We start from the raw sequence: 115,124 nt of genomic DNA, 5'->3' as shown, positions 1-115,124 counted from the left end.
GTTGTTTCATCATTTTTATCACTAATCGTTGTATAATTTGAATTTAATTCGTTATTAAGCTTTCGTCGATTATTTCTAGGTTTTATTCTAAATTTACTCGTCAAGGATACGTGAGGTTCTGTACTTGTTATATCACTAATAGTAGCATTGTCATCTTTGGGTAAATCATTTTTCTTATGATATCTTGATCTAAATCCTTTATATTTATTAGTTTCGGTACTTGTAGTGATATTTTGTATATTACTATCATCATTTATACTTGTTATATCAAGATCTTTTGAATAACGATTATATGTATGAGGAAAAGACTTGGTTTCTGTACCATTTGATTGATTTGAGTTATTTATATCAATTTCTATATTAGAACTAGTATTTTCATGCTGCTCTTTATATTTATTACGCTTTTTATGAACAGAACTAACTATAGATTTCCTTTTTTGACTGTATCTTTGTTGGAAATTTTGATATCTTCTAGTTGTTACTTTAGGGATGTCAATGTCAATACTTTCAGTATTTTTCGCATCGGAGTTAATAAAATTTTTATTATCCTCTTCAGTTGTCACTATAATTACAAAAAGAAAAAAATAGAGATATGGCAATTATGTTTCTACGATAATTTTTGTCAAAAAAAGGCAATACAATCATTATACTTCCGAGATTGACCCATTCTACTTTTTCGTTGGGTAAAATGATGTCAAACCTCAAAGGGACTCACTCATCAAGTCCTCAAAGAAGCTATAATTGTAGTTTTAATCGGATTTACTTTAAACGTTTACCAGGAAAGGTTTTTTGCTTGACCAGAACTCAATTACCACACCTCGTTTGTGAACATTCAAATGGAATGATAATGATAAATTCTTGTTGTGAAATCAATACCACAAAGCACAAAAGTTCAGTTTGACCATTAGATGGATACTCAAAGCTAACTAAAACTACTTCAAGTTTTTGAAAGGGTCATTTGCAGGTATAATTGGTGTAATAGTAGTAAGAAACGTTTTCATCGCTAAAAAAAACTGAAAACTACGAAGTTTTATTTCGAAAAACATGAATTGGTACACCTAATATTGAGGGATGAAAAAAGAAAGAATATCCCAGCTTTATGATAAACTGGTAGCAAAAACCACCGTTCCACTATAACGTAGCTTAAATTCTCAAATTCCTCTGACTTTGTTGTTCGAAATTATCAAATCAAAGCTATAATACCACAAGTTTTGATTTCCTTTCAACCATTCCAGTTTTAATCAGTATTTCCTCGTTTATTTCTTTGTCTATTCCGCCTATCCAACTTGTACTATCTACTATCCACCTTCTTTTCATCCCTGGTTTCCACTCGCTCTGATAGTGCTTCCATCCATGGTCTCTCTGGGGTTTTTAATTGAAATCTTTCCCATCTTCACGCTGCTCGTAGCCATAAATCCTCTAAATCTTTCTTGCTCACTCCATAATCATTTACTTTCATAGTTTAACTTTAAATAGTTGCACCTAATAACCATTGTTGAATATACAGATGATCCAGATCCAGTTATTGCGGAAAATTATCCCAATCCAAATGAAACTTACCTTTGGTATCTGTTATGAGAATATTAAGGTTACTAGGATCTTCATCTCTATAATCGGAAGACTAATGTTGTTAATTTTGAATAATCACCTAGATTGGTTGCTGGAGCTCTCACCAACGAAACCTAGCATCACCAGAACTCAAGATAAAGCCATTTCAAACACAAATATTCTTAATAAACACCAGGAGAAACTGGCCAAATACGCGGATCTCAGAAGCCTCGAACAGATTGCTTTCTGGCTGAAACCTCTTTCCAGAGACCGAAGGCTTCATAATGTTGTCAGTATCAAGTTACTAACATTAATAAAAACAAGAGGAATGGCGATCAAGCTCGGTTTTCTCAATATTGGAAGAACCAGTTGCAAGTCCAATATAACTGATAGACAGGTGACAAATAACAGACATGACATCGTGGTGGTTGATAGAAGAGTCGATGGAGCTATTCCAAACACTCATAACATTCCTAACAAACACCGTGAGCAACTGTTCAAATTCGTGGATCTCGTAATTGAGATTAAACAGATGTGGCACATCAAAAATAATGAAAATCGTTTCAATTATTATTTTCATCAACATTCAATGTTGTTAATTGTGAATTATCATCTAGATTGGTTGCTGGAATAATCACCCCTCAACCTAGAATTACCAGAATCTGAATTCAAGAAAAACTCTAATTGGTAGACATCATTACGAATTCAACCAGTCTCATATTGACAAAGAAGCCTCAAACAGATTGCTTTCTGGCTGAAACCTCTTTCCAGAGACCGAAGGCTTCATAATGTTGTCAGTATCAAGTTACTAACATTAATAAAAACAAGAGGAATGGCGATCAAGCTCGGTTTTCTCAATATTGGAAGAACCAGCTGCAAGTCCAATATCACTGATAGACAGGTGACAAATAACAGACATGACATCATGGTGGTTGATAGAAGAGTCGATGGAGCTATTCCAAACACTCATAACATTCCTAACAAACACCGTGAGCAACTGTTCAAATTCGTGGATCTCGTAATTGAGATTAAACAGATGTGGCACATCAAAAATAATGAAAATCGTTTCAATTATTATTTTCATCAACATTCAATGTTGTTAATTGTGAATTATCATCTAGATTGGTTGCTGGAATAATCACCCCTCAACCTAGAATTACCAGAATCTGAATTCAAGAAAAACTCTAATTGGTAGACATCATTACGAATTCAACCAGTCTCATATTGACAAAGAAGCCTCAAACAGATTGCTTTCTGGCTGAAACCTCTTTCCAGAGACCGAAGGCTTCATAATGTTGTCAGTATCAAGTTACTAACATTAATAAAAACAAGAGGAATGGCGATCAAGCTCGGTTTTCTCAATATTGGAAGAACCAGCTGCAAGTCCAATATCACTGATAGACAGGTGACAAATAACAGACATGACATCATGGTGGTTGATAGAAGAGTCGATGGAGCTATTCCAAACACTCATAACATTCCTAACAAACACCGTGAGCAACTGTTCAAATTCGTGGATCTCGTAATTGAGATTAAACAGATGTGGCACATCAAAAATAATGAAAATCGTTTCAATTATTATTTTCATCAACATTCAATGTTGTTAATTGTGAATTATCATCTAGATTGGTTGCTGGAATAATCACCCCTCAACCTAGAATTACCAGAATCTGAATTCAAGAAAAACTCTAATTGGTAGACATCATTACGAATTCAACCAGTCTCATATTGACAAAGAAACCTCGAACAGATTGCTTTCTGGCTGAAACCTCTTTCCAGAGACCGAAGGCTTCATAATGTTGTCAGTATCAAGTTACTAACATTAATAAAAACAAGAGGAATGGCGATCAAGCTCGGTTTTCTCAATATTGGAAGAACCAGCTGCAAGTCCAATATCACTGATAGACAGGTGACAAATAACAGACATGACATCGTGGTGGTTGATAGAAGAGTCGATGGAGCTATTCCAAACACTCATAACATTCCTAACAAACACCGTGAGCAACTGTTCAAATTCGTGGATCTCGTAATTGAGATTAAACAGATGTGGCACATCAAAAATAATGAAAATCGTTTCAATTATTATTTTCATCAACATTCAATGTTGTTAATTGTGAATTATCATCTAGATTGGTTGCTGGAATAATCACCCCTCAACCTAGAATTACCAGAATCTGAATTCAAGAAAAACTCTAATTGGTAGACATCATTACGAATTCAACCAGTCTCATATTGACAAAGAAACCTCGAACAGATTGCTTTCTGGCTGAAACCTCTTTCCAGAGACCGAAGGCTTCATAATGTTGTCAGTATCAAGTTACTAACATTAATAAAAACAAGAGGAATGGCGATCAAGCTCGGTTTTCTCAATATTGGAAGAACCAGTTGCAAGTCCAATATAACTGATAGACAGGTGACAAATAACAGACATGACATCGTGGTGGTTGATAGAAGAGTCGATGGAGCTATTCCAAACACTCATAACATTCCTAACAAACACCGTGAGCAACTGTTCAAATTCGTGGATCTCGTAATTGAGATTAAACAGATGTGGCACATCAAAAATAATGAAAATCGTTTCAATTATTATTTTCATCAACATTCAATGTTGTTAATTGTGAATTATCATCTAGATTGGTTGCTGGAATAATCACCCCTCAACCTAGAATTACCAGAATCTGAATTCAAGAAAAACTCTAATTGGTAGACATCATTACGAATTCAACCAGTCTCATATTGACAAAGAAACCTCGAACAGATTGCTTTCTGGCTGAAACCTCTTTCCAGAGACCGAAGGCTTCATAATGTTGTCAGTATCAAGTTACTAACATTAATAAAAACAAGAGGAATGGCGATCAAGCTCGGTTTTCTCAATATTGGAAGAACCAGCTGCAAGTCCAATATCACTGATAGACAGGTGACAAATAACAGACATGACATCGTGGTGGTTGATAGAAGAGTCGATGGAGCTATTCCAAACACTCATAACATTCCTAACAAACACCGTGAGCAACTGTTCAAATTCGTGGATCTCGTAATTGAGATTAAACAGATGTGGCACATCAAAAATAATGAAAATCGTTTCAATTATTATTTTCATCAACATTCAATGTTGTTAATTGTGAATTATCATCTAGATTGGTTGCTGGAATAATCACCCCTCAACCTAGAATTACCAGAATCTGAATTCAAGAAAAACTCTAATTGGTAGACATCATTACGAATTCAACCAGTCTCATATTGACAAAGAAGCCTCAAACAGATTGCTTTCTGGCTGAAACCTCTTTCCAGAGACCGAAGGCTTCATAATGTTGTCAGTATCAAGTTACTAACATTAATAAAAACAAGAGGAATGGCGATCAAGCTCGGTTTTCTCAATATTGGAAGAACCAGCTGCAAGTCCAATATCACTGATAGACAGGTGACAAATAACAGACATGACATCGTGGTGGTTGATAGAAGAGTCGATGGAGCTATTCCAAACACTCATAACATTCCTAACAAACACCGTGAGCAACTGTTCAAATTCGTGGATCTCGTAATTGAGATTAAACAGATGTGGCACATCAAAAATAATGAAAATCGTTTCAATTATTATTTTCATCAACATTCAATGTTGTTAATTGTGAATTATCATCTAGATTGGTTGCTGGAATAATCACCCCTCAACCTAGAATTACCAGAATCTGAATTCAAGAAAAACTCTAATTGGTAGACATCATTACGAATTCAACCAGTCTCATATTGACAAAGAAACCTCGAACAGATTGCTTTCTGGCGGAAACCTCTTTCCAGAGACTGAAGGCTTCATGATGTTGTCAGTAGCCATTCCAAACACTCATAACATTCCTAACAAACACCGTGAGCAACTGATCAAATTCGTGGATCTCTCAATTGAGATTAAATAGATGAGAACATCGAAAAGATTAGTACTGATATTAGAAAACATTGAAAAAGTTTTAAAAATCGCAGAGCTTTTTATATTAAAATAAACAGGTTATATATGATTCTTACCTGCATAACAAAAACAAAATATCACAAACGATACCAGGAATACTCTCAATTCCATTTTACAAGCATCTGATTTACAATCTAGATCACAAAGTTTCTACAACGTAACCTGACAAACTGAAAGAAATATTTTCAATCTCATTAGAGAGATAATGAAATTTTTCGAAAATATTCTTACGCTAATGGGTATTTTACAGGTTAATTATATTGCACTTTGAGAATATTAACTTAATGGGAATCTCATTTGATAACAGCTTAATGAGATACAAGGCGCGACGAAAAGATATTAATATTTTCAAATTACCAAATATGACTAACAAATCAGAAGTGATATATCTTGAAACCATTCGTTTTAATTTGATATGTAAATATAATAAAAATAGGGGATTGATTCTCGATTAAACCGAAATTGAATTCATGGGAGATCATAGTATGTTCTATTGAAAAATTATTACTTCAGTGGCAAATAGTCTTAACTTAACTGTAGCCAAAGTTTACGACTTTAAGATTGAGTTATTTGAAATATAGTTTAAAAAAACTAAAAAACAATAATGAATGAATATTACGAGTAGTATTCTTACGGAAAAGGGCGCTCAATTAAAGTGGTGGGATATACTAACAATGATAAATCACAGAGGAGAATTACAAACAAGCTCACGAAATAACCCATATACTGGTGAAGCTAATGAAAGCGAGTTTAAGAATCCAGTGTTGCCGGGTCTAGTTCCTCAAGTTTCGCTACATCTTTTCTAAACATACAAGTTTACAATCTTGCTGCAGGTGTCTAACTTGAAGATTTTTGAATGCCATTTCAGTTTAGAATTGGCGCAGAAATTGGTAAACATTTAATAGAATTCTTTTAGGTTATATTTGATTTTGTGTAACGCAAATTGTTTTATTGTTATTAAATTGTTTTTATGAATTGAAATAGATCAAATTTTAGGATAAGTTAAGTCGTTATGAATGACATTGAATGTTGCGTTAGATTATAACACTAAAGTTAAATATTTCTATAGGTTATGTAAAGTTAGTTAATTACTGACGACGTTGAATTGCTACAAAATTGGCAAGGATTGAAATGAGTTCTTTTCCGATTAGTTTATGACCTTTTATTATGGGATTGTGGCAATAAAACACAAAAGTTTACTGTTTTCAATATATATTCCGAACTAGCTCTCATCATCAACAAATAAACGGTTTTTCATTATATACCTCGTAATAAAAATAAATTCAATTGAAAAAAATTCTCTCCAGATGCATTATTTTAATCAAAAGTCTGAATTACGCAGCTGTTTCTTGTCCAGTTAACCATTAAAATACAAAATTGAATTTTTCTTTGCTTATAATATATGAAATAAACCCGTTCTGCGGGGGTGGCACAACCTCCTTTATATTATTTACCTTTAATTGATATAAAAACAGTTATTACAATTATTTGATAGAAATGGGGCGCAGGACCCCGATCGCGTGCCTTCGATATTTGATTGTAATGTATAGTAGCTAAAACCGCTAATTATTTTTTTATACGGGAAGATAGGGTGTAGGCAGTAGATGCACGTGTGCTTATTGTCAATACCTAATTTCCTTCTGGGGTAAAAATAATTATAGTAGAAAAAAAATCAGTTGCGTTTTCCTTTTGTCACAAAACCAAAGCGCATTGCGACGATGTCCTAAAACAAGGATTAACAAAGTGATATCGATTCCTTTTTGTCGAAATCGGTTTGCCAATGAGCCTACATACACGAAAATTGACTTGGAGGCTCAGATCTTAGAGTCAGCGGAGTGTTGAAGAATAAATTCAACTTAGGTTCAAGTGGTTCACATATTTCCAGTACGTCTTAGAACCAGCTCCCATCTGACCTCCGATGATGTTACTCGATGCTTCCGAGCTCGTTACGATTGCGCCAACTCGGGTCGGGGATATTTCAGGTAAACGAAAAGGTAGTTCGAGCACTTAATACAATTCGTGACGTATTCATTAGGAGTATTACCTGGAATTTAGTACCTGATCCACTTTGTTAAATTGGAAAATCGAAAAATTAAAGCCTAGAATTTATAAATCCTTTAAATTGTATCTTAACTTTGCAATTGTTTAAAATTCTATACCCAATATTGCCAAACTAAAATAATAAGATTAGGTTTGGTTAGGTTTCATTTCGAAATTAAAATCCCTAGCTGCCTAATCTTCCGTCACGAGTTGTATAATCTTCATGACAACATCCTTATCGTGAGACACAATTTTTTTGTCAATGCGGCATTCTGAAATTATTGTGAAAATATTTTCTTATCGTCCAGCTGGTGAGATAAGGGTGTGGGTACTCTTCTTCTAAATATTTTGTTTTCCAAGCGGAATTTACTGAAAATCTGAGTTTTCTGCTATCCTCCACTGAAGTTCTGTGATTTTCTACATCTTCTTCGTCTCCTTCTTCCAAACACAGCGCAATCTTGGCTACATCGCAATTACCAAATGTTTTAAACATTGAGCGCAAGACAATATTGTTTGAATCAAGACTGGCGACTGTAGCGGAAGCTTGTGTTCATTCCTTTAAGGTGGGGTCACACTCCGATCCATTTCCGGTCCGATTTTGCTCCAAAGAACGGATCAGTCCGGGATTGGTGCGAAATCAAAACGGGTGACCACAAACACGTTTCGGAGTTCCACCTTCTGCACGATACGTCCGCCATTCTCGCCAGTTTGGATTTGATATTGAAATCGCAAAAGGTTTTATAAGCGAAAATTTTCAGAATATTCCACACGTTTACCTCATCTGTCGAATGACTGCACAAAATTTTACCATTTTAGAAAGTCGATGGCGGCGTTTAGCCTGTTAGGACTTAAACTTCAAGAAACTTTGCCTGAGTAAGATACATATTTTAGACAAACGATCAATTCTAGACGCAGTTTTTTGAGGTAAAATACTAATTCACTTTCCTTACTTCCATTTATTTTTTAATTGCAAGAATTTGAGGTACACTGAACAAACGGGTTAACAAAAATTGAACCGGTATATTGTATTTCAAACAGTAAAGCTTATTACAAATTGAAAAATGATGGTTCGGCGGCTTCTTCTCCAGTAATGGACACTAGCACCGATACGCTTTTGTAGTTTAAAAATTGATTTGCACCACACGTACCGCAGAAAGGAAATATGCGACTCAATAAGGGCATAATAGACTGTTAAGGAGGTGGATAAGTTCAGTTTTTTGGAAACTGATCTCAACGCAAAACAGGAAGATTTTAATCTTTTAAATAAAGCGGCAATATGTAACTCCACTTTCAGGGAATTGTCCACAACAAGCACTGAGAATTTTACAGATTCAACAATGTCAATGATGGGAAAGAAAAACGTATAAAAGGGTCTTAGAAATGAATAGTTGTACAAGCTGATAAACTTGGTTATTCGTCATGTAGTTCCCAAAGACCCAAAGGGCACCGGGAAGTGTTTCAGCAGCTGTGTTAAAACGATGAGGTGGCTATCCTTCCAATTTTATTAACGAGGAGTCTTCATTTCCTTTTTTTTAGGTAAATCTCTCCGCCTCATTATTGGATAATTCTTTTGGGGAGAGTACGATTTCCGTGGCGCAGCGGATTTGGCTTAATCAAGTCAAAATAAATCGAAAATGAAGAATGAAATTTTTTGATATCTCGCTTCGTTTTCGAGATATCGATACGTTATGATCAAATGTTAGTTCAAAATTCGCTTCATTGAACAAATGGTGTTCAATACTTCGTTTCAAATGAATATTTTATCACTTCTAATTCAATATGAATCTTGTAATTCAATGAACAGAAAATTTTTTATTTAATTTTTATATTATCCTAATACCCTGATTTTTATAACAGAATTGTCGGTTGTTTTTCATTATTTATAAAATAAAAAAAATATTTAATGATATTTGAAGATTTAATTAGTAATTTAATGTAAAATTATGCTCTTTCGAATAAAAAGTACGTTCTGAATGCTTTCAAAAGTTATTTATTTTCGTTTGTTTTATAATTGAAAAGCCAGACTACTGTAGTATTTCACAATTATTTTTGCATCATTTCTCCTAACCGAATAAGAAAAATGACTGTAAAAAATCGTTCCAAATCTACCCGCTCCGAATTTATCTGCCCCCAATCGCCCCTTTCCAAACTCACCCATTTCTCACGTCCTGTGGCTGTGGGGAAGCCCCCCATAAGAAAAAATAATAATAAAATAAAACTAAAATAATTTTCACGCGAAGAAAATTTTTCTTTAGACAATTTTGACTGTAAAAAATTCACGATTTTTGAACTTTTTATACTCAAATTGCACCACGAGAAGGTTAGGTTAGGTTAAGATAGGTTAGGTTAGGTTAAGTTAGGTTAGGTTGATATATACAAACATTAAATAAAAATAAATTTTTCCAACTTCAAGTATCGATATCTCGAAAACGAAGCCGCATACAATTTTACTAATAATTCAACTTTGTAATGCGTCAATTTTATTACATTTTAACACAACTAAAATAATTTACTCATGCTTGTTCTGCAGGACATTTGCGAGTCAATAAGTCGTATGATGTCGTCGTCTGATAAATTATTCTGAAAAACAAATAATAAATTTAACTCATTTAACTCAAAAAGAGAAAAATACAATTTGAAATAATTATTTTAAAACCAAATTTAGTAACGTTTGTTGCCTTCCCAAACTCTTAATCAAATTAAAACAACGCCGTGGGCTACTTGTTGTTGAAGGTCTCAAATTTCTGGATCTCGCCCTTCCGTAAATATTGCCCCACACAAGCTCAATAGGGTTTAAGTATGGGTCGCGTGCAGGACAGTCCAAAATTACAATAGTTACCTCTTCAAGATGCTGGTGTACTATCCTAGCAACATGGAGATATGCACCATCAAACATTAACACAAAGCCTTCCGTATACAAGGGGCGTAAGAAACAACATGTTGTTCTAAAATTTTGTAATGTAGTTAACAAAAATTGATAATCCTCTATCTAACAGTACCAATTCTATGTGTTTAATTTAATAGTCTATATTTTTTGTATTTTAGTGAATTTCTAATTTTAGACAAGAGAAAATAAGATTAAAACCAGATGATATATAATGAAAAAATAATTTAAGACATGAGCTTAACCTAATCAAAATTTTTTTGAGGTTACATTCACGAAGCAGTTTTGTTTTTAACCACAAACGTCTTTTGGTTTCAAATATTCTTCGATACCATTTGGTTTTGTTTCAATTAATTTCGTGTGAGTTTAGCCAACTGAAAACAACCCTAGACTTTCCCTTTTCCTATTCAAACAGTTCTACTTTAAACCTTTGCCACCAATCGCCGAATTTTTCTTTTATTTCTCTGAAGATTTTTTATACAGCCACACAACCGACTTTTTTCGAGAAATCGACTTCAATTTAATCAATTTCTCGACTCAAAAAACATGAGGAATCACTCCTGATGCTGCAGATTTCCAAAATTTTTAAAAACCTAAACAGGGTTAATGAATTATTAATATAATACAGGTAAAAATAATGAAGGATATTCCAAATATTATCCATGATTTATTTCAGGTACAGAAACGAATGTCACTTCCTGAAGACGGCCGTCGAACTCCCTTCGACAAGTATTTTAAAAATTGAAAAATTGAAAAAAAAATTCGGTGAAAAAGTTATGGTACATTTGAAGCATTGCATTATGGTTAAATGTAAACAAAAAAATTTTTAAGCCATGAGGATTTATGTTACCTCATACGGTTTAATGGCAAACCTGTTAATTTACGTTATTTTGCCTTTTAGTATGAACGTTATTCGACAATTCCTTAACAGAACTTATTTTTTTTTCTTTTATTTCATTTTGTTTTTATATGAAGTTAATTTAAAGATCCTTAACATACACAAACATTACAAATTATGTATGTGGGGATGTAGCTCAGTGGTAGAGCGTTCGCTTTGCATGTGAAAGGCCCCGGGTTCGATCCCCGGCATCTCCAATTTTTTTCGAGTTTCTAATAATATTTAACAAATATTTTTTTTTTATCTCTTTGTCTTATTTGATGATAGAAGAAACGATAAAAAATGCATCGGATCATATATACAGGGTGTCCAGATACGAAATATCAGAAATTGGTGACTTGTTTTGATTAATCGACACTACACGCAAAAATCCAGATAGGGATTGCGCCCAATGGGAAAAAATCCGTAATTTTAACACAAATAATCTGTATAATGCAGTTTTCCTGTGATTTTACTTTCATTTTCCTGTGTACACCAAAAGGATATTGAAATAAACATTTTTTTCAATTCCTTTGCCAACCAAAAAATATACTTTAAAAACATTTTCGTTCGTATAAATTCACTTTACACACTAGTGAGTAAAGAAACATAGTTTAAGTAATAGTGCGTAAAAAGGACTATAATCAAAGTCTCGTAGTGTAGTGGCTAAAGTACAAGGCCCACATGCGAGAGGTCCCAGGTTCAAGTCACACTCAATCTGATTTTTATTTTTCTACTTATGTACCAATAATTATTTAATTTAAATTTTATAACTTCACTCCACCTCTAACATTAGTATTATATTAATTAAATTCATCTTTTGTTGTGTTAATTTGTTCTAATCTTGAATAAAATATTCAAAATATTGATAAATTTATTTTATAGGGAATCCATATATATTCCTAACGAAATATTAAACTTTCGCTAGTGGAAAAAATATTGTATGCAATTCGTGTGTAAAGGCCTATTTCGACTCGAGTGATTGCAACATTCAAATTCGCCGAAAAAAGACTACTTTACACACTGTTACATAAATAACTATTTCAAAAATTAAATTGAAGAAGCATAAAAACGCGATCAAAACAAGAAAAATGTTACAAATAAAGCTGATAAATACTTTATCTGACAAAAGGTATGAAGTAACAAAAAATCTACTAGTAGATATATGAGTAATCCTGTCCAAACTATGTGAGGTAACACAAGCTGGATTATTTAGTACAGTAGCTCCATGTGGATCCAATACTTTACATCCAAAACAAAAAAATAATAAAAACAATGGACTGAAGAAAACCGGCTCCAAAGAAGACAAAGACCGTTCCATCTGCAGACAAGGTTATGACGTCGGTTTTTTGGGATGCCCTTGGGATAATTTTCATTGACTGTCTTGGAAAAGGAAAAACTATAAACGGCGAGTATTATTGCGAAGAAATAAAGCAAAAACGGCCGCATTTGGCTAAAGAAAAAGTGCTATTTCATCAAGATAATACACCAGCTCACAAATCCGTTATTGGAATGACAAAAATTAATGAATTAAAGTTTGAATTGCTACCTCATACAACCCATTCGCTAGATTTATCTCCCTCGGTTTATTTTGTATTCCCAGACTTGAAAAAATACTTCGGAGGTGAAAGATTTTTCGACAACGAAGAGGTGATGTCGGCTATTTTGAGGAGCTTGTCGATTCTTATAATAAAATTCGACAAAATCATCACTAATATAGTTAAAATAGATTATTACTTTTATGGCTTGATCCAAACAAAGTTCGGCTTCGTTTCGTCTATCAAATTTGAAATTAAGCAATGCCAAATACCCCCATATTTCAGCGAATCTGTTATCCATGAGATTTCCTTCGGAAAAACATTCTTCGGAGCTCAATAAATCATTTTCCTGTAAAGTAATTACATATTATAAAACCAAAAATTCATTCAAAGATATATGTACTTGATAATACAAGACGCCGGCTAGATACCACGTATATGGCGTAGGTTTATATTTACACGCCAGTAAAATGAATTTCCTTGCTTCTTGATCCTCCTCCAATTCCCCCAATACCCTCGCAAGATTGATACTAGTCAAATGCAAGTGATCGGGGCGATCAAATGATTCTAATGCGTGATAATATTGCTCTTTCGCTTCGACTTTTCTATCTAACGCCATCAAACAATGACCGGCAAGACTCGAAACAGCGTAATTCTAAAAACAGAGCGATACATCCTTCAATTATTCCGATTATTCAACTGGTTTTGAGCGTTTAATAGTGTGACGTGTACAGAACCGCGCGTCATCTGACGGCGTCCGTCATAACTTGATGTAATGAAAACTATAAGAGATGGTAAGTGGCTCTATCTATTATTGGGTAGAAAATGTTGTAGTTATTTCTAGAAGAAGCAGTTGGGTGTCAATAGATACTTCAGAAAGTTCCACAATGTTCTACAAAACGGACAATACATTATAAAAAACAATAACTACACATAAAAGGTAAAGCTACTTTTGTGACTCAGACATCTAATGAACAATATTTAGCAGTGTATCAGTTTTACTAACTGTTCAATGTGAATTTCTTTCTGTTTGATGCAATGACAATGAACAATATTGTGTATAACATACTTACGGAACCATAATATTTCAATGTTTCTTCGATGTGATCTATGGCATGGCGATACAATTTCTTATAATAACAAATAGCTGCTAATAAATAATTCACGATACCTGGATTTGAATATATCTCTTGAGATAAAGCTAATTCGCACCACTAAAAAATTTATTCAACTGTATTCAACTCGATAGTGTCTACATCTATTTACGTAATTTTGAAATAACTCCATCTATTGAGAATCCTGCCGTACTGATTTACTGAAGGCTTCAAGATGCCAAATCAGTGATGCTCATAGACTTTGTAATACTAGACTGACTAGATAGACAAGAACGAGATGCAATTAAAGTTACAGAATAGTTATCTTTGTCAACTGTTACTTCTTATTTCTTGTATCAAAATCTTTCTGTTCTATTTTATTTCTCTATTGTCTTATCTCTGCTCTACCTCAAACACGAGGCTATTTCTTTCACAATTTTTTTGATATAGAAAGTATATAAATCGCGCCGTCTAGTGTTATTATGTCTATGGTGATATTTATGGTGAAAATAACACTGATCAACAGTTGTTTTGTTGCTATTGATATAAGGATTGATTTTAGATGCATTATTGGTCGCAATTTAGGTCTCTTCAAAGATGGTCGCGCAAACATTCAAGATGAGGAACTACAACAACATTCAGTCTATACTTGATTCAGAAAAGTTAAATTAAATTTTACTGTTGTCTGAAGTAATGGATGCCAGAAATGGTAACTCATCATCTCCGGGTATTTTTCGAATCGAACAAAAAACCTTATCGCTTATTTCGAGTTGGGAAAATTGGATCGCACTCCATATATTACCGATTTAACGCCTAGCGACTACAATTCGATTTTATACTCGAGGTTGAATCCGGCGAGGCATTATCATATCGATTATGACGAAGTTAAACCGACTATAACGAATAAATTATTTTTTTGTTTTTCCTTATTGTGTGATATACCGGGTGCTTTATATTTCCCTCTTATACAAAATTCAAAAACATGAATTATGCAGTGAAATGAAATGGTCTTGAATTTTCAAATGCCCTTTATAACTGAGTGAAATTACGTATTGTACTAAGGAGTATTACAGGAAGAAGGTAAATGTGACAAATATACGGGGTGTAGCATTAAAGAGTTTGGTAATGTCCTCGAATAATTTCGACAATAACGTAATTATCACACCCTGTAAATAAATTAAGACAATGATAATACAAACCTCGTAAAGTCTTAATTTCAATAAAAGTATGGCTGCGCGAAAAAATACAGTTTTGGGACAAATCGTACTAGTCCATACCAACTCATCGAATTCGTCGATATAATCAGTTGGCGGTTTCAGATCACTATATTTATTCGCCATTTCAATAGTTTTATCCATTCCCTCATAACTATCAATTTTCTGATAAAACAAATAAAAAATTGCCCATCCTGAAATTTAATTATATTAACCAACTTCTACTGTCCTTTGATATCAACAAACCTTCACTCCAAGTTGAATTATCAATCATTAAATTCAAAAAGCAAGTCTCGGCATCTTCTTTTTGTCCTTTGTTACATAACAATACTCCAAGTACCAACAAGCTGTAATTAAACTTTTTATTGATATCAATATTGGAACATTTTTAACGTTACTAAAAAGTTAATTTCAATTTAAACGCTCCGCTTGGTTTCAAATAAATTAAATCCTGATTAACATTTTGATTCAAGTATATTACGGATAAGTTAATACTAGTGACACCTATTAACGATTAGCCCAACATAAGTACCAATAAGAACTGAGTATAATGAAACCTTAATTGCAGATTCCTGTAATCTTTCAAATTTCAATTGTACACTAGGAAATAGAACGCTGAACGTTCAAAGTCAATCTTTTTATTAAAATCGATATTTCTCAATATAGTTAGAACAAAAAAGAGACATTATTCAATTATAACATATATAAGTGGGTACTAGTGACACCTATGAACCAATTTGTTTACGTATAAACAAGTATAAACAAAATGTCACAAAAACTCAATAACAGAATCCTGTAATCTATTATTATTTTAGCAATTAGCAGATCGTCCATTTTTACTCCAATGTAAGGCAAATTCTGAAAACGTTCATTAAATTGTTTCAAGTTAATCGAAAATAAATAGAAAAGGTAAAAGAGTAAGTATATATTTGAACCGACGAAACTAATATGAGTTATTACTATATTCAAAAAGTTGAAGCACTACGACTAGCGACATCTAGAAACTGATAGCACTCACACATAATTCGGAAAGTTAACACTAATTACATGTATCAACTAATAGCTCAGTTAAAGAAGGATTTCTGTAAATTCGTCCATGTTTAATCCACTATGAATTGAATTTTGAAAACGTTCGTCTTGAGAATTACTAGGCAAAAATTTACAAAAAAGGTAGAAAAACGAGTGTATTGAAATTCAAAAAACTAATGTGATTGATTACTATAATAAGTTTAAAACTTTTCAACTAGCGACATCTATACACTGACAACATTCACAATTAATAATAAAAACGTAATCTTACACAGATTTCTGTATTCACCTATGGTCCTATTAATGATATAAAAAAGTAGAATGTGACAATTTCAACAAATTGTCCGTATTTAATATACAATGAATATAATGAATTGTATCCACGCCTATAAACAGAATCCTGCAATCTTCTATGTTTCTTCAATTTATTGAGGAATATGGACAAAGCGTATATTGGCGTATGTTTTGGAAACATTCATTGGATTGTTTCGAGTATTATTAAATCAAAATAAAAAAAAAATGTAGAAAGGTCGTACCTAACAAACTAATGTAATTGATTACAATATTCAAAAGTTTAGAACGCGACAACTAGCGACATCTGTAAGTTAAACGAAAAGCTACATAGCTTCATCAACAGATTTCTGTAATCATTTATAGTTCTGTTAATCATACGAAAATGTAGATGGCGAATATCTCATTAAATCGTGCTTACTTAATATTGACAAGGATAAATTTGATTAGTACTTTAAAGATAACAAAACCAAAGGAGAAAATTAAAAATCGGATGATACACATGCTACTTGTATTTGCAAACTTTGATGTGTTATCCTACAACCAATATCAGTTGATTTTAAGGACCTCTGGAGCTATTTCTGTAGGTAATGTGTTTTGTGTTAAATCTGAAAACTTTGATGTGTTATCCTAAAACCAATATCAGTTGATTTTAAGGACTTCTGCAGCTATTTCTGTAGGTAATGTGTTTGGTGTTAAATCAATATAATGAATAAAATAATAAACCATTTATGTTGATTATAATTTGATTCTATAATTTCTGCAGTTGTACTTCTATTATTTACCTATATTTATGCTGTTCCCGTTTCAACAGCGCTTCTTTCATACACTCGTATGCTTTATCGTCTTCTCTTTGTTCTAAAAGATATACACCATAATCTAACCAACAATCTGCATTGTTTGCGTCGTTACAAATTCTCTACAAAAATTACAAAATCTATATAAACAAAAAATTAATAAAATTCAAAAATGTTTTTAGATATAGTAAACTGTATGTTCAAGATCTTTTAAATAATATAAAGCTTTTGTCACTATACAGATCCGTTACTTCATATTTAAATTTACATTTGATACGTTTATTATTATACCTTGAGAAGCTACAAGTAATGACGCCTAGGTAATGATGGGTCAAATTAGAAAATTTTAAATTTCAAAGCAGCACAATATATTTTTCACTGCGTTATTATTATTTTTTTGACTACATTCGTATATTTTTCATATTTATATGGTATGGTAGTTACCTCTAATAAATATCTTTCGGCCAATTTAGGTTTATCTACATCCATAGCTTCTTTAGCAAAAAAGAAAAATTTATCTGTTTTCCCCAATGCCGTAGTAGGTTCCATGCCATGGCACATCATGGTATTAACGATTTGATTCATTCTAGATATTAAAAAAACAAATACCTAAAAATTTCCCATAATAATATTTTCCAAACAATAAAAATCGAATTTTCATATCTTTTTCTACAAAGAGAAACAAAGTACATAATTTTTCAAATATACCTCGCCAACGAACTTCTGAAATTCTCTGCTATTTTGAAAATCGTCCCTTTGAAACTTTTTGCTCACCAATAAACTGGTAGCTTGAGTAATAGAACTCACATAAGATTCATAGATACCCTCAACTTTGAGAAAATTAAGGAATCTCTTGGTGATGTCAGTAAAAGTTTCTGAAAACCAATAATTAATTTTTCCCATTCAAACCACAAGTTGTTTAATGGGATATTGCACACAAAATAGTTTATAAAAATATAATTTCATTGGTCTATTTCGTCTATACATGAGTAATCACATTAATTACTCATTCAACGATACATAATAACACGACAAATTTCTATAATTGAACCTAGAGATTAATTGTTTTTAAATAATTGGAATAACTTATGTATCAACAAATTTATTTCAATTTCAAAATTAATTACTTCTGATTTTAACTGTTTTTTATTGGTATTAATCACATTTACATGGATTTTCACATAAAATCATGACAATTTCCTTTTTGAATAAACTCAGTAACATTATATTTGGTGAAAAACCATTCAAATGTGGTTAAAAATATAATGCAATCTGATAGTCTATTAATTATTTTCTTGCGATTACGTTAAAATTGTGCTGATATCATCATCTACCGCACATATTATTAACTACGTATTTGTCTCTTTATGTATTTTTTTCTGCAAGCAATCATTATTTAATTATTAAATATCTCATTTTATAAGGTGATTCTCCTCACAATACAATCTGTCATAAAACCACTCCTGTACAAAACCAATAACATGATTGCAACTGACCAATAAGATCACGCGATTTGCACGTCAAACGAACGTAGATACGAAGCCAATCTGAATTCAATACTTGTACATGTTTTTGATATAAAATTTAAATGTCTTGAAATTAATCAAATAGTTGGTGATATCGGAATGCAGTAAACTTCATGATATTTTATAGACAGATATTAATTAGTTCTCTCCAAAAATTAATTTAAGTTAAATTAAAAGTGAAACCAGTAATACAATGAAGTATATCGTGTTGCCTATCTTTGATAATCAATATAAACAAATTTTTCTTTAACTTAACATCGTTAAATGGATATTTTCAACCAATTTATCACGTTATATACTTAAAAATGTTTTTCCATAACGTTATATAGGCGATAAAAAAGTTTCTAGACACAATAATAAATATAATTCACTATGCCTGTGCCTAGTTTTTATATGCATTTTAAGAATATAACTATACAAGTTTACAGGGCCGGATTAAGCTGGGGGCTTGGGGAGGCTATAGCCCCGGGCCCCAGGTCCAAAAGGGCCCCATCATTTGGAAATAATTCTGTATTTTTTAATGTGTTGATGACACAAATCTAAAGTATTGATACTATTTTGTATATTTTGTATTATATATTTTCCGAATTCCTTAAGGGTGCCCCGTCATTATTTTAGCCCCGGGCCTTATAAATCTTAATCCGGCCCTGCAAGTTTATTTTATTATATAATCAATAAAATGAATGAATTATGTCTAAAAAAAAATGGAAATACCTTTTTCGGTAGATGGTGGCGGATTCTCCTCCAAAAAAACAACAAATTTCTGATTTAAATCTGTTATCATGGACCCTAACACTTCTTTATAATAATCGAACGTCATACACGGGGACAGGAAACATTTTTTGTTGAGAAATTTATTTTCTTCTTTTTCTTTCAATAACATCGACAATCTATAAGAACCGATTCTATCCGTATACACTTAAGCTACCATTATACTAGGATGCTAGCATCCGGGATGCTATTTTATTTTAATTTTTTGCCAGTCGTCAATATGGCCCCAACGAATCAAGAGATGTTACTAATTAAGAAAAGAAAGCGTCGTGCAAAAAGGAAGTTTAGTGTGGACCCCTTCTTAGCTGTTCGTCGTTTTAAAAGCCTGCATTTTACATTGTTTAATGACCTGTGCAATAGTGAAACTGTCACTTCCTTCTTTGAAAGAGCTTCTAGGCTACGTCCAAAGCGTCATCTCTAAACAAGATACAAGATTCCTCAGACCAATTTCACCTGAAGAGAAACAAGTCACAACTCTGATCAAACTGCGTGCGCGCTAATGTCAAATAGAGCGCCTGCTCGGATGCTAGCAGCCTAGTATAATGCGCCGCATTTGAACCAATGCCCCACAACCGATTTTGTGCATCCTGCACAAAATCGAGCCTCCTGGTGGCTATTTTAGCATCCGATGCTGACATCCCTAGTCTAACTCCCTCTAACCTCCCAGATATCAGCATCCCGGATGCTAGCCTTAACGTGTGGAAAATAAAGACGGAAGTAGAGGTGAAGGTTTGTATTTAAAACAAAGTCTGTCTTTAAATTAATACAGTGTAAAAAGAATCAGTGTAAATTTTAGAAGGAAGCGCCAAAATACGCGGGTCTGATTCTGAATCAACGTAGGAGCAGTCATTGATCGGTTCCTAAACTGATTCGGAATCAAATAACTACTTCTGTTGCCCCAAAAGTTTTAACCAGGACCAGAGAAATTATTTTTGAGATTAGTGAAAGAAATATAAGAGAAAAAGATGCCAAATGTGTAGGAAAACCTTTGTACAACGAATTAAAATGAGACAAACGGAATTTGAATTCAATAGTGAAGTTAGGTAAAGAGATAAAATTTCAATGGACCTACTGGTTGTAGCTTTCATCGCTACGTGACAGTCTAACGCCAAGGCTCAGGTAGTGATTTGCCTCGGACACCAGTTTTTTTATCATGTAGTCCTTCACTTGCATCGGGCAGCGTCAGTGATGAAAATAAAATGCTCCAGGGGTTGGTATGATCGCTGAAGCCAGTTGAACAGATTCTACTTGCCCTGCTACTATTTGCTACTAGTGTTACTTACGAAGCTTTAAAGTTACGGAGTCGTATATAAAAGCGAAACAACGGTTAAATAAAATGTCCTTTATTCAAAATCTACTCCTGGTCTTGTCTTCGTTGTAGACTGCGTTGTGGACTGCTGGGTCTTCGAGAACTGCCTTTTTTCTTCCAAATATTAAGGCTTTCCCTTATACCAATTCGTAGGACCTGCGGTTCCCTTTCGCCTTGGCTACGTTTCCTTGAGTTTCGGACTTTTATAAAAATAGTAACTTCGTTACATGGTATGATAAGAACCATAATAACAAAACAGACACAAATGGTAGCCCGTACTGACTATATATTCTTGATATTGAAAAGTATGAAAGAGCTAAAAGTCAATTTTTTGAAATGAATGTGTAAAGTCGAGAACGAAGCGTTTCTCATCGAGATGGAAACAAGAACTCTGAATACAATACCAGCAACAGTTCGGCTTTAGGTGAAGCCACCACACCGATCTTGAGACTAGTAAAATCTATTAGTCTAAATTTCAACCAGAAAGTATCCACAGGAATAAACTTCGTAGATATAATCAAAGCTTTCGATCGAGTGCTGGACGAGGGCTTTCTTTACAAAATGAAAGAGACAGGATACACTAAACTAAAGTTTCAGGTGAAGGTTGCAAACTAAAAATCGGAGGTCTAACGAATGGTACAAAACATGGAAAATGAAGTAAATTGCGAAAAAAGCCAAGCCGTTGTCTACAAGAAAAGAAGAAGCTACTGATCCGAGCAAATCAACGACGAAGAAATCCATTGGACAAAAGTAGCTCAAAACGGAAACAAAACTGAGATTTCTACTCAATTACACATGCAAATCCAACAGGAAACTACAAGCTCGATAAAACATAACGTTGAGACAAGCATTAAATATCTGTTGACAACAAGAAGCGATGAACAATACGGAGAAACAGGACCGCAAAAATGATTGGACATCTTGAACGACGGGACAGAGTAGCTGGCAACACATTCTAACCAGGAATTAATGGAGCTCGTCAAGTACACGAGAAAGGATTATAGGAAACATGTGACGCCAAGATCCTATGTTTTCCGTGTCAATCCACAAGAAGACACCTCCGCACTTCATAAGCAAGTGTAAAAAAGGCGAAGGACCACTCGGATTAGATCTTTTCTTGCCTAAGAAGGTTGAAAAGTGTTTACCCGATGCTGCGAAAACACACACACTCATTAAGATGTTCAGAAAACCAAGAAGACAAGAGGTTAACTCTTAACAAAACCTCCCAGAATCTCCCAAAGAGCTCGAGGTAGAGGAAGGAGTCTACGCGCGATGCTGTGACGCGAACGAGGACCTGTAGAAGGACTACAAGGAGTGGTGGAATGTACTTCTTCTCATCCATCCGAGGATTTATCCGGTGGTGGATGCTTGGAAGGACGGGATTTCTCACGCGCAATGTTTGTATACAAAAACAGAGTATGAATTAGTTGGTGTCTTCTAAAGCCTAATTTTACTAGTGAATTTCAAAGCTCAAACGTCAGTTTGAACTACAGATATTGACTTTTTCACGTTTAAACGTTACCGGCGGTCTGGGGATATTTTAAACTAAACAGATTATCATGAAACTGAGGATCCGAACTAAACTTATTCAGATTGTTCACATTTCTACAATATTATAAACAGTTTTGGTAAAACGAAGTCGACGACGATGATGAAGAAATTATCAATAATTGCACCACTTATTTTTCAAATTTGGTGTACTATTCACGGTCCAGTTAAAACAGAAAAATAGAGAAATGAGAATTGTGATAAAATTGTTAAGAGAAATAATAAAAAAATCATAAAATCACACAGGGGGGGATTGTATGCACTAATCTACAGAATATGTGCAGAAGAGTTGTAGACCAAGCAAGGAAAAGATTTAAAACAAGAAGGAAAGACCAGGTAAATACAGATTTGAGTAGTATGAGAAAGGACACCCAATTATGGATAAAAAAATCAATTCTCATGTCAATATTTGAATGAACAGCGACACATTTTCAACTTTCTTCACAATCAGATCTAAAGATGACTCTGCCAGAAACAGTTGACGAAAATGAGGTAGCACTGAATAAGTTTTTGTTTGTAGAGCTTAGGAATGTTGGTTCGTTCTGAAATTTTGTTATATAACAATCATAGTACTCACTCTTCTCTTAAATCTTCAATTTTCCGCGTAAGTACTAACGGACTGGATAGTTCTATGGTGACTATAACAAAACAAGGTTTTCCATCTTCGTTATAAATAGGAACGCTGGGTTCTGGTTCTGGTGGTGGAACTGGCTTAGAAGGAAGTTTCTGAAATACGTACAATGCTTTTAACACGAAAAAGATTAGTGATTAAAGATGAACAAACTTCTGTCATATCTTGTCCTTTCGATAGTTTCATTTTAGATGATTTAGAACTCTTGGTAGATTTGTTATCTTTCTTTGATAGATTGTCTTTTCCTTCTCTTTCTCTAGTTTCTTTACCGTTTTTTTCCTTTGATTCTTTTTTTGGGATCGGAACGAAAAACGAATCTTCCAATCCACCGTATTTGGTAGCTTCGTCAACGGAAAATGTTGTTAGTGGAGCAGCAACTCGTATCCGTTTTACTGAAAATTCAGTAAAATTCATTAGCACTAATATTGTAAGAAGAAGAAATTGATATTTATATATTAATCGAAACTGGTAGATTGCTAAACGAAAATTTTATGTTGTCTGGAGTTTAGAATAACGTAAAATTTCTCACCACCGGGATATAGCAACGCAGCTACATCTAATACGGCCATCAAATGTAAAAATTGTCCAACTTTACCAGTTTTTTTGGCACCGAAATCAAGAGGTTTAGCATATATACCCAATGAAGTATTTTTCTGAAAAATTATACCGTAATATTTAAGAAAAAAATTGTTTATATTGTACCACATGTGTGAGGGTTCATTGCCGGCAATTTAATTTCTTACCAGGACTATAAAGAGTACGTAAACTAGTAAAATTCATAAGTAAACTTCAAGTGAGAAAAGATTCTGTATTGTTCTTCTTATTTTTCTTGTTACAAAACGAGTAAGAACAATTAATTACTTATGTAATAAATTTATACACTTATTATTCACTAACACTTGCACTAATTTATTTAAATACACAGTTTAGTTTACGTGTCACTATCCCGATAAGTTCACTACAGCATCAAATTATTCATTGACTCCTCTGCTGCTCAAAAATCTTTTTATATGTACTCAACTCACGTTGTTTGTTTACTAGAAACCTCAATTCACCTTAAACTAACGAACAAACGAACAGTGATAGTGTTAGTGTCCACGGTTTCCTCGAAGCTTAAATTTATTTTGATCATTTTATATTTTTTGGTTCAGCTTTTCATTTCCTCGGTGGGAAATTACAAGGAGTAGGCAGATTGAGGCATTGGAATCGGATCACTTCTTACCAATGAACGAGTAACCATCTTACCCTCACCCCTCTTTTGGGAATGGTTTCAAAAGTGGGATTCGAAACGTCGAGAATTTTCAAAATTCCAACGGTAAACCCAGATATTTGTTTGTGTGTATCCTTTTATTCTTGTAAAAATTTTTGCATTTTATTTGCGGCAATTGTGATTTCACACAATTTTCTTGGGCGTCCTCTTTTTTTCTCTTCCATACTGTTCTCCATTCTACAAAGGTTTCAAAACTATCTAAGCCGTTGTTTATCAATTGTTTTAATCACAGATACGACATTCCAGTCTTCTCTTGATTGTTTTGTTTCATATTCGATCTTTTCTGAATACACCTTTGACTCTGCGTAACTACTTCATTTCAGCTGCTTAAATTCTGCTTCTGAGTGAGTTTTTAAGTAAATAAGTGATTAGATAAGTAAGTAAAGTTACTTCTTATAAATCAGAATCAAAATCAAAAGACTGTCGCAATCAATATTGACAATTATCACCACGATCATTTCATTAGCTGTTTAACATCATTCATTCCAAAAAAGTTATTTTTTCGTGAAACTTCCCCCTTTATTTTGTATCCATATCCGTTCAATCGGGTCTAGTCCGCAATGACATGGTGAAGATCTAACCAACTACATTCCACGATGTTCTGCATTTTTGAATTTCTCGTTTTTCACCGCGTGGTTGTGGGCAACATTCATCAAAATTCTTGATTGTTAACTTGCATTATCCATTACTAGTATACAGTACTGATGAAAAAGATCATTTGTTCGAACCAGTCTTTAAAAACATCAACATTCATGTCCACCTTCAACAAAACCGTTTGAACTGCCGATCTGTATTATCATCAGTCTGGGTCCTTTTTCGTGTTGGTGGATTTAAACCAGTAGATGAATTATTTGCAAAAGCCTGTCTTCTACTCGTAACATTTCCATTGTGCCACAATTTGTATAAGGAATTTTAATGGAACCAGGTCTCAAAAAACATAATATAAATAGTTAACAAACCTAAATTAGTCGCTACAAAAACTATGAATAAGCACCGTCCACCAAATGTTAGCTTCGATTAACATATAGTTTTTTATTGGTTTCAATTAACCTGTTATAGGTGCCTTTTTGAATTTAATTAACATCCTAATCAAAGTATATTTACAAGTAATCATTGTCCGATATGTTTCTAACAAATCAAGCCCAAATACACGGTTCTAAATTACCGAAAGCAAAAAAAAATTATTTCGACAGATCCCGATTTCCTTAACTCGAACAAATTTTTCGGAATTCTCCAAAAGAGTGGTAAATAATCTTTAATATGAGTTTTTCATGAATATTAAAGGCATCTATTCCAAGCTACGGGTCCAAGCTTTCTAATATCGTAATTATAAATGAAGAATACAGTTAGAGTTTCGAAAAACTTGAGCAAATCTAAAAATTTTTTATTGCACGATCAAAAATTTGTTGATTGTCGAGTTTCTGCAAAATTCCAACATATTGTACAAAAGTGTATGAATTCTCTTTTCTTTTCCATGTAGAGATTATCTCAAAAGCTTTTCGGTGAATTTCCTTGCTCAACTAATACAAAAATAAGTAAATGCCATAGTAGAATCGTATGTACATTCCACGGCCACTATTTTCCGTTCAAACATTCTTACGTGAATAAAATACTAAAAAGCACTCATACTATAAACACCAGCCTCCAGAAATTATAGTACGGGAGCTTAGCGATAAATATAAATTACTCACAATTTTCTCTTTGGTGCTAACATAGAATTCCAAGACAATTTTTCTGTATACTCTTATATGATTAACTAATTGAGTGACGGCATCTTTTAACATTAAATGTCTCTTTATCATGGCAAATTGCAATCGGGGACTTTCCGTTTCTATATGGCTTTCGAAATTCGATTCAAATTTACAAATTATGTCTTTGTTAGAAAGCGGAGTGCTGAAAGCATAAATAGTTAGAATTATTTTTTTCCAAGTCCGTTAAAATATTCACGTTTTTTTTAAGTCATTGTCATTTATTTCTTGATATTCGTCAAGAAAATAGTATTATTATTAGTGATGGAAAGTAATAGTGAAGAAAGTTTAAGCTGCACACCAGAAGATGTTGTTGAATCGGCAATTGCAGCGACTATGAATCTTCTCACTGAACCAGGGAACAGTATTTAAAGGAATATAATTCTTTTATGGCGTGGCGTACTAAAAAACACACAAACAGCTTCACGGAAAGAGTTGCTAGCTTACTTTGAAACTAAATCCAAAATGTGGAAGTCTTCAACACTTTTGTCGACTTATTCAAAACTAATGGTGAATAATGACGTATACATAAGTAAATACTCGAAACTTATTGCATATTTGAAAAATAAATCAGTTGGCTATAGATCCGAAACATCTAAAACATTTGCAAGCTTAGATATTATTTGTAACATCTTTCAAGTTGCTTTAATATTCGGCGAAACAAACGACAATTTCGAAATTGACTAAGTTGTTGTTAACGACCGTTTAGAAGAGGCTAGTTTGTGCAAAAAATGAAATCACCCATGAAGGTTCACTTTGGATGTTTTTTTTTGATTTTATAGAAGGCCTTATTCAACAACAATGCATAGAATCGCTTCCGTCGCACGTCTGTCAATAATTAATGTCAAGAAGGTCGGCCAAAATCGATTGTCATTTCGAGATACATCCGATGTAGTGCACAAAATAATTAAAGAAGATCGATATGTGATTAACAGACAGATAGAGGCGTCTCTTAGAATTTCGCAGACTCCAATACAATCTATTTTGCAAGAAAGTATGAGAAAGATATATTCCAGATGAATTCCACATTCCAGCTCCCATAGAGCACAACAAACAACTGAATGAGAACATCGAATACATTTTTCTGTTAAACAAAAGATGCGAAGACATCGATTAAAAAACTTGAGAACTTCCAAAACCTTGTTTTCACGTTGCCAGCTTTCCTCATTTTAAAGTTTTTTCGCGAATGGAACAAAAAATTGATAGGTTAATTAATTTTATGTATTTCTTGTTTAGAATAGATTTATTCTTGGTAATTTGATATTAATTAATATGTATTTATTGTTTTTTTTTCAGCTTTTGTTTTTTCGGGAACAATCGACAACTTATAGCACTAGTTGTACAATATATTCCCCCATACTTACGTATATAGAGTGGCGTTTGCATCGCCATTAACTCTAGTTGTACCAGGCCACAACTTCGCAATATTCCCTTTGGTGGCAGTAACCATGGTTGGGTTCGTAAATAACAAGGGCGATTTTTTCTAAAAGTACATACAAGAATCCACATTTCAGTGATTAAAAATAGGCCAAAAGTTAATATACAACTTTGTTATGAACGATACACCCAACTTCCAAAAAAGGGCCAAATTTTGATAGTGGGACGAAACACGACGATTTGATGAGTGAATTAATTAGTAACAGCTGATAAATATCGAGAAAATACGATCGAAATCGGAGTAAAAATTGCGGCATTCAAAATGAATGGTACCCTCCAAGTGATCCCCATCTCTAACATGTCAGAATGGTGTCTTGATTTGATCGAAAAAAGATTTACAAAATTTTGACAACTTTCGAGTGTAGGTTTCAAAAAAGTTATCAAAAAATTTGTATGGCAATGCACTTTTCATGTAAAAAATACATTTTTTGCGAGCACCAAAACAAAAATTAGCTTGATATTAATAAAATCTCAGTTTCAGTACTGATTTTTATAAGCTGCTATTAATTAATTTGGGATATTCATCGAATCGACGTATTCAGCTCCTTATCGCGCTTTACCAATTCCCCCCATCAACCCCATTATCAAAATCTTCCCCAATGATAAAAGACTACTCAAAACGAAGCTGTATATTAATTTTTAGCCTGTTATCAATCACTTATATATGGGCCTGTGAACTAGATATTCAATAAAAGAGTGGCAACATATTGATAGAAAAGGTAAGACCCCTAATGCCCGATCCACACTCTCTATGAGGCTACACAAGGGATCGCATGGGCGAATTGTAGAGTCCAATATCATGACAGCGTGAACTAAATAGAGAGTGTGGATGGCTAACACTTCTGTTACCTCGCCAAGACTAGTGTCGAGAGTCTGTAATAGGCATGAAATACGCAGAGAGAAACAGTAGTCTAAAGGATAACTTCCTAAGTTGATTGATTCCAAGTCAAACTCTAATAATCGACATTTATGATAACTGATATAATTTTGTTAACCTGGTGTAGTTGTATTAAGAATTATGCGCATTTTTCTTAAGAAGATGCGGAATCCAAGTAACCGATTCCATTAGGAGAGTTAATGGATATGTGGGACTCCCGTAGCCTACCCACTAAACTGTCATCTTCTGTCATTTCCGTCCAACCAATGATTATTGTGAAAGACGTATACATTCTACCTTGTGCAGCAAAGTATTATAAGCATTCTGTGATGTATTATTGAAGTTATTAAATGGAATGGTTTTAATTTTCATTCTATTAGAATAAAAAATGATTTTGATCAGCGGTAAATCTGGATCAGTTTCCTTTCCCATTTTATTTTCGCTAATGACTCAGTCAGGGTCATTCCGTTTTCCAGTTTTGCCAGTGCCTCACGTACTTCTTCGTGTGTCACGCAATCTTCTTCTAAATCTTCTTCCGCGTCATTATTATCTGCATAATCTTCGTTATCATTTGCTCCTGATCCATATCTCTTACATTTTTTGTGATAATTCCAGTATTAACTCTTATAATACAATTGCCTTTGGAAATAGTTTGTTTGGTCTATCGTTGGTTTAATCTTTCCATACTTTCAAATGGTTATAAGAAAAAGGAATGTACACAATAGGATGCTTTTCCTTTCCATATAACATTGTATTCTCAATGCCGAATTGATTGATTGGACGATTATTTTTCATTTTACGAAACCCCGTCCTGTCCATGGATATCTTTTCTTTATGTCTCTACTTCTGTAACATGCGTTATATCGAGTGTTTCTCTTTTTATTGGGTATTGAAAACATCGGTGTTTCACAAGTACCAACCTTTTGTCTTAAAATTTTAATTCGCCCAATCGTTTGAGGACTCACACCAGAGACTGCAACAACAACACGTTCTTGAACGTCATCATCTAGTTTATAATTTCACGATTTTGGCCTTGTCTCAGGGGGTCTTTCTACATTTGCCAAGCTCTAAATATTCGATTTAATCCACAAAATATCTTTCTAGATATACGAGGGTTGGCCATATCGATTTAATTAAGATGATTCAACTTTCTAGTTATCTAGTTTCTGTATTTTCTTTTTATAGTGCTTCCTCGAGCTCTTTTGGAAGGCTTCATCTAGTATATTTTCCCAAAACAACAACTGCTGAATCATTAGGGTGGGTACTATATGTGGAACTAATCGTTTTAGAACGTGCTAAAGGTGTTAAGTAAGGTCTGCACTATATTTTGGCAAGACTAGTAGATGCAGAGCGGATGGAAAGACAAAACAATCTAATATTTGGTCCAAATGAACACATGCGGCATCAAAATATTTGAGATATCCAACTGAAACACGGAGTAGAGGTAGATCCCGAAAGGGGTGGATGGACAACTTAGAGGAAAGGTATCGAAGAAGAAACAGGCGTTAGACCAATTATGGAAGAATAGAGAAGAAGAGATATAAGCATACTCACGCCAGTATGCATGGGTAGCATAACGCAAGCCCAATAATCCATGTCTTCGGACATGACTAACGGCGTATTGAATAAAGTTTCTAATGTAAAATTCAAAAAAGTGGGATCTCTCAATTCTAAATCTTCGTCTATAGAAACCGTCACTAACACTTTTGGATGGGCTTTGAATGATAACATTCTATCGTCAAAATAATGATCCAAAGGTTTGATCAATAATGCTTGAGTGAATTGTTTATTACCTGAAATTATATTTATTACTGCAACTCCATGTCAATAATCACTGGAGGTTGAGATTACGTACCATAAAACAATGGTAGAAAGTCCAAACAACACATTCCAAAAGCAGTGGGTTCGTATGTGGTTTCAACTTCAACTGATTCAGTGTTAGTTTCCAAAGAAGAAGATGTTTTTGATAGGGAAGTTTTTATAAGTTTTTTGGATTCTTTACGAACAAGTTTCTCCGTTTTCGGTTTCTCTGCGCCTTTAGCACTACCTAAGGTATTATTAACATCAATTCCTTATTAATAATTGCAAAGAATATTAACGCTCATTATTTAGTGATGTAATTTGTATAATGGAACGAATACGATTTCCGTGGCGCCTGGATTTTTTAAATCGACCCAAAATAAGTCGAAAATGAGGAGTAAAATTTTTCGATATCTCGCTTCGTTTTCGAGATATCGATACTTGAAGTTGGAAAAATTTATTTTTATTTAATGTTTGTATGTGTCAACCTAACCTAATCTAACCTAACCTAAACTTCCCGTGTGTACTTAGAGTACAAACAGTTCAAAAATCGTGAAATAAACACGGCTCCTTACGCTGGTCAATCAGATTTAACTGCAATTGTTTTTTTACATCGCTACTAGACAGGGTACAATGAAAAAATTAATAAATTGTTTACAGAATCCCAATCTTGCCGCCTTAATGTACCTCCTAATGACTAATGGGCGGAGCTTATAACCTCATAATCGCCATTGTTGTCTGCATGCGCCGATATTTAAATTATTTCAATCAAAAGTTAAACTAATGAAAATTTTACAAAAACTTATACAACCAGAAATATAAATAAGAGCTAAAAGATAAATATTTTGGAAATTTTAAAATTCCGTATTAACGTTTTCAGAATTTTAGTTTCTCTCGAAGAGATGACGTCATGTTAGTCAATACGGGAAGTAGTTAAGACAGTTAAATACGCGCCGTTATTTGAATTATTCCAAAAGAAATACAAATAATCTAAGATTACATATTTGTTTTCATTGTTAATTAATTTTTTTTAAAATATTCTATAAGTTACAAAAAAATTGAGAAAAATATTTTTTGGAACTTTACCTTTATTCTTGCCTTTCTTATTTTCTGATATTTCTAGTTTTTTATTGTTCATAGCTTCATACATGCTGACAATGCTATCGAATGATTTGATCGGCGGGATTAAATGTAATTGGGTATTCAGTTGCATTTGTGGATAAAGAGATTTGTCCATTGCACCTTGAATTTGATCAACAAAAACTGAAAATTCAAAAACAAATGAATATACTAACAAAACTTGTGCAATTAGTTTATTTAATGTGTGTGATAAAACTAAAAAATAATGGAAACATTCGTAATACGAAATTATATCAAATTTTTGAAAATCTCGAAGCCTACACTATTATTCATTAAACTGTATAATGACTACCATTTCAATCAGTAGCCATTTAATATGAAATCCAACCCTTGTATAAGAATATTTTCTTATAATTATTTTTTTTTGAATGTAGAGAATTGTTTTCTTTGCGTACATGTAGCTGGAGAACTTATAAGGGCATCAAGTTCTTTCGTATTATTAATATCCACTATGAAACTGAAATTTTCGTCAACAAGAATAAAATCATCATCCGTTATGGGTACCGCAGATGTAACACCTACAACATCTTCTCCATATTTAATTTTTGTCTGTATATCGGCTATTGGAAAAAATGGCTTCTGTAAAAAAGGAATAAATATTACATTTGGATATTATTTTACATTACATTTCAATATATAGGTTATCTATATATGGATATATTACAGAGTTCTGCTGCTGGTCAAATCGGAACAAGTTGTTAGTTGATAACTTGTCTGGTAGATGGTAATATGTTCGCACGTGTATTGATGTCAGTATAATCAATAGTATGTTTAAATAGAAACAGCATTTGATTTACAAGAAAAAATACGTTAATCTTTTTTATCTTTTTTTTATCATTTAAACTTACTATATTTTGGTAGCTTTCTACATGAATATTAATTGTTCTTATTTTAGCTTCATGTATAGGTTCGATATTTTCGTCTTGGACCAGTCTAGCCATGGACTGAAACATTTTAATAAATTAACTTTGGCAAAACCGATATATTCGGTCAGTTTATTTGAATTTACCATTTTGGAAACTTCTGTTCCACTTTTACTTTTTTTGGAAGGCATTTTGTGTAATTAACTTTGAAGTTTTAAAATTAAAATGTCTTTGTAGAAATGTCAAAGTAGAATAGCATAATTTGAACAAAAAAATACCTATATTAATATTCAGTCATAAATTTCATAGTATACTTGAAAATATTTAAATAAACGTGACGTAAAATCATTACACAAATGATATTACCAAACAATAAAAATTTTGTATGAATTCATTTCATAAAAATTTTACAACACTTTTAATTATTTAAACCCTATTATATTCGCTTCTTTTGTCAACTATAAAAAGTGTATCTACTTTAAATACGTCCGCTCAAAATCTCGATAAGTAACTATTATCGAGGTCATGAGTTTCGTTCTAATATGGAGTAATAATTATTCATAGAATTCTAAATTGGGAAACTTTTTGAATGAATCATAGTGTTTCTGACTTTCCAAATGACATCATCACCAGAAACCATATTGCAGGCAACACATAATATTCCTAACTGCTTTACTGGTTGTATAACTCCGCTTTTTGATCGATTCCATTTTAATTGCGTAATTCTTTATTATTCAATATTTTCTTCTGTAGTCAACAGTGATAAAATGAGTTGCTATATTACTAACACATTTTTGGGCAATTAATTAAATTCAATAATTTGCTAAAAAAATATCTGATCTTAATCAGGATTATATAAAATTATTATATCGGCTAGCTAATGGTGATTATCTAAAAGATTTGCTGGTAACTATGATATATATTACGTAAATCAGTGAAATAAAAACCGTTGAAGTATAACGTTGAAAATGAGAACGAGAAATCTATTTTGTAACGTGTCAAATAACAGTGAAAAAGTAAATTTAGTTGTGTTGGAGCGCACTTGTTGCTTGCGGTGAGATGAATCCTTTTTACCTAAACTGAAATAAAATGGGAGTCATATTTCTTAAAAAACATTAATTATTCCATTTTATTGTGAAAAATACATTATGAGAGCTTATGATAGGATTAATTTTGCAAAATTCCAAGGTAAATAGAAATTTTAAAAATATAAACAAGTTATCGGTACTGTCTACTCAACCTTCTATTCGGGATCTAATATATAATTCATGTAAATTTTGTTCTTTAAATACTTATGCGAATGAACTGCTCAGTTTTTAGAATATAATCCAGATCTTTGAAATTGAAAATATCCAATTAATTGTTAATAATTAGAAAATATTTCCGAAGTTGTGACAATTTAATTCGAGACCAGTCCAGACAACAGGCTCTATATACACTATTAGTTATTTAGTAAGTCACAAATTAATTGAAAGACTCCTCAACTGAGCAAACTATTAATATTGATTTAGTCCTAATAATTATTATTTTTTTTGTATAAATATTAATGGCATTCTTTCAATTATGATCATTTACTGTAGACTTTTATTAGATAAAAATTTAAATAATATATATAATTAGTATTATAACTTATTTGATTTGAATTATCACAATCATTAACAAAAGTAGTAAACTTTTTGTTTCTATGATTTGTATTATATTTGGCAGAAGTCATAAGATATCAAAATGAACAAATGTCGCTTATAAAAAAAATAAATTGCTCCTTAATCGAGAAATATTTATTAACTAATTTAGTGCGTCGCATTTCTAAGAACTATTTTTAAAAGTATTGGAGTAATAGCCACTACTTTCGATTTTCGCCCCCTATTTGATACCGCAGAAGTAGCGACATATGTGATTGTCTCGAGAACTAGTACAGAGCCGCGGAATACGTTGTACGAATAGCTTAAGAGTGGACGTGTGTGGCTCAGCATGAAGAAAAACGTCAAAATTGGAATAATTTCATAGTTAAAGTGTAAAAGTGCAAGAAAATAGTGCGTGGGGTGTGTGTAGTACAGTGTATATAATGTAAATAATGCCTTTATTAACTTTGGGAACTTGAAAATTATTTGTAAACAAACTGCGAGTTTCGTTCAAGATGGCTGGACTTTGAAGACACTCTTTGTCCGTATGTCATTATGAAAGTTGAGCTTATCGCTCAGGATAGAAGGATAGAGTGGTAAGAGAAATATATATTCATATTCTATAATTCGTATTTGTTTGCATTGTAAGAACACACCAATATGGTGCAATGCCGACATTTTGTAGGAGTCTACTCCCAATCTATACATACATGAGGCCCTGATTTATGTGGCCTCGTCTGTTACCCAGTTTTGTTTTTATCTACCATATCTAGTCTAAGGTAACTCAATTTCACCATTAATTTATATTTATTTATAAAACGTTTATAGTAATCATTGTTTTAATAAGCAATACGTTTTTAAGGGGTCAGGAGTTACTTAGGTAAAAAAAATAAAAACAAATATGTTTTTACCAACATTTTTTTTTCAATTATATAAGTTTTGATACAACTTTAAATGTACATATAACATATATAAATATAAAAAGTTTTTATTTAACGGTGTGACATACTTTTATTAAATTTTCACAATATTGTGGGTAGGTTAAAGAGAAAATCAACGTATAATCAATGTTTTTGGATAAAAATTGAATCAAAGTATTTATAATAATTGTATATCGTAAATCAGTGTTACATTATATTATCAACAGGTCTTATTCTAAAATTTTCTAAACTACCCACGTTCTTTTTTTTTCAAATTTTCTAAGTGTAAGTCATGAATGTTGCTTAATTCTAATTAAAAATAATAAACTTTGAATTTACAACAAAAAAATTTGACCTTTCCGTTGGTATATTAGAATAATGATGTTTTGGATAATTTGATGGAGATTTGAAACAACATATGTTGATCTAACGCACGTGCTTTAGTTCAATAAAAGACAGGTTTCAATGGAATATAACATAATCTAAAAATATTGACCAATAACTATAATAAGGAGAAAACCTGTAGCGTTGACAATAAAATTTTATTCATGCAAACTCATATTATGTACAAAAGACTTGTTTTATTATCACTAGCAACAAGAATTTAATTTCACAAATTTATTCCTTCATTTTAAATTGAAAAGGTCATTTGCTGGAAAGTTTTTATTATCAATAATTCTTGTTTTATAGTTGCCTCTTTAGTTGGTTACCATTTCTTGTAGTTTTGATTTATTTACACCCATGATATTTTAGAATAATTATCCATCAACAACAGACAGTTCTTCTAAGTCTTAGAACTTCAAATATTCTAAAAATACCATACATTTTGAAATTTCATTAAGAATCTATTAAAATATATGTCTTTTAGGTGAAGGTTGAATAATTTTTTAAAAAACTCTATTCAAATGTCAAACATCGAATTTATTGACAATATAAACTCAATGAATTGCATAATTATCTTCTTCCATACAGAATCGAAATTTTCCTTTAAATTTCGTCAACGTGATTTGCAATATTTTTCCCTAGTCAGGAGATGATGTACACTAGCATTCAAAAGCTTGTAAATATCAAAGGAAATAAAACAAAGCCATCTAAATTTATTTGTACTGATTTCAATATCAATTTCTTGAAGCCATAAAATTATTTGTTTGAATGGTTAAAAATAATAAATTTACTTTTTTTTCGTCTATTCCATGCTGCTAATTTAATTCTTTGCACTTAACTTTTATAAGGCTGATTCCAAGGACATAATGATTCACAAGTTTGTCTATATTAGTTTTATATTTCCTTATTAGAAATTTTTTATGCTTCACAAGGTGATGTAGATATATCTATTGAGAATTGTTTCAGGAACTAGGATGTCTATAATCCTTTTTAAACTTATTTTATATGTTGATAAATATAGGGGGAATCAAAAACAATGCGAATTGAAAAAGGAATTTTTATGTTATAATTTGGGGCAGTATTAAGGGAGGTTTATATAATTAAACCAACGAAAATTACTAAAGAATTTCTATTTGTACTTTGTCATTATATATAATAAAATTTAACAATAATTTTGATTATAGATACTTAAAAAATCATGACTCTCTCTCATGAAATTTCTAGCAAAATCTCTATTTCTATTGTTTTCTTTTTTTGTTGTTGCTTGTATATTTAATTTCCATTATCTTTGAATATATTTTCTTCTTCTCTACACTGTCCCCTACTTTCCTTCAAGAGTTGCTCCGAACATCTATAATTGTAATTTGAATTCAAAACTAGCTAGGAGAATAAAATGTATATAATTAACTGCCTGAATTTTTATTTTTGATATTTGAAAGTAAAAAGTCAACTACTACATTTTTGAAATACAATTACGTAGAAAACCGCCTAGGTTAGAGGTTATTTCGTGCTAAATATCACAAAAAATATGAATGTATATGCGCCAGATTAAAAATCCTTACCCGTGAACGAGGATACATTGGATGTAATCAGAACATGTTCAGAATTAGAAACCTGTGCTCCAAGAACACAGGATTTTGAATCCTGAACATGTTTCATTAACAACACGAACGCACAATTTAAATCTGTGCATAAATCTGGTGATATAACATTTTCAGGATATCTACCGCGAACATAGTTGACAATAAAATTCTGGGTTTTCAAATAAGCACTTTTTTAGTCAGTCTGACAATAAACACCATATTGGAAAATCCAGATGGCAAATTTACTTGTTTTTGATAACTTTGGTCAAATTTCAACTGAAATTTATGAAATCACACATAGATAATGAAGATTAGGTTGTTGTTTTGGAGGGAAATCAACTTTTTGCTAAATCAAATCATGATCTTCCAAATTACTCATGTTCCAAACAACCCCAACCTCCATAAGTATCATATTAATTGAATTGTAAGAGGTGAGCAAAGTTCAGATGTATAGTGAGTCAAAGCCAAACAATAATGTTGTCTATTCCTCTATAATAGTTTAATATATTTGATCATATAGTTTTTTGGTAATAATGAAGGGTTTTTTGAGAGTTGAATGATCTTAGTTTTCAAGTATTTGGACAACAGAAGAATTGAGGTCGCACTATAAATTAGTTCTATTCCATTGATGAATTAATAGTCTTTATCTTGTAGCAGCTTATTCAATGATTGTGGTGATTGATTGTATTTCTCACATTCAATTAAGGGATATTTCATATTATTACACATTTTCCACATCAACTTATTTTTCTCTGAAAGACGAGAAATGATCACTTATTCACTGCCACCTTTTTGTGTCTTGCTTCTTTGTGCCATTGCTCATGCAGTTTGCTTCTGTTTGAAATTGAGTTCATTCTATTAAAGTTGTTCTTTGGTCGGTCGGGTCTCTCATTTTTTGCTATTCTAATATGTGATGGGATTCACAAGAAATTAACTTATTTTTGAAGTTTAGTAGCGCTTTCTTATTAACAGTACTTATAGGATGGTTGGAGTATAGTTGGCAAAGAATTTAAAAGATTTGTTAGATGTAAACAGTGGCAGATAGCTTGGTGTATTGCCCAGGCTTTCAGTGTGTTTGATTCTGGATCCGCACACTCCTATTCCAGTTCTCTCTGCTGCTTTAGATCTGTCCATGCACCATTTAATGGTATTTCTGTTCATTTCTTGTATTAAGGTATTAAGAACGGACCAGTTTAAAGGTGAATTATTGAGGAGATCAAGGTTTGCGACAAACTGTAGTACCAAATTGGTGGTGCTGGTGTTTATAAAGATAACAGTATCGTAACATTTAATAATTTAACTGAATATCAAAACTGGGAAAGTTTTGTCATAATTTACACTATGATGTATACCTTTATTTGTACGTAATAGTTTTAATTGTTGCAGGGAATGCGTGACATGTTCATCCAATCCCATCAGTCGGTTACGAATAGCAACAACAACGGGGCAGTCCAACCAAAAAAGCGTAAGGCAGAACATTATACAAACAGTACCGGTATTGTTAGCGGCAACGCAAGCGCGGAATTTACGTTCGTCGATCAAGTATTTTCTGTAAACGACGGCGGTACGCAAAACTTCGATTCTTCAACAACTTCTTTGACCAATAACATTGTTAATAATCAAACTAACAATAGTCATAATGGCAGTCCATCTCGCAGTAATCAACAACCTTTCGTGCGAGCGTCTACCATCAAACTGTTAGATACTTATCAGCGCTGCGGCCAAAAAGTAAGTATTCTAATATTTTCTATTTTGTTTATTTTTTTTACCATGTAGAAATCGTTAAATGAGCAGGTATCTGTAATATGGATACCTTTATTACTTCTCGATGTCACTAAAGTTGTCGTTGCTAATTTGTTACTGGATAATTGTTTCGGTAATGGAGGGAGTTAATGGTGCGTTCCTGGTGGCATATTCTGCTGTTAATTTGTTGCTTTCAGATGGTATAATCCATTTTCACGGCATTACCCCCCTGTCATTTAACTTTCCTTTTGGATTATTTCCAGCATTAAATTCCGGTACCCAATTGCGATATTTCGGTAGTGAGATGAGCTAGTGACATTTCTCTAGGTCAAGCCAGGTACTTCTGGTACCATCTGTGCTGTAGAAAAATTGAAGGAAATCGGCTGAACGGACTTCTATTAGATTTTTATTTTATAGATTCAATAGAAATTCAAATCATTTCACACCAAACCTCTGAAAATTTGAAATGTCAGTTTTTGCCCATTCCTATAAGAACTAGAGACTAATGTATATGTGTGGTGCTTAAAAATTTTTCTCAAAACCTACCAGTAACGTAAATGTATCACAATTTAATGTTCTCATCACTTACAGACCATTAGTTTTTGAAACCAGTAATGGGTTCTGATAATATCAGTATAATTAATATGAATTTGTGGTAAACATTGTTTTCCCATAGTTAAAAATTATTTTAAAAAAAATTTGTTTCCTTAGTTGGTAATAATCTTATTACTTGGGATAAGTATTACATACATTTTTTTAATAACTGTAGAAATATGACGAATTTTTATTATTTACTTACTAATATAATTTACATCTAAAGTAAAGGGAAAAAATCCCTATACAGGGACTGGTGTAGTGCACCTAAATCATTCGAAATTGAACATAATAGAGTAATTGAAAATAATTAAAAGTGAAACTTTTCGATGTCTCTAAGTTATATATAATTTTGAAAATTATTTATAACCCAAATAAATTAATTACCTATTACCAATTTTTCTGTATTAATACAGGTCTAAGTCTAATTACACTGGTCGACAAAACAAATTTACCATATGTATTGGTAAAATATTTAATATTTATTAAGAAAATAATTGCACAATCTTTAAATTGTGTATATTGACAATATAGTTTATTAGACGATATTTATAGTTTACATCTAATAAACATGCCTCACATCTATTAAAAACAAAAATTGTAAAAAAAATCACTTTAAATATCAATTAGCTCTACTTTTTCCTTTTAAGAGGGGTTGCACCAACAGTAATTACCCATCATGGCCGAATCCCATCGTCATTGATACCGAATTTCCATTGTTCTAATATTATTGACAGCTTCCAAATTTTCGGGAAAAAATGTCAGATGATAATGGAGGAAATTAATTTTAAATGACATTCGAGCATCAAGGGATTTGTAGGCGTCTAGAAGCTCATCAACTGTTGGTAGTTTGGATCCATATTGTAGCTCAAAAATCCCCTCACAACACTAACAAATGCCTTTCATGCTCCAAGTTCCTGTCTGGTGAGCTTTTTTGCAAAATTGTCATGGACAAGCAATTTTCTTATTTGTGAACCAATAAAAATACTTTCCTCTAATTTGGCATCGCTCAACTGGGGAAAAACTTCTCTAAAGTATTTGAATCCACCACCTTTTTTATCCATAGTCTTTACAAAGTTTTTCATCAGTCCAAGCTTAATGTGAAGGGGGAGGGAAGAACATTTTTGGGATCTACAAGGGGTATAAACTTAAAATTTTGGGACCCCAGTTGAAACTCACTTCTTGTTTGCCATTTTTCTTTACATAGTATCCATCTACTGCCCGACTGCCCCATAGGCAAAGAAAACAGAAATGTTTCGTAAACCCTTTTTGAAGTCTCATTAAAATTCTAATCAACTTCAGGTCCCTACATATCTGCCACTTGTTGCAGTTAATTTTGTCTAAAATATATTTTCATAAGTTTCTTTCATCTTCACAGAATGAGCAACTGGTATAGAAAGTTTTAAATTTCCATTGTGTAATAACACTGCTTTCAAACTGTACACGCAGAAAACAAATTTTGTCAGCGTCATCTGGGTGCCAGTCACACGACTTATTGAGAAATTTAATAATTATAAAGAAGTGATTCAAATGTTAAATGATTTTTATTATTATTTTTGGTATTTAAAACTTTTGAGCGATTTTATAATAGAAATGTTATTATCGTATCATTATCTATGATAAATAAGATTTATTTTCTCGTTTTTATAAATTTAAAAGTATTTAGTTCTCTTGATCAAATATAAGATAATTTTAATTCTATTTTACATCAAAATCAAAAGCAATTTCCAAATATTTACAAAAATTAACTCTGTTAAGTTATTTGTTGTTTATTTTCACAATAATTACCAAAAGTTATTAAAATATTATTAATTTTATGTATCTTATTCTTATTCTAATCACTTAGCTATTATACAATACCAGCCCAAAGTTTTTGTGCAGGATTTCTAGTACTTTTCTTTTAAGTTCATCCTATGAAATTTGGGGTACGCGCAGGCCAATCCACAGCGACAATTTTGACACTCTGTAAATGATGCTATCGCCTAGAATTTATTTTCCATTGAAATGGCCACGTAAACCATCCAGGAATCTCTTCCAAAAGCAACGTTTTCTTTCATGCAACACTGTATCTTGTTCTATTGCTACCATGCAAACGCATTATGTTTTTGTCTGAGAAAAGAGCAGAGCCCCATTGCTAGTCAATTCAATTAACGTGTTCTCTGGCAAATCGTAGACGATCTGCTCGGTGGTCTGGGGTTAATCTGGGGCCAGAAGCTGGCTTCTGACTGTCCAGCCACTCACAGGTGCCACAGTTTCTTGGTAACGATAGTAAATTCTGGAAACAGTAAACTGATTCATGTTGAGCTCATTCACCACTACTCGCTGACTCTGGCCTTGTGGCAATAGGATGATCGCTTGAGCAGCTTTATCACTTGTTGTGTCCATTTTCAGGAAAAATTCTTGTTTTTTGTTAATGGAGATGTGTATCGATTGATGTTTAAAACGGTCAGTTAACCCCAATTAGAACTATTGCAAATAATCTTAAGAAGGGTGATTACCGATCATAGTATATTGTTGGACTGTGAAACCAAGAAGCATTACAATATTTTATTTCATTTTGAAGCTAATGCCATTAGCCTTAATCGATTTGTTTGCTCACAAGGTACATCCTGCTATAGAGGTTCCCGTAGATCCCTGGTTATCCACCTGGACCATTTTGGGCATCACTGACGTAGAGTAAAATTTGAATAATTTTGTTTATTTGCAGAGAAAAACTTGGACGCCGGAGGGTAATGGTAATAGCTGCGGGGAAGAGGTCATCCCCAATACAGATTGTCCAATATCAACAACCACGACGGCCCACAGCAAGGTTACAGCGGCTCCGGGGGGCACCAACCCCCAGCCGCAAGGTAAGCAAAAAAGTAATGCCAACCTTTTTACTTTTATTCGACATTTCATCACAGTCATTAAATTTTTGTTCGATAATTATATCATTAACTAGAGAACAATGTAATAATTAAAATTAAAAAAATAATAATAATCTCGATCAGAATGTATACAATACAAGGTATGTTTTTAATATGTGTCACGTTTTATTGCTTTAAAAAACATTCCAGGGAATGTAAGTATTGATAGACAAATAATCATTCCCTGAATGAAAACACTAATTGAGTTATTTTTAACTGGGAACTATTATGATTTAAATTCAACAAAATGTAAACATGTTATTCACTGCAGGCTTATATTTGACCCAATTTTCAATTAAGGGTCAGTGGTAATAATGAAAACTTTGTTTACTTCGAAATTGCATCTGACACTATTTAAATAACAATTATTTCACTTTTCGTCTTATCAATAGTCACAAGTTTTTCCATTTCTTGAAGCTCCGTTCCTCAATTTTCCTAGGATATGTTCATTTAATCATTTTTAGCATTAAAATTCATTATAATTAATTGGTCCTTAATGATGTCCTGCTTTCCTTTGAATTTACTTTCGAAACTGTACTTTTGCATTTAGGCGAAGTCACTAATGATGAATGTGAAGATTCTATAGAGAAGTTTCTTTACATACAAATATATACAGCGGGGGTCCTACAGTACGCTAAAATTTTCTCGTTTTCCTGAATAGCTTTGTCTATCATGTTTTGTTCAATTCCTTCCTTCCAGATACTTGAGGTGTTCCTGCTTTCTTCGGCCACATGTTCTGAGCAGTTGCTTGGTCTGTATTCTCTTTGAAGTCGTGTTTACTCGACCTGTTCTTCGTTATATTTCTTCATATCGAATATGCTATGTTCTGGACGTAGTTCATTCCCATGGCCTCAATTATTTTCTCCTGTCTTTTTGTTGTTGTCTTTTTTTTTAGGTTAATTTTTTTGCTCTTTTCCCTTGTTGGGCTAAATTTGGTATTTGAAGTGTCTTCTTGCGTGCTTCCTACCGGCAAATATTCTGATTTTGTCATATTCAAACTCTATTTTGCATATTCGTCGACCAATTTTTTCTGACTCGTCCGCGTCGCAAGCTATATTAACTTGTTGTTGTTAAGCACTTGTCCTCTTACTCAATTCCCATTCTCGCAATGTTAGCTCTCCAACTACTCAGGACTTCCTGAATAATGTTGTCTCAAACTTTTTGATGTGATATTTCTTAGCTTGACTACACCTTTTGACTTTCTGTATAGTGTTCTGAATAATTCTAACATAAACATTGTTGAGGTCAGATTTCGTCAATATATCGAAAGAGCATTTTAAGCTGCATCGTGTCGTAGGCCTTTTCGATATCGACAAATACAATGTGAGCGGTTAAAGTTTTTTTTATCTGTTTATATTTCTTGAAAATGGGTATTTAATTTTTTGAAGATTTGTTACCTGAAACTGTGGTTTGTTTAGCTGACAAGTTTTTCACAAAATAACGGGTCGAAAATTTTTGCCCGCCCTCTAGTTAGCATGATACGATCAATACGATAATTTTTCATTTTTATATTTCAAAGAACATACATAGATACTAAGGAATTGTTACATATTAATCGATGTAACTCCCTTTTGCTTTTATTATTTCGGCGCACATTTTTTGCTAATTTCGACAAATAATCGTTTTCCATTTGGCTCCATTCCAAAATATTCCAAACATACGAAGTGGAAGTTTTATCCTATTTGTCCCACAATGACTCAATCTAGTTGAGATCGGGCGATTGTGACTTTCCAATTTTCTTTGCACAGCTTCGAGGAATGCTCGGGATGGTTCTCATGCTGAAAGATCAATTTTGGGCGTATCAGTTGTTGGCCAGAACGTACTATATTTTTTATAGCCTCAAATTTTTACCAAGCCTCCAATCACCTTACCTCCGTGTTTTGTAGTCGGATTAACACATTTTTTCATTACTTTATTTGCTATAAAAACGTATACAGTTCTTCAGAGCATATAAGCACCACTGTGGTCGGATGAGGTTTTCTCCAGCGACAAAAGTCTTCTTTATCCGTTTGTAGGTCTGCTATTTTCGTCTTCTACCGTCTTGTGCTTCTATGAGTGGATGGAGTAACGTGTTTTCATGGTTAGCTAGTCGTTCATGATGTTACGTGATGCTAACGTCCGTTCTTCCATTGACCTGCGCATAAATACTCTCCTCTTAGAACCCAAAAATCACAAACTTTCACTCGCCACTCTATAAATCTCTCTCTTTGCAAAAAGAGTCGCTCATCTCAATCTACTTTTCACTGAAGACGTACCAAAAGGCAGATCCCTAGATTTATTGATCTGAGCTGCTATTTCTGGGCCTATGAGTTGTCAATCACGTTTCCTGATCAATGCAATACGTTTATCTTCTGCAGTTGTGGTTTTTCGAGGCTCCCGTGAACGTTTTCTATGGCTAAAGCCCGCTATCTTTGGGTCTGTGAGTCGTCGATCACGTTTATCTTCAGCGGTTAGCGGTTGTGGTTTTTTAAGGCCGCCCAGAACATTTTCTATCGCCAAAGCTTGCTATCTATGGGCCTGTGAGTCGTCGATCCTGGTGGATGCGTATTTTTCCACGTTGTAGTCTAGATATTTTCAATTCGGCGGCATCGCTACGTTTACTTTTGCCTAGAACGAAAATATTCGTATTCGAACTTCATAAAAACATGTCTTGCGTTTCACAGGGCTAACTGGGACTAAACTACAATCAGAAACAACGAAGAAATCATTCAAAGATAAAGAATAATGAACAAATGGATTTTGGGGTGGTCAAAAACTTTTGACCGGTAGTGTATATCCAATTTAGGAAATCTTATGGCTATTTGTAAACAAAAAGTATGGGCCAACAATTTGACAAACACCAAAATATAATTTGTGATTGTGGTCATGGTGGTCGAGCATGTAAATTTAAAATGGAAATGAATTATTTATATAACATCGATATAAAAACGAAAATCGAACGACAGTGATTAAATAGTCGAAACATATTTATAGTATCTACGTCAAGAGTGATACTCCTTAATTATCTGAATAATTTTATAACAAAGATCAATTTCATTGAAATGTTTACGCTTTTCTTGTTTCATTTTTGCATATATTTCACCAATGGGGGGACATTACTTAATTATATGCCAACATGCAAAAAAATTGCAAATCCACGGATCGAAAAAATTATTTTTCTATCTATCCATTCAGCGTCAATCGGAAAACTTTATTTATTTAAAAAATTTATATTTTGTAACTCTGTAGATTTTTCATACGAAAATTTCTTGATTTGTTCTTGGCGTATTTTTTGAAATGTGTAATTTCTTGCATTTTGGCCGTTCGTACTGTCCTGTGTAGAATTTTTCTAGTGAAACAATTTTGACAAAATTTCGGGGCTTCGATTTCAAAACGAATTATGCGCGTCAGCGCTCAAAAATGAATTATTTTTGACGGTACAGGAAAAACTTACATCACAATTTTTTGTTAATAGTTTACTTTCGTAATAGTCCAAGAAAATTGGACAAAATTTCGGGGCTTCGATTTCAAAACGTATGATGCGCGTCAAATGAATTTTTTTGACGTTATAAAAAAGAACTATTATCACATTTTTTGATTTTATGTTTTTTAATAAAGTGAACCTTTCGTGAAATATGTTTTTTATCGTTTCACCCACTTAATCTTCAATTTTTAGTAGTAAAATTATGTAGCTTGTTATAACGTCATTATATGTCTCCCTCTATTAACATTTTTTCGCAAAAGTTCATTTCATTCTGTAAAAAAATATTCGTGGTAGAAATCTGTGAATAACTTCACACGGGTTCGAGTGGGGCCTGGCGTATGGAGGTGCCTGTGCATATTGAGCTTGATCTTCTGTAGGTTATAGTGTCCGGGAAAAACGTGCCTTGGAAGCTGATTCCATAAACTTGCGCTTCTCCAAAGAAAGGATTCCTGATAAATTGACGTTCTGGGTATCTGCAGGCGAACTCGTCTGCCTGTCGAGTAGATCTTGCAAATATTGCTCTGGGTGGGATTGTGTTGGTCAGCTCGGAAGAGCTTACGCCGTGATAGTATCGGTAAAACACAGTCAGGTCAGCGACCTTTCTTCTATGCTCTAATCTGTCCAAGTTTCTGATCAACTCCTGGATTGCCCGTTGAATTATTGTCTTCTGTATTGAGTAGAGTATCCTTAGGGTATGTTTGGGAGCCAAGCCAAGTTTTATATACATGGTCCTCTGCACAGTTTGTCAATTATTGCATTTTATTTATAGAAAAACTTCGTTTTGTTTGTTTACACAGTTTTCTTCCATGCGCCTTATTCTGCTCTCAATTCCTTTTCGTTTTTTTACTCTTTTGCTATTCTTAAGTGCTCTTCATACTGTTTTTTTGTCTTTATCCGTAACATTTTCTGTTCGTCTTGTTCTCTTTTTTTTTTTTAATTTCTTTACATTTAGTATCAAATCATTCGTCCGTTTTCTCTGTTTTATTTTCTGTGGGATTATTTTACGCCTTCCGCCTTCTTTATAGTTTTCTCCAAACGTTTCCATTCGTCGTTTGGTTGCTTTGTTACCATTCTCTCCAATTCTTCGTATTTTTTCCTTGTTATTTCATTATCTATGAACCTGGTCACCTGCAGAGTTGTTTACTATTGATTGCGGTTACTAAAAAGTGTCTTATGTGGGTAAAGTAACATAATTTCATGAATTTCGATATAACGTTCGACATTGTTAGTATAGAGTCAAAAGAGTTAAATAATTAATAAAGTTGATATCTTCTAGAACAATAATTATCCAGTACAAGAAGAGTATCACTCTTGACAAACCCACAAAATCTACACGTTGTTGGTATGTTTTATTATTGGTATATCACAAAAATAAATTGTTTATTGTTCATATATTTGTTGATATATAAAAAAGTACAAGGTGAAAGTAGACTTTGAGTATGATAAAATTACAGAATACTCGCAAGCTAGTGATTTATCATCAAAAAATATGAATTATCCAGTTTCCAAATTTATTATACACTATACTATTTCAACGACCAATACGTAATATCCTACTGTCCAATTGGAGTCATTACCAATAGCAGGGAGCAGGATTCTATTTCAATCTAGTGCAAGAGGCACAATTTTCTGTATTTCGAATGTATACTAAGAAGTATACAAACTAAAAAAAACTAGCTTTGACTGTATAGTAAGACTTTGCTTAACGTTCTATCAAAGTAGACTTATTACAGATAAAGTTGATTTAAATATGCATTTCGTAGCTCTTGGGCTTTTGGAGTAGTAAATTATTTGTGGTTACCACCCAGTAGAAGTCTTGAGTAATCTTTTGAAGCTTTAAATCCTGGTGCTGGTTTCCCTTCACGGGATAAAATTGCTCGTTTTGACACAGCGAGCATGACGCGCTCTAGACGTTCTTAAATGTCGAAAGATAGTTGAAAAACTGTGATAACGAACACAATGATCGATCTTGACGTCCAAGTTAACCAACTTTATACTTTTTTGACGCTGAACTTCAAAACTATAACCTCACTTTTCTAGTGTAGTTTGTAGTTATAGATACCCTGAAAAATGACTTTATCAGTTTTTCTTATAGAAGTCTCTATTCAATAAGTTCGAAAGTTCATTATATAAACCCCGATTCATTCATCTATGTTCCAAAAATTCGACTAGATCTATTTCGTTCATTTCGAAATGTGTCGTAGTACAGTAACTGTCGATATTTCAATTCAAATTGAGGAAATCTGAGCAGACCCGTTGACGCAAGAGATTTTGGTCAAGAGTTAGAATTTTTGGCACCAACTTCGCCCAAACTTTTGTCATGTGTAATTCATAGTGTAAAATTTTTTATAGTTTATAGCCTCGGCAATCATCCGGATGCTCATTCAACGATTTGCACGCACAATTTGGTTGATTTTGGTCACTGTTTCCAGAGTTGAAACAATCACAGGGCAACCTGAGCGCTGGTCATCTTCAGGCACTCACTAAAGCGGTTACACCACTCAAAAACACGCGCACGAGATAGAGAATTGTTTCCAAAGATCTCTTGCAACAATTTATAGCACTCTGTCGGGTTTTTTTTTTTCAATTTGACGAGAAGTTTGAGATTGATACGTTGCCTCAAATACACACACTTTTAAGGTTATGTTTATTACCGAATCAGCGTCATGTTCGATTTCATTCTGTGCAGCGCTCTAAAATCAATTTTGGAAGATAGTTTCCTCGTTCAATTATTGTTTTTAATGTCGTTGGGAATTCAGCCACCGCATGTTTCCATCAAATTCAACTCTTGATTCGCAAGAAAAACTACCACCCAGCTTGTCTGGAGCATGTACATCGATACCAGAAATAGAATTTCAACACCCCTTGTGGCAAAACAGCTAAAAGGCTTGGACAAAAATAAAACCATCGGCCCAGATGGAATACTACCAATAGTATTGAAAAATTACAAAGCTGAACTAACAAGTTCGCTATGCAAATTTTTTTCTCTATGATACATATTGGAAAATCGATCGACTTCAACTCATACCACAAAAAAACATGAAAAAAGACGATTCCCAATACCTACCTCCCGATTGTTTTAGTCCTAGCCATTACCAAGGTCATGGAGAAAGTATTTAACCATCAAATGTCTTGAGTATACAGGATTAATTGCCATGCAGTTTGTTTAATTTATCTATTGTATATCAATTTTGACATATTTAAATCGACTCAATAATAATTTTATATTACAAATTCGAAATTGAAACAACTAGGACTCCTACGAAAATAATTTTCAAATGTTTTGGCGCCAATATTACTGGGTGTTTTAGTGCCAAGGTTCTCAATTGCAACATTTATTTTTAAAAATAGATGGAAATGGATATCTCCGAATTAGATGCACTCCACGATAAAAGCACTTTATCTTTTTGAAACGAGGTACATTTGAAAATAAATGTTGTGAGGTGTATCAAAAAATATTTAATAAAATTTAATTAGCTCTAGTTGTATTAAAATTTGCCTCAATAGTGATTACGAGAATAGACCCAGAAGTACCTGGTCCAACAAATAAAACACAAAAAATATATTTATCTTTCAACGTCATCTCCTTTTAGCTCCAGCGATATTTTTAATAGGAATCGTTAAGCTACTCAAAATAGTCATTAACTGTCGACATCACCTCTACATTGTTGTCCACCCAGCCATTTTTTCAAGTCTGGGAACCGAAAATTATCCGAGGGGGCCAAATCTGGCGAATAGGGTGCATATAACTCTAATTAATTCATTAATTTTTGTCGTTCCAATAACGGATGTGTGAACTGGCGCATTGTCTTGATGAAAAACACTTTCTTCTTAGCCAAATGAGGTGATTTTTGTTTGATTTCTTTGTTTAAATGTTGCAATAAGTTCGTCGTTGATAGTTTTTCCTTTTTTAAGATAGTCAATGAAAATTATCCCACGCGAATCCCAAAAAATCGACGCCATGACTTTGCCTGCAAATGGAATGGTCTTTGCTTTCTTTGGAGCCGGTTTTCCCTTTTCAGTCCATTGTTTTTATTGCTCTTTTGTTACGGGTGTGAAGTGATGGACCCACGTTTCGTCCATGGTCATGCAACGGCCCAAAAATTCGGTTTTTTACCACAAACTCTTCACGATGCTGTGAGCAACCGCGGTACCCAACTTGCGTCAGCTTTCTCGCTCGTACACTTTCAGTCGACGATCATCCAGTACCGTTTTGTGGATTTTCATCAACATTTCTGGAGTCATTACGTCATTTGGTCGACGACAGATCAACGCTGGTCTTCGCAGGCCGTACAGCCTCGTTTTAACTCTGCTAATTTTTTTTTTATTGTTGATAACGATGAAGCAGTATCACTTAGAGTAAAATATAATTCAGAATTTATACTGGTTGGGCTAAGGCCTCTCAAATAACGATATTTTCCATAAATTGGAAATGTTCAGTATTGATGGCTCCTAAACAAATATTAAACAAACTTGAAACATATGTTTTGATACAGTGTTATTTTTTAAGTAACTACCGCCATCTCTAGATGTGGCTAGCTACTTCAGGGACTATCCTCTTACATCCATAAATCTGAGCAAATCAAAGCAAAGATTTTAAACAAAAATTCAATATTTACTCGCTCTTTTGTTATAATGTCAAAACTATAAAAATGCCATTAAGAAAACGAGCGTAAGCTATAAAGCATTTAATGTGAACTGTACCTTTCCATTGTTGTCAGCGTTTAGTATTAGTAATCTATAATTTTAATTCATATCACATTGTATACAAGGGGATCGATGCAAACCCTCCGTAATTGATAAACACATCATTATAAATCTATTTAGACATACTCTACCGGTCAAAAGTTTTTTTCCATCCCATATTTTGCGTGATACACGACAAATAAGAACAATAGATCGATTTTTATATTCAGATTTTGAATAACATTCGAAAGAACTACGAAGTAATTGCAAAAACCGTTTCAAATGGAAATTGATTTCATAGCTACAGTCCACTTAGGACTGGCACAGTCTACTTGCGTTAATTGTTACTTTTTATCAATGGAAGAACGCCACGTGGCAAGTGTAATTTCTGACAAAAATCTGGATTCATTCTCACTAGATCTTAACAGCATCTATGATTGTTCTAAATAACTTCCAAACATCTTCTTGCCTTGCCCGTAATTTTTACTGGGACAACCTGTACAATCCAAAGATAGCGAAAATGAATTTTTCAATCGATTTTTTCTTTAACTCGATAAAATTGATGGTGCTTCTTTGATTGAATTATCCACTAATAGAGACTCCGAGGAACATCAAAATGTATGCCCAGTGTAGTTTTTTTTTTGGATTAAGTAAATTAAAATATGTTGCGATAAGCGAAGAAATTTTCGAAAAGGTATTAATACCTACAACTTGGGTTTTTCAATTCTATGCTGCAAAAAGAAAGGATCTGTTTTGTCATTTGTGGGTTTTTATATTTTTTATAAATGTTTACTAAACTTAATCTATTGTCAGATACTTCATCAATAACAGTAAATTGACGTTGGACATAAGTTTTTGATTGTGTTTAATACCTCCTTTAAGTATTTTCAATAAATAATTACATTTCGTGATAATTCATCTCGACTTTCGCTCCCGAATTTTTTGCATCAAGTCCCGGAACGCCCTGTATTATATACGTTTCCGAAAAAGGCGTGTTTTGTAATTTAAATGAAATTGTTCAATGTCGCCATCGACAAAAATAGTCGAAAAAGCATATCTTAGACAAATAAATTAATCAAACAAGTTAATACGATTACAAATAGACAATAAAATAAAAAAAGCGACAATTTTTTTTTAATAACTTTTTAATAATAATAGAATACATCTCGTCCGTAATATTTTTTTACATATTTATCAACCTTTATGACATTGAAATATAATTGTACCGGGTGGGCAATTAAGAACGGATCCAGGGAAAAAAATTACAGTGGAAACTCGATTAACCGGACTAATTGTTGTTGTAAAGCCGCGTCCCCACCGGACAAACATTGTTTGAAAAACAATGTTCGCCGGTGATTTTGTTGTGGACGCTATCCCAACAAACATTTCATGTATGGAAGGAAAAAGGGTCGCCATTTTTGTTTGTCTAGAATGTTCCCGTCCTAGATCGAACATTGTTTGTCAGTGACTTCCTCTACGTGGTTTTCCGGCGTAATTTTTGAATATAAACATTATTTTTTTATTGAAAATATTCAGTGTAAAAGTGTGTGTGTGTGTGTGGTTTTTCCGCAAAATGAGTAAAAAGTTTTGGAGCCAGGAGAATTTATTGTGGGACCCTAATAATGATGATTATAAAAACAAAATCAAAAGATTTAGGTGTAAATAATGTCGCCGAGATTAAAAGAAAGATTGAAACTCTTCTAGTGCAATATAGACGGGAGAAAAAGTTACCAGCAACAAATTGTAAGTCTGAGATGGGGGCCACAGAAAAAAAGAATCCTTGGTGGGGATTAACTTATTTTAATTTTTTGGCTGACAAATCAACACCCCGGGAAACGTTTTCCATCGTTGTATCAGTCCAATTGGAAAATAGCGACAGTTACTTGAGTGCCATTAACACTATACTGTGATGACCTTCATCAAGGGCTCCTAGATATCGATCGAACTGTCATATGTTTGTAAGTAACTCCCATTCTTTGGGTGTTGAAGGTGTCTCTTTCAAACAGTTTACAATTGCGGCGCAAACCTCCGGAACAATCTTTGAAATGCTTTGTTTGGATACCTTAAATAAATACATCAACGCAAGCCAAAAACCTGAGTGTTATAACCAGAGGATATTGAACGCTGATTGCTCGGCGAAAATTAGTATTTTGTTTACTTATCACTGATTCTATAATCGATATTAACAATCCAAAATCCCCATTTGATATTCTCGTAAAATTTTTAAACAAAAACCTGTTAAATCATTTCGGAAATCATCACCATTATATTCATAACGCCGTAAAAACAATTGTCTCTGCCACCATCGACGAGAACGAGGTTCTTTCATTAAAATATAAGCCGCTGCAATGCATGCCAGGCGACGGCGGCGGTTCAAATCACCCATTCTTCGACAAAACCTAACTGACTAATGTTTCATGCCGAATCGCAATTGTTTGGTGAAAATGTTTGTAAAACAATTATTTGTTGAAATAAGAAATGTTTGTTAAAACTGCACTTTAATCAACGTGATTGACAAACTTGTTTCCCCATCGCATCTTAAGGCCCCTTTCACACCAAACGAATCCGAATTAATCTGGATCACTCCGAATCAAGTTGAATCTGATTCGTCATCTCCACTCTTTCACACCAGCTGAATTACTGGCTTCATAAATCGCACTATCTGACAGGTTGAATCAAACCTGATTGAACCAGATTCGTCTGAAGGCGGGAAAAGAGTCCCTTCACATTTAAACGGAGCGCTCGAAACCGAATCTTGGTCAATCAGATTCGACTTAATTCGGATTCGTTTGGTGTGAAAGGGCCCTAAGGGATTCGGATAATCGAGAGTCCGGATAATCGAATGTATGAAGAAAAGCGGGATTTGTCAAATAAAATAAGTTAAATAATAGTAATATTTATCAATAAATAATAAATTATTAAACAAAAATATTAATAAGTTTAATTTGGTTTCAAATATTTGGTAATTGGCATTTGACATAAGCTATTTTTTGTCTTGCTATATCGCGTTTTAACTGTAGCAAACTCTCTGTTTGTTTTTCAAACCATTCGAGAGCTGTTTCCAGAGCCTGAAGACCTTCATCATTTTCCACGTCTAGATTTTCTTCTGTTTCATCTTCTTGCATCTCCTGCTGTTCATTTATCTGCAATATGTTTTCTACGATTCCGTCATCCGACATAATCTGAAAGCCTTGATCGTTACTATCACAAGTGACCCACTCTTTGATATCTTATATTTCGTAACATGGCTCAATATTACTTAATTATTTAATTGGTCGCAGTTGATAGTCCGGATAATCGCGAATCCGTATAACCGAGGACCGGATAATCGAGTTTCCACCGTATACCAATGCATCAAAATATTGGAAAAAGTCGCTGCAATAACAACGACTTTCAAAAATAAATTTTGAATTATATGAATCAATTGAAACACATTCAAAGTACAATAAAAAAATTTCATATCTTGAAACATTTTGAGGAATATTTTCCGTATATTTCTTTTAATGATATGTGGATTGAAGATCCTTTTTCTGTCGATATTGAAAAGGAAGAAATGATTGATCTTGATGATTAAGAAGTTGATAATTGAATTAAAATTTCATGCGGCACCGATCTTAAAAAAATGTTTCAAACTGCAGCACTAATTAATTTTTGGTGAGGAAGGGTACAATACAATCTCGAAAAAATTTTAAAACTCGTTCCAGGCCGAAGTCAAATAAAATTTGGGAAACGCTGGTCTAAGCTATAGAGCAATCTAACGAATTGTCAAAATCAGCTGATGCCCATTTAAAAATGACCGCCGTGTGGTAAACAAATGCTTATGTCGTAAGTTTTTATGTTTGGATTTTAGACCTTATTATTCCCAGTTTTTTCGAAGTGGATTTTTAAAGAAACGACTTAGTTGTTTGTTGAAAAATGAGCAGGAGTCTGATTAAATCCCCTCTCATCTAATGAATAGGAGTTAACCTCTCCAAAAGCTTTAAGTTTATCCTTGCACCTTTCAACTGCCACTGGGTTCGGGGTCGTAGCTAGAGTGGTGGTGCCTTTGGAAATTACTAATTTTTGCGTGCTTTTCGCAAGTTTCCGCGACGAACGACGATTTAAACTTCAAAAAAGTTAACGTACGAAAAGATTGAGGTAGATATAACCGAAAGCCGTCTCCAGCGTGATATACTTAACACATCACTCAATAAGTCGTGTGACTAATTAAGAAAAACACATTTTTTTGCAATAAATCGATTTTATTCATCAACGTAATCTCCTACAAGAGCAATACAATCATTTCAGCGCTTTTCTAACTTCCCTTATAGAAGGATTGATCGTTTGCCTCAAAATAGGCTTCAGTTTCAGCAATTGCTTCTTTATTTGAGCTGAATTTCTTACCGGCGAGTATTTTTTTGAATTCAGTGAATATCCAGTAGTCACTGGGGACTAGATCTGTACTATACGATGGATGAGGAAGCAATTTGAAGCGTAATTCGTTCAATTTAACCATCGTTGCCATCGACTTGTGAATCAGTGGATGTCTCTTCGACATATGAGGCCGTTTTTCTTTGATTTTTGCATTCAACCGATCCAGCAGCTCCATGTAATATTCACTATTGATTGTCTCTCCCTCTTGGAGATAGTCGATGATTAATATTCCATGCGCGTCCCAAAATACTGAAGCTATAACCTTTTCAGCGGACTGTTGTACCTTTGGAAGCTTCGGACGTGGTTCACCGGCTGTAGTCGATTCAGATTGTGATCGTTTTGATTCTGGAATTAAGTGATGGATCCATGTTTAATCCTTTGTCACATATCGACGCAAAAAATCTGGTTTATTACGTGTAAACATGCCCAGATAATGTTCTGAAGCATCAACACGTTGATTTTATCGACTGTGTGTAAACCCACTTTCTCATGGTCAAAATGTTCTGCCTTCTGATATCTTTACGGCGTCAGCTATCTCACGCTCATCATGAATCCCACGATAATCATGAACAGCTTTTATAATATCCAAATGATTCAATGTCCTCAACGAACTCCACCATCTGAAATTTGATGATGTCGATTTCTTGTGAACAATTCGTAACTATCCACATTTTGATTGTACTTTACGCCAATATCTCTTGCACAATTTTCCAATGTAGCTGAAGACCAATTTTTCTATGAAGAACTGAAAGTTGTTGGCAACTTTTTCATATGCTTTAGACCTGGTCGTCATTTCAGCACTCTTTTTACGTTTAATGCGTTTTTTATGGTAGCTACGTATTCTGCGGCCTTTGCGGGGTCCCCTACCTGCGTCCGCCCTTCATTGGATCATCACTTTGCTACCTTAAAAAGTACCTTGTCGCATCAGTGGAAAGTTTTCTGAATTGTGTAATTTGCTTGACCAAAAAAACTGCAAAAATACCCAGTTTCCGTTCTAAATCTAAAAAAGCTAACGCTGTTACATACGTGTGGATTGTTTACCCCACGACCTTCATTTTGACGTAGATCAGCTGTTTTCTCAGATTGCCTATTATATAAAAACATCTTGACGTACGTCAACGTAAACGTCACTTTTGTGACATTGTCAAAATACCGGTTATCCTATGTAAATTGCCATACGTTCGTTTTATTTAATGGAACACCGAGTATATTTGTATTTTCATAAATAATAATTATCCAATTTCAATTGTTAGATTCCAATTTTTGAAAAAGTTGCCAATTTTGAATTTGGAATATGAATAGTTTCGGGTAGTATATCCATTTAATAGATTTCTCAGTTAACGAGAATCTTATAAAATCCAGAAACCTATCATTGAGCTAAAATTCATTATTACGAATTATTGGTGTCAAGGTGAAATGTTTTCGGTAAGTTTTAAATTACCCATGTGCTTATTCTTTAAAGACAAGATCTAATTGTAAACGTAGTGTGAATAGGTTGAAACATAAACTATATAATCTAAAAGAAATCTTTAAACAATTGTATTCATCAACATCGTTAAAAATGCTTCAATAAACATTTTATTCCGTTTAAAAACCATGCCAGCATTATAAAGTAGCTCCAGTCAAAGCGCTGCACACTAGTTGCGTCTCGCGGTCAACCGGACCTGTAAAGGTCTATACTAGTTGCGTCCGGGTTGACCACTTTCTTATCTACAGGCTCAGATTAGGTTAAAGGTCATAAAATTTCAACCATCCAATGTCTTGGTTTAGTTAAGAAGCTTGATATTTGGGTACCTCACGATTTGAAAAGAAAAGCATTTAACACAAAGAACTTTAAACGAAATGAAACTGACCTTTCTCGATAAGAATCATCACTGGTGATGAAAAATGGACATCCTGTACATTAACACAAACACGATGAACCAGCACAAACCACATCGAAAGATGAAAAACTACAAAAAAAGCTCATGATGTCAGTTTGGTGGGGTTACAAAGATGTTGCGTTTTTTGAGCTGCTTCCAAGGAACCAAACGATCAATTCTGATGTTTATTACCAACAATTAGTGGAACTAGATGAAGCAATCAAAGAAAAACGGACAGAATTGTCCACCATGATAATGCAAGGCATCACACATATTTGGCAACTCGTGAGAAACTATTGGAACTTTGCTGGGAAGTGATGCCACATTCCCCATATAGCCCTGATGTGGCACCATCTGATTACCATTTATTTCGAAGTTTGAAGCATTCTTTGAATGGTCAAATTCTCACTAAAGACGATGACCTTTAATCGCACCTGGTTTAGTTTTTTGTTGATAAGGACCAGAAATTTTACGAGCGCGGAATCATGAAGATGAAAGAAAGATGACAAAACCGAACTTACTTTGTCGCCAACGCAATATATATATTTTACTTAAGCTCCAGGTAAAAAACTGGTTAACCAGAATTCAATATTTACATATCGATAATCCTTGGAAGTATGATTAGATTAGGTTGGTATTAGGGACGCAATTCATATACGACCCTTACAGTACCCCGCATTGAAAATTGATCAATCGTGGGACGCGACTAGTATGCAAGCAATTAAAGTATATAAATAGTAGAATACCAACACCTACCGGGTAAGGTGGTAGATCTACTTCACACGAACCGTTAGGGTAAAAGTCGATTTGATTTTGTTCAGGGTCGGCCGCTACTAGTGGAGCCGACGGAGATTATCAATTGGTACAACATGAGGTGTTATATTCCATGACTAATCAGTACGAGGTACTGGAGTTTTTGGGTAGAGGTACGTTCGGCCAAGTGGTCAAATGTTGGAAGAAAGGTACAAACGAAATAGTCGCCATCAAGATTCTCAAGAATCATCCTTCTTATGCCAGACAAGTAAGTAAAAATGTTTTTAAAAAAAATATTTTACCCTACAATAATTTTATTGTTATAGGGTCAAATAGAAGTGAGCATATTATCCAGACTTAGTCAAGAAAATGCGGACGAATTCAACTTCGTCAGGGCTTACGAGTGTTTCCAACACAAAAATCACACGTGTCTTGTGTTTGAGATGCTCGAACAGAACCTTTACGATTTCCTGAAACAGAACAAATTCAGCCCCTTGCCTCTCAAATACATCAGGCCTATTTTGCAGCAGGTTCTAACGGCGTTGCTCAAACTTAAGGTAAATTATCAAACATTGTTTTTACATGTACAGGAAACCGTTTCTATGATAGGAAATTTCTAAAACTTGTCAATAATCGTTTTATTGCTTCCCAGTTTATTAAAATGATTATTTCAAACGTTTCACGTTAAATTTGTAAGGAAAAACATGAAAAACAGTTGCCATATTTATTATTTAGAAATTATAAAAAAAGATCATGTAATACAATTAGTAAGTTATTTAGTTGTTTGAGCTGCAAAAACGAAGCACTAACACCAGTTTCCTCTTTAGTTCTTTCTTCAACTTTAGTAACTAGTTCATTTATTAATTAATTTTAATTTTGCATTCAATGATAAACTAATATTAATTTTTTTTATTTATTTCATCAATAACAATGTTTATGTGTTTGTATAGATTATTGAAAAAAACTTCATATAAACATGTTTATTTATTAGTTTTTACAAATAAAATTCTATTAATATTTCTTGAAATCAACTTTTTTTTTTCAAAAATCTGTAAAAATATGAAAAATCGACATTTTGATATAATTTTCTTTCTAAAATGTTCGTATAGATTAATAAAAAAAATACAAAAACTTTATTGGAAAAATTATAAAAAAGTTATTAATAATTATATTTCGCAGTCACCTGGTATTTTTCCAAATTATTTGTTTTTGCGACAGATTTATGTAAAAAAATTGATATTCTCAAAAAAAGTTCATAAAGGTAGACTTTTTGATTTTTTATGCTCAAAAAACCAGGTGACCGCGAAATATAATTATTAATAACTTTTATATAATTTTCCCAATAAAGTTTTCGTATTTTTTTTATTAATTCATATGAAGAAAACGAACATTTAAAAAAAATTATATAAAAATGTTGATTTTTCATGTTTTTACAAATTTTTGAAGAAAAAATTCATTTAAACATGATTATTTATTAGTTTTTACAAATAAAGTTTTATTAATATTTCTTAAAATCAACTTTTTTTCAGTAATCTGTAAAAAAATGAAAAATCGACTTTTTATATAATTTTCTTTCTAAAATGTTCATTTCTTTTTCGTATATTTCGTATATGAATGAAGTTTTCGTTTTTTTTTTAATCTATACAAAATTATGTAAAAATGTTGATTTTTCATGTTTATGCAGATTTTTGGAAAAAAAATCATTTAAACATGTTATTTTATTAAATTGTTGCAAATAAAATTTCATTAATATTTTTAAAATCAACATTTTTCTTCAATAATCTGTAAAAAAAAGATAAATCGCCATTTTTCTATAATTTTTTCTAAAATGTTCGTTTTTTTTGTATGGATTAATAAAAAAATACGAAAACTTTTTTGGATCAATTATAAAAAAGTTATTGATATTTATATTTCGTATTTTTTTCCAAATTATTTGGTTTTTGTATTTGTATTTTGAAAAAAAATTAATACTTCCTACAGTTTTATAAAAAAAACAAAATAAAATCAGCTTCTCGTATAAACACTTCCATAACTGTTCATGACATAATGAAATCGGGTTTTCATATTTTTTATTCCGGTTCTACAAAGTCCAGAGCCGGACTTAGAGTCATCGTGGCCCCCGGGCCAAAATACTTAAGGGGCCTATGTAAGGCGGGCGTTTTACGTGAATTCTTACATCAAGTTGATTTTTCATTATAGTCAATTTAGTAGTTTATAACTCGTCGTTGTGATTTTAAAAAATAAATCAGCGATACCATGTATTGGGCGCAACTTCGAGCTTTCATTTTTTTAAATATGATTTTTCGGAACTTTTAAAATGATGGGCCCCCGGCGCACGCCCGGGTTGGCCCATGCCTAAGTCCGGTTCTGACAAAGTCTCGTATTTTTGTGAATAAGTAGAAAATGTTATTTTGAAGAACAGTTGGAATTATTAATTTTAAAAAGGTATTTAGAATTTTTATTCTACATTTCAATGTGAAAAAAGCATTAAATGTATACATTATCTTCTCTTGCCAAAAATTCGTTTGTTTTTGAAAGGTATTCAAAAATAGAATGAAACTTATTTTCGTTTCAAAAATTTGTTTTATATCGGGATTTTTATTAACGTTCTCTAGGTAATCGAATGTCATTATAATAGGTATAAAATAAAACATATTTATATTTCTGTCAGTTGAAACACTTTTTCTTCGACGTAAAAGGAGCGCTGGTTCGTATAAAAATAAATTCTAAAAATATAAAAATTCATTTGGAACGTTTTTCGTTTTTGTTAATTCAATATATTTCAAAAAAAAAGAAGAAGAAGAATGCAATGAATAAAAATAAAACACTCCCATTAGTGCCGTTTTACTCAATCAAGTTTATTTACAATAAACTAAGTAGCAACCTGACGCTTGGTCAATTATTTTACTCATCAATTGATATCAATTTGTTTTGACATTGCTGTACTTTAAACTATCCCTTTCGAGATAGGTCCATTTGTTTTTTTGCTTTGGATGGGTCTAGAAGATTTTTTTCTATTTTGTTGCTGCCTTTTGAAAAAAATTATAAGAACAAAATCCATAAGCAACAAATTTCAAATGACCTCAGGATGCAAAATTTTATTCCGAAGAATTACCTAGAGCAGTAAAATTTTTCAGCAACAATTACCAACAAATTTTCCAATAAAACTCGATTTATTCACAGACTTCTCACTCTTGAATGTTTGTTCTCGCTTTGAAAGGGGTATTAGGAATTTGTTTGATATCAGATTAGTTCCAAAAAATTTTTTTCTTATCGGTAATTGTTTTATTATATTAATTGTATTCTAAAAACCACGTTGGTTACATTTCTATTTCATTTTTAATCTTATGTTTGTAAAATTTACCTCCAATTATTACACAAACGATGAACGAATGTTTTGAAAAAAATCATATATTTTAAAGTAACATTTCTTTGAAAAAACGTATCTCCATTATAATATTATTCCTCATTAGCATAAACATACAATAGATGCTTTTTTATTAACAATATACAATGTTAATGACCTCTAAAAATATCGGTTTTCTTTAATACAAACATGTCCATCAGAAAAACCTTTCAACTAACACTATTTCAACAATAATTGTACACCAAAATGAATCATACAAGCCTGAAAATAATACGAGATATAAACAAAAAATATAGTAAATTGATTGAAAATAAGTCTGTTAAGGATGCGTTAAAAGGACAATGTTTTGACACCACTCTGGGACATGTGTATTAAGGTATCATGTGCACCGGAACCCAAAGAATCTATTGTTTCCCCCTTACTTGCTGCGATACTGGCTAACTCAATGTTTACAGCTGATCCATCAATCCCACTCCTTTTAAAAAGCAGCTGTAGCTGCCAGAGATGTTCATGTTCGATTTGAAGGTGTAGTGCTCTGGAGTTCCTTATGGTTTCACTCTTTGAGAAAATGTGCATAAAGGATTTGTCCTTTGCGTAACAGAATCTGCAGGCAGCATTATCTACTAAGTCTAACGTCTTCAATTGTCCATTAAGGCCACAGTGCCCCGACAGGCTGATACATTTAGCAGATCTTCTCTGGTTATAATTTCCTGTCTCAGCCCCTGTAGATTGTCCCAGTAATTAGTTTTACACCTATCTACCTTTTCCAATAATTTTTCTATTGGTGTGTAGATGTTACCACAGAATGAATTAATCCAATGACCACAACAATGAATTAATAAATAATCTATTCAACCAGTCTCCAGCAAAGGGAAGATTAAAGGGAATATGACCAGAAGATCTCCCACAATAAATACTCTCAGAGTACCGTCAATGGATGGTTCCTGACTCACTTTATTGACCTATGTTTATTTTATACCTATAACGTAACGTAATATGGTGGCCTTACTGAAATGTTTAAATTATCTATAAAATTTTTTATAATTATATGAATGTTGTATATAAACTATTTTTCTCTTAAACCGTGCAAGTACCATATTGAAATGTATAACTCTCAAAAAAAGATATAATGAGAAATGAAAATGTGAAGTTAATATAAAATTAGGACCATTACAATATAATGTACATTATGACTTTGTTTTTCAGCAATTGGGGCTCATCCATGCCGATTTGAAACCTGAAAATATCATGTTAGTTGATCCGGTGCGACAGCCGTACCGTGTGAAAGTAATAGATTTTGGCAGCGCTTCGCACGTCAGTAAGGCAGTGTGTAATACGTACCTACAATCTAGGTATTACAGGGCACCGGAAATTATTTTGGGATTACCATTTTGTGAGGCAATCGATATGTGGTCCCTGGGATGCGTCGTCGCGGAACTGTTCCTGGGATGGCCTCTATATCCAGGATCATCGGAGTACGATCAAATAAGGTAAAACTTATTAATAAATATTTTCATCGTATGATTATATGTAATTTTTTTTGTAGGTACATAAGCCAAACTCAAGGTTTGCCTACAGAACACATGTTGAACAACGCCTCCAAGACGACGAAATTTTTCTACAGAGATATGGATAGTACTTATCCTTTCTGGAGGTTGAAAACACCCGAAGAACATGAAGCTGAAACTGGTATCAAGTCCAAAGAAGCGCGAAAATATATTTTTAATTGTTTAGACGACATTGGGCAAGTTAATGTACCAACCGATTTAGAAGGTGGTCAATTGTTGGCCGAAAAAGTTGACAGAAAAGAATTTATAGATCTGCTGAAGAGGATGTTGACAATGGACCAGGTAGCAATATTTTGTTTCATTATAATCGTTTATTAGATCCTTTAATTGTTATTCTTCCTACATCTTTTTGTTTCTTTATAAACAACCTAATTTACTTTCCCCCTAACATCCTTTGTCTGTAATTAGTACTAACAAATAGTGATGTGGACCTGGCAAATGCCCAGTAATTTACCCATAATCTTTTTAAATGCTTTGATATTTACGAATTTTTTTAAAAAATGATTTTCAATCTTACCTAACCTAACTTTACCAAGTAAAATCATACCTTCAGCCAAAAATAAAGAGGAGGAATCTCGATGATGATGATGATGTATTCTGGGTGAGAATTGACAAAATAAAAAAAGCTGATGAAGCTGATTGTTCATATAGAATCTAATGAGCCACAAATTCATAACCCAGAAACAAATCTCATTGGAAAGCTTCCGTCCTTTCCACTGCAAACTGCAATTCTAACGAAATTCAAGATTAGAAAGGAATTTGGCATCGCATCAATTCACTTAGCAACTAATCTTGATGATAAAAGAGCCAAAAATAAAGAAGAGGATTCTCGATGATGATGATGATGTATTCTGGGTGAGAATTGACAAAATAAAAAAAAAGCTGATGAAGTCGATTGTTCATATAGAATCTAATGAGCCACAAATTCATAACCCAGAAACAAATCTCATTGGAAAGCTTCCGTCCTTTCCACTGCAAACTGCAATTCTAACGAAATTCAAAATTAGAAAAGAATTTGGCATCGCACCAATTCACTTAGCAACTAATCTTGATCCAGAACAAAGATGTAAATTAAAATCTATTGAAATGCAAAACAGCAAAGCACACAGGCTTAGAGTTACTTCGAGTAATTATTTCAGAGACGAGCAAGGAATTTTGTCTATACAATTTGTGTGGGAAGGACTGGAAAATAATAATTATGTGATGGCGATAATCGAGAAGAATCAGTAACATCTGATGCCACTGAAAGAACATTTAATACATTTTGCTGGATTCACAATAAAAATTACAATAAATATACAAAAAATTTGATCAATAATATATCATTAAACCATATTTGTCATTAAGTATTTATGTATTTCTCAGAAATACATAAATCCCCGGGCATTTTGTAGGGCATATGTCCCAACTTATAAATGAATGACCATTTTGCATCATTACTAACTATTTACAAACAGTAAACTTTTATGGTTCAGTCAGTTTATATTAATTTTGTTCTTGGAAAAAAAATATATATAAAAACGTTGTTACACATAATGATTCTTATTGTAGGAAAGACGGACAACACCTGGTGAAGCCTTAAATCATGCTTTTGTTCGATTGGCTCACTTAGTAGACTACGCACATTGTAATAATGTGAAAGCTAGTGTACAAATGATGGAGGTAAGTATTATAAACATTTTAAGATTACATAATTTAAAAAAAAAAATTTTTAATTAATGGACGAAATACCGAAAAAAGTTTATACTAAGGGTCCTGTCAGAGTATTAAATCTCTATCCACACTCTCTGGATGAGTGTGAAACACTACGGAACTTATACATGAAAACCTTTTTCTTTATTTTTAAACCAATCCATTCAAGTATTTCAAAACGGCAGGTTGTACTTTTTCCGAAAATTTTTATAGGTTTGTCGAAGGAATGATTACAATAATACAACATCCTCATCCCACCATCAACCGGCGCAACAAGCACCATCTTTGGTCGCCAATTTCGTTCCAAATTCAAACGGTAACGTCACGTTCACCATAAACAACCAGCTATCTAACCAGGTTCAGAGGCTCGTGAGGGACAGATCCGGATATGATAATCTGGTATGTAAGCAGTTTGTTGTTTTGTTCGTTAACCTTTTGATGATATTTTTTTCTCTTCCTGTTTCTAATCCGTTAAATTAATTCTGATAGGGGATCTTGTGGATCTTTGCATCGAATTATGTATTTACTTTTAGTTTTCACAAAATTTTTGAGTAGTACAAATAACATTTGATACAAATCTTATCAATGACTTATGGGTATATAATGAATTATTCCACCATGATTTTTTAAGATAATTTGAAATTTCTTGGAAGCTTGGAAGCAACTATCTTTGTACCTTGTCAACCTGCGATACCGCAATCTTAGAGGCGTTACTAAACGTGATTCCCCTTCGCCTTATAGTGAAGAAAGAGGCATTTAGCGACGCCCAAAGACTAATCCAGACAATGAAACTAAAACCAGGAATTCTGGTAGGTCAATTCTAGAGGTAATAAAGCTAGAAAGTAGTGACAAACCAATGAACCAAATGCATAGCATATTGGACAAATATATCACATTCAAAGAATTAACGACCAGCAATCATGGGTCAATAAAAATCTTCTGCAAGCCCGAAGTGTATCTCTGTTACACAAACGGTTCGAAGCTAGTGCGAGGAGTTGGATTGGGTATTTGTGGACCATAATGTAAGCTCTCCATACCACTAAGAATTGTTTGGATAGTAACCTCTCCAAAAAGCACATTCACATTCTCTCAAATAGCTAAGAGGCCTTAAAGGTCCTGAAAGCTATTGAGTTCATATCCAAACTAGTGTGGGAGTGTAAACAAACTCTAACAGCACTAGTTAACAAAAAACGAAGTAACCCTTATGCGGCTATATGTTTAAAATACATTCTCAAACAGTAGTTTACGGCAGGTTAGAATTAATAGTCATTGAGAAGCATTATATTTCTATAATTTCATTGCCTTATTGGTTCCATTGCTAGTTTTTCTTTTTATCAAGATCTCTAGCCTCATTTTCATTCTGTATACTCCAACTTAACCTCATTTTATTTTATAAAGCATTTTGTATATCAGCTAATTATTGATTTTTCTTCTTAGTATCAAATATATAACGGTAGAACTGTCGGTAGACAATATGCCACTAGTAGTAGGGCAGATCCATTCCAACATCAACTTGTCTCGAGCATTTTATGTCCTGCTGGTTATCAAGGTATGGGTGGTTCGCCTGCAAAACATGTAACCGTGGTTCAACAACAACAATTGCAGATACAACCTCCGATTTTAAGCCAACCGGGTCAACAACAATATGTGCCAGTTAGTGTGGTCGAACCTAGTGGTAGACAAATGCTATTAACCGTAAGTACATGTCAATTATTATATTCCGATTAGGTTATATGAAGTTAATTATGTATTTTGTTATTTTTAGAATGCCGTACAGACATCCTGGCCGACAAATCGTCAACAAATGGCTATAGTTCCTTCGTGGCAGCAACTTCCACCTCAACATGCCGCCATACAACAACCTCTACTATCCGAAGCCGAATGGGGTCGTCCATTGTTGGTCGATTCGTCTGCCATCCTTCAAGAACAGCGCCCCGTATTTCCAGTGGATGTCACAGCGGAAGTTTATAATCCAACTATAGTCGATCATACAGGAGCCTCGTGGAGTAGCAAAAGGAGTTCCAAAAATCATCATAGTCAACAATCTGGAGGACATCATAGCCATCATCATTTAATGGTAAATCATATTTTGACGATACTCTACTTGGATGAAAATAAACGTTATTTATATTTTTTTTATAGGTACCGTCTCACCATAGATCTCAACACGATAAAAAAGAACAAACGCAACTGAGTCCAGTTAAGAAACGAGTAAAGGAAGGCACTCCACCATCAGAGCAGATCAGTTACTCGAGCAGCAGCAGCAGAAGGAATCACAGTCCCACAAATCAATGGCATCATTCGTCATCTCATCAAGTAAATAATTCAACATATCTCCAACTTTATTTTCTTATTAAAATTGAGCATAACTAATTATTGTAAAATTTTTCTTCTTATTTATTTAAACAGTTTTTAAAGGTGAATTCTAAATTCATAAACACCGTGTTTCTCACTTAATTAATTTATGCACTAAACACTTAACTATTCGCTATTTATAATAGTTATCTGTTAACACTCAACTATTTACCATTCACTCAAAGATAAACAAGCGCCTATTTATACAAAACGGATATCTCGAAAATTCGGGTTCTAAAATGTAAACAAATAAAATTTAGAAATAATTGATTCTATAAAAACAACCATAACATACTGTAAATAAGTTATTGGAAATTTAGACCCGGCGCGTCCACCAAATTTTAGATTCTATTACCATAAACTAACATGGCCAGGTTGACGGTTTATGTCATAGACAAATTAGTAATATTTTTTTTTTATTATTTAGGTTTCTTCTCATGATCATCATACTCAAACGGTTCATCATCACCATCACCACCACCACCACAACAATAGTAGTGCCGCCGCGGTCGCTGCGATTCCTTCGAAACAACACACTATTACCATTAACGATACACCATCGCCTGCAGTTTCTGTTATAACAATATCCGATAGCGAAGATGAAGTAACTCCGGGGAAAAAATCTATACACACTACCACTCAAACTCAACCATTAGCACCGCCCCCGCCGGTAGCCGCGGTTCAAAGAAAGAATGTTATTAGTTGTGTTAGCGTTCAAGATAGCGACAACGAGGAAAGGAATTCGGCTAAGGTTAGCAAGGTGAGATAAATAAGGTTTTTATTATGCAAAATTATTTATTTTGACAATAGTTTAATCAAAATGAAACAATGAGAGTTCTATATGGAAAACCAATCCTTTGGTTCGTTTACCACCGCACTTTGGAATTTCCAAAATAAACAAAATCCTTGGTGAAGGAGTTTATCTTTTTTCGATATTCTTTGCCACTGTACCGGGTGTATGTTTGTCAGCTTACAGTCGGCCAGACCAGACTTTCCTTTGCGTCCTCGTGAAGATAAAGCTTTCTTTCCTTGAATGTTTGAACGTTTTGAGCCAGATAAATCATTCACCATGTAACGGTCATTCTAAAGTATGTTTTAACGACAAAAGACACCTTAAAATCGAGGTTCAAGTTTCCTTCTTTGTCCCTCATTAGGTCCCTTTGATTTTTTGACAAGTGACAAGTTCCTGATGGGAACCATTAGGATCTGGTTGGGTGATACAAAGTGTCTCACATTAATGTTTCGGATTATCAAATTTTTGTCTTGTATTAATGTAACTGTGAAAAATTATGAATTTAGCTATCCAACTTAAGGATTATTGTATTTGTTAAGATGTATGGTACACGATCCTAATGGAGCTCTATTAACGTATCGAATTACTTACTTTTACTTTATATCGATATGACTCTAACGACCATTCATATTTATAACCTTTTTGTACAATTGAATTTTAGTATTTACGTTATAACTGAAACTTATCATTAACCTTGCTCGTAAAAATCAAACAAATTTTTTTATATAAAATTATCATTTGTTTAGGCTACAAGTCATACGCATAGCTACAATCCTGTCATCAAAAACGAACCTTGTCAAAATCAAAGCAGTAGTCACAACAGTAATACCAGCAGCATCAATTATGCTTCACAGAAGAAAAGAATATTGGCAAAAGCACAATCTGAATGTATGTTAAATGTTCCAACAAAACAAGAACCAACTGATTACAATTATTTACAACATTGCGGATCTGCATGCAAGGAACCTGTACAGGTAATTATAATATAGATTTTTTTTTTAATATGAACATTGATATTTTAACTTCGAAACAATATTTGATTTGTAGTCCTATCAGTATGTCAGTACATCTCAGCACGATCAACCGACGTATTCAACAAGCGATAAAAGAGTCTCCTGGGCTCCACCTGTAGCCCATAACACCTCGAGTCACTCTAGACGACATTCTGCAGTACCTGTAGTCAGTCTACAAGAATACGCAGTACCCGCTCAACCTCATAATGAGTATATTCAACCGCCGGCGGCTCATTCTACCAGAGATACCTTAACCGTCGCCAGAGAACAACATTTATTAGCTCCCGGAAAGAGTTGGGGACCACCACAAGCTATACATCCCAGTTATAGGTAAGTGATTCACAAAAAAAGTATTGGGCATCATTTTAGCAGTAGGGGAACAAAGTTTGTATGGAGTAATGTAAAGTTTATTTGGAATTTATTTAAAAGTAATAAAAACACTAACCAAACTTTTGTTAATTAAATTAGAGCAGCAAATGATTGAATTATAGGCAGGTCTATTCATAGAGACTTAATCTTTAGGTACAAGTTTTTATCAAGAAATCTTCACGAAAAGATGCACTAGCTATGTATCAATCAACCCTAATTGAGTGTTTTCCTACATCTTGTAGCTTGTCTGTAATTAGAAATAGGCAACCTAACGCTTTTACCACGGCTGTGCTTTCTATTTACCAAAAATATAATTGATCTGGACGTTATATTGAGAGGATTTATTAGGCAGAATATTGATGGTAGTTTGTTGTTTTAGTATGCCGAATGTTTCAATGATCACTTGGATGCATTTTCTTCTTGAATCAAGTCAGTTATTTGACTTTTACAACCTCTTATTTTTAATTGCCTTGTGCTTTTATAAAAATTTCCACTGTCTTCTAAATCTTCTATGGCTACTGTACCTAGTTGGTTTCTTTTCTAGTATTACAATTTCTATTACAATAAGGACTAATATATTAATAACATGTTTTAATCTTCATCCCTGTTTGTATATGGTGAGGTGAGGTTTTCTTCTGCCTTATCTGTATCATAATTGTCAATGTGACTCAGTATATTTCATATTTCCTTATTATTCAGATTCTTCACTTTACCAATTGGTGAGGCCAAAGCTCACACTGAGCTTTGGCCTCCTGGACAATTCGTCTCCAAACTGGTCTGTTCTTCACCAACGTTATCTATCCTCTCACATTCATTGTTTTTAAGCCCATCCATCTAATGCTTCTTTTTCTACTGCTGAATTTTTTGCCTTTCATAATTCTCTAGTACTCGATTCTTTGAATGAGGCCAAATCATCTCAAACTCTGAGCTTCATTGATTTCTCTATTATTTCGGATTCTCCAGTCTGATTTGTTCATTCTAATTCCTCCATATATTCTTCTGATAATTTTTGTCTCAAATATTCTCAATATTTCTTGATCCTTTTGTATCATCACTCAACATTCACCTCTATGAAGAAGGCGATGCCAATCGACCTTTTTGTCGATATCAACATCCCTAATGGTTTGTAACTGCAAGAATAGGGTAGCCACTGACTAGTTTCCACGTTTTTACGTCTCATCAGAGTGGTATAACAAACTATTGTTCGGAGTAAAGATTCCGAACTTGATTCAACTGCTTTTTAAACCCATCCACTTCCACATCTTTTGGTTACAAGTATTATATCGTCAGAATAGGCGATTATTTTTCCACCTTAAATTTCCTTTATGAAGTTGTCCATGCTCCTGGTCAGCTCTGGAACGAATTGCTCTATTCTGTATAGAGTCTCGCATCCTCAGGGTGTGCTTGGTGTGGAGTCAAAGGCCTGTTCAAAATATTCCGAAGAGAGGTAGCACGTCGAATGTTTGTTTCTTAATGTTGTCCGGACTTATGTTTGAATCTATATCGCCTTGTTACTTTTTTGAGTACCATTCTACAAGACGACTTATATCACTTGAATGCAACTTGATATTCTATATCTGTATAAATATGGATTCCAATAAGTAAATATTTCTTATCACTCTAGAATCTACTGTAGGTATTTCATTTGTGCATGATGAGTTAATTAAATTGTATCGATAACTGAGGGTATATAATTGAATTGCATGTGTAAGTTTATATTTTGACATCCGTAATTGTAGACACGGCCAGGCTCATCTGTCACCCCAACCGTTATCGGCTGCTCCAAGGCTATCGCCCCAACATCCGTTGGCAGCGGCAGCCGGTCAGCCACTTTACCATCAAACTGAACTTTATCGAAGACCCGTCTACGTAACTACCACCCAACCCGCCTATCTGCCTACTACGCACCAGGTAGCGCCAGCTGGGTAAGTACTAGATATTGGATTTAGATAATTAGTTGAGAGTAGATTATTTAGAGGTAAATATTTTTTTTTCTAAATGAAATTTGTAACGTAACTAATTATTATTGCATGCTATTGTTGTTCTGATAGTGATTTAATTGGTTTATGGTATTTTCCAGTTAACATGTTCTATTTATTTCAATTAAATCAATAACTCCCTAAATATTTTTAATTCATAGATATTTTGTTGGTTTCCCGATGCAATTTTTTCATGTTTCAAATGATCTAGGAACTTGATAGCATGAAAAAACTATTGTATTGGAAATTGGAAGTGACAAATAAAAACCCAAATGACCGATATTACTCAATCAATCTCTATCTGCGCAGACAGCAGAGCTGCCTTAATAGCTGATACGGTGTGTTCTAGACCTGTGCTAAAATGTAAAAAAGTCAGATATATCATTTTCTCCAAATAAAGATAAAAAAGTGTTCAGATGAGAGATATTTATATAATCAGATCGAATATACTGCAATGGTTGGACCATTTGTAAAGAAAGGACTCGAATATACTAAATACTAAAGAAGTAATGGAAGGATGTTTCATTATAAGAAACAATTAATGGACTAGAAAAGTTTAGCATTAGCAAATTCTCAAGGCTATAGACTTAACAGTCCTTTCCTGATTCTATTTATGGATTGTTTTTTGAGAATACCTTTAGACACCTGAAACTTTTATTTCTTTTCGTTTGGTTTCTTCAGGATGGTTAAAAATTCTAACAGATGCTTGTTTTTTTTCAAAGTATGTCTTACTTTGTTAGTTTATCAAATATAGTTGGTTTTAGTTTAATAACAAACAGTGTAGTTACTTTATTCGTATCTGGTATGAAATAAGTGTGACAAATTTTTGTTTTTAAATTATACAAAAAAAGTATTAATTGTAAATATTTATTTATCAGCCGCGCGCTACCTCCGCCACCAGCACACCATTCGAGTGCTAGACCAGTTTTAGCCAGCCACGCCAGCCATCCGTTACCCGCCCATTTGCAGTTTCCGTCGCATGCTCAAGTGGCGGCAGCTTCATATGGATTCGCTCCACTTAGCCCTGCCAAGAGTCATCAATATCAACCTGCAAGTTTGTGGTTCGCCGAATGATAACGAAATAAAAATATATATAAAAATTGAAGAAAAAAAACTATAGGATCTAAACTGGACGCCGCTCAAATTTTGGTCCGGTTTTACAAAAGTTGTATTTAATTTTGGTTGTTAGTTTTATGTTTGGTATTACTTACGTTTAGTTGTATTTTGGTATTTTACGGGAAATTCCCAAATATATAAATGAATAGTTTGCATATTTTACTAAATAACAAATTTGATATAGTTAGTACTCATAGACATTTAATTTTTATTTAAATTATTTAAAAAATCCAAATTTTGCTAAACGTATTTACGACCAAATTAGTGTTACTGAATAGTGCCTATGTTTTAATCATATTATTTTATTTTTCATGTATTGTGTGTTGGATTTTTAAAAATGTTTAGAATTTCACAACTTATTTTATAACGCAATCGTAATTTGTATAAGAGGGTAGTTTTGTGCAATTCGATTGTTTATTATTCGCAACCCTTTCGCTGTATGTATAATTCGTTATTCTATTGCTATCGGTCTTTCTATTAAGTTTCCGATACCTTCCTTCCGTCCAATTTTCTTCGATAAATCCATTTTCAAATCCGGCTCGAAGGACCAGAAATAAGAATATTCGGTATTGCATAAATTGCGTCTTATAGGAAGTTTTAAAAAGCGAAAGGGTTGATTCGATTGAAAAATATTTTATAAGGGGCTTAATTCTTAACAATGTTTGGCGTTTTTCTTATTTTTTTAATTTAAGGTATTCTATCTTGCTATTTATACAAAACAAAGGGTATTAATATATGTTTAACTTGATTGTTTTATTATAATTTTAGATTATTTTCTGGTGTTTTTTTGTAAATATTTAGATGTTACACTGGAAAATAACCCGCATCTCATTTATATACTTATACTGCCTCCATATCAAAATAAAAACAGTTTAATTGGACGTCCGCTCCTAATTATAGTGGATCTTATAAGCATTTTTTTTCTTAAATTATATTTAGAATAGTTTCATTAAAAGTAATCTTTTAATTTTTGTTCCGCTATTTTATTTTTTATTATATAGCCTATGTGTTTCGGTGTATAATCTAATTGATAATTTAGACGCCGAAGTAGCTGGCATTCCTTTTTGTTAACCTTAATTTTAGATGTAATCTCTTCTCGACACGAAGATGTAGCAATTTAGTTTATTATTAACGGGCTTGTTTTAAAGCTTGTATATTTTATGTAGTAGCAATCACTTCTTTCATTTTTCAATACTTGATGTTATAATTACATTGAAAATGGAAAAGATGAAACTGAAACGCGTGTACATAGTTAGTTCGTTGCTTTATTTGTAATCTTGATATGTGACATTTGGCGTCCGAAACGCCAATATAATCATTAGATAAAATGTAAAATTTTGAACGATTTCAAGAAATTCAACCACCAAATGAAAACGATGAGTGATTCTTTCGTTTTATACAAATTATATGTACCTGGAATTTTTCTATAAAAATATTCTCCATACCATAGAAACATCAATTTTTTTTTCTTTCAAACTATTGACTAGCAGAACAGTGTCTCTATTTACTGCTATCCATTCTGTTACTTCCGTATATTGCCACTAACTGGGATATTGAGCTTTTTCGATATAAATAAATCATATACAAATAGAGTAATGAGAACATTCCATGAGATCATCCTCAAAATGGAATCGATACCTAGTTAAGTATATGAACCTTTTTAATATATTTGGAGAACGCAATCGTAGTTTGCTCTGAACCTTAAAATGACTACTAGCGCTTTTTTGGTTCCCATATTGTTAGGAAACACTAATTTGATCCCTGATGTGGTTCAGTTTCCTAAACGTTTTGTAATTAGAACATTCCTTGGGATCATCCTCAAAATTGATTCGATACAGGGTTTATATTTACCTAGTTAAGTATATAAACGTTTTTAATATATTTGGAGACCAAAAGTTTAGAACAGTTTAATGTTTGAGCGTTTCAAACATTTCTTGAAGTCATTGATACATATATACTTGAAAAAAATTCGAGTCAACGAGTTTTCCACTTAACAAGAAGTTCTAGATACATGATTTAACTGCTGAAATTTCTACTTACAAAGGCGCGATTTCTAAGTATGTTTTTTTATTTGTAAGGTTATATTCATATTAAAACAAATTATATATTAATAAGGTAAACTGTACACTAAAAAAATTCTTGTGATTTAAACAATTTTATCATATTCAAGCTTGTCGAACGCTTTTTTGAGTTCAATAAAACATATAGATAGGGTTATTGTCGTCTATGTATAGCAATTTCCTAAATCGTTATGAAACCCTAATACAATCCTCGTTTTTTTATTTATATCGTAGATTTGTTTGTTTAAAAGTAATATGATTTGAACTTTATTTTTTTTTTAATTTTCCATTACTCTTTCTTGTACGTAGTACAATATTTTTTAGAAATAATTCCAAAGAAAATAAATTTTTAATGGTAAATGTATTCTTACGAATAGAATTTATTTGTAGAATTAATTTTTGTTTTATAAATGCGTGTTTTGAGAATAGGTGAAGTTGAAAATATTTTTTCGCGAAAAATTCAATTTCTGATATTTCATCGTTCAAATTTAAGAAAAAAATATACACATTTTGATTATATTGTATAATTAATTTTATTTTTACTATAAGTTTATAGAATTTCTATTTGTTTGTAAGAATCATTTCTTGATTTTAAAAATCTTTTCCATTTTTTTCATTCGTATTGAAAATGTTGTTATATGCTACTACTTTAATAGATTTTTTCTGTTTAATCAATAATTGATAGAAAACTCTTTTACGCCGTCAGGTGTTTAAAGACTTTTTAGTGGTTTCTGCCTTTCAGCGTTTTAATGGATAATTCCTAGCGATTTTGTATTGTCAAACACTGTATCTAGCTAGTCAATTTTTGCAATTGAGTCTGTGTCAAAAAAAATATGTAGGGGGAACAAAATGTATGTTGTTTTAGATTTCAGTCACAAATAGATACTTTAAAAATCGCTAATTGTATCTTCAGTCCGGCTTTTATACGGATAGAAGTCTTTTTCGACATTTTGGGGTTTCATTTGTTGAAAATAAATTATAAACAAAATAATTACTTAGTGGTGTTTATTATAATGAATATTTCAATGAAAATTCTAGTGTTTAAAAAAATGTTTGATGTGCCTGTAAATGTAATAATCTTTCGTACACTCTATGTTTGACGTTATTTAATGAAAAAAGAAACAACTATGCACTAATTGTCGTAAGTGTTTTCAACAGGGATATAATATACGTCAATATAGTTGTGGAATATATAGTTGTGATATTTAATTAAATGATTGAAAATAATCAATTTTTTTAATGTACAAAATGGATTCTTCTATAACGATACTTGTTTTTAACTCTAGCTAGATCATAAATTGTAAAGTGTCTACATGAAAAGCAACGTTTCACTTCTTCATTTGAGGAACTCGCTGTGTCATTAGAAAAATATAAATACAGTCGCATTTCGTTAATACGAAACTCGAGGGATTCTTAAAAGGTTGAGAACTATCGAATGCAAAGAATATCAAATGGTTTGAAATTTTAACTGACACTTTTGCCAAAGGTTCTGATGTGTCGTCCTCCTCATCTTCATCGCTGATTTTTTCATTTGTATCTGTCGCAGATAAAATTTTGCCATCGGTTAGCGAACCGTAGACAGTAACATCTTCGTCCACTAGAACAAAGTCGGAAAAACTAACACTGACTGATGTCAACCATGAAACCAGATTTTTGAGGCAGTGGAAAATCATGTGGAGGGATACAGTTCCCCATTCCTTGTCAAATCAGTAAAATAGCCATAACATTCCTTGTCAAATCAGTAAAATAGCCATAACATTCGTTTGTGGAGAGATTCTAAAACGAGCTTAACAATTTCTGTACGATAGAACGTCTCAAAATTATTATGAATGATTCCTTGGTCCGATGGTTGTAATTTGGAAATTTTATTCGGAAAAATGAAGTAGGATTCTACGTTCGAGAATATAGAAGGACTGTTATGGACAGTGCAATAAATTAAAAAGAGAAAAATTTTCCACTTTCGTATAAAATGATTTTACTCCTTTGAAACACGGTTTCATTGCTTTTCCTATCACTAAGGGTTTAAATTTTCCTGATCCGTCCATATTTACTGCAAGTAAAACTATCAACCTCTCTACATTGTTTTTCCTATGACATTTTTCATCTTTAAAAGCAAGCGTCTTGTCTGGTAAACAGTATTAAAAATGTTGTAGCAGTTAACCATTGAAAATTTTACGAATGACTTTAGGAAGGGTCTTCATCAGGAAAAATTCATCTAGACTTACTAAAGTGAAGTGTAGCACGCCGAGAAAGCCTTTCTGGTTCAACTATAGAAGGGCGTTGTAGTAGAAAGGTTAAAAATAAGATTGTGCATAGTCCTTTGTAGAAAGAAATGAAATAATTGAAAAAAAATCGATTTTTGATTTTAGAAATTGTTAAAAATATAAAGTTAAAAAAATTTTTTGACCTGCCGTTTGAAGGGGACTCTTAAAACATTATAAACCAACATATTTTGGTACGAGACTCGAAAAAAAAACAAAATAGATAAAGAAATTAAGAAATTAAAATAGAAAAGAAATTTTTGTTGCATAATTTTACAGTTTATTCTAGATTTCCTCACTATTCAGATTCCTTGCTTGGATATTTTATATTTCATTAAATTTATTTTGTACCCCAAGCAATTATTTTGTCGCTAAGATATTTGAAATAAACCTTTCGAATATTTTGAAACTGTGGACATATTTACGGTTAGTGTAGTAATAAATATTTGGGAGTTGATTGATGTGTGGTTATCAGAAGAAACTTTCTTGTACAAAACATTGCCTACAAAATGATGTTTTGATAATATTTCGTTATTCTTAAAGTCGAGATTATCGAAGTGTTGTCAGAGATTTTTTTCAATTAGTTTAGAAATTATATCTTAAAAAAATCTAGATATAGAATTAGAAATATATATAATAAATATATATGGTAGATGTAAAAAATAATATTTTTGGATTGTGTAGAATAGTTTTTTCGGATTACTAAATAATACAAATAATAATATTCAGGTGTTTTTTCGCTATATATATGTAGGTTTTCTTCTCGGAAAAGCACTCTAGACACGAATGATCGCTTTACAATATTTTCAAATTTTAAAAAATAAGTATTATATACATTTAGTTAAAATGGCAAAAAGTTTTAAAAATTGTTTAAAAATAGAGAAGGTAGAGATTTTATTCAAATTTTGGCTCAAAATTTTACCGTTTCTTCTAAAAGTTGTATAAAAGCATAAAAATCATAAAATCTGTGAGTTGTTTCCAACAACGGAATGAAATTAGAAGAATGCACCTGCTAAAAGATCCAAATATTCACAAATATAATTTTCATTCGCAAAATATAATTACATCACAACCAGGGACAAGAACCATTGCCTTACAGTTATTTCTGAAGCAAAAGTAACGCTTAGTAATTTCTTAGCATATTTCTCGAAATAAACAACAATATTTTCTCGGCATTTCTCTAGTAGAAACATACTTTTTAGAAAAAGTGGAATTCCATTAACTCGGTTACTGTAATGCACCTCTAGAGGGTTATATTAAACTTAGATTCATCGTGGTTCACCTGATACCCTTTTATCTCCTACAATTTGGAAACTTAAATATTATCTAACTATTTTTCTATATTTTTTTTCCTTTTATAGCTTATTTTTAAGTATTTCCAACCCATAATGAAGGCAAGGACACCCGCAGAGCATATAATCTCTTCTCCATTATATTCTTTGTAATAGTCGTTACTCCCCATTTCTGGAATCTAATGCTAACAGTACAATATCTAGTGGTCATTCCAATGGTCCCCTGGGCCGCTTGTTTCTTAAAGTTAATTTTTTTCTGTCTTGGCCAAATTACTTTTGATATCGTGCAATCACTTCTATTTGACCACATATCCTGATGGTTGCTTTGTAGCACCGTAACTTGACTCTTTGGCATCCTCTTCTAATTTTTTCTTATCAACTTTAGAGTTTCCTTCCACGCCATAGTTTCCAGGTATTGTATTGTAGTTTTTTTATTTGATTCACCCTTAATAGTCAGGATATTACATCAATTTTTCAGTCTGTACGACTATTTGGATCTACAGATTTTGGTTACCGAGTCAGTTGTTAAAGATTCATAGTTTTTTTATCATTCATGACAAATTTTTCATCCCCTAGTTGTAGGAATATTTATTTTTATCCTAATAATATGCAATTTAGTTTAGGTAGATTTTTTAACTAATAATATAATACTTCAGGTGTTATTGTTAAAATAAAAAACATCTTCGCGATATTATTGTAAATGATCCAAGTGTCTAGATTAAATTTATACTATCCGGGTATATGCATGTAGATGTACAGATTCTTGGACGTTCAGTTCCTCAGCACTTTTATATTTTATTTCAATCAACAGATTTGTATATATATTTTTTAACGTTGTTGGTTTAGAGATCTTTTTTCTGTGATTGTCAAAATTTCTTTTGTATATATTTTCATTTTTTGGCATGTACATTTGGGGGAATGGATGGGGTGGAGGTCAGGCCTATTTGTTCTTGAGAAGAAATCGATGGTAAAGATTTAATTGAATAGACAAAAATGTTCGAAAAGAAAATATGCTTGTGAAACTTACCATTTTAATATATTCTTCAAAAATAACCAGTAGATTTTTCATTCCGTTTAGTAAATAAGATTAAAAGTGAAGTTATAATTTAAAACAAGACAAAATAGGTAATTATATAGCTTCTTAACCACTGTCAATGAGGCTTAGATCCGGTGAACAAACAAGCCATTTTGAAACTGGTATGTTTCCAATAGTAAAACTTAGAGTAAATGCTTTGTTATATTTAAAAATAGATTTATCTACACTTTTTCCAAAACCTAACATCAAAATCAGCTTAAAATTTTGATTAAATTGAGAGTAATGGAGTTTTTGCTTCGATCATAATACCTCACCTGAACTTCACAGTGTCTCTGTTTACATTTTGAGATAGATTTGGCAACCTGGAAACTGGAGCTCCAAGTACTTCAATCAGTTGATCACTTCAATTAAGGCACTGAAAAGGGCACCATTTCCAATTTTCCATTGTCCAGTTTCGTTTTTAAAAGTTATGCAAACATGAACAATCCCAAGAAATCGTTTCAAAATGGTGGTTTACAGAAATTATCATTTCAGGTCTGTATTTTTCCTAGAAATAAATCAAAGAAATTCTGTTATTCACAACTCTTCTACGACTTTGCTATAGCCTGTTTTTCTTGAATCAACTTCTCGTTCAAATATAATCATGCTAGATTATAAATTTTGTCGATATACTCATCAGTGCTTCTAATTATTCAAATTTTTAAATTTATTGCTAAATATTCTTCTGCTCTGAGATTTTTGCTAAGGTCGAGCTGAATGTTCTACCAGCCTACGCTACGAACTAGTGCTGGCATGTACTAACACCTACTCTACTTATGACCCCCGCGGAAACCGTCATTACTAACAGGCATTAGCTCTTCTTTATTACTTTCCTGCATTACCCAATCAATGCTGGTTGGTTGAAGGATCAGATTGACAAATTGGGGTCTTCTTGTTCTTCGTCCTGGTAATTTCGGCACGAACCTACGTTCCTCTGTAAATGGGAGCTTGCTGTTACATAGCATGAAGCCTTAGACTGTGTGTCATTTTTGACGTTCTTCTCGATCTTTGTCTTCAAAGCTAAGCATTGCTTCGATCAAGGTTTTAAGCGTGATACCTTATCCAACATTAAAAAAAACATGCTCTGAGTATTCCTAACTCATTGTGGAAAAATATAGGGATACTTATTTGATTAGTGGCATGTCCTAAATTTTGATCTGCGGGTGAATCAGGAAATAAGCTCACATAACTTCCAGGGGGTTAGGGGGAGTTCAAAATGTTTTTAAATTGTTTTGTCTTGGCTCCTCAGAGAGTGCTATTTGTTATTACAATTAGATTCTACTTATATCTTGCAAGATATAAATTATTTGATTTTTTTATTTTTTTGGCTTTGACGGGGGACCCTCCTAACGGTTTCACAAGTCAATTTTCTTGAAATATGTAAATTTTTTTATATTTTATTAAAGAAATGGTTTACCTTGGGTCTATGCGAAATACTATGAAATAGTGAATTGGGGTTATAATCTCAAAATGAAAATGAATTTAGTTTACACTAGTGTCAAATGTATAACTTTTCTAGTTCGTTAAGTATTTCGTGTAGATCGTTGGGAAAGTATAGTACAGTTTATGAGGATATACTATTTTCTTTACTAGTTGTACAATATACTATTGTACCTTTTTCTTCTATAGAATTAAATCGATAAGATGTTAACGATTTTGCCAAATGTTACAGACCTTATTCGCTTTAACTAGTTTTAATAATATTGTAACCGCCTTATTGAGAGACAAATATTAGTATTTTAGACTCTTTAAAAGTCTTTTTAGATATGTATATTGTTTAGACCTTTTTGCTCTCATTTTTTCCCAAATAATGCACAGGGTTTCAATATAGATTTATCAAAAAAAAAAAAAAATAAATAAATTAACAGCGAATTAGCGTAGTTGCCAAAATTTTATAGTCATCGAATTAATTTTTTGCTTCTTACAATTTATTTATGTTAAGTTTCTTTTTTTGGGGCTTTCGTTAGTATTACTTAGTATTTTATTTTGATGTCATATATATGTAACTGTGAAATAACCTTTTTATTATTCATTACTAAACTTCGTACCTTTAATTAATATTTATTTGGAGGTAATTTTGACTTGAAAAATAACAAAAGTTTGTTACTATGCAAATTCATAGAGATTATTTTTAATAACATGTACTTAGTACCCGAAACTTTATTATTTTTTAAATTGCATTTTATACAATTCATCCCCTAAATTAGTAGAATTTATCTTAAATAATGTAATTTCTGGAAAAATTTGTAACAAACTGATAAATAACAAAATCATCATCAATAAGGGGGTGATAATCTTTCATTTAGCTCTATACTTTATGAAAGTTTTATTTCGGTCCTTATTCTCTGAGGCTAAAATCATTTCTGGTCCTTTAGGCTGCTTTTTTTTACTAAACCTTCTGAACTGTTGTTAGTTACTACTATCTATTTACCCCTTATTTAATCTAGTCTTGTTATTACCTCCATTTTCCCGATATATTCATTTGACAAGTATTTTAATTCTGTTCTACTAGTTTATGATTTTTCACTGATTTTTTCCGTATACTTTCAGTTACCTTATTTTATTTATTTTGTCTAGCCCCATATGTTTTAGTATCTTTAACAATATCTTCATCTAACAATTGGCTCTTTTCTATTTTGACTCTAATATAAGTTTCTTTCTTTCACCGATGGTTACATCTGTGTCTGGAACATCTAGGTATGCTCGGTGTACTAATATAGCCTCATCAATTTCATTATTTTCAGTTTTTGGATCTTATCCTACTGATTTAGTTGAATTCGATTTATTCATTCCTCACTTTGTCTAGTCTCATCAATTTCACTGTTTTTCACCAAATCTTTATATGACTAGTGTTTTTTGTATTTTCAATTATTGTACAATCCAATTCACACCCTTAACTGGTGCTTTCTGGGCATATTTGAGGATCACAAAGCATAAAAAAGAAAAACAATATCTGTATCAATTTCCTCATCAACAATAATGTTTTCATCTTCTTCATTGTTGAAATCTTCGGTTTTACAAATCTCGAAAAAATTTTTACGTCTCGTGGTTTCTCCACCCTTGTCCAAAGTGCTTTTTAAGTAGTTTCGCAACATCCTTTACTTTTGCAGCTTCAAGGCTAACCCCCTTGTTAATGGCTTTTTCTTTTATGTGACAGATTTTGCTTGACAAGTTTCAGTTGTATAAGAGACATTTCACCCGAAACCAGAATGTTTTTTTTTTTAGTATAATCCTTTTTGATGGACTGAACTTGAAGTGCCTTTTTTGCACTTTCAGATTCAGATTTCCAGTATTTAACCGGGACAGTGACTCCAACATGATGAACGGTTCCACCGTTATCCAGTACCCTTCTGGCTTAAGAATAGTGTCCTTTTTTTTCAAATCTGTTTCAATCAATCCAAACACCCTGTGGAAAATAAAGCATTAAAGCTAAACAAATCGCAGAGGATCGTGGGTAGTCACGTGACGAAACTAGGCGCTCCTATTGGCGGATTTTGAAACTGAAAATGGCGTAACTGCCTTTAGACTTGGCGGAAATTGCAACTAAACCTCAACTCTCAGATAACAGTTGTACTGAATTTGGCAATAACAAACTCAACTTCGAAAAAATATGGACTTGAAGGGTTTTGATTCTAGGTACCCCAATAATTCAAAAATTCAATTTATCGGTTAGTTTATAACTAGTAAAACAGTAATTTCACCGAAGGAGAGATTTTTTGAAATTTTTAGTTTGTTACAAATTTGAGCAACGATACACGTTACATTTCTCGATTTAAAAACATTTTAATGTAAGTCAATAAGTGCAGAAATTCAAATCAAAAACAATTTCTTGTTAATATTCATATACCTCAGGAAACTGCACCTTATAAAATGTACAATTTTGGGTACGCATAATGATTAAAAATATTAATTTTTGGGCAATATGTTTTGTATATATACATATAATATAAAGTTGGGTTGGTTATGTATTTATATATTAGTTACCATATATAGAGATGCGCTTATAACGGTTGTAGTTCAATTGCAATTTTTATTAATACTAATTTTTTTTTTCATTCATATAGGTCTACATGTTTCTCAATAGATATCAGAGAAAAATAGTTTGAATCTTTTTAATCACTTCCAATATTAAGATATAACAAATATTTAAGATTTTTACTATATATGATCTAAAGGCTGCACTACAAAATAGAATTTTTTAAACGATGTGGCAACATTTCCAAATATTCGTTTAGATTTTTTAGTCTTTCATTCACTAAATCATTTTCAAACAAAAAATTCAGTTAATGGATGTAAATATCGTTAGAGATATTAGGGCCAGTACGGTACTGCACTTTGTTTACAATGTTGTCAAGTGAAATTTTATATTCACTTCATTTATTTTGGTAATATAAGAACAGAGCCTCTGATTTATTGATTAAGGAAAACAATTTTTAATCAGGGTGGCCTTAAAAAGTGTAACGGATACCTAAATGTAAAAATTACGAGGGGAGCGCTATCTGTCAATTTTCTTTCACACTTCAATACAGGTAAACAATAAAACCAGAATATGAATTAATTTTCGTTGTTTCATAAGTAGCATCAAAAACCCTTACCGATTGTATTGTTAGAAGCCAAATTTAGCGCCATCTAGTGACACGTGATTTTCTCCAATAGACTATCGATTTCTTCTTTTCCTTTTTTTAGAAAGCTTCGTTGGATAATATTTGTGTGGGATGAGGAAATTTTTTATAATGAAAAGGATTCATTGGAATTATCCCTGATATAGGAGTCGCTCCTCTGCAGGGCTAAAATTGTGATGGATTCCTTCAAAAAAGAGAGAAATCCGATCATTTTTAAGAAGGATAAAGGATATTTTTTTATAGGAGGAAGGTTTAATGGAGTTGGCCCTGATATAGGAGTTTCTCTTCTGCGGGGCTGTGGTTGAGGCTCGGTTTGAGGATATTTTTTTTTGTTTTCAAAATTTTTCGATCGTTTGACATGACATTTATATATTGTCAACAAATAGCAGGTTCGGACTGGTTAGAATTGGTTTTTTTTTCAAATAAGTACTACTAGAATACTTTTGAGTTAAAAATTTAGAAAAAATGTAGTTAAAAATAGAAAAAAATGATAATAAGCCCAGTTATAGTTTTCTTTAACATAAAAAATTTAGAATGAAGACTATGTTTGATAAAAATGGTTTTGGATGTGTTGCTGTGTGAGTTTTGTAGATTTAACTATTATAATTATTAGTGTTACACAAGACTGGTGTAGAATCATGTCAATATTTTAGCAAATTAGTGGTGTTTGTACACCTTATTAAATGGTGATAGGCTATCTAGTAGTTATTTGTATATTAACTAAAATAACATTGGATTGTCGGAATTATTATTTCGTTTAGACCAATTGTAGGTGATGAAAAAAATAAATTTTTCCAAAATCAGCTTTCAAATGAACTTGAAATTGAAAAAAGATGAAAATTATATGAGTAAGTTTTTGTTAAGATAGTTGACTAAAGTAAAACATCTGCAACTGGCCTAATAAATTTTTTCATACGCAAATCAAAAGTACATTTAACGAATTTTTCTTTTAACTTGAAAATATAGTACAAAATGAGATTTGTTGAAAGTGATTGTATATAAAAAAATATTTATTATAATTGTAAATAGTTTTACCAATGGAATGATTTTTGGTTTGTCTTTTTTTTTAATAGTATTCCGATTGTACGAGATTTTGTTTGTTTATAGAGGCCTTAGTAGTTGAAATAAAACTACGTTATTAAATTTTAATGCAAATCATTTTATTGAAAATTACAGCACTTCCGAAATGTCATTTATAAAATGTAATGTTCGAAAAAAGATTCGTTAAATCTACTAAATTCAATTAACTGCTAATTATTGTATTTGTTCGAGTACAAATTATAAAAATCGTTACAATAATTGTTTAATAACACAACACTGCTGTATAATGTATTATATGTCATTCAATAAACAAAATGTTATATTTAATATTCGTCTTTTAAAGTGTTTGCACATTGAAATTCAAATTTTTCGATTTAAATTAGACAATCTGTAGAAATATTTGTTGTATATCAACTATTACACTAATAAAAAAAATATTTACTTCAATATTTGTGATATTTTGAGATTTTTTAACGAATCCATCAAAATTTATTTTCATTTATTATATGTAACGAAAAAAGAGCTGCAAGTACAAAAAAACATTAGTTCACGTGGTTTTAATCTCCTTGCTAAATTTTGTTATTAATTTGGGTAGAAAAAATAATCTGTCACGTCTGGTTTAACAAATATTTATTAACTCAACTAGAATACTAAAAAAAATTAAAAGTGGCTAATTTTTACCTTCTTTCTATAGCTATTTGATCTCATTTTTCTTATGATAGACCAACAGTAATCCCCTGACATGTTTCCAACCCCAAAATCTTTAATTGCTCATCACTCATACTTTCTAAGTTTTCAGGGAAAAAACTCATATACGAATGCAGAAAATGACTGTATATTACACCTTATGAAAATTTTCCAAATCGCTAACAATTTCTTTGTAATTTCCATATTTTTATTTCCTGCAAAATCTTCCTCAATCATTTTAAATGACTTCCAAGCAGATTTTTCATTAACAGATAAAAAACTCTTAAAACTGAGAATATTTCGTAATTATACGGATTTGTGGGCCAACAAATATCCCCTCTTACAGTTTTCCCTCTGTAGAAAGATTTTTTGTAAATACCGGACTGTTTTTGTCCAAGTTTTTCAGAAAATTTACCATATACTCATTCCGAATAGGTCATTCTTTTTTTACATATGTTTTAATATTATTTGTTTCTTCTCCTATCTTTATATGTCAAGGAAATGTCATTTTTAACAAGCTTGGCACTACTGTAAGATCTAATTAATTTGGAAGAATATTAGGAACCTTTTGCAAACTTTCTACATTTTTTGTTGGTTTTTATGATCAACATTGTGGATTACATCATCTGGATGAACTACTATTTGATATTTATTGGTACTACTCTGGTTACTATTATTTGTTTCTTCTTCTCTTATCTTCGAGTGTCAATGTATGATCTAAATAATTTTGAAAAATACTAGAAACTGTTTGCAGATTTTCTTCGGTGGCAGAATTACACCAAACGAAATTATCTGCAGGTGAGTTATGTGGAATATTTGAGGAATTCTTGATATTATGTAATATTTGCACAAAGAAATTTATTATTGAAACAGTAGTTTAGGTTTAAAATAGTTTCCTAATTTCCAGAAAAAGAAATACTTTGTCATTTTGACATTGATATATATTCCATCAAATATTTTTTATTAAAAAGTATTTGTATTCATTTAAATATCTTTGAATGCCCATTTAATAATGAAAAAATAATTTTCACAAATATTTAAATCAAATTATTCAAGATAATTATTGGTTGGTGTTTCGATTAATGATACAAGTTTTATTCGGTACAGTATTTAACCGAATCATTGAAAGTATCCAAATCAATCATGAAATTAGTGAAAAAAAGGTATTTACTTATTTCAAATTACGTATTATTTAAAGGCATTAAATGACTTATATTTTGATTCGAATATAAAATTGATTGACTTGATTAAATTGGAAAAAATAAAATTTTCACAAGAGAAATAGAAATCTCAAAATATTACTGACTTAGTCCATAACGTTTCGAATGTGTGCTTATAAAATCCCTTCCATATATTTGAAAATTAGATTAAATCTTGGAGACATTGCAGTGATTGAGATTTATTGGTCCTAAAGCATTATTTTTAATTTTAGGTCCTTATTGGGGACTAATAGGAATCATATCAAAAAAATTTGTGCTAAATGGTGTATTTTGGACTACTACTTTTCAGATTTTATTTATAAAAATATTTGTAGTAGGAAATCCGAAATACACGACCGTCAACTTTTCCCAAAAAATATTAATTTTCGCATAAATAGTGAAATAATACTTATAAACATTAGCAGGGTATTCGTTTTGTGTGATTATTTGTAAACGTTCATATTTTCTGAACTAAAACTGACGAGTTTGTTAGAACAACTTTTCGGAATATTCAGAAAAATATGTTCAAAAATTTCGACTGCACATACTGACTGCATCATTAACCTGCCACTGTTGTTAGTTGGACCAAAATAATATGAAACGTGATTATGCTGCCAACAGAAAAAAAATTTCCATTAAATAATCAATTCTTTTAATAATAACAGTGAATAAATAAAACACACTGTATATTTCGGTAGTAATAGTAAATAAACATTGATTAAAAAATTTTGTTTCAACTGTAACCAGCATAATTACCAAAAAGTGTAAAATACAGTTGGAAAAATTTGGAAAAAGGCGTGGGTAGGTCAAATTTACATTTTTTTACAAAAATTAGAAACCATTGGAAAGTAGAAATAATTTATTTGAAGCTGAGAAACTTTTTTCTTCGTTTATTTCCAAGTATTCTTCGAAAAACTTTGTTTACTGATAAATTTGAGGCTATAGAAAATTTTACAAATGGAATTTGTTTTTACTTTCTCGCAATCTTTATATAAAATGAATAAATAAATAATTACGAATGGTGTTATAGGTTGAGAACTGAGTTTTTTAATCCGACGTTTCGACCCTTTATTTGATCATTATCAAGGTTCTGTGTCATATGTATTGTCTATAGATTCCAGTTTAAGATGTAATTTTTGATACAGGGACTTGATGAAGATCAAATAAAGGATGGAAATGTCGGTAATTTGCAAAACTTAGACAGTTTTATGTCGAGTTTTCAACCCACATCATTCGTAATTTCGTCTATTTAGCGAAGTAAAATAGTAAATCACAACATATTCACGCATAGAGCACGTGATCAGGGCTGAAAACCCTAAAGCCGAGCTTGTTACAGGACCGTACTTCATACTTGAGAAATATTTTGCGGTTTCATACAGATAAATTATAAATAATTACGCAGAATTATTATATAATGTGAATGTGAAGTTTGGAAAAGCTATAAAGTGATTTTCCACTTATCAAATGGAATTCTTTAATAGTTTCAGGTCAGAAAATTTAAATGTTTCATTTCGATTGAGACTTAAAAAATATACTCCCGGAAAATTTGCCTTTTTTTCTTAATTTTCTTGTTTTTCATCTTTATCAATATTCAAAATCATTTATATAAGACGCTTTTTATTTGTAGTACATTATGGCGCCACTGATTTGTACCAATAACGATGCCGCGCCGTGTTTCCCCTCTGATGTTTACGTGCTGATCACGCACTGATCATTGTTTTGGTGTACTATTTTTTTTTTCTATAAATAGACTTTAGTTGGGACAATAATATCAATTTTATCACTCATTCCAAATATATCGATTCGAAGATGAAACCTGCACTAAATTTTATCCAGTATATTCATATTATCATGAAAACTTTTTGCTATAACTAATTATCAATGTCAAATAATCGATTTTTGAATAAGTATTGAAAATAAGTAGCTAAATTTGGCAACAACGGGGCAGGTAAGAATACAATTTATTTTCAAAGTAATTCTTATTATGAATATTGGTCTTCTTTTTCAAAATCCGGCCATATGACAATGCAATGTTGCCTAAGTTAAAGTCACTTTTAATTTCAATTATTTCTCTTGAATCTTACTTAATCGAGTCTTTTTTTCAAAATTCTTTCCATAATTTTTTATTGTATTGAAAACTCAAGATCGTGTGTAAATTCCTATTGACTCGTATTGCGTATAAAACGGAAATCAAGATCGCGTTCTCGATTCCCAAAAGATAAATCAAGGTCTAGATTACTTTGTAAATCTACCAAACTGATCTAAATCACGTTCAGGCTCAAAATCAAAGTCCCAGGTCACATACTTGACCAGTAAAAGCCGCCTCAAGATCTAAATCACGTTCGGGCTCTAGAAAATCTAAATACCGTCAGTTTTCAGAAGATCTAGATCATATTCGGGCTCCAGAAAATCTAGATCAGTTCTAGAAAACCGGATTCTAGATCACGATTTGGTTCGGTTGAATCAGAAAATGAATGGAAATCAAGGTCGCGTTCAGGATGCCCAAAACATAAATCTAGGTCTTGATTACGTTCTGAATTTATCGAAATGGGCTCAAGATCAAGATTACGTTCAGATTGAGGACCAAGGAAGTTTAGATCGCGTTCAGATTCCATTAAGTACGGATCACGTACAGTAAAAGTTGCCTCAAGATCTAGATCACGTTCGGGCTATAGAAAATCGAGATATCGTTCAGGTTCCAGAAGATCTAACTCACGTTTGGAATCCAGACAAAATAGAGAGTTCTATTAAACCGGATTCTAGATCACGATTTGGTTCGGTTGAATTAGAAAATGAAAGGAAATCAAGGTCGCGTTCAGGATGCCCAAAAGGTCTTGATTACGTTCTAAATCTATTAAAGTGGGCTCAAGATCTAGATTACGTTCAGATTGGGGATGAAGGAAGTCTAGATCGCGTTCAGGTTTCATTAAGTCCGGATCACGTACTTAATCAATAAAAGCTGTTTCAAGATCTAGATCACGTTCGGGCTATAGAAAATCGAGATATCGTTTAGGTTCCAGAAGATCTAACTCACGTTTGGAATCCAGACAAAATAGAGAGTTCTATTAAACCGGATTCTAGATCACGATTTGGTTCGGTTGAATTAGAAAATGAAGAAAATGAAAGGAAATCAAGGTTGTGTTCTCGATCCCCAGTTGATAAATTAAAGTCTAGATTACTTTTTGAATCTGTCAAAGTGACCTCAACATCTTGGATCACGTTCGGGCTTATAACAATGCAATGTTACCTAAATGGAATGTAATAGTTAATTTCAAGTGGTTCTTTTGAATTTACGGTACTTTAATTTGAGCATTTCAAATAATTTAATATTGGTTCGAATTCTTGGAACACATACTTAGATCCAGCGCACAAAAAAATTTGTTTTACTATTAATATTTGCTAAACTCTGATTAAGACTTTGTTTTTCTACGTAAATGGTAATTTCTATAAAGTGTTAACAGTACTGAATAGTTTTAAGGTTGTGATGGAATCCAGTCCAACTTTTCCAACTGTTTCGATTAATATTCGTACAAATCATCTGTCGATGTTTGAAAAAAAAATGTACTAGTTACTAATTATTGTGATTTGGCCTGAAATAATAATTGTAAACTTAATGTAATATAGACTATCTGCATGTATCATAGATTAAATTTATAATAACTGTAAAAGCTTGCATAGGGTTTTATTAAATATTTTAGTATGTTTTTCTCTCTATGAATAATTAATGTTGCATTTTGTGAAAGAGTACTTGACTTTACTGATGTAGATACACATTTGTGGATACAAAATTATCCATATCATGTGTATTTGCAGTAATAAAGCTTGTTCAAGGCTTAACGTTGTTTTATTTTTCTTTCCATTAACCAAAAGACGAATGTATTGGTCTCGAAACAGTCTCTGAAGACGATAACTTGTGCTCTATTGGGTTCAATGATACCAGCCAAATTTGGTTGGTCTCTTTCATAATCGAGGCCATCAGCTCCCGTTGACAGTGAACGGTGACGGATGACTGACGCTGGGCGCCATTATTGCGGGTTCCGGGGGGTAAGAATTATAATGATATTGCGTACACGTCTGTCATCCATCAACGGGAGCTGATGGCCTCGATTGTGAAAGAAATAAGTCAACACTGGCTGGTGACGTCCTGGTTTTATAACCGGGCGTTACAGTACATACTTGTAAAGCAAACGCAAATATTCACAGTTTTTACTACTATGATTACATAGCTCTCTAGTTAACGTTTTTCTCTTTTTGAAAGGCAATAGGCCTACGCAAAAGAGAGGGGAGTTGGACACCACTACACCATCATTTACGAACGTAAAATTTTGGACAAACGACGAGTATTCGGAACTGCCAAAGACTACGAGAATCATCGAAAATGTTCACCAAATGGTACTAGATGACCATGGGATTGGGGCTTGAGAGTCTTGATTACGTTCTGAATCTATCAAAGTGGGCTCAAGATCTAGATCACGTTCAAATTGAGAATCAAGATGGCGTCCAGGTTCCATAAAGTCCGGATGACGTACATCAGTAAAACCTACCTTTAGATCTGGATCACATTCTGGTTCCAGAAAATCTAGATAGAGTTCTAGAAAACTGGATTCTAGATCACGATCTGTTTCAGTTTTAATTAGAAAATGCAAGAAATAAACGGAAATTAAAGTCACGTTCAGGTTCCCGAAAAGATAAATCAAAGTTTAGCTTACGTTCTGAATCTGCCAAAGTCGCCTCTAGATCTAAATAACGTTTAGGTTCAGGATTAAGAAAATCCAGATCACTGCAAAATCCTAATTCTAGATCGGGTCCTATAAAACCGGACGCTATATCACGATCTTGTTCAGTTGAATTAGAAAATCGATGTCATCTTCGGGATCTGACAAGATCATATGTAGGTTTAGTATCAAAAGGAAATCGCATTCAGATTCCAGAAAGTCTAATTAACGTTTTGGATCAGTTAAAGCTGCCTTAAGATCTGGATCATGTTCTGGCATTAGAAACTCTAGATCCCGTTCAAGTTCCAGAAGATCTGGAACACTGTCGGGCTCTATAAAATCAAGATATAGCTGTAGCTCGTTTGGGCAAGTTCACGTTGTTAAATTTTTTCCTAATTTCAGATTAGTACATGTCGGTTCAAAAATAAAATGATAGTTTAAACGAAATTTATTTAGCAATTATTCAAGGAGCTAGATTACAACCACTTATAGCAACGAGTTCGTCGGGACATTCGACTTGGTCGAATTGAATTTGTGGGTTGTTGGCGTTATTCATAAAATCGAATCTGAACAAACAACCGGATTGGAGAGCTTCTGGTAAAAGTGATAGACATTCTTCTCTGGAATGGACTCCTCCGTATTGGTCACCCCAACCGGTCCAAGGGGCATTCCATTGATCGTGACAACCTTGGTTGAAAATTCCGATACCACCTCCGGGTAGAGCTATATCGAATTGATTAGCACCCAGATCACCTCCAGTGTTGGTGAACTGAAAAATAATTTGCAAATCGTCTTTATGATATAGATAGAAAATAGAAAAAAATGGAAGCGAAAGAAAAAAATTAGAAAATTAATGTTTACTTTTATAAGGAATATTTCGAATAATTGCTTAAATCAAAATAATTCCAGAAAATGAACGAAAAATTCATAATATAAATGAAAATCGGAAAATTCGAGACAAAAGTCGAAAAACTCAAAATAATTGTTAAAAGTCAAATTATTTAGAAAAAAAATCGACAAATTTGACACAAACATCGCTAAATTTGAAAATAATTATTAAAATTTAAATTGGAAAAAATCCAGAAATTTAAAATAAAAATCGATAAACTTCAAAATAAATATTGGAATTAAAATAATTTCGAAAAAAAAAATAGTTAAAATCCAGACAAAAGTTTCGGAAAGGATTTAGGATAAGAGAGGCTAAGAATATGGGAAAAATTTATTGCAGATTAAGAGGAAAAGAGAGTTTGGAGGAATTGTGTAGATGTGATGTATTGTCTATCTTCCTGTTGTAAATCCTTCCTGTTCTTTCCCTATTTTCCTTTGTATATGCTCTACAATCCAAAGGGGCTTAATTTGGTGAAAAAAAGGGCATGAGACAGCAATTACAAACTTCATTCAAATTCATTAATTTTGACCATTGCAAAAACGGATAGGTGAGTTGGTGCATTGTCTAGATGAAACAACACTTTCTTGCCATGATATTGCCTGCAAATGGAACGGTCTTGGTCTTTGCCTTCATTGGAGCCGGTTCTCCCTTTTCAGTCCTTTGTTTTGATTGTTTTTTGTTTCGGGTGTGAAGTAATGGACCCAAATTTTATCCATGGCTATGAAACGGCTTTATATCTATAAAACATTGTTAAACACTCGGTGGAAATATCTTCACGACGCTGCTTTTGTTCCATCGTGAGCAAACGCGGCACACAGTTTTCTCGTGTCAAAATTTTTAGTTGTACCACACTTTTTGAAATGTCTATTATGTCTACTAGCTCGCGCAATGTCAGTCGACGATCATCCAGTACCGCTTTGTGGATATTCTTCAACATTTCTGGAGTCGTCACCTCATTTGGTCGACCATTGTGATGCTGGTTTTCGAAGGTTGAACAGCCTCGTTTAAACTCTGCCACCAAATATTTTACTGCTGATAACGAAGAAGCAGCTTCACCCAGAGTAGTAGCTGGTTCAGCTTTTATATTGGTTGGAATGAGGTCTTTAAAATAAAAGTATTGTATCACATATCGATGAACAATTTTTTCAATGTTTACAAAACCCAAAAACGTTCACTATTGATGGCTGCCAAAAAAAAAATACCAAACAACGTGGCCTCTTCAAACTTGAAACATTTGCTGTAGAGACTGTGTACTTTCTAGTGCAGTGGCAACTACCACCATCTCTAGGTCTGGCCAGGTACGTCTGGGATCAAAATTTTGTCTTTCTTCATTAGATTTTTATATATTAACCTAGGAATTATTTTATCTAAAGACGGAGGAGTAAATGCAAATGTTAAAGACAAAAGACACAACACTGATTATTATACTACGAATAGTTGAATAAACGCCACTCACTTGCAACACTAATTGTTTGTCTTGAATTTGATCGAGGAATTTAACTAAATAACATGAACAGCATAAGTTTGTATCGGCACCTCCGCTGAACGAAACAGCAGCAAAACCGTAACCAAGAGTTTCGTTAACAGCAAAAGGTTGTTGGTTGTTACACATATACGATGTTCCTCCAGCGCAACCTAGAAATGGATGATTGAAAATTTATATAATCAATACTCAGCAAGGGATGAATCACACTAGTGTACGAAAATTTATTATTTTCCTACGATTTAAACGAGAGAAAAGATAAATCAATGTTTGGATTACGTTCTGAAGCTGCCAAAGTGGCCTAAAGATGTAGATCACGTTCAGATACAGGATAAAAGAAGTCTAGATCGCGTCCAGGTTCCATTAAGTCCGGATAACGAACTTAATCAGTGAAAACTGCCTCAAGATTTAGATCACATTCGATCAAGGTCGCGTTCGGGATGCCCAAAAGAGAAATCAATGTTTGGATTACGTTCTGAAGCTGGCAAAGTGGCCTAAAGATGTAGATCATGTTCAGATACAGGATCAAAGAAGTCTAGATCGCGTCCAGGTTCCATTAAGTCCGGATAACGTACTTAATCAGTGAAAACTGCCTCAAGATTTAGATCACATTCGATCGAGGTCGCGTTCGGGATGCCCAAAAGAGAAATCAATGTTTGGATTACGTTCTGAAGCTGGCAAAGTGGCCTAAAGATGTAGATCATGTTCAGATACAGGATCAAAGAAGTCTAGATCGCGTCCAGGTTCCATTAAGTCCGGATAACGTACTTAATCAGTGAAAGCTGCCTCAAGATTTAGATCACATTCGATCGAGGTCGCGTTCGGGATGCCCAAAAGAGAAATCAATGTTTGGATTACGTTCTGAAGCTGGCAAAGTGGCCTCAAGATGTAGATCACGTTCAGATACAGGATAAAAGAAGTCTAGATCGCGTCCAGGTTCCATTAAGTCCGGATAACGAACTTAATCAGTGAAAACTGCCTCAAGATTTAGATCACATTCGATCAAGGTCGCGTTCTGGATGCCCAAAAGATGAATCAATGTTTGGATTACGTTCTGAAGCTGCCAAAGTGGCCTCAAGATCTAGATCACATTCGGCCTTTAGAAAATAAAAATAACGTTCAGGTGCCAGGAGATATAGATTACGTACTGGCTCCAGAAAAATCCAGGAATAAGTTTTAATTCTTTGCTTCAAACCATCCTTGTTTGCTAAAAAAACAACGCTAGGTGTATAATTAAATTACACATTAGAATGTTATTGTGCATGTCTTTCGATCATTATGAGCATAAGGTCTAGATCACGTTCTTAACCTGTAAAAGCTTCCTAAAGGTCTAGATCAGGTTCAGATTCAGGATAAAAAAAGTCTAGATCTCGTCCAGGTTCCATTAAGTCTGGATCTGGTTTTAGAAAACCGGATTTTATATCACGATCTGGTTCAGTTGAATTAGAAAATGGAGGAAATAATTCAATGTTTGGATCACGTTCTGTAGCTGCCAAAGTAGCCTCAAGAAGTAGATCACGTTCAGGTTCAGTATCAAAGAAGTCTAGATCGATAGATATACTAGTACGGCTATAAAGTATTTTTCTAGATCTCTCTGTCCTTTACCCATGTTCGTCACTAACTGTTTCTTAATTTTCAGAAAAAACGAAAAGTGAAATTTGGAAGATATGCTATTACCCCTTTCTTTTGAAGGATTGAATACAAGATTTTTGTAATTGCCAGCTTAAAAATTTACAAGGCATCTAACAGATGGACTTGAAAGTGGTCTGTGTTCTTAATTCAGTTTTAGTAAAGTATCATATTTCAAGAATGGATCTATAAATATGACTCCTTCAATTTCATCTTTGCTGAGTCTTGAATTTTTGTTTTGCATACAAAAACTAATATTTGACTCATTGGATTTTTTTACGCATTGCACTGAGCCCGTAAAGCTTCAAGAAAACCAAAATTTCAAATAGAAAAACTACGAAGGAAAGTACACATGTCCTTCTTTAGAAAAGAATTTCCGGCAGTACACAATGTTTTTGCCACGTTTCATTGAAAAAAGCTTTCCAGAAAGTCTATTTCAATAAAAAGAAACGATATCGTGGTATGAAGAAGAAATTACCTAATGACTATAAAAGCAATAAGAAACTGTTATGTTGGAGGTGATTCATTGACTTTTGAATCTACTTGTACGAGTGATTACCATGAGGTCATCAATCTTCTGTCTAAGAACTGTATTATAGTGATGGATAATGCAAGTTATCACTCGAGACTTTTAGAAAAATTACCTACAACCAAGCTGTAAACACAGAATCACAGAATTGGTTAAATTCATGAAAATACGCTGACTATAGCTATAGTTTACGAATGTTCTATTATTTTAATACCCCCTCATTTAGAAAAATTAACTATAGTCATTGTTGAACCTGGATTCTATTAACTACAAAAATATAAAACGGAACCTATCGTAATTCAATACCATAGAGCTATACACGAACCTAAAAATTACTGTTTACGTATTCGCTTTCAACAAAACACTCCGAAGGAACCAAAAACGCTGCGCACCCCAAACAATGATCCAAAAAATACTAGCACGTTATTTAGGAACAGAGGAATGGTCAGATCTTTGATGTTACATATCTAATACCGTGTTCTAAAGGTATAAAAATAGAAAAATTTTCGACTTTAAGTCACCAAAAAATATAAAACTGTTTTATCAGAGGAAGTTCGCTTAGTCATTTTTACTACCTAAACTTTATCGTCCCGTACTTCATGAATATCTGCATATAATACTTTGCTGATTTTTTTCCATGTATATTTATCCTTTAAGCAAATGTCTCCAAAATTTAATTCCCATATTCATATTATTTTGGACAATATGAATTTTTGAATGAGAGCATGTTTTTTATCTTCATTTTTACTACCTATAGTTTATCGTCCTGTACTTCATGAATATCTTTTTATAGAATTTTGATGATTTTTTTCCAGATATGTTTATCCTTTAAGCAAATGTCCTTAAAATTTCATCCTAATATTCGTATTATTTTGGAAAATATGAATTTTTGAATGAGAGCATATTTTTTCTCATTTTTACTACCTAAACTTTATCGTCCCGTACTTCATGAACATCTGCATATAATACTTTGCTGATTTTTTTCCATGTATATTTATCCTTTAAGCAAATGTCGCCAAAATTTAATTCCCATATTCATATTATTTTGGACAATATGAATTTTTGAATGAGAGCATGTTTTTTATCTTCATTTTTACTACCTAAACTTTATCGTCCCGTACTTCATGAATATCTGCATATAATACTTTGCTGATTTTTTTCCATGTATATTTATCCTTTAAGCAAATGTCTCCAAAATTTAATTCCCATATTCATATTATTTTGGACAATATGAATTTTTGAATGAGAGCATGTTTTTTATCTTCATTTTTACTAACTATAGTTTATCGTCCTGTACTTCATGAATATCTTTTTATAGAATTTTGATGATTTTTTTCCAGATATGTTTATCCTTTAAGCAAATGTCCTTAAAATTTCATCCTAATATTCGTATTATTTTGGAAAATATGAATTTTTGAATGAGAGCATATTTTTTCTCATTTTTACTACCTAAACTTTATCGTCCCGTACTTCATGAACATCTGCATATAATACTTTGCTGATTTTTTTCCATGTATATTTATCCTTTAAGCAAATGTCGCCAAAATTTAATTCCCATATTCATATTATTTTGGACAATATGAATTTTTGAATGAGAGCATGTTTTTTATCTTCATTTTTACTACCTAAACTTTATCGTCCCGTACTTCATGAATATCTGCATATAATACTTTGCTGATTTTTTTCCATGTATATTTATCCTTTAAGCAAATGTCTCCAAAATTTAATTCCCATATTCATATTATTTTGGACAATATGAATTTTTGAATGAGAGCATGTTTTTTATCTTCATTTTTACTAACTATAGTTTATCGTCCTGTACTTCATGAATATCTTTTTATAGAATTTTGATGATTTTTTTCCAGATATGTTTATCCTTTAAGCAAATGTCCTTAAAATTTCATCCTAATATTCGTATTATTTTGGAAAATATGAATTTTTGAATGAGAGCATATTTTTTCTCATTTTTACTACCTAAACTTTATCGTCCCGTACTTCATGAACATCTGCATATAATACTTTGCTGATTTTTTTCCATGTATATTTATCCTTTAAGCAAATGTCGCCAAAATTTAATTCCCATATTCATATTATTTTGGACAATATGAATTTTTGAATGAGAGCATGTTTTTTATCTTCATTTTTACTACTTATAGTTTATCGTCCTGTACTTCATGAATATCTTTTTATAGAATTTTGATGATTTTTTTCCAGATATGTTTATCCTTTAAGCAAATGTCTTTAAAATTTCATCCCAATATTCGTATTATTTTGGAAAATATGAATTTTTGAATGAGAGCATATTTTTTATTCTCATTTTTACTACCTAAACTTTATCGTCCCGTACTTCATGAATATCTGCATATAATACTTTGCTGATTTTTTCCATGTATATTTATCCTTTAAGCAAATGTCTCCAAAATTTAATTCCCATATTCATATTATTTTGGACAATATGAATTTTTGAATGAGAGCATATTTTTTATTCTCATTTTTACTACCTAAACTTTATCGTCCCGTACTTCATGAATATCTGCATATAATACTTTGCTGATTTTTTTCCATGTATATTTATCCTTTAAGCAAATGTCTCCAAAATTTAATTCCCATATTCATATTATTTTGGACAATATGAATTTTTGAATGAGAGCATGTTTTTTATCTTCATTTTTACTAACTATAGTTTATCGTCCTGTACTTCATGAATATCTTTTTATAGAATTTTGATGATTTTTTTCCAGATATGTTTGTCCTTTAAGCAAATGTCCTTAAAATTTCATCCTAATATTCGTATTATTTTGGACAATATGAATTTTTGAATGAGAGCATATTTTTTATTCTCATTTTTACTACCTAAACTTTATCGTCCCGTACTTCATGAATATCTGCATATAATACTTTGCTGATTTTTTCCATGTATATTTATCCTTTAAGCAAATGTCTCCAAAATTTAATTCCCATATTCATATTATTTTGGACAATATGAATTTTTGAATGAGAGCATGTTTTTTATCTTCATTTTTACTACCTATAGTTTATCGTCCTGTACTTCATGAATATCTTTTTATAGAATTTTGATGATTTTTTTCCAGATATGTTTATCCTTTAAGCAAATGTCCTTAAAATTTCATCCTAATATTCGTATTATTTTGGACAATATGAATTTTTGAATGAGAGCATATTTTTTATTCTCATTTTTACTACCTAAACTTTATCGTCCCGTACTTCATGAATATCTGCATATAATACTTTGCTGATTTTTTTCCATGTATATTTATCCTTTAAGCAAATGTCTCCAAAATTTAATTCCCATATTCATATTATTTTGGACAATATGAATTTTTGAATGAGAGCATGTTTTTTATCTTCATTTTTACTAACTATAGTTTATCGTCCTGTACTTCATGAATATCTTTTTATAGAATTTTGATGATTTTTTTCCAGATATGTTTGTCCTTTAAGCAAATGTCCTTAAAATTTCATCCTAATATTCGTATTATTTTGGACAATATGAATTTTTGAATGAGAGCATATTTTTTATTCTCATTTTTACTACCTAAACTTTATCGTCCCGTACTTCATGAATATCTGCATATAATACTTTGCTGATTTTTTTCCATGTATATTTATCCTTTAAGCAAATGTCTCCAAAATTTAATTCCCATATTCATATTATTTTGGACAATATGAATTTTTGAATGAGAGCATGTTTTTTATCTTCATTTTTACTAACTATAGTTTATCGTCCTGTACTTCATGAATATCTTTTTATAGAATTTTGATGATTTTTTTCCAGATATGTTTATCCTTTAAGCAAATGTCCTTAAAATTTCATCCTAATATTCGTATTATTTTGGAAAATATGAATTTTTGAATGAGAGCATATTTTTTATTCTCATTTTTACTACCTAAACTTTATCGTCCCGTACTTCATGAATATCTGCATATAATACTTTGCTGATTTTTTTCCATGTATATTTATCCTTTAAGCAAATGTCTCCAAAATTTAATTCCCATATTCATATTATTTTGGACAATATGAATTTTTGAATGAGAGCATGTTTTTTATCTTCATTTTTACTACCTAAACTTTATCGTCCCGTACTTCATGAATATCTGCATATAATACTTTGCTGATTTTTTTCCATGTATATTTATCCTTTAAGCAAATGTCTCCAAAATTTAATTCCCATATTCATATTATTTTGGACAATATGAATTTTTGAATGAGAGCATGTTTTTTATCTTCATTTTTACTAACTATAGTTTATCGTCCTGTACTTCATGAATATCTTTTTATAGAATTTTGATGATTTTTTTCCAGATATGTTTATCCTTTAAGCAAATGTCCTTAAAATTTCATCCTAATATTCGTATTATTTTGGAAAATATGAATTTTTGAATGAGAGCATATTTTTTCTCATTTTTACTACCTAAACTTTATCGTCCCGTACTTCATGAACATCTGCATATAATACTTTGCTGATTTTTTTCCATGTATATTTATCCTTTAAGCAAATGTCGCCAAAATTTAATTCCCATATTCATATTATTTTGGACAATATGAATTTTTGAATGAGAGCATGTTTTTTATCTTCATTTTTACTACCTAAACTTTATCGTCCCGTACTTCATGAATATCTGCATATAATACTTTGCTGATTTTTTTCCATGTATATTTATCCTTTAAGCAAATGTCTCCAAAATTTAATTCCCATATTCATATTATTTTGGACAATATGAATTTTTGAATGAGAGCATGTTTTTTATCTTCATTTTTACTAACTATAGTTTATCGTCCTGTACTTCATGAATATCTTTTTATAGAATTTTGATGATTTTTTTCCAGATATGTTTATCCTTTAAGCAAATGTCCTTAAAATTTCATCCTAATATTCGTATTATTTTGGAAAATATGAATTTTTGAATGAGAGCATATTTTTTCTCATTTTTACTACCTAAACTTTATCGTCCCGTACTTCATGAACATCTGCATATAATACTTTGCTGATTTTTTTCCATGTATATTTATCCTTTAAGCAAATGTCGCCAAAATTTAATTCCCATATTCATATTATTTTGGACAATATGAATTTTTGAATGAGAGCATGTTTTTTATCTTCATTTTTACTACTTATAGTTTATCGTCCTGTACTTCATGAATATCTTTTTATAGAATTTTGATGATTTTTTTCCAGATATGTTTATCCTTTAAGCAAATGTCTTTAAAATTTCATCCCAATATTCGTATTATTTTGGAAAATATGAATTTTTGAATGAGAGCATATTTTTTATTCTCATTTTTACTACCTAAACTTTATCGTCCCGTACTTCATGAATATCTGCATATAATACTTTGCTGATTTTTTCCATGTATATTTATCCTTTAAGCAAATGTCTCCAAAATTTAATTCCCATATTCATATTATTTTGGACAATATGAATTTTTGAATGAGAGCATATTTTTTATTCTCATTTTTACTACCTAAACTTTATCGTCCCGTACTTCATGAATATCTGCATATAATACTTTGCTGATTTTTTTCCATGTATATTTATCCTTTAAGCAAATGTCTCCAAAATTTAATTCCCATATTCATATTATTTTGGACAATATGAATTTTTGAATGAGAGCATGTTTTTTATCTTCATTTTTACTAACTATAGTTTATCGTCCTGTACTTCATGAATATCTTTTTATAGAATTTTGATGATTTTTTTCCAGATATGTTTGTCCTTTAAGCAAATGTCCTTAAAATTTCATCCTAATATTCGTATTATTTTGGACAATATGAATTTTTGAATGAGAGCATATTTTTTATTCTCATTTTTACTACCTAAACTTTATCGTCCCGTACTTCATGAATATCTGCATATAATACTTTGCTGATTTTTTCCATGTATATTTATCCTTTAAGCAAATGTCTCCAAAATTTAATTCCCATATTCATATTATTTTGGACAATATGAATTTTTGAATGAGAGCATGTTTTTTATCTTCATTTTTACTACCTATAGTTTATCGTCCTGTACTTCATGAATATCTTTTTATAGAATTTTGATGATTTTTTTCCAGATATGTTTATCCTTTAAGCAAATGTCCTTAAAATTTCATCCTAATATTCGTATTATTTTGGACAATATGAATTTTTGAATGAGAGCATATTTTTTATTCTCATTTTTACTACCTAAACTTTATCGTCCCGTACTTCATGAATATCTGCATATAATACTTTGCTGATTTTTTTCCATGTATATTTATCCTTTAAGCAAATGTCTCCAAAATTTAATTCCCATATTCATATTATTTTGGACAATATGAATTTTTGAATGAGAGCATGTTTTTTATCTTCATTTTTACTAACTATAGTTTATCGTCCTGTACTTCATGAATATCTTTTTATAGAATTTTGATGATTTTTTTCCAGATATGTTTGTCCTTTAAGCAAATGTCCTTAAAATTTCATCCTAATATTCGTATTATTTTGGACAATATGAATTTTTGAATGAGAGCATATTTTTTATTCTCATTTTTACTACCTAAACTTTATCGTCCCGTACTTCATGAATATCTGCATATAATACTTTGCTGATTTTTTTCCATGTATATTTATCCTTTAAGCAAATGTCTCCAAAATTTAATTCCCATATTCATATTATTTTGGACAATATGAATTTTTGAATGAGAGCATGTTTTTTATCTTCATTTTTACTAACTATAGTTTATCGTCCTGTACTTCATGAATATCTTTTTATAGAATTTTGATGATTTTTTTCCAGATATGTTTATCCTTTAAGCAAATGTCCTTAAAATTTCATCCTAATATTCGTATTATTTTGGAAAATATGAATTTTTGAATGAGAGCATATTTTTTATTCTCATTTTTACTACCTAAACTTTATCGTCCCGTACTTCATGAATATCTGCATATAATACTTTGCTGATTTTTTTCCATGTATATTTATCCTTTAAGCAAATGTCTCCAAAATTTAATTCCCATATTCATATTATTTTGGACAATATGAATTTTTGAATGAGAGCATGCTTTTTATCTTCATTTTTACTACCTAAAGTTTATCGCCCCGTACTTCATGAATATCTGTTTATAATTTTTTAATGATTTTTTTCAGATATGTTAATTTTTTTAACAAATTTCCTTAAAATTTCATCTCAATATCGCTTACCTGATTGGACGGAAGGATCTAATTTAGTTACGCCATCAGCAGCGCAACTGGCTATAGGCGTCATATCGGGAGTGTTGATGTTTTCTTTCCAAGAACACGATGGTTTACAGCAGTCCCAGTAACGTGTAGTGGTACCATATCCGCTTTTACCGTTTGGAATTTTCTTAATTTCCGGGCTGTAGGCTACAGCCACAGAGATAACTAGAAAATGGAACAGATATTGAGCATTATGGTGAAAATAAGGACTCTGAAAGTGGCTAGACTACATACAATAAAAACACATTCGGCTCTGGTAAACAGTCCCAGATTTTTACGCTACATTTCAAAGATCTGAAGTAGTTGTGGTAAATTTTAGGTATTGTAAGATCATTACACATTTTTTTCAAATCTTGAAACTTTGCATTGGAAATAGGCAACTCATCATTATAAGGCTTGTTTAAGGCAAATTTTCTTGGCCGTCCTTTTTTGAAACAATTTATCTCTTTAAAATCTTCATCTGTATAACTCGTTTTAAAGAAAATTTTTATGGGCTCATCCTTTACATAGCGAAGCCACCAAACTTTGCGCCATGGAATTTGATTCTAATTGTTGAAAGACTGTGTTCCAAATGCCTTAAATCGAAAAAGTCTTGGTGTGTTAGGTTTTTGACTACAAAAGGTGGCCTTGTTCTTGCACTGCGCGGGAGATGCATGTCAGTCAGCTCGTTCTTACGGGCAATCTCCATTTAACGCGAGATTTTTCATAGTATCTCCTACAATAGAATTAAACTAACCAAATATTCTTGGACCTAAAATGGCTTCTGTGTATTATACCACCTTCAAACGCTCTTTACATAAAACCATTTAAGCGTTTAGTTCCACTATATACGATAAATGTTTTGATTGTAATTATAATACATCGAAATCGAAACATAACCCTGCTAATGTTGGGACAAACAACCAGAGACAGGATAAAAGAAAGGATTTAAAAAGGCTCTCAAGCCTATGGAAGAAACAAAAGCAAATTAAAAACAAAATCCTAATAAGACTAGTAATCACGTATGCGATGGAAACAACAGTAATCAACAAAAGGGAAGAAGAATCATGAGATAATGAGAAGTATAACAGGTCCAAATCCAACAAAGGAGGGAGAAAGGAGAGCAAAGAAAAACGGAGAAATAGTGAAAGAGTTGGAGAAGGAAAATATAGTGAGATACATAAAAACACAAAGACTCAACTGGGTTGGTTATATAATGAGAAGAAAACCAACTCAAATGATCAAAAGAATAATGCGATGGACCTCATTGGGGCCAAGGAGAAGAGACAGACTTGGAGAAACGAAATAGAGGACATATGCCGGAAACGAAAGGAATGGAAATTAATAACAAGACAAAGGATAAACTATGAAGAAAACAAAAATGGAAAACGAGGAGAAATCCGCCTCAAAAAAGGATTTTAAACTGCTATAAGGGATAGCCATAATCCAAAGGATTGAAAAGCTTGATGATGATGATGATTTTCATATTGTTACAGAGAGTTTTTTTTACAAAACTTTGCATAACGTCCAAAGATATTTCATGATTAGTTTAAGGTCTATTAGGGCTATTTTTTGATGATTTAGATACAACAGTTTTTATCAAAAGTTGTTTTAATGTTTAAATTAAACGGTAGATTTACGTAAAAAATTTCATTTTCGTAAAGGTCGACAAAAAATATTTCTAAGCATGTTTAGAAAAATTATTTGGTAATTATAGTGTGTATGTATAAAAAATATATTGAGAATGATTACTTACCAATAGCGATAATAACGAATGATGTGTTCATTATTACAAAATTACGTGGACTTAGAAGACTAAAAGACCATTACGAGTTTTTATATACTATTTTTAATCTTTAATAATAATTTTTTCAATATTTAGATAACATATTTTGTAATGTCATCTGATAAATTTTCTATTGCAAATTAAATATTGAGTACAGTACACTATAAAGTGAAATTATGTAATTATCAGATCCACTTATAGCTGTCCATGTTAATACGTGGTGATTTATTGGATTAAAAAATATGATAAACGATTTTATTTGATATAATATCAAATTGAAACGTCAAGAAAATCAACCAAAGTCCTTACATACATAAAAGCAATAAATACGAAACAAAAATTTACTCATTTCGATACAATTTTTTTTAAATATGCACATTTTTCCGAAATATCCAAATAATTGATTGAACGACAAAATATTTAATTCATTTGATATTCATTCAATATGAATTTAGCATAGAATTCGTTCTTTAGTTATAAAAAACGTCTCTATGACTTTAGAAAATTCAAAATTTTCCATTTTTGTTAACAAAATTTTCCTAAACAACCGCTTACTAATAATTTCGAATTGAAATTGTCTGATAACGAAAGTAATATTAAAAATAATATTTTGAAGTGTTTAACAACTTGATATTTATTTTTATCTATCACTTAATCCAATTACTAAGAATAACGAGTAGATATTTGGATTTGGAAAACGAATTGAGGATATTTTCAACATAAACCTGAGGAATTATTATTAAAAATGAAGTACAGCATTTTTGTACGAAATGGTTACAACAAAAATCATCTCATTTTGAAAATTTAATGATTTGAGATGCAATTCAATATTCGTCGCGGTATTAGCCTGGAAAGTAGTTGTTTTCTTCCTTGAGGAACGCCAAACCATCTCTTTCAAATTATGTAAATTCGAAATAACATAACGAGGTGAATAGAAGTCATTACATATATTTTGATATATTTATGTTTCTAAATGTTCTTGATTTTTGGTCTCTTCTGTTTCAAAATTAGTTTTTTAAATACGAAATACGAAACCAACTTGGTCCTCAAGATATTTAAACTGATAAATCTATCCAACTATCAGATCCTGAATTTAGATGCTTAGCTATTCAAAAAACAAAAACTGCATTGAAAGAAAATAATTATCCGGAAAAAATGATTAACATCATATTCAGAAAAAGGATTAACAGATACTACAATCAATTAAAAAACAAAATAGAAACGACACATCTAAATATAAAACATTTTTCTTTAGCATATGTACAACGACTTTCCCAACAATTATCGAATTATTTTAATAAATATGATATTAGTATATGTCATAAAGGACATAATAAATTATCCAAATTAAAATCTAAAACACCAAAAAACATAAGGAGGAATATTATATATTAAGTGCCTTGTACTAATTGTGACGCTGTCTAGATAGGGCAGACATCTCAATATTAAGAAAAGAGACTTAAAGGTCATCAATACGTTAAAAAAAATAACTGCATTAACGAACCGTGAAATATCAGAAATAAACATAAATTCAATTATAAATATTCAAAAATTCATTAGAACGAAAAAGATATAAATGATAAAAAAGACCTAAATAGTTTAAATAAAAATTTATAGCTCTATTTTGTAAATTCTAATAAAAATACGAATAATTTGATATTTGAAATATAAGGACTGAAGAAAAATTAATTCATGATGAAGGTGATCTATTGATCAACATAAATACGCAAATTGTCAATGTCAATATCATATTTTGATAACGACTTAAAGAAAAGTCGAAACGTCAATTTTTATCTATCCTTTAAAAATTCTTAAAAAAATTTATTTTAATATATTGATATAATCACCTCTACAGATCTTTAAGTCTACTGCGTACTGGTGATGGTTCTTTTAACTGTTTGACTTCTTCATTTTGATGACCGGGCAGTTTTCGATAATAACTTAAACTCAAAGAGTGTATTCCCTCTTCTACTTTTTATATCATTGTGGAATGTTTTATTCCTCCCTTACCATAGGTCGTTGAGAATGTATTTTTGACTGAATTCGATGTATTATTTTTGTGCTTGAAGGCTTTAAACAGCCTCACAGCTGGATACCATAGGTCCAGATTGGTTTGAACGGGCAATTGTACAAAAAGGACTTTGAGAAAGATGCTACTACATTTGTTTGATTGATTGATATTATTTTTGCTATATAACTATTGGAATTACAGGTTAGTTTTGAGTTCAGAACTAGACTTAAGTACTTGACTTGTAGTGAGTACCAAAAATAATTTACAGCATTTGAAAATTTAATGATTTAAGATGCAATTCAATATTTGTCGCGGTATTAGTCTGAAAAGTAGTTTGAGAAATGGCAAACCATCATCATAACCTCTACAGATCTTCTAGATCCTTGGCTTCAATCTTCTTTATTATTCTTCTTCCTATTTCATCTATATTCCGCTTGGCTTCTCGTAGCAATTTATTTCTTTGGACCCTTTCTTATTTTCCATCCTCCTCCCTCCACCAAAATTCTCAAAATTCTTTACTGTGACAATTTGGTGTAGAGTGTCATCATTATTTCTCAATTAGTAAGTTTGCTCTAGATACTTTCTACCATTTTGACATCGCCGTTCAGTCGATTTAGCGGACGGTCTCGAAGACAGTTGTAATCTTGATTGCGGGAGTTACTCCAGTGGAACTTCTTACTATGGAAAAAAAGGCGATATACAGGAGAAAAGCAAAGGTATTTGGAGTTGGGTATTACGTACCTCACACAATTACTATCCGGACATTTTGCGCGCTACTTATACATAAAGGGCAAGAGGTATCCGCTTCTACTGCGATAGAGAATAAGATGATGCTCCGCATATGTTTTCTACTGTGAACGATGGACAGTGGACAGAATGGACTCACTGGAATCTTGTTTTTCAATACATTCAAAGAGTTCTGCGCACCAAAAAGGGCTGACCTACATAGCAGCGATTCAAACGAGACAAAGAAAGGAGTAAACACGAATGGCAAAAGAAAAAACCCAACCTGAAATAATGTGTTAAACAGTTTTAAGTTATTGTCGGAAAACGTAGCGAATCGGTAGGGAAATTGATGAAATTTCCATCCCAAAGTTCTACGTTCGCACACTCTAGTAATATATTTTAGAGTAGTAATTGTATTTTTTTTAAAATACCTTTCAAAGTATACTAAAAGTACCTTTCGGGTTTCTATAAATAATAGAACCTCATTTGACGAGTTGCTTGTGTCGGAACCCACGCATTTCTAAATGGTATTCATCGTATACGGTTGCGTGAACAAATGACAAAAAGATCAACTAATTCAATACTACCAATGGTCCTTCACTAACCCATGAATGGACCTTCACAATTACTCCTATATTTTTCATAGTATTTAAGATACAATTGATATATGACGGCCAGATGTTTAGAAAAAAAATTCGTATAGAAAGTTTTAAGAAATTTGGCACGTTTCGTCCTTACGGATAGAAGTTGATATTATATTTGGAATTAACCATACATTTTATTTACGAGGTTATTCTGAAAAGTTTCTGCGTCCAAGGGAAAACTATACCATAACTCCAGATGGGTTTTAGTGTCACAATCCCTTTAACTATTGATTAGTATATGTATACTCCAAGTTAATCGTCGGTCTAGATGAGTTCCAAGGTATTTAGCACTCTCTTTTTGCTGCAGAAGATGTCCGTTTAATATTATAGTTTAACAGGTCCCTCTCCGTTGGATGTAGGTAACATAAACAGATTTATTTTCATATGTTTTCATTCTCCAAGTTTCTAGAAATAGGAAAAATCTATTGCAGACAAACTTTGACGCTATTTCCTCAGTGCGAAATACCTTGGAATTCATCTAGACCGACGACTAACTTGGAGTATACATATACTAATCAATAGTTAAAGTGATTGTGTCTGAAACTCAGTTAAATATACTGGTTAATAGGTCGAAGATCACAACTAACAACCAAAAAAGTGACACTAAAACCCATCTGGAGTTATGGTATTCAACTATGGAGCACTGCATCCAACTCAAATATAGCAATTCTAGAAAGATTTCAGTCGAAAATCTTCTTCTTATTATTTATTGTTAAAATCAGATGATCTGTTAGTTGTGCAGGTTCCTCTGTATCAGTTCCTGGGAGGTAGACTACCAGCTGTCCACCCATCTTTTAGGTGGTCGTCTAGGTTCTGTTTTCCCTATTGGTTTCCCTTCAAGTACGATGTGTGGCAGTCTACTCTCTTCCATTCTTCTCACCAGTACACTGGGAGTACCAGTATCTTTTTCTTTGTCTCCCCAATCTTACGATGTCTTGCACCGCACATTGTTTCCTGATGCCAGTGTTCCTGATTCGATCTACTCTTATTTTTCCCACTATAGTCCTGAGCGTTTTCATTTCGGCTACTCGAAGCATGCTTTTCCTATTGTTGGTTTCCTCTCTGGTTTCTATTCCGTATGCCATGATTGGCCTGATACAAGTCTGATAGATCCTAAACTTGCTATCCTTTCGCATGTATTCGTTCGCCCACATTGTCTGCCTTAAGCAGACCCATACGGCAGTCGCTTTGTTGATCTGGCTTCTTAGGTCCTTCACTGGGTCGTGATAACTCGACAGGTCCATACCCAGGTATTTAAATTGTGAGATTTTATCGATTATTTTGTCCTGAACTACCAGCTTACATCGTAGGGGCTCTTTAGCAAAAGTTATGCTTCTCGTTTTTTCTGTGGATACAGTCATGTTCATCGCTTGGCTGACCTGGCAGAATTTGTGTAGTTGTCTCTGTAGGTCGTCCTGCGTTTCCCCGAAAATAGCTGCATCGTCGGCGTAGCATACCATGCTGATTCTTTTTATTCTGTCCCATTCGGTATCCCATATTTAGTGATGATGAAGTATCAGTCGAAAATATTCAGAATTATTGCAAATGCTCTATAGAATGTAGATATCCAATCTAATTTCTCCCAGAAATATTCTCACCGCAATTGAACCTATCCCAACAACGCATTGGCTCAAGCTCTAATGAGATCTCCCACCAAGCGAAATCAACTTCCGTGTGATCAGTGTGTCTCAATCAAACTATTATTTTGTTTAATTGCCACTTGGTAATTTTCTTTCAAGATATGTAGCTTTAAATCATTTGCTAGTTGTATACAAAAAGAAAGGGGATTAAAAAAATATCTGATCCCCGGTCTTCGGCGAGTTTATTATAGTCTATTTCCATGAATGGGAGAGTAGTAAGATAATAAAACATTCGTAATCCATTGGCGTACCACTTCTTTTATTAGATAGTTAGAATAGTTTTATTTTTTCAAAGGATATGTTAAGAACATTGTGTCATGGTGGTTATATAGATTTAGGAGGGTTTAAACTTTGACTTTTAAACAAGGTTATATTCAAAAATAATAATTTTAATATAAAAAGTGATCAGTATAAATTAAGCTACTTTTTACAAATCCAAATCAGAATCACAATGAGTGACTCGATTATTTCATCAGTATGATTTTCAGGCTTCACCCTTTATCTGTGTCCATATCAGTTCCTATAGGGTATAGTTGGGAATGATATCGTGGTTATCATTTCGTGATTTTCTGCAATTTTTTCAATTCTGTATTTTTTTAATCTCTCTTTATAGAAGAAACACAACGAAGACAGTTCTTTTCAAACAGAATCGGGATGGAACTTGATATTCTTGAATTTTTGTAAAAATTTCGAGTGATAATTTGCATTATACTGTTATACAGATGTGAAGAAAAATATCTATCATTTGTTCGAACCATTCGTAAAAAACATTTCCTCATAGTAGCCACCGGAACGAGTAGATTCAAAAGTCAATAAACCACCTTTAACAAAACCGGTTGAACTGTGTCCCTTTCATGTTGGTGGACTTAAATCAGTAGATGAATATTTGTAAAAACCTGTTTTCATCTTTTAACAGTTCCATCAGGTCAAAATATTTTCTTTTTTGGTTTCTTCTCCATATCACAATATCGCTCTTTTTTATTCAAATATCCTTGCTGGAATTCTTTTTCCAACTAATATCAATTTATTTTGAAAGTTTCTATAGTGTGCTTCAACTTATTTCAAGGTCATCCTTATCATCTTGAATCGTGGCAAGAGTATTGTCTACTGTCTTAAATTTTTTTCTGTATAAGAACGCATGCACTTTCCTGATTTTCTATTTGAAATTTTGATTTTCCTGGAGTTTGAAACTCACCAAATTTCCCTTATAACTCTTTAATCGGTTGGATGGTCTTGTTTCAGGCCCACGCAGGCATTTTGTTAAGCCCAGAAACAAGTAAATTCATCAAAGAACTTGCCTATTTACGATGAACCAGCACAAACCACAGAGAAAGCTGAACAACAACAAAAACAGCTCATGATCTCAGTTTGGTGGGATTACAAAGATGTTGTGTTTTTTGAGCTGCTTCCAAGGAACCAAACGATCCATTCTGACGTTTACTATCAACAATTATTGAAACTGGATGAAGCAATCAAAGGAATCGGAAAGGCAAGGTTTCACGCATCTTTGACAACTTGAGGGTAACTATTGGAGCTTGGCTGGGAAGTGATACCATATCCTCCATACAGTCCTGATCTTGAACCATCTGATTACCATTTATTCCGAAGTATACAGAATTCTTTGAATGGCCAAACTTTTGCAAATGATGGATGCCCTTCAATCGCACATGGTTCAGTTTTTTGCTGATAAGGACCAGAAATTTTAAGAGCGCGGAATCATGAAACTGAATGAAGGAAGGCTGAAGGGTCATTGAGCGAAATGGGAAATATATAATTGATTAAAAAATATTTTTTGTTTTATTTTATACTACAAAACCGAAACTACTTTGTCGCCAACCAATAAAAATATAAATTTAATATTTAATTATGAAAATTAAATAACATTCCCTCGTATGATACGAAGTGGAGTTTTTAACTACAATTTCCTACCAATTGGGTCTAATATGGTCAAATTGCTTTAAAATTTGGTCTATTATAGAAATTAATAGTCTGTTCAATGACTTCCTTTTAACTTTTGGGAGTATATTCGATAAGAATAGATGTCACACTCGAATGGATAACAAATATTTTTTTTCTATAGAAGAGAATATTGCCGTTTTGAAATTTATTAAGTGGGGCATAATAGATGACATGTCATTTTTTTGATCATACTTGAATTCTATAATACATATGTTCCGTGCTAGGTAGATTTTTGCTACAGAATATTTTTCTTTCAGATTTATTTATATAATAAAAATCGATTTATAGAAATGAAACCAGTGGTGTTTGAAACGCGCGTATTAGAATCAATTATCAGTGGAGTAACAAGATATTGGATAAGAGGTAACAATATTTGGTAAGAGTTTGATAAACCACCCCACGACGATCATCATCAAACTCTATACAGAGACTATTGATATCACAAGAAATCGATTTATCATATCTATTTCATGCGGAAACATTCACTTCTGAAGATACAGGAAGTGACCATTACCTCAGGAAGGCTAACAGATATCGAACTATGGATAGATCTCATCAAGATCTATCTGTGTGCGTGTGAAAAGTCATGATGATTGACGATAAATGATGAAGACATCAGATTTGAAGCCTAGACAATGAAAGAACTTAGTCTTGATTCCTCTAACCAAAAAGCACGTCGCTCCAGGAAGCATAGTTAATACAGATGGCTCAGCGATGAAGGCTAAACACATGAATTGGTCAATCACAAAGAAAGATTTGTTTCTGACAGCTGGGTCCCTACCCAAAGAATTGAGGTCAGCTGGATACCTCTGAGAGTATTCTTCTTTTTCAGATTGGGAAGACAGAATCATAGAATAAACATGGCGACGAGAATGTCGTAAATCCGAACCAAAAATAAACCCATTCATTTCATTAATAGAAGAAATCAAAAAATATTTTCAAATGTAAAAGTTATAGATTAAAATATTTGATTGAAGAAAATTATTTTTGTTTATTTCAATCTCTAACACAACTTAACCTAAACTAACCTAACTTATCCTAACCTAACCTAATCTAACCTAACCTTACAAAAATTACTAAATCTTCATTTTATCTATTGATTTTTCGTGAAAACAATGCATTTGCATACTTTTTCCATAGAAACTCTTCTGCGCATACGTAAATTGTCATAACTTCACACACAGATAGATTTTGATGAGATCTATCGAACACAGTTATCCATGGTTCGATATCTGTTACCCTTCCTGAGATAATGGCCACTTCGTCGTTGGGTGGCCTTTCGTACTTGAGCTCAATATTTAATAAAATTTTATTCTATCTCTTGCTTAAAATTGGTTAAAAAAACAAGTAAAAATTGACTCGTTTATGAGTTATAGGTCTTTAAAGTTGCAAAATGAGAACTTATATTTAAGTATATTTTTTAAATTATAAATTCGATCATTATAAATTTTTAATGATGATAATTACGTGTTTGACGGAATAAATAATTCTAAACTACTATCTGAAGGCCCGTAACATCTACATGGACAACCTGTACAATCTAGAATTAACAAAAAAAATTCTTTGTTTAACTCGATAAAAATTATGGTTGACGAGATATTTAGATTTTTAGATTGTTGTACATGTCAAGTAAACCGTTCGCCTCAAAGAGACATTCTGAAGAAAATTATCATAAATTGTTATTATGTATAGAGTCCTACAGAACTATACTAAACTTCTAATCATTAACTGTCCTAAAATCGAATCCTTTTTTTATGATTTTTAAACAACTGGTGCCCTACTCACTCTCTTCATAATCCCTTATTTTTTTCTCCTGAAACCTTGCATTATTTATATCTTCATAAGCAATAAATTGTTTACTTTTCCATCGTAAGCCTCTTAACTCGTCTATTTTTACAACCAAATGATGAATTCCTGGTTTTCTATTGATACCGATTTCATGCTATGATTAGAAAGATCACTTTGTGTAATTGCTTGTCTAAAATTTTTACATTTAGTACTCAAACTTTGCTATAACGTTATTTTTGACATACAAATTTATAAGTAGTACTTGCATCGTTCTGGCTTCGGGTACAAACACGCTGTATAAGTCTTGTATCTTCCTTCTTCTTTTATATTTGTGATAACTAACTATACCCCACATTAATAGCTTTAGCCCCTAATCAGGTGGAGTTTTAATTCGAATGTTTTTATATACCGATAATGTAGCTGATTAATTTCTATTTTAGTTTGTTATTATTATTATTATTATAGTTAAATAAGATTCTAGAAAGGTGATATATCTCATAAATTAAACGAAAAAGTCCTTTATCGAAAGAATAATAAGAATTTTTAGTTTGAATAACTTTATTTAGTTGTTGAATGCTTTTGACATGATCTAAATTAAAGTTTACCGAATCTAGTTGGTTATTATTTGAAAAAACAGTATAGAAAGAGAAAATATTTCTATTTTTTTGTGGCACTGGTTTTTTCGGGACAGTTTCTCATACCTGGCATTTTTTTTTCAAAATTTCGGTTAATAATTAGAGCGTAATCCTTTTATATGTACTTCGCGCCATCCGCCAATATTTAGATCGTGTAGGTATCTTTACCTACACGATGATTTGAATAAAAATAAAGAGAAAAATTCGTTGAAATATATGAAAGAAAAGACTAACGTACTTGTTAAATCCCATCATGTAAAGAAATACCTTTCGAAGTCTCATAGAAATTTACAAAAGACAGGAAGAAGGAGGCGCACACTTGAAAAATGAGAAATATCGAGGGCAAGTGAATCAAGTTTACCTATGAAATTAAAACCAACGGCAGGTAAGTTTTTTATGCCAAAAAATGATTAGAAAAGGAAAGTTCCGAACAACACGTTGTAAATAAAGATTATAAGAAAAAATAGCACAAAAATGTGTGTCACGAAACGGAAAATATTGCTGCCCAATTAAATTTGCAGCATATCAATGTGCGAACGAAAAAAAAACGAAAACAAACGTAACGAAAATAGTTATCAAAGCAATACAATAACAAAACAAACGTCAAAGTCACATGCGAGGTGAAAAAAACTAAACTTACTCTAAAAAGACCCTAAAAGATCTTTTATTCTTAATAATATCTTTTTAAACTTCAATGCACTTATTCCAGTTATGTTCTGAGGTCTGCATTTCATCCTGTCGTTTTTCTTTCATGAGATTTGGAAACAAACAGTAGTCAGAGGAAGCCAATTGTGTCGAAATAGATTGTAACAGCTCAATATTTGAACCAGATCTTGTTGTTGTTACATAAGATTACAATAATACTCATGTTTTACCAGTTACCAGCTTTGGAGGTGAAGATAAGAGCCCATACTCGTACTCCTTGGCTTATCGTTTTGATTTACCATCATAGTTGTTATCTATACTTATAAAACGACCCCTTTTCATTTCTAAAACCCTCTTAATTGTGTTGAAAAAGTCTTATATGAACGTATTTGCAGATGCGACATACATTTTTAAAAAACTTTCTATATTTCGGAATATTTTCCGGGGTTGATGAACTTCTTCAACGTACTTTACATGGATCGTCTTCAAGAAAAGTCCTCATAAACTTCTAACGATAGTTTTTGAATTCGTTTTTGTTTCATACAATTAAAGATCTCGATTTAACTAAAACGATGAAAGAAATATAGATTTATGGTGAAGAAAATACAATTACTGATACTGGAGAACAAAACGAATATTGTGGAGAAGATCGGTTTAATTCTGAGCGTGACTGGTCTTGGTCTTGCAAAAAAGCAAGACCAAGACTAAGATCAGCTTTAGGTTCGTAATACCAAGACAAAGACCAAGCAGTGCAACCCTTAAGGCCGCTTAACACGAGACAAGACAACGAGCAAGAAATTGCATGCAATTTCGCTTGAAGATCAAAATATTGCACGCTGCTTAACATTACGCAAGTATCTTCCCATTGCATCATGGTTTCCATTAATGGAAATTTCATAAGAAAAAGTAAACCTTAAATTATTATATTTTGTGGTCAGTTTATAGGCTGCTGCTTTTCTTTTGGAGTCGGATGGGCAGAAAAGAGCTCCTAGGTGATGGTGGGCCAAGCCCTGGTTAGATAGAACAAAGGGAAACATTTGACAAACTCCTAAGAAAAAAGAGGCATTAGATAACTAAGAAATCCTTGGCAAGAGACGTAATATCAGCAGATCAGAAACTTTTCAACGAGAAATATTGCGTGTTGCATTGCATTGCACGTTGTCTTGCGTCATGTCAAGCGTCCAATGCAAGATCAACAACTATTGTTGTAAGGCTTACATACGACCCGAAATTCACC

At 32.4% G+C, this 115,124-nt stretch overlaps 5 protein-coding genes and 1 non-coding gene across 6 annotated transcripts; 2 read left to right on the top strand and 4 right to left on the bottom strand.

Moving 5' to 3' along the window:
• Positions 1 to 10,014: 10,014 nt before the first annotated feature.
• Positions 10,015 to 19,604, bottom strand: LOC130445298 (uncharacterized). The gene is made up of 10 exons (XM_056780863.1): positions 19,511 to 19,604; positions 17,979 to 18,145; positions 17,715 to 17,879; positions 17,259 to 17,392; positions 15,400 to 15,500; positions 15,139 to 15,347; positions 13,919 to 14,059; positions 13,249 to 13,500; positions 13,045 to 13,194; positions 10,015 to 10,126 (listed from the first exon to the last, which is right to left on the bottom strand). Exons 1-10 carry the CDS (start codon positions 19,578 to 19,580, stop codon positions 10,046 to 10,048), a joined length of 1,470 nt encoding a protein of 489 aa, XP_056636841.1. The 5' UTR covers positions 19,581 to 19,604; the 3' UTR covers positions 10,015 to 10,045.
• On the top strand, positions 11,454 to 11,525 carry Trnaa-ugc (transfer RNA alanine (anticodon UGC)). Its single transcript has one exon. It is a non-coding gene; the product is annotated as a tRNA-Ala (tRNA).
• A 6,514-nt stretch (positions 19,605 to 26,118) lies between the features above and the next one.
• LOC130445140 (uncharacterized) lies at positions 26,119 to 32,381 on the bottom strand. The gene is made up of 7 exons (XM_056780664.1): positions 32,337 to 32,381; positions 32,176 to 32,271; positions 31,723 to 31,906; positions 31,274 to 31,450; positions 30,243 to 30,434; positions 29,942 to 30,180; positions 26,119 to 26,218 (listed from the first exon to the last, which is right to left on the bottom strand). Exons 1-7 carry the CDS (start codon positions 32,379 to 32,381, stop codon positions 26,204 to 26,206), a joined length of 948 nt encoding a protein of 315 aa, XP_056636642.1. The 3' UTR covers positions 26,119 to 26,203.
• A 651-nt stretch (positions 32,382 to 33,032) lies between these two features.
• On the top strand, positions 33,033 to 89,334 carry LOC130445990 (homeodomain-interacting protein kinase 2). Its single transcript, XM_056781935.1, has 18 exons — positions 33,033 to 34,408; positions 38,086 to 38,427; positions 41,744 to 41,885; positions 57,188 to 57,387; positions 57,446 to 57,676; positions 61,693 to 61,976; positions 62,033 to 62,336; positions 63,606 to 63,716; positions 63,960 to 64,145; positions 65,184 to 65,441; positions 65,512 to 65,823; positions 65,889 to 66,062; positions 66,529 to 66,861; positions 67,641 to 67,868; positions 67,942 to 68,237; positions 70,016 to 70,201; positions 71,134 to 88,416; positions 88,783 to 89,334. The coding sequence occupies exons 2-17, from the start codon at positions 38,089 to 38,091 to the stop codon at positions 71,327 to 71,329; spliced, it is 3,780 nt and encodes a 1,259-aa protein (XP_056637913.1). The 5' UTR covers positions 33,033 to 34,408; positions 38,086 to 38,088; the 3' UTR covers positions 71,330 to 88,416; positions 88,783 to 89,334.
• A 1,419-nt stretch (positions 89,335 to 90,753) lies between these two features.
• On the bottom strand, positions 90,754 to 103,937 carry LOC130445991 (endoglucanase-like). Its single transcript, XM_056781936.1, has 4 exons — positions 103,810 to 103,937; positions 102,039 to 102,239; positions 92,669 to 92,847; positions 90,754 to 91,092 (listed from the first exon to the last, which is right to left on the bottom strand). Exons 1-4 carry the CDS (start codon positions 103,838 to 103,840, stop codon positions 90,787 to 90,789), a joined length of 717 nt encoding a protein of 238 aa, XP_056637914.1. The 5' UTR covers positions 103,841 to 103,937; the 3' UTR covers positions 90,754 to 90,786.
• A 4,140-nt stretch (positions 103,938 to 108,077) lies between these two features.
• LOC130445137 (uncharacterized) lies at positions 108,078 to 108,680 on the bottom strand. Its single transcript, XM_056780660.1, has one exon. The coding sequence runs from the start codon at positions 108,678 to 108,680 to the stop codon at positions 108,078 to 108,080; it is 603 nt and encodes a 200-aa protein (XP_056636638.1).
• Positions 108,681 to 115,124: the final 6,444 nt, after the last annotated feature.

Source organism: Diorhabda sublineata, chromosome 6 (genome assembly GCF_026230105.1).
Source record: "Diorhabda sublineata isolate icDioSubl1.1 chromosome 6, icDioSubl1.1, whole genome shotgun sequence".
Lineage (NCBI taxonomy): Eukaryota > Metazoa > Arthropoda > Insecta > Coleoptera > Chrysomelidae > Diorhabda > Diorhabda sublineata.
This window is presented reverse-complemented; position numbering and strand designations above follow the sequence as displayed.

Coding starts and splice junctions, on each gene's coding strand:
- LOC130445140 (XM_056780664.1), bottom strand. CDS start 32,381: ATGCCTTCCAAAAAAAGTAAAAGTGGAACAGAAGTTTCCAAAATG. Junction 31,451..31,722: donor TATAAGTTCTCCAGCTACAT/GTACGCAAAGAA, acceptor TTGAATTTTCAG/TTTTTGTTGATCAAATTCAA. Junction 30,181..30,242: donor CTTTCTACCATTGTTTTATG/GTACGTAATCTC, acceptor ATATAATTTCAG/GTAATAAACAATTCACTCAA.
- LOC130445991 (XM_056781936.1), bottom strand. CDS start 103,840: ATGAACACATCATTCGTTATTATCGCTATTG. Junction 102,240..103,809: donor ATTCGTTATTATCGCTATTG/GTAAGTAATCAT, acceptor TCCATTTTCTAG/TTATCTCTGTGGCTGTAGCC. Junction 91,093..92,668: donor ACAAACAATTAGTGTTGCAA/GTGAGTGGCGTT, acceptor ATTATTTTTCAG/TTCACCAACACTGGAGGTGA.
- LOC130445298 (XM_056780863.1), bottom strand. CDS start 19,580: ATGATAACAGATTTAAATCAGAAATTTGTTGTTTTTTTGGAGGAGAAT. Junction 14,060..15,138: donor TGAAATTAAGACTTTACGAG/GTTTGTATTATC, acceptor TAAATTTTTTAG/TGGTGCGAATTAGCTTTATC. Junction 13,501..13,918: donor CATTGAAATATTATGGTTCC/GTAAGTATGTTA, acceptor CTCTGTTTTTAG/AATTACGCTGTTTCGAGTCT.
- LOC130445137 (XM_056780660.1), bottom strand. CDS start 108,680: ATGGTATGCTACGCCGACGATGCAGCTATTTTCGGGGAAACGCAGGAC.
- LOC130445990 (XM_056781935.1), top strand. CDS start 38,089: ATGCGTGACATGTTCATCCAATCCCATCAGTCGGTTACGAATAGCAAC. Junction 41,886..57,187: donor CACCAACCCCCAGCCGCAAG/GTAAGCAAAAAA, acceptor GATTTTGTTCAG/GGTCGGCCGCTACTAGTGGA. Junction 62,337..63,605: donor GGATGTTGACAATGGACCAG/GTAGCAATATTT, acceptor TTCTTATTGTAG/GAAAGACGGACAACACCTGG.